The 144,179-nt window shown below is 36.7% G+C and overlaps 1 protein-coding gene across 2 annotated transcripts; it reads left to right on the top strand.

The window, feature by feature from the left end:
- Positions 1-33,621: 33,621 nt before the first annotated feature.
- On the top strand, positions 33,622-142,176 carry SERINC5 (serine incorporator 5). 2 transcript variants are annotated; one of them, XM_074202687.1, is made up of 12 exons: positions 33,622-33,758; positions 82,510-82,677; positions 98,190-98,368; positions 99,293-99,375; positions 99,951-100,044; positions 106,312-106,523; positions 111,667-111,762; positions 114,717-114,840; positions 130,276-130,342; positions 132,768-132,807; positions 134,384-134,528; positions 136,950-142,176. In XM_074202687.1, exons 1-12 carry the CDS (start codon positions 33,732-33,734, stop codon positions 137,095-137,097), a joined length of 1,383 nt encoding a protein of 460 aa, XP_074058788.1. In that variant the 5' UTR covers positions 33,622-33,731; the 3' UTR covers positions 137,098-142,176. The 2 variants fall into 2 exon arrangements, with proteins under 2 accessions (XP_074058788.1, XP_074058787.1); XM_074202686.1 differs by having other exon boundaries at positions 134,381-134,528.
- Positions 142,177-144,179: the final 2,003 nt, after the last annotated feature.

The following is a 144,179-nucleotide window of genomic DNA, read 5'->3' as shown; positions in this document are numbered from 1 at the left end:
AGGTACCACCTCACACCTCTCAGATTGGCCAATATGACCAGAAAGGATAATGATCATTGTTGGAAGGGTTGTGGGAAATCTGGGACACTATTACACTGTTGGTGGAGCTGTGAACTCATCCAGCCTTTCCGGAGAGCTATTTGGAACTATGCTCAAAGGGCAACAAAAATGTGCATACCCTTTGACCCAGCAATGCCACTACTGGGTCTATACCCTGAAGAGATGAGGAAAAAGGGTAAAAACATTACTTGTACAAAAATTTATAGCATCCCTGTTTGTGGTGGCAAAGAATTGGAAATCCAGTAAATGTCCTTCAATTGGGGAATGGCTTAGCAAACTGTGGTATATGTATGTCATGGAACACTATTGTTCTATTAGAAACCAGGAGGGACAGGATTTCAGGGAAGCCTGGAGGGATTTGCATGAATTGATGCTGAGTGATATGAGCAGAACCAGAAAAACACTGTATACCCTAACAGCAACATGGGGGTGATGTTCAACCTTGAATGACTCTCTCATTCCATCATTGCAACAGTTGGGAACAATTTTGGGCTGTCTGCAAAGGAGAGAGTGCCATCTGGATATATCCAGATATATCCAGATAAAGAGCCGTGGAGTTTGAACAAAGTTCAAGGACTATTCCCTTTAATTTAAAAAAAAAAAACAGATATCTTATTGTCTGATCTTGTTACCTCTTAGACTTCTTGTCTCGTCCTTAAGCATATGATTTCTCATCACACTCAATTTGGATCAATGTACAACATGGAAACAAAGTAAAGACTGACAGATTGCTTTCTGTGGGGGGGAGTAAGATTGGGGGGAAAATTGTAAAACTCAAATAATATCTTTAATAAAAAAATTTTAAATAAAGAAAAAAGAAAATGAAGAGATTCAAAGATTATTATCTGCACTTCAGATTTTTAGGAAGAATGAAAGAATGCTACCTGTTCCCTTTTTTTCCATTCCTATTTCTTTTGAATATTGTCTGACTATCCAGAATTAAAGTCTAGTCACGGATTTTTTTTCACCAAGTCTAGTGATACATTTGAGGTTCAATTTGCCTTCTTGTTTTAGAAATTCTAATTCTTCTTATTACCTAAATCTGTCATTTGTGAATGAATAAAATTTGAGACCATTGATTCTTAGGGTTTGTCTCCTGGGAACTTCTAGGTGTCTCACCTTGTCTTCTTTTTCCTTCTTTGCAACTAATCTCCAGGGTATCTAACTTGAGATTTTTTTTTTTAATTTAAAACTCTTTTAATAAGATTTTCAACATACCTGGAAAATTCCTTCTTGCTGACTTTTGTTACATATACTTCATCTCTGGCCAAGAATTTGACATTCCTATGTTTAATGTAGTCATGAAGTTCAAATTCCATTCTTAGATACCATCTCATTTTTTACAAAATGTATATGCAAATTTTAAAAGTATTTTTGTTTGGAAAGTTTTTTTGTTTTAAATTTTCTCTATTGCCCAAACTCCACTCTCCAGAATGCAAGCAATATGTTATTCAGTATACATGTGAAGCCATGGAAAACATTTTTCCATATTGACCATGTTTCTAAAGCAAGCATACAAACACAGAGAGAGAGAGAGAGAAAATGGTTAAAAAAAGTATGTTTCAATCAGTACTCAGAGTTCATCAGTTCTCTCTTTGGAAGAGGATAATAGTATTTTTTATCATGGGTCCTTTGGAATTGTTTAGAGGAGCTGTCATTCACAGTTGATCTTTAAAATATTACTATATACAGTGATCTCATGATTGTTTATTTTACTTTGCATCAGTTCATGTAAGTCTTTCTAGATTTTTCTGAAAGCATCCCCTTTGTCATTTTCTAAAGCACAACATTATGATCACATACCTCAACTTGTCCAGCCATTCCCCAAGTATTGGGCATCCCTTCAATGTCTAATTCTTTGCCACAACAAAAAGCTGTAATAAATACTTTTGTACATATAGGTCCTTTTCCTTTGATCTCTTTAGGATACAGACCTAGCAGTGTTGCTGCTCCATTCTCCAGAATGATTGGATCAGTTTACAATTTTCACCTTTAGTGTCCCAATTTTTCCATATCTCCTCCATCAATTGTTGGGCACTATCTTCTTAGCTCTTCACTTTCCAAATTAATTTCTTTTCTGTATCCCTTGCTTTCAATAGGAAGCAGTAGAAAAGTACCACCTATACCCCTAGATTCTTTCCCAAGATTTCATAATTTAGCAATACTTTATAGGGTCTTTGTGTCCATATGAATCACCAAAAGTGGGAAGTGTCGAGTCCAGAGGAGGGAACTCAGGCCAACATCAATATGATGCATAAGCTGGTTCATTTATTGATCACAGGATACATACTTTTATACTCTACATTTACGTAACCAATTACATAAGTGTTTTAGCAAGCATTTTTTTCACATGCATACCTTGTGTATGTCTTAGGTCATTATTTTGAGAACCAAACAGTGTTCTGATAAACAGAGTGAAGACTGTTTTGAGAACCAAACAGTGATTTGATAAACAGAGTGCAGAAGGTAATTATCTCAGAATGCGCTATCTATCTGAGCCTGGGAATACACCTCGTTAGCTCAGACATGCAGCTACTCCCTTATCTAAGCTCTGAAGTACATCTTGCTGGTTAAACACATAACTATTTCTGTGTTAACTCTTCATAGCTCTTAGCCTGGAACATATGTGACACAACAGGGAAGTTCTCTGTTATGTCTTGGATATAACCTCCAGTAAAACAGTATATATACCTCTCTATTGCTGTTATCCCCTTGAAAAATAACTCCCTCATTTTCCCAGAGCAGGAACTCATCAATGGTACTTTTCTTTCTCTGTCTCTTACTGGGTGATTTTTCATTTGATAGTTTTCATAGTTCTGGTATATCATCTATGTCATTCTGTTTTGGGGGGGGGGTGCGGAGATTAGCTTTTTTTTTTTTTTGGTTTTTAAGGTTTTTGCAAGGCAATAGGGTTAAATGACTTGCCCAAGGTCACACAACTAGGTAATTATTAAGTATATGAAACTTGATTTGAACTCAGGTCTTCTTGACTCCACAGTCAGTGCTCTATCTACTGTGCCACTTAGCCCCCTCAGATTAGGGTGATCTCACTCAGGATGGAAATACAGTAGCCAGTCAAGGACCCAACCATACTGTCCAATAGCATGGAAGCTTTGAGCCACTCCATTTTCTATCGGGATCAGTTCAACCCTCCCTAGGTAGCATGATGATTTCCTGCCTTTATCCCGGGGCTCACCATATTTATGCCAGACATTCCAAACACCTTGCATCAGTTTAGGGCTCCTGAACTCAAGGGATCCACCTGCCTCAGCTTCCCCCAACAGCAGAGATTACAGACATGTGCCACTATTTTATTATTTTTGAGAGGACAACTTTCTCCTCAGAGCATCCAGGCCTTTCATCTTCAGTAAAAGCCTCAAGTCAATTTTTAGATTTCTATTTATAAACCTGTTCATTTCCATCTCCTCTAGATAACACATTCCATTCACCTACATCTTGACAAGGTTCAAGTTTCTTTTACAACACCTCAGATTCCCTTTCTTAGCCCCGAAGTTTCATTTTCTTTAGGAACATTTCATTCTCTCTAAAAACCTGGACCATAAAGTCATTTTTGGAATCCTTCCATTTTCTTCTCCAGGAGGGAGATCAATTATGCTTGGGAAGAGAATGTAGAGGGAAGGAACAATAATTTATTAAGCACTTAAGTATGTGCTAAGAGCTTTTACAATATTACCTCATTTGATCTTCACAACAATCCTGTCAGGTGTGTGTATTATATCCATTTTGACAGCTCCATCGACCTTCCTTTCTTTAGTTTTTTTTAGGTTTTTTTTGCAAGGCAAATGGGGTTAAGTGGCTTGCCCAAGGCCACACAGCTAGGTAATTATTAAGTGTCTGAGACCAGATTTGAACCCAGGTACTCCTGACTCCAAGGCTGGTACTTTATCCACTACGCCACCTAGCCGCCCCCTTTCTTTAGTTTTAATGACTCAATAGCCACCCTTCTCTCTTCAGCCTTGCACCAGTCTTGGAACCACCTAATACAAGGGGGCAAAGCAAAGAAGAAAATGACTTTTAGGACCATCCCCTTACTGCATGATGTCACCTGCTGGGAGTAAAGAAGTTCTCCACTCTTAGATATGAATACAAGAAAGAAGCCCCAACTGTGCACACTGAGGTAATAGTATCAGTGAATTGGAGATTAGAAAAAAACTTTCTGGGCTTGGGGAGCAGCCAATGCAAAGACATGGAGACAAGAAATAGGACATAGGATTTAAAAATAGATAAATAGATCTTGAAAGGGTTGGAATAAGATGATCTTTAAGGTTCCTTCCAGCTCTAAAATATATAATCTTATGATACATTGAACAAACTAGAGAACCCAGAAATTAAATCAAATATATACAATACAGTGATATTTGATAAACCCTAGCAGACAATTCTGACCAATGGAAAAAGACAACTTCCCAATCATTTGGAAAAGCCAATAAAGCTTGTCCATGAATATGACAGTTCTCTTGTTTCCCAGGAGAAGGGCCACATCTTCCACATGGGTGATGCCACCTAAGGGGCAGTGAGGTGGTGCAATGGCTAGAGCACTGGTCTTGGAGTAAGGAGGATGGGAGTTTGAATCTAGACTCAGATACTTGACTCTTACTATGTGACCATGGGCAAGTCCCTTAACCCTGACTGCCTCATACCCAGGGCCATCTCCAGTTGTCCTGATTCATATCTGGACATTGGACTCAGATGGCTCTGGAGAAAAAAGTTGAGACAGCACAGCACCACCTCACTCAAATCCAATTCAAGTGCTTGTCATGGCCCTCTTCAAGAAGGCATCATTGGATGCCATTTTAAGTGATCTAGAAATCTACCCAACCCTTATTACACTTGGGTGACTCAAATTCTCTCATCTCCTATACCTTCTCCCACAACCTTCTGCCCCAAAAGCCCAAAGAAGAATCAGATTTCTAGATATTAACTTTCTATATGCCTTTCCAATATGCCTTTAATAGAAATTGACAGAAATGAAAAGGGAACTAAACACTTTAAAAGGATACTCTGCCTAGGATTAGTTCAAGTCAGTATAATGTCAATATTTCCCAAATTAATTTATAGATTTAATATAATGACAATCAAAAATTAATGTACTACTATGTTTAAGTGAATAAAATGTATTTGAAAAACAAAGGTGTGAATTATGGGAATATAATCTTTGAGTTGGAATTTGCCCTGCCAAATTTCAAAATATACTATAAAGTATTCATTATGAATTAATCAACCAGTAAACATTTATTATTTAGTACTATTGTTATTTATCCTTCATTTTCAAAGTCTTCACATGCTTGGGGTGGACATCACCTCAACTCCCCTATAGGGTTGAGACCCATTGGTTACCTTCAACTGTATTTAGTCCTTCAGTTCACCAAGTTCTCACACCAGAGGTGCTAGTCCTCCCTGAACACCCACACACCCCATTACTTAGTACTTACACACTATGCTAAGTGCTGGCAATACAAAAAAAAAAAAGCAAGAACAGCCCTTTCTACCATCCCTCAAGAAGTTTACATTCTAATAGAGAAGATTCTCTCTCTTTTTTGTCTCTATCTCACACATATATGTATACATATATATATATATGTATATGAGATGCCTGTATCTATCAGAACATAAAAGTAATATAGAATAGATAGGGGGCGGCTAGGTGGCATAGTGGATAAAGCACCAGTCCTGGAGTCAGGAGTACCTGGGTTCAAATCCGGTCTCAGACACTTAATAATTACCTAGCTGTGTGGCCTTGGGCAAGCCACTTTTAACCCCAGTTGCCTTGCAAAAACCTAAATATATATATTATATATATATATATATATTATATAATATATATATATATATATATATATATAGAATAGATAGGTGGTTGAAGCCTTAGAGGGTATCAGGTAAGGCCTCCTAGAGGAAATAGCACCTGAACTATTATTTTAAAGGAAGAAAGAGATTCTTAGAACTCGAAATTGAGAAGAACATTCTAGGAATGGGAAATAGTCAATGCAAAATAGAGGTAGAAGATATAATGTATTATATTGAAAAGCAGAAAAAGAGAACATAAAAGGACTATAGTAAGTAACATTTTTGCTTCCCTCCAGATTTAAATTACGCAATCATTAAGCTAAAGAACTCAGAAATGGTACCAGACAGGTATAAGTAGTACTTGATAAACCCAAAGTCAGAAAACCCTGGGAAAAGTTATTCAATAAAAAGGAACTGTATTCAATAAAAACTATTTGGAAATTCTAAAACAAGATGAGAAAATAAGTTTAGTCACCTTTAAAAAAGAATATACTACAATAAAATCCAATGGGATCAATGAGATAAATATTAAAATTATAAATGAGACATGATCCTCCTCCCTCATTTTAACACCTTTTTCAGTTATCCCCAGGTATATGTTAATATTTGGGAAATTCAAATCCACAGCAATGAGCCCCCATAAATACATATCTATTTCATATCATGTTAGATAACACATGAATCCAGGGCAAATGGCCCTTAATGAAACACAATAGCATGGAATGGAATTTAGAAGTAAAAGTTCTCTTTACCTATAACTGTCTTTCACCTCCAGCACTTCTAGAGAAGTGCTAGTCATTTCCTGTTTAATTTTGATGTCTCCCTAACACAACAGGGACACAGCTAGATTGCTCATAGCAAGTCGATGAAGATAAAAACGTCTGAAGCAATTCTGCTTAATTACTTCCTTTCTATTTCAACACAGCAATAAATTCAGCATCAATTTTTCACAATAATCATCAGCTGAGGAAGCATAAAATTCTCAGAACAATCTGAAAAGGGCTGACTACTTTGATTGGACCAACTCTTTTTACTACTACCATCTGTTTTTCCTCTCCACCAGTGCTTCTCTCATATGTTAATGTTAATGTGACTGTTTTTTTTTCTTCCATTCAATAGTCAATAAACATTTATTAAGCACCTACTATATGTCAGACACTTCTAAGGATACCAAAATAGGAAAACACAGTCTCTGCCCTCAAGTTGCTCATAGTCTAAAAAGACTCTGAAAGGGGATAAAAGAGTGAACACCCAGAAAAGGGACATGATGAAATCCCGCATTCAAATAGGAAATGATCTGCCCTGGGTGTCCTCTTTAAATAGGGGATCTGGGAGGGGTTCTCCAGTGTCCATATTTCACTCTTTCTAATCAGGTTGAGGAAGGGCACCATTGAGGCAAGGAAGCCGAAAGCGTCTAAGAGCACATACTGTGTCTTGGGTCTTCACAGGCTAAGTGGTAGAATCTGTCTAAAACCAGTCTGTCTGGAGAGGGTTATCACCAGTTTGTCCACCAGGTGGAGGTATTTCAGTAATAACATGAAAACCTCTTTATCAAATTGTGGAGAAGATGCAGCCTGTATACCAACAGACACAAAAAATAAAATTGAAATTTTATTTTAAGCATTGAAGTACTGAAATAAGTCAAAACATAATTTTCTTTTTACAATATTATTAGGGAGAAAGGATGTATTGGCATAAAAATGATCACAGTTAATTTATTTGAAAATAATCTATATACCTAATGTTTAGAGAATGGATAAATAAATGATGGTTTGTCAAGGTGGTGGGATATATGTAGAAGAAAGCAGAACCAGAACATCACACATGGACTTTAATTATTTAAAAAATAATCCAGGTTTATAAATATACAGAGAACACAAAATAAACTTCATATTTTGATCAAGTTAATATTTTTCTTAACATAATAGTTGATGTTATGTTTGTATTTAGGATTTTATTCCTTTTTGCCAGTTCATGAGATATGTTTAGGGTTTATAGCAATATAAAAAATTAATTTAAAAATCAAAGGTTTAGGGTCCTTTAATCCTTCCTGATGTTGGTAAACCATCACTAACTCCAACCCTTTGTTTTCTCCTGTTTTTGAAATTGAATTTTTGCTTTCTTTACAGCTTCCTGATGAAATAGGATCTCTTTTCTTTTGCCTCCAGTGACCCTGGCTTGGCCCCTGCTGTCTACAGTGCACCTGACCTTTGTTGATACACAAGATTTGAGAATCTGATCATCTCCCTACTCTTGTGTCTTCATTCTTCCATAAAACAAAGGAAATATTTTTCCTTTTCTGATTTATTATGCATTTATCTTCTTAATCACCCAATAGTGTTTATTCAGTGGCAGATGATAGAGTCTTTGTCAGCTCTGGGAGAACTCCTCTGCAATTCTTTGACTTCTTGTTCTGAAGTTTCAGTCTTGTCTAACTCTTTAAGATGCCATTTGAGGTTTTTTTTTGGCAAAGAAACTGGAGTGGTTTTTCAATTCCTTCTTTAGTTCATTTTATATGAGAAAACTGAGACAAACAGGATTAAATGACTTGTACAGGGTCACATGGCTACTAAATTTCTGAGATCAGATTTGAACTTAGGAACATGAGTCTTTCTGACTTCATACATGGCACTCCATCCATTTTGCCACCTAGCTGTCCTTCAAATTAAGACCACTGACTTGGAGGAAGAGAGAATCAGGAAAGTGATTCTAGCTCTGGGTCTATCTCTGGTTTCTCTGTGACCTTTGAATTTAAACTTTCTGTGGTTTAGGTGGAGGGATGGGAGTAAGTGGTCACTTAGTTTCTTTTTCATGTTTCTATATGAAAAGCTAATATGAATATTTCAAAATTTCTAACATTAGCTCCACAGAAAACTGAGTGAGAAATAAAATGTTAGTTGTTTGAGGGCAGAAACTGAATCATTTTGTATTTGAATTCCTTTTTAAAAATTGTATTTATTTTATATTTAATTTATGAAATAAAACAAGCATTATTAGTACATTGCCTTGCAAACTTTATAAATGAATGAATTAATGAATCAAGAATTATGAAGGCATTTTATTTGGAAGGACCTAAGAGGAAGCATTTGGCTAAAAAGGTCAAAGGCCTTTATGATCTTCTTATAGATAGCATCACATATATATATATATATATACCAAAAGGGGAGCAGATGGCTATATGAGCTAGTTTTCTCTATAAAATCAGGGGCATTTAATGGGAATCTTGATTGATTGATTGATTGCAGAAGAAAGATAGCTGCACAAAATTCACCAGCTGCTTCAGAGATATTCTGGAAATAAAGATGTTAAGATATGAAACCCTGGCAGAAACCCTTCATAAGGAGGAACTGATTCTTCTAATCTTTTTGGGATATTTCTTTGCTATTAATATACACTTTGCTAATGGTTTACTATCATTAGCAGGGGCTTTCCTTTTTAAATGTACTAATTATTCCTGTACTAACCCTGGGAACTACACCCTCAGGTCTATGTTTAGTGACTACTAAAGTGACGGGTTTGGACACTGGATAATCTCTTCCTTCTAAAACTCTACTGTCATTATCTTGCCCATTAGAATGTAATTTCCTTAAGAGTAGGAATTGTTTAATTTTTTGTATTTATTTATCAAGCTCCTAGAATGGTACATAGTAGGTGCTTAATAAATGATTGTTGAATGATTGATTGGTATCATTTGATCTTTTTTTTTTTTTGAGTCTTGGCCCTATACAGTGGTGATGAAGAGGGATCAGTTATTTAGGGCAACAAAGAGGATTTAAAATATCCTAAAGAAATAGGGCATGGTTTAAGTTATAATCAGACAGAATAAGCCAGTCTTATGGATGGAGACAGAGTTCATCAAGTTGGAAGTCAATATGGTCCCTTTGCTTCTCCCTGCACTACAAATTTTATAGAATGCTTTTGAGTAAAATCAAGTTGATTCTCCAGAGCACTGATACCATTTTGGAGATGCTGCATGGGAAGGCCTATGTCTCATTAAAACATTCACTTTTAAAAAATAATTAAATTTGTCACTTTCCAAAGATTTCTAATCCTATTAGAACCCTCCCTTGCAATAAAGACCTATAGTGAAAAAAAAATTAGCTCATTGAGCACATGGGTGATATATGCCTCATTCTGCCCCCGTGGTCGTTACTTAGTCATGTGTGAGTCTTTATGATCCCATGGATCATGACATACCAATGATGTCTGTGCAGTTTTCTCAGCAAAGATACAGAAGTGGTTTTCCACAGTTCACTAACTTTCTACTAAGGGGTAATTACTTATTTCTCCAAGGAGGGTAAATCTTCCAGCCTACACTCTTGGCTTCAGAAGCAAAGTCACAGATAGCATGTCTGAAACTTAATGTTAACTTCCTCAGCCTCTGTGTAAGATTGTCCTCCCTCTCTTTCTACTGATAAAAGGGGACTATGACTATTGACTGAAGCAGGGTCTTGGGAAATAGGTCTTGGAAGAAAAGCAGTTGCAACAGAATTCTTGGGATGTGGCTATCTCTGTATTGTTCCCCTAGAGCTATCAGGCAGAAACAAGAAGAAAGTTGATATGAAACCCTGGAAGAACTTTGCCAAACACAGGATGTGACAAAGATATGCAAAATTTACTTTTGGGAGCAGGCCTAATAATGTGATCTAAAAAAAAAAAAAATCCCACACAACTGAATACTGTATAGTTGATTATTAAATGTGACCTTGGAGAAAAGATGAGAAAATGTTACCAGCCTCGCTTCTTTGCCCAAGTAGAGCATACTGAGTATAGGCTGTTACATATACCATCAGAATCTGTTAATATCACAACTATCCCCACTTTGGTGCTAATCATACTAATGGAGCAGCACCATGAGTAGACCTATGTGACAACTCTCTCTAAAGTGCCTCTTCTGAATCTTGCTTGCTTGTGGGAATAGACCTTAGAGTGGTTCCTTACAAGGGGAGACATTGCAAATAAACTTAGAATAGCTTTATAAGGAAAATAGAAAACAAATACTTCAACCATGTAAGACTGGGTAACCAGTACTCTCATGGAGATCAAGACACTTTCTTTTCTAGCTAGAATCTATTCCAGGTCCTTGGTCTCCAGATGGGTATGAATACTGACAGGTGTAGCATTCCTGACCTAGGAGACTTCCAGAAGTCTAGAGAAAGGCTATTTTATAAGACTATAGCCCACACTGCATGAATCATGATACTGAGGTCTCCCCTGCCCAATCTCTCCCAATATTTATGCTCATTTTGCTCAGGAGGGCTAGGTCACAGGTAGTCCAATACATGGGCAGTAAAGTGTTGGAGGAGGTGTGTTCAGGTTCTCCTACCATGAGGATAAGTAGCAGATACCTAGATGGCTGTTTGCTTGCTGTATGAATATGTGCTTAAAGGTAAGACAGGTATAGACCAGAGACCAAAAAGAACCCTGTCCATTCTACAGCATCTGTGCTAAGTTTTGAGAAGTCAACAGTATGCTTTATTATTGCACAAAAATAAAACCATAGAGGGTCTATCCTAAGAGCTCATCAGTGTATGCCTGGTTCCCCCAGAAAGAAAATATTCTCTAAATAACCTTGGTCTCATATTCTTATATAGGGACATGGTATAATTACATTTTACAAACTATTACAGGTCAGTTAGGTGGTGTAGTGGCAAGAATACCAGACCAAGAGTCAGGAAGACCTGAATTCAAATCCAGCCTCAGGCACTTACTACTTGGACAAGTCACTTAATCATGTTTGCCTTATTTTCCTCATCTGTAAAATGAATTGGAGAAATGGCAAACTATTCCAGTATATTTGCCAATAAAACCTCAAAAGGGGTCATGAAGAGTTAGACATGACTGAAATAACAGAATAACATCAGCATTGCTACATTATTTTTGCCATCCTATTACATGGCCACTTGTCCCATTCTGACTATAATACAGGAGGGTCAGCCTTACTGATCTTCGAGGTTATGGGGGGGGTGCATAGCCAACAATTTGTCTAATTAAAGATGTTGTTTGTCTCTGGATGGGTATGAGGGATAAGGTCCTAATTATCAGGGTCAAATTAACAGGTGACCAAAGACCACTGATTGGTATTGAGGTCTCCTTTTAGCCTAACTGGGTGCAGGGGCTGATGAAGGGTTACTTCCACTGCTGAGCTAAGTCGATCATGGCGGGTTTCACATGGGAGTGATGTCTGCTTGGCCACTATGGTGACTGTGACTACTCAGCGGGATCTACCCTATGGCTCAATATCTCTCTGTAGCCCATAGATGTTAGTAATTCAATAAAATCAGTCCAAAGGTGCTCTCCCACTTTCTCCCCCTTTTGTCAGTTTTCTTCCAAAGGCAGTTAAACCATTGATAAGGTAGACAGCTAGAGACTGCATGATGAGCCTCTGTATACTGTGGACAAACCTTGACCTGCAAACTTGTAATATAAATTCAAGCAGAAATGATAAACAGCTTATAGAAGAGATAACAGATCCGTAACATATACACAGAACTAATAAAACAAACAAAATTACAATAGCGTGAATAACAAAATCCAATATGACTGTAACTGTAGCATTGTAAAATACTTTGGCAATGACCATGATCTTCAGGAATCTAAAGAGTTCTAAATATTTGCTTTTCACTTTTTTTAGTATTATTTTTCCTTTTGTTCTGTTTCTTCTTTTATAACATGACTAATATGAAAATAAATTTTACGTGATTGCACATATATAACTTACATAAAATTGTTTACCATTTTAGGAAAGGAGGAGAAAAGGAAGGGAGATATTTAGAAATTGAGGCAAAAACAAAAGACCTATTTAAAAATATGTTTTAGGATTGGTTGTTTCCCTTTCCCCAATAGATATGGTTTATGAGGCATTGAAACACTTAGGTGGGGTATATTTTGGAAATCACTGAAGGTCCATTAAAAAGAGGAAGTGTGGAAAACTTCCCTTGCCAGGGATCAATTAGATAGGAAACAAAAACATCTGGGCAGCACTGAATGAGGATGGAGATAAACTTACTTTTTCTGTGAGTTGACACAATTTAAGAGAAGAGGGCCCTTCTAGAAAGGAACTCATGAGGGGGAATTGCTTTGAATATTATCATATATTTTGCAAATAAATTCCTTTAAGAACTCATTTATCAGTTTCTAACAGTATCAGATTGGTTACTTTCTTGGGAAGGGTGGAAGCACAGAAAGGAGGGAAGAAGATTAGAGCTCAAAATTAAAAACTGGGAAATATTTAACAAAATAAAAATATATTAAGAACTCATATCAAATATAAATAATAAAAAGTCTAAAGTCAACTACTCTAGCTCCTTTGAGAGATGGCTACTCTATTTTATTTGATGAGTTGATATTGATTAGATGGTACCAGGGAGGAGTGTCTACTTCCAAGCTGACCCCTCAGGTGTGGGGGACTTTTTTCCTCTCCCTTCACTTCCCCTTTCCCAATAAGAAAAAATAGCAATTAAGGTAAGCACCTGGAAAGTAAACTGCCTATGCTAACTCAGGTGACCTATAAGAGTTCAAGAATTTTAAATTCCTGTCTGTGCCTTTCTTGAAGTAACTGATGGAGCCTAGATTGCATAAACCAACATCATCTAGGAACCAAAACCTTCAATATGAATTCAAGAGTTTAGATTCCTCTAGAGAGGCTATTCTGCATATGCCTCAAGGTATACCTAAATTAATTAGCAATTGTAGGCTCAGTTCTTGAGGCTGGTCCCAAAGGAAACTGTAGACTTTAGACCTTTCTAGGGAATAGAGGGCAGCTTTGGTGTCTCCTCTCACATGGTCAAATATCAAACAAGATGAGAAATGGACGCTTGCCTGCCATGGATCACTGGGTCAAAAGACTAGTCTTTTTTCCTTGATTCTCCTGGGTAAGTCAGGTAAAAAATAAAATGCTATGTGTGAGGAACAAAGAAAATTTTGAGGATATAAGTATACTACGAGGTTTGATATAGAAGATAGTATGTAGAGTATTCACTATGCCCAAGGGCACTAATTATTGAGGTTTAAAAAAAAAACCTTCCCACTTGATAGGAACTTCTAGAGAAACAATCCAGACTAGATCAACATCTACAACCATAAAGTACAATAAATTCTAAATGTATTTATCACCTATAAATTCTAAATGGATACATCATAAAGAAATTAGATTAGAGAAAGAGATATCTTATAAAATACCCTATGTCTGTTTTTGACTAAACAAGAGAGAAAGAGCCTCACTGGACAAGACAATTTTGATGACATAAAATTAAAAGGTTTTGCACAAACAAAATCAACGTAGTCAAAACAGAAGGGAAACAGTTAACTCAAAAAAATCTTTGTAGCCAGCTTCTCTGCTACATATCTATTAGTCCAGATATACATAGGAAATTGATTCAAATATAGAAGAACAAGATCCAGTCCACAAGAGATAGGATAAAAGCAAGCAGTTTCTCAAAAAAAGTATATACAAGCTATCAATAATCTCATGAAAAATGCAACAAATTACTAATATTAGAGAACAGCAAATTAAACAACTCTGAGGTTCTAGTTTACACTGATTATATTAGTAAAGATGACAAAAACAGAAAATGACAATTGTTGAAGGGACGATGGAAGAACATTGTAATGTTATTTGGAAGTATGGGCCAACAATACCCTCTCAAGATGCAGCAAGAAATCAGGAGAGAGGCCCATTTCATTTGTAAACTGAGACAAAATAAAACCACTAATCCTTCTCTCCCATGACCAACCATTAACCCTTCTTCCCTTCTACTCCAACATCACTCCCAGCATTACCAATCAACCATTTACTCTTGCTTATTTCTCTTTTCCTTTCAATTCTACCTTTAATGTTCATTTTAACCTCATTTCTCTTATATAAAAATGTAAAGGGAATAAAAAGGGGGAAAATTAAGGTATAGGTGTAAAAGAAAGAACACAGTGTGATTTATCCCAACCCTGAATCCTTCTTCTCATTCCTAGGGATGATTTTACTGCTGTCTATTTTGCTTTGGAAGTGAGAACTAGGGTGTGAAGAATGAAAGTTACATTGGAGTCCTCCATTTGTACCTTTGTGTCAGAATATCTCTTCAGACATAAAGAGGCTGGGTAAACTTTGAACTTCTCACTTGCCTCTACTCAAATAAGCTGGGAAATTCAATATCTGACACTTCTTCCCCATCCCAGCAAGTGATTCCCAAGTCCTATCAGAAGCATGTAGACTCACAAAGCTCAAAATGTGAATGATTTGTCTACCAGTTAGTAAAAATCAATAGAAATCCAAACTCCTGCGATGTCCAGAGAAGATAGCAATACCCATCAGTTAGTAATGCTCCCTCCAGAGGCCTAAATATTCTGCTCTGTCTGGGCCTTTACAAGCTTGAACATGTTGGTATTATTTCTCCATGACTCCCCTGGCTGTTCTCATGGAAGCTGAACTCCACTCTCCCCACCCTTTTCAGTCTCCTAGTTCCTGCAGCTCTCTATTCCCAGCCTCAAAGGTCTTCTGAAGGTAGTTCTCCTTTCTGCTATTTCTCTCACTGAACTTCTCAGCCTTTGCCAGTTGGCTATCAATCCTGTTTCCAGGGGATCAGCCTCTTAGGACAAGAGCTTCTCAGTCTCAGTATGTTTATAGCTCAAAGTTCACTGCCAGACTAGCTCTGGCCTAAGATTTCACATATTAAAAAAAAAAACCCAACTTCTAATCAATGGTTCATGAACCCCTTAGGGTTCAAGTTGAAGGTCCAGAGGGTTTATGCTGAAAATTCCATAAGGGTATCTTAAGCTTTGAATAAATGTAAAGAATGTTATATGTAATGTATTATTTTACCATGGGGTCACTCACTTTTTTTTTAGTTGAAATGGGTTCATAGAACAAAAATCATTGGGAACAACTGGTTTCAAGGAACAATTTCTCTTTTTTCCTTATAAATGGCTCTCTCTCCTTAATTCTTGTTGAATCACAGTTATATACAGAGTTTGTGTCCTCACTCTATCAGACTCCTGCTTGGTCAGAACTCCCTCATGGATTTTGAGGGACTATTTCATTCTCATTTTTCTCTCATTCACAATTCCTACTAGTAGCCAGATGGGGTTAATCAAATTTTTAGTGTTGCTTCTTCAAGCATCTAGGAGAAGAGACTTTCCTTCCCCTGAGAATTACCACACTAAGGATGGAAAGATTTGTAACTACAAATTTTCAGGGGCAGGGGAAGCAGAACTATAGAACTTTGGAGGAGGTCTTACACATATATTCTTAAAATAGTGGGGTTTTTTGCTTTGTTAAGTACCTCTTGTTCTCAGTGATGAAGAGAACTATCACTCTAGAGCAAGGCTTTTTTTTCTTTAATTTTCCTTTTTATCATTATAAACTTATAAACAGCAACAAAAAGATCATCTTCACTAAAGAAAGAAAAACAGAAAAATGAAATGCTATATAAAACTTTGAATTTCTATTATGTGCACTTCTTATTTTTTAAGCTTACAATACATTTAGCATATTTCCAAAACTGTCTCTCTTAGTTGTGTCTCTTTCTGAATTTCATCGCTCTAGAGCTCAATAGAACTTCAGAGACTATCTAGTCTAACTCTCCCATTTTATAATTGTGACAAAACTGAGACCTAGGAAGGTTAAGTTATTTACCCCAGGTAATAAGCATTAGACATGGGATTGGATAGCAGGTCTGCTGACTCTTTCTGCTAGACCATTCTCTCTTCTGAGTATTTAAAAAATTTTCATTAATGTTATTTTCCTTTATTTTTTAATCATCAATATGACTCTTTCTCTTCACCCCTTAAAAATGTCCCCCCTTGTAATAAATAAGTGCGGTCAAATAAAACAAATTTATGCATTAGTAGCTTCTGAAAATGTACATTTAGTTCTGTACCTCTAATCATAGGATCATGGATTTGGAACTGGAAATAGCCATGGAGGCCATCTTATCAGACCTCTGTAAAAGATGGGAAGCATGATACATCATGGTCTCTTGGGACTGAGATTGTCCATTGAATTGATTAATATTTTTAAATATTTCAAAATTATTATTTTTTTTTTAGTTTTTGCAAGGCAAATGGGGTTAAGTGGCTTGCCCAAGGCCACACAGCTAGGTAATTATTAAGTGTCTGAGACCAGATTTGAACCCAGGTAATCCTGACTCCAAGGCCGGTGCTTTATCCACTACGCCACCTAGCCGCCCCCCAAAATTATTTTTCTTAATAATGTTCTTGTCATTATATGAATAGTTCTTCCTGTTCTTCTTACTTCATTCTGCATCAGTTCACACCAGTTTTTCAGTTCTGATGCTATTGCTTTTATAATTTCTTATATCAAATTGAATGTTTGCTCAGCCATTCCCCAAGTGACAGTCATCCCCTTTATTTTCAGTTCATTGTTATGAGCATTTTTGTATCTCTAAATCCTTTCCTTCTTCTTTTCTCTCTTTGGTGTATAAGTCTTGAGGGGGGGTATTGTTGGTCCATATTTCCAAATGGCTTTCCAATTTCTATAGCCCCTCCAATAATTATCACTTTCTGTTTTTGTCATCTTTAATAAAATGATCAGTGTGAGCTGGAACTCCAGAGTTGTTTTAGTTGGCTGTTTTCTAATATTGCTTATCTGATGCATTTTCATATGACTATTGAAAGTTGGTATATCTTCTTTTGAACTGGCTTATATCCTATCTCTTTTGTGGATTGAATCTTGTTCTTACATATTTGAATCAATTCCCCATATAGCTTGGCTAACAGATGTGTAGCAGAGAAGTTTGCTACAAAGTTTTTTTCCAGTTAACTGTTTCCCTTCTATTTTAACTGCATTTATTTTGCTTGTGCAAAACCTTTTAATTTTATATAATAAAAATTACCAGTTTTATCTCCTGTGATATTCTCCTTTCTTTGTTTAATCAAAATCCTTTTCTCTTTTTAATTTGTTTATGATATGATCTTTTATAGCTATATCATGTGTCCATTTGGAATTTATTGTGCTGTATGGTAGGAGTTCTTGGTCTAGTCTTCATTTCTGTTGTAATGGTTTTCCAGACGTATGTATCAAATAGTAAGCCTTTACCCCAGTATTTAGGTTCATATATATATATATATATATATATATATATATAATGTGATACCATCTTTTCAGACTGATGTTATGCCTCCTCATACATTCATATTCTCAAAGTAATCTTTTCTTTTTTCCTCACACATAGTATTTCATATCACATCTCCATGCCTTACACTACCCATTCCCCCTTCTGAGAATACATTCTTTCTTTACTTCTGTCTCTTAGAATTCTTCTTTTCCTTTAAGATGAAACCCAAGTACAAAAACCAAGTAATTCCCAGGGGATCAATTATTAATAATACATAATAATATATGACATAATACAATATATTTTTTTAATATTTTCTCTTTCCTTTTGGATTGGGAAACAAAATCCCCTAAAGGTTTTATTTCTTTCCTCTAGGAAACCAGTCTTTGTATATTTTTCTTCTTTCCTGCTGTTTTCAACTTTCTCCCTCTTTAATCTATGAGTGATTGAAGTCATCTCTCCTTACTAAAATTATTGTTAGCCTTCTCACTCTAGGGGAGCTTTCTCGACATTCTTCCTGACTTTCAAAAAATAACATAAAATTCTTTTAAATGGAATACACTTATGGTGGTCTTTACTGATTTTTTTTTATCAAAACATTAGGCTCATAGGCATCCATCTGGTAGTCCACTTATAGCCTACATTCCTAATTGATATATTTTAAATGTTATCAAATCAAGGGAATTATGCAATAAATAGGGACACTTTAAATTTGAAGTTAAATATATCTATCTATACATGTATATATATTCATAAAACAATGTAACATTATATATGTGCACATATACATTAGGTTTATTATTTGAAATATTTTATTGATATTCATTGTTTTTATATCATTCTCATTTTGAAAATATTCCTTCTTCTCCTTTTTGTGTACAGATATATAAACAGTGCTCTTATTTAACCAAATAGCTATTCTTTCTTTTTTCTCTCTGCCAAGTAACTTTCAGAGAGAGGGCAGTCTGTTGGAGCTTATTGAACTAGATTGCTTCAGAGAATGAGCATGGCAAAAGTTCTATAGTTTCTTCTTGTCTCCCTCTCCCCACAAAGTCAAATATATCTTAATTTGTTTATTTGAACTCATGGAGATGGTTTTTCAAGCCAAGGCAACGGGGTAATTTTCAATGGTATGCCTTTGCAGAAGAGCCAGATTAGCTGTTTTTATACATGAGTGTTTCTTTTCCTGAGAAATTGAATATAGCAGTTATTTTAATTACTGCTTGCCTGATTTGCCCAAAGATTTCTTTCATTGAAAAGAGGGGTGGAGTCATTATTTTCCATTCGTACAAATCCTTCACAGACTTTCATTAAGTTCAGAGTAAAGAAATGATCAGAACTTTTTGTTCAGTATAACATGGCTGAGAGAACTATGATCTCTAATGATAAGACTGTAAATCATGGTGATTGAGGTAAGCTAGTCATTAGATTTTTCCCCTCTTCAATGTGCATGAGCAATAATTTTGTGCACTGCTTGTTTTTATTTTGCTATTAATCTATGTTTTGTTTGTTAAAATTATTCAGCAGTGTTGGAAAAGATTCATTAACAAGGATTATTTGTACCTCTATGCAAAGACCCCCCCCAAAGAGGTAAAAAGACAGAAGGAAAGATCCTGTGTATATCCAACTATTCATAAAAGCCCACAAAAACTTGGAAACAAAGTTATCTTCCAGTGACTGAGAAATGTCTAAACAAATTGTGGTATGTGAATGTAATGGAATATTATCTATGCTATAAAAAACTGTGATTATGAAGAAATCAGAGAAGCATGGGAAGACATGAATTAATAGAGTATAAAGTGATCAAGAAGAACCAGAAAAATAATATATACAATGGCTACAAAATGGAAATTGAAATGTAAGGTTAAGGATTGATTGATTAAATCAAAGAAACCACCCTATCCTTCTTAAAGGTTGCAAACAGTTGTTAGGTCCTGTTAACATTTGCCAGGTGTGTGAACAAGACCTAGATACTTATTTCCATTAGCTTTAGAGGTCTGTTCTGATTGGGTAAGGGACTTGATAACACCAGGTAAACCTATAACATCTAGAAAATCAGGGAACTAGTCCAAAATTCAAGAAATCGGAGCTAGAGAGAACTCTCCAGCTAAATTTCTGAGAAATTATTAACTGGGGATTGAAGAGGTAGGTATAGAAACCTAGACTTTGTTCTCAGTCTTGGTTTCCTACCTTCCTTTGATCAGAGGAGGATGCTGTAAACTTTGGAGGTACAGAGGTCCTTCCATCTTTCCCTTAGAGTCCCAGCAGCACTCCCAGCTCAACTGATGGCAGTTTTTGCATCAAAAGTCAAAAATCTATGAAATGAAATTTAGAAAACAGATTTAAGATTCTACAACAAAAATCTGAACCATATTGAAGGAGACCATCTTAAAGATTCTAGCAAAAGGATTTCTAGGAGCTTTGAGTTTTTCTTTTGACACATGTACTTTCTAAGCTTGAATCCCAGTTTGAGTTCTGGGAGAGTATGTTAAAACTTTTCAGGTAGGATATTTTGTACCAACCGTTCTTATTACACCACCTGAGTAAATTAATTGTTGTTCACTTGTTTCAGTTGTGTTCAACTCTTTGTGATACCATTTGGGGTTTTCTTGGCAAAGATACTGGAGTGGTTTGCCATTTTCTTCTTCAGCAAGATGATGAAGCTGAAGAACAAATCTAAGTAATTTGCTCAGGGTTACACAGTATCTGAATCCAGATTTGAGTCAGGAAAATGAGTCTTCCTGATTCCAGTGCTCTATCCACTGCAACATCTGCCTATCTGAGCAAATAGTCACTTAGAGCTAATTTAGCCTGTTGGATTAATATTAATTTAAGAAAGCATACCCATGGAATTAATGTTAGCTAATAATCGAAAGCACACCATGCCCAATCAAAAACCCTTCAAGAATCCTAAGGGGACATAGTAGACACACTTTGGGAACTTGTCTTGGAAATTATAATGACCAAGAAGTACAGTCCTGCAGAACAATAAGGAAAAAAAATCTTCATTCCTTCTATGTAGAATTAGGGGCCATAGTTACAGCATAGTACAGACACTGCCTGTAGTGTTTAATTTTTCCCCCCAAAAAACAAGTTTCAACATTCACTTCCAAAATCTAGGGTTCCAAATTCTCTCCCTTCCTCCTACCCCTCTCCCCCTCACAGAGAAAGCAAGTTACTTATATAGGTTAAAAATAGGTAGTCATAAAAAAACATTACCATAATAATCATTTTGTAAAAGTAAACATACCCCCCCCAAGAGAAACCTCAAGAAAAATAAAGTGAAAAAAAAAGTTATGCTTCAGTCTGTATTCAGACGCCATCAGCTCTGTCTCTGGTATGGATAGTATTCTTTATCATAAATCCTTCAGAGTTCTCTTGGGTCACAGCAATGCTGAGAAAAGGTAAGTCATTCATAGCTAATCATCCCACAATATTGCTATAACTTTGTATATGGTGCATTTCCTATTGTATCTGCTCATGTAAGTTTTTTACTGAGAGCAGCCTGTTTATCATTTCCCATAACACAATAGCATTTCATCTCAATCATATGCCACAATTTGTTCAGTTATTCTCCAATTAATGGGTATCCTCTCAATCTCTAGTTCCCTGCCAATAGAAAAGAGCTACTATAAATATCCTAATACATATAGGTTCTTTTCTTCCTGTATTTCATCTCTTCTGGAATATAGACTACAGAGGCACTGCTAGACCAAAAGATAAGGCATGGTTTTTACAGTCCTTGAGGCATAGTTCACATTGTTCTGCAGAATTGTCGAATCATTTCACAACTCTTCCAAAAATGCATCGATGTCTCAATTTCCCTACATCCTTTCCAATATTTGTCATTTTCTCATTCTGTCCTATTAGCTGATCCAATAGGTATAGAATAGTACTTCAGAATTGTTCCAACCCTCATTTCTCCTATCAATAATAGTTTTAAAAAATGAATTAAATAGATTGAATTGCTAACCTCATTGGAAAATTGTTCATATCTCTTGATCATTTATTCATCAGGCAATGTGTCTTGTTTTTTTATACACGACTCAGTTCTCTATATTTGAGAAATGAGGCTTTTATCAAAGAAACTTGTTTCAATATTTTTTCCCTACAGTTGCTATTTCTAACTATATTTCCCTCCCTTCTATTCCCCAACTCCCATTTATTCTATTCTTTTTCTTCTTTCACCCTACCCCTCCTCAAGTGTTTTGCATTTGACTACCTCCTTCCATAATCTTCCCTCCCTTTTATCATCTACCCCGACCCAACCCCTTTCTCCCATCCTTTTCCTTCCCTACTTTCTGATAGTGTAGAATAGATTTCTATGCCTGAGTATGTATGTTATTCCCTCTTTGAACCAATTCCAATGAGAGTAAGGCTCACTCACTCCCCTTACCTTCCCCCTTTCACTCCACTGCAAAAGCTTTTTTGCAGTGCTTAATATTTGAATTTTTTTTTTAAAAATTTGTTTTTAACCTCACCATCATTTTTTTTCTTCTCACCCAACTAATAAGACATGGTTACAAATAATTTTTTTTAAGAGAGAAAGAATATGGAGTTTAGTTGATGTATCTATTGGTTTTGCTGAACTGCTTTTTCTTCTTTTAAAAAATACTTCTTTATTACAAATAATATCTTGTTGAGTTGAGGAAGAAAATGAATAATTTCAAAATGTGGGTGAGGTAAAAACAAAGAATATCAATTAAAAATTTCAAAAAATAAACTAGGAAATTTCTTAAATAGAAGTTTAAAATAAAACACTTAAAAATTAAAAAAAATAAATTTATTTATTATTCCAACTACATGCAAAGATAGTTTTCAACATTCATTCTTTGCAAGATTTTGAATTCCACATTTTTCTGCCTCCCTTCTTTCCCTTTCCCTTCCCCTTGATAGTGAGATATAGGTTTTACTTGTATAACTGAGTTAAAACAAATTTCCATATTATTCATATTGTGAAAGAAGAATCAGAATAAAAGTAAACAAAAGACCATGAGAGGCCAAAAAATCATAAAGCATAAAACAGGTTAAAACAAAACACTTTGTTCAATGTTTTAGACTCTATTCAGTAATTTGGGATTTGGGATTCTTGAGGTGTGGGGAAATTATTAATTACTAGACTGTGGGGAAAAATTTTTGTGTTGTTTGAATCTGGTCTTGCATGGCATGAATATGGACTTGTATTGTTTAGAGATCAGACTAGTTTAATGGTTAACTCAGGACATGTAGCCTGCAGAAAACTTCAGGGGATCCAAAGATTAATATTAAGAAGTCCCAAGTTCATGAGAAATAAAGTTTAATTAATCTATGTTTTATGTTGAAACTTGCCTTATGTGGAAACGTATTATGTGTGGCAACAATCAGATATGACTGTTTCCTTGTCCTGTTGTTTGATTTCTATATAATGTGTAACTTAAAGAGGTTTGGGGAGCAAGTCACCTATTTCAGCTCTTCCCTCTGCTGGATAGAGGGATAGCCCATTCTGAGTTTGTTACAGTCAATAGGGACAAATTATTTATACACAAACATGTACACACATGTACATATATATGTGTGTACATGTATAAATATATTTACTCATCTATATTTATACATATACATGTATAAATATATGTATGTATGTATATATATATGTTTTCTCCTCTCTCTTTGTCTTTGTTTTATGAATTACTTAAATTAATAATGTAAAGACAATTGGACAGGGAATATTAAAAATGTTGTGGCCTTCCTTTAAGCTTTCTGGGTCTACTAACTGATATACCAGTGGAGTCATTGACATGGGAGCCCCTCCATCTCTGTAGGGAGAACACACCTTGGAAGTTAAATGTTTCCAGGAATGAGCACTGGGCCTGGAGTCAGGAACAATTCCTGCCTTAGACACTAATAATTGAGTGACCCTAGGGAAGTTTTTAAACCACTGTTAGCCTCAGCTTTCTCTTAGCACACTACTACTACATAGTGCAAAATGGGCACTTAGTAAATTTTTTTTGCACACAGGCCTAAAATGGATATAATAATAGTAAATATAAGGTAATTATAAAACTTAAAGCACTATAAATGAAAATGAAGCATAATAAAATAAAGCATTATAAAAAAAAATCTTGCAAGACTAGGTATCTACCCCAAAAGTTAGAGGTCTTCTTGAAGTTCCCTTAACATTTCCAGGATAACAGATACATTTGTTCATAGTAGTCACAAGACAATTGATAAAACTAATTACAAGTCATTCTTAACTATTTCACTAAAATATATTCCCTTAAAAGCATTGACTATGCTTGATTTTTTTATTCCTCTCAATTAGTAGGCAGTATTCTCCTGTTTTTCATTTTACTCTCTTGTCCATGGATGCCAACAAAGGAGGACAACAATTTGTTTTTATCCCTTATATTAGGTTTGCACCCTAGGAATTTAAATCTCATTTTATGAAGGGAAATGAAGGGAAAAATACTGGTTTATGGACTTCGTGAAGGCCACACAGGGAAGCAGTCTCAGAACAAGAATTAGAATATAGAGATAAAAATACTTAGTGTTCTACTGTACAATTTGAATTAGCTTAAAGTATTCCAGTCCTTTCCAGTGAATTTTGTCATTATTTGGAAAAACAAAACTTTTTTTGCATCAAAACACTGTATAGAAAGTAAATTTGAGGGTGGCTAGGTGGTGTAGTGGATAAAGCACCGGCCTTAGAGTCAGGAGTACTTGGGTTCAAATCCGGTCTCAGACACTTAATAACTACCTAGCCGTGTGGCCTTGGGCAAGCCACTTAACCCCATTGCCTTGCAAAAACTAAAAAAGAAAAAAAGAAAGTAAATTTGAAAAATAAATGTGTCTTCACTAACCTTCTAAATATTGTTGTATTGAATTGTATTGTTTTATTTTTTCTCTTAAAATCAGCTGAAGAGTGCCTATATTTCATTCAAAATCATTCTGACAAATGTGTTCTCAGATAAACTTCCATATAGTTAAATAAAATTTTTAAAATTTCCTTTAGTCAGTTAAAGAAATCTGAAAAAAAATTCCAATGTAATCAGCTCCAAGTAGAGAGCAAGAACACATCCAGAAAAAATACAATGGACAAAAAGCAATGAAAAAATTGGATACTAAGTTCCTGAGTGAAAGAAGTGAAGATTAGAGGGAAAAAAGTTATCTGGAATGAATGTTCCTGAGCCTACCACACATAGCTCTCTATTACATGTTATTGAGTTTTACAAAATAAAATGCATGCACATATATAACAACATAAAAGAGCTGCTTTCCAAAACATTCCTTACATTTGTTAGGCTATAAGAGCTCAAGATTCTTCAGAGGGTCCTCTTATTTGGTCAGAGTATAGTTCTAAGAGGCACTCTGATGCATGATGAATGGAAAGGTGGTCTTAAAGGCTGGAAGACTTCTACATTACCCTTTGTAATATATCCTCTCTGCAGTCTAGGCAAGATGGTCCTCTTGTTGTTTCTCAGACATAACATTACATCTCTCTTCTTTTTTGCCTTTGATCCAGACTATTCTCCATACTCATCAGCTTTTCCCTTCTTACCTTCACTATTTAACATTCCTAATTTTCTTCAAAGTTCATCAACTTGTGAGGGTAGGCTTTTGTTTCTTACTCTTTTGGGCTTACAGCAGAACTTGGAATTGATTTGATAGATTCCCTATTTAAGAGGTGACAAACTCAAATAGAAGAGAATTTCAGACAGTGAATTTAACATCTCTGTCCTAGTTCACCTAGTTGGAACAATTCTGGACCCTTGAAACAACAGTGGGCCCTTACCCCTGTTTTAAGCTGAATAGTCAGTGGAGATCAGATCTTTGGCTACTTACCGACTTGCTCATAGGGCACTGGGCACATGTTTCTTGAGGAAGATTCAAGACACAAACACAATTAGGTTCAGAGGTAGGGAAACAGGTTCTTCTAGGTGTTCTTTGTGCTTAAGAGCACAAAGGTGGCAGAAGCAATCTTTACTAGGTATCAGGACTCTGGATCTAGTTTTTTTTTTTTGTTTCTGCGTTTGTTTGTATGTTTGGTTTTTTGCACTTAACACAGGATTAGGTACTCTTTCTAAAATTTGTGATATGTTTGAAAAACTAAGGCCTCATCAATACAATGGCCAACAAGAACTCATGATGAAATATGTTACCTACCTTCATATAAAGAAGTGATAGATTCAGATGGCAGATTTGGGGGGAGGAGCAGAACATGGCCAATCCAGGAATTTATCTTGCTTAACTATTTTGTGTGTGTGTGTGTGTGTGTGTGTGTGTGTGTGTGTGTGTGTGTGTGTGTGTTCCTAATGGATTTGGTTAAAGAAGATTGGAATAGAAAAATATAGATCTGAAAAAAAATAAAATTGAATTTAAAAATTCCCAATCAATTTCTGTGGGGGTGGGGTGGGGGGAGGGAAGTAAGCTTGGGGAAAAATTGTAAAACTCAAATAAAATCTTTAATAAAAAAATTAAAATTCTCAATCAAACCACTGAATTACATATACTTTGATAATATTCACTGAACATCAACAACTAGGTACTTATTTATCTTCCAGAGTAATATAATTTTCTTTTTCAAAGTTATTTGTTAAAAAAGACTTATAAACTTAATGGAAGGAAAAGAACCTAATAAAAATAAAAAAATTTTTATCCCTCCAAATCCTTTACTTTTTTCAGTTGATGCTATTTCATGTATACCCACACATGATTTCCCATTTCCATAAATAACATTTTCAACAATTATAGAATATTCCACTTATAAACCAGGGCTCTTTTACCCATTATCCTATAGTTAGACATTTGGGTTGTTTCTAATTTTTCAAATAATATCAAAAGTTGAAAGTCATCCAATGGATACTGGACAGATGAATCATGAATGCCAAGCATTAGAAATTGCAACCATTATAAAAATTACCAAAGGGAAGTGTTTATAAAAGGAAAAGATTAGAGAAATATATGATCATAAATCAAGGTGAGCCAGGCACTGGAGGAAAGTAAGTCATTAATGATGATCATAACAAACTTTTATGGAATACCTTAGGGTTTGCAAAGTGCCTTATAATTATGACTTCATTTGATCTTCACAGCAACCCTGTGAGGTAAATATTATTTTCTCCATCTTATAGTTGGGAGAAATAGAAAGTTAGAGGTTAAGTGACTTGCCCAGGGCCACATGGGTAAACTAGGAAGTGTCTGAAGTTGGATTTGAACTCTGACATGGATGTGCTCTGACATGGGTGTGCTCCCAAAAGCCATTGGTTAAATTTTCAATGTGAGTATTTACATTTAGGAAATTAGAAAATTTTCCAAATTGGGGCATAAATTATTGTCCTGTTAATTTTCTAGATTTAGGTGAGTGATGGAGAAAATGTTAACAATATAGATTAAATTTAAAAGATTGCCAATTATACTTTCCTTTTTTTTCCTGGAAAGCTGGCTGTTAAATATTTACCAGCATACCACTGAATTTTCCAGACCCATTGCACATTACTCTATGCTCCACTGGTATCCATACTCAAGGAAACTAATAGTTCTCCAGTAAGTTGGGTGGATCCCTTGGGGAGGATTTGAAATGGGACATGGATGAGTTGTTCCGTGAGAGGACATAGGTCATGATCTGCCTCACTAGAGAAAGTAATCACCTTGTGGGATACAGAGGAAAAGGCACTGGATTTCATGAGGACATGGGTTCAAAGGCCTTTGGCAAATCCTTTAACTTCTCTGGGCCTCAGTATCCTCTTTGATAAAATGAGGGGGTTGGATTAGTTGGCCTCCGATTCATCATAGTTATATGTTACTTCCATGAACCTTTTTGTATTGGTTGCTTTTTTCATTCAGGATTATTTCATTGAGATATAAACCCCAAAGTAGAATTATTCAAGCAGGGGATAGAAAACAGTTGTATAGCTTGTTACATATTAGCAGACTGGTTTCCAGAAAGGAGAGTATATTTGTAATTCACAGCTTGGCTGACCTTGAGTTTCATAATTTTTATTATTTGCTTGTTTTGCTAATTTATGATACCTTAAAATTGATTTAACTTGTATTTCTTTAATTTTTTTTATTGTTGTTGGGTTGTTTCAGTCACATCTGACTCTTTGTAACCCTATTTGGATTTTTCTTGGCAAAGATAGTATAGTAGCTTGTCATTTTCTTCTTGAGCTCATTTCACATATAAGAAACTGAAGCAAGGAGGGAGAAGTGACTTGGCCCGGGTCACAGCTAGTATCTGAGGTCTCAGGAAGATGAGAATTCCTGACTTCAGGAATATCCATTGTGCCACTTAGTTGCCTCCATTTCTTTAACTGTGACTGATGCTGCATTTTTTCACTGTTAACCTTTTGAGAGTGAAAATTAGATTGATTTCTAGTTTTACATTATGTGACCCCTCAATGTAGAACGAAATCCTTATAAGTCAAAAGCTGTCTCAATTTTGATAAGAAATATAAAAATATTAGCTTTGATTTCTTCTAATCTACCAAGTTAACAAAATATGAAACTAATTGTTTTAATTAAAGAAGCTAAATTTCTCAAAGGGAGAGTGGATGGTGGGTGATTATTTTCTAATAATATACAAATCAATGTTTATTGACTTGAACAGTTTAATTTTTGTTTTTTTAAGTTCAAGATTGTTCCCCTCCCTTCAAAAATACTCCAAATCTAGGAGTGAAAGCTGGTTATTTATAATATTATGAATGTGTGCATGCATACACCAGAGTTATACTGTGTAAAGAAAGCCAACTCAGTTTATTTCAGGAAAATTCTGTGGGGATGAAAAACTTGGCCAACCTGCAAATAGACTGTTTCTTGAATCTGACAAAACCACATCAAATGATATCCACCCAAACCCCATGTATACCTTAGGAACTGGACGTACAATTTTCTCCCTCAAAAAACAGGTGGTGGGAACAAAGTCTATGAGGCTTTTTACATGAAAAAAAAAAACAGTGGCTGTTTTATGTTGTTTAACAGTACTTTATGTTCTAGAAGCTGCAGGTAGAGCCCCATGGTGAGATAAAATTGTAGAACAGCATTCCTACTCTATCTATAAGTAAGGAGGGTAACTGCTCTTAAAATATTCCCACACAAGGTTTCTTTTTCTTTTTAATGTCTTAGTGATGTTTAAAAAAAATTTCTGTCACTTTTTGATGATTCCCTAATCCAAACCTTGAATCCTCAATTGACATAAAAAAGTTAAGTAAAACATAATCAACATAAGTGGTCATATCTGACAGTTGTAAAAACACATTAAGGCCTCCCTTTTCCTTAAGGAAAATGTTAAGATGTTAAGAAAAAAATGTTATCTCAGTCTAAGACTTTTTGGACTCCCTGAATGGAAAAAAAATATTAATATCAATCTTATAATTATTATTTTTTAAATTAAATATTTTATTTATTTTGAGTTTTATAATTTTTCCCCTTAATCTTACTTTCCTCCCCCCACCCCCCCCCCCCACAGAAGGCAATTTGTCAGTCTTTACATTGTTACCATGGTATACATTGATCCAAATTGAGTGTAATGAGAGAGAAATCATATCCTTAAGGAACATAAAGTATAAGAGATAGCAAGATCAGACAATAAGTAAATCTTATAATTATTAATACTTGTTCCAAAGAAGCAGTGTCCTATTCTGAAATCCTTTTGTTTTATTGTTATTAAAAGTCTAATCAGTTTTATAATGTGAAAACTCTTCAGTTATTCAGTAGAACTTTAAATTTCCTGAAATTAAATCAGGGTGGTGACCAGGTTAAAGGAACTCTTTTGATTGATGGAATTAAGATCAAGACCAGTTGGGAAACAATTTTTTTGATGTAGGCCTCATTTCTAAAATATATAGAAAACTGAATAAAATTTATAAGGACACACATATTCTCTAATTAATTGATAAATGGCCAAAGGATATGAACAGGAAGTTTTCAGGTACAGAATTTAAAGCTATCTATAAATGCTAAAAATGCTCTAAGTCAGTATTTAAAATTTTTTTTTTGCAAAGTTATGGGGTTAAGTGACTTACCCAAGTTCACACAGTTAAGTAAGTATTAATTGTCTGAGGCAGGATGTGAACTCAGGTCCTCCTGACTCCAGGGCCAGTGCTCTATCCACTGTGCCTCAGAGTCACTATTAATTAGAGAAATGCAAATTAAAACAACTCTAAGGTACCACTTCACACCTATCAGATTGGCTAATATTACAGAAAAGGGAAATGGTAAATATTGGAGAGCATGTGGGAAAACTCAGACACTAATGCACTATTGGTGGAGTTGTGAACCAGTCCACTTAATCTTGAGAATAATTTGGAACTATGCCTAAAGGGCAATAAAACTGTGCAAACCCCTTGATCCAGCAATACCACTATTAGGTCTGTATCCCAAAGAGATCACAAAAAAGAGGGAAAGGATCCATATGTACAAGAATATTCATAGTAGTTCTGAAAAATTGAGGGGAATCAATTGGGGAATGGTTGAACAAGTTGGGACATATGAATATAATTTATTGCTCTATTGGAAACAATGAGCAGCCAGATTTCAGAAAAATCTGGAAAGACTTACATGAACTGATGCTGAGTGAAGTGAACAGAACCAGGAGAGCATTGTGTATCTTAGCAGCAACACTGTGCAATGGTAAACTATGTTAGACTTAGCTCTTCTCAGCATGCAATAATCAAAAACATTTCTAAAAGATATACATCCATATGAAATGGCTATCCACATCCAGGGAAAGAACCTTGGAAACTAAGATAAGAATAATCCCAACAACCTTTGAAGGGAAATTAATGGAACAAAACCCAATGGGGTTCAAAACTAAATCAAAAGAATTCTATCAGTGATGCAAATGTTAAATTTCTAGCATAATAAGCAAAACAGTGAAACTCATTGGCAAGCACTTATGGAGATCATGTTCCCAACAGATAAATGATATATATTAACTGGTAGTATTGAAAGAAATTCAACCAAATGAAAAATGCTCCAAATGCTTAGGGAAAGCATATTAAAAGAACTCTGAGGTCCTACCTCACATCTACCAGATTGGCAAAGAAGTTAAAGAATGAAAATAAGATTTGGAGAGGGGGAGTGAGCTGGCAAAGTAGATAGAGCATTAGCACTACCACTGGAGTCAGGAAACCTGAATTCCAATTTGGCCTGAGGCATTTACTAGCTGGGGCACACTGGGCAAATCACTTCACCCTGCTGGTCTCATTTTTTTCATCTGTAAAATGAGTTAAAGAAGGAAATGGCAGACTGCTCTAGTGTCTTTGCCAAGAAAACCTCAAATAGGGTCACTGCGAGTCTGATGATTTAAATAACAAGATTTGGTGAAGGGTTTTGGCAAATCACTCACAAATTAGTGAATTTATAAACTGAATTTGTCCAGATGGAAAACAATTTGGAACTATGACCCTAAAGTAATAAAACTATATATTCTTTAATCCAGCTAAGCCACTTATAAGGCCTATATTTCCCAAAGATGAAATAAAGGTACAGAGTATTTGAAGCAGCTTTTTAAATAGCAAAGAACTGGAAATGAGAGGATGCTCATTCATTAGGGAAAGGGTAAACAAGTTATAGTATTTGAATATAATGGGATATTATTGCACTGAAAGAAATGACAAAATGGATAGTTTCAGGAAAGCTTGGGAAGATCTTTATGAATATTGGTTCATCTCAGGATGTTGTCATTGGTTCTCTTAAAATGAAGGACAAATAAGAAGTATATTACAAGGAACAAAGTTGTTCCTCTTGTAAGGAATAGGCAAAAATGGGTGAAAGAGGTTAGGAATGTCTAGGTGGGGATGGGGGGGGCAGTGTCAATAGGGTAACACAAATAAAAAAAAGAAAAAGGAAAGGTTCTGGAGGCATATTTCAAAAATGCACAGAAAGAATACCAGAACACACAGGAAAACTGTTTGAAAGTTCTGGATTGAATTTACTTACTTAAAAAAAAGCAATCTGAATTTATTCCACAGATCTATAATCTTGATGCAAAAATCTTTCCCCCTCCCTGTTTTATGTAGCTAAAAAATCCTGTTTTATTTCATTTCTAATTCTGATTTAAAATAAATGTTTTTTTAAATAGTATTTGTGGGCTATTCAGGCTTTAAGTTATAGAAAAGAGAACAAGTAGTTATCTTTAGACAGGGTTTATTTATGTGGATTATCTGCAGAGTCAACTATCTTAATTAGTAGGAAGGACCCTAGCAGTGACTTGTAATTGATGGCAACATCTGGATCTTTTTCCAGATCTCCTAAAAAATGAAGGGGGCATCAAAAGGCTAGCAAACCCTGTCTTAAGAAGGAATGGCTCCTATAGAACTCTGCCTATATATCTTTTCTGGTTTTGTTTTATTGTTTCTTGATGTCTCAGTGTCATTAGTTTCCACTTGCTCAATTTTAATTTTTAGGAAATTATTTTCTTCAGGAAGCTTTTGTACCTCCTTTTTCATTTTTTTAAAAAGGTTTTTGCAAGGCAAATGGGGTTAAATGGCTTGCCCACAGCTAGGCAATTAATTATTAAGTATCTAAGGTCAGATTTGAACTCAGAAGTCCTTCTGACTCCAGGGCCCGTGCTCTATCCACTATGCCACCTAGCTGCCCCACTCCTTTTTCATTTGGCTTTGCCCAGTTCTGCTGTATTTAAATATAATTAACTTCACCTTTCTGATGTCGTTGGTTCTTTGAGAATGAACGGTATATAATAGTAATCAAACGGTCAATTCTATTTTCTTCAAAAAATTTTTCCCAATTCTATTTTTTAAGGAGTTCTCTTTTCAGTGAATTTTGTAGACGAGTTTTTAAAGTAGTTCTCTTCAGTGGACTTTTATGCCTCTTTTATATCATCTGGCCTGTTTTATTTTGTAAGGTGTTATTTTCTGCAGTGTTTTTTGTACCTCTTTTATCAGGCTGTTGACTTTTTCCATGATTTTTTCATCACTGATTCATTTTCCTTATACCACTTTATTTGAGTTAAAAATTCTTTATGAGCCCTAACCATGGTCTGAGACCAATTCACAGTTTTCTTTGAGGCTTTGGACGTAGCTATTTTGACTTATTTTCTTCTGAGTTTTATCTCCCTTTTTTTGGTGTGCGCTTATTTTCCCAACCTATTTCTTTTTGTTTGTTTGTTTTACAAGGCAGTGGGGTTTAAGTGACTTACCCAATAATTCTCACAGTTAGGGAATTATTATTAGTTTCTTTTCCTGCAAGGCAGTGGGGTTAAGTGGCTCGGCCAAGGCCACACAGCTAGGTCATTATTAAGTGTCTGGGGCCGGACTTGAACTCCCGTCCTCCGGACTCCAGGGCCGGAGCTCTATCCGCTGCGCCACCCAGCCGCGCCTACTTGATTTGCAGGCTCCTTGCAGCAGGATTGGGGGGTCTCCGGAGTCTCTTCGCCCCGCCAAGGGCCACGCCGCGTCACGAGGCCTCTGGGCCGGGCGGCCGCCGCACTCCTCCTGGCGGCCGCGGCCTCGCCTTCGCCCGGCCCCGCCCCCGCCCGCGCCCGGCCCCCGCCCCCGCCGCGGCTCTGCGCAGGCGCGCTCAGCCCCAGGGCGCAGCTGGGGCGGTTTGGCCCAGGCGGAGCGGAGGCTTGCGGGCGGGGCCGTTCCCAGACCAGCGCGCTTTCCCGCAGATCTGGCTGTAGAGGCGGGGCCGGGCGGGCCGGGGGCGGGGCCGGGCGGGCCGGGGGCGGGCCGGGGGCGGGGCCGGGGCCGCGGTGTTTTTGCTGGGCCGCCCCGGGCCCGGGCCGCCGTGATCTTCGGGAGCTGGAGGCGCCGGGCCGCGGCCTCCGGGGCGGAGAGCGGCCCCCGCAGCGCCGCGATGTCGGCCCGCTGCTGCGCCAGCCAGGTGAGCGGGGCCGGGGCCGGGGGGCTGCGCGCGGGGACCCCCGGGGGCGCGGCCGGAGCCGGGTCAGCGCTGCGGGGCGGGCAGGAAGGGCCGGGCCGGGCTCCGGAGGCTTCGTCCCCTCGGAGCCCGCGGGGAGGGGGCTGCGGCCCGGCCCCTCCCCCCACCTGCAGGGGCATCCCCGCCGCCCGCCCGGGCAGGTGGCCCCGGGCCGGGCCGAGCCGCCGCTTCCTGCCCCGGGGGGCTCCGGGCCCCGGCCGCGCCGTGGGGGGCCTCACGCCTGAGCAGGGGTTTCCCGGACAAACGGGGTGAAGCGCGTCCAGACCCCGAGCGCCCCGTCAGACGGGCGGGTGCCCGGGCGCTCCGGGCTTTGCCGGCGCGGGACGGCGCCCTCCCGATGCCTTAGAATAAGCCCGGGCCGCCCCGCTGCACGCTCCCCTCCTGCAGCCAAGTGTCTGATTCGGGAAGCGGCCCCGCCGACCCCCACTTTCTGGTAGGCAGCCTTGTTAAGGGAATCCCGACTGAGCTAGAGGCTTCCCGGCGCCCTGCGGGGGGGGACGGGGTCCGCAAGACCTGGGTTCAAGTCCACGGTCAGACTCGAAATTGCACGCGTGCACCGTCCTCATCTGGAGCCGTGCTCCCAGTCCTAACCATGGTGCCTTGGCTTGGGGCGAAAAGTGCTTTTGTTCATTAGCTCTGAGAGAGTGCAGACTTAGCCTTCTCTCCTCCTTCCAGGCTTTTGCTAAATGCTTATTGTATGGGCTAAAAGCAACCCTTTGGGGGAATATAGTTGTATTTGCGCCTCCTAATAAGGGTGGCTATACAGCAAATTTGGGGTTGGGACGAATTGGCAGTGATTTCTTCAGACCGGGCATATTTTAGATCTGCCAACTTCAAAACGGCTCAGAAGTCGATCACCTGGTATCTTAGTTTTAATACTGTTCTTAATAAGCATTCAGTCAGGCCATTTTTACACCTGAGGAATTTAAATCGAGGTTAAATGATTTCCCTGAGTCAGAACTAGACTGACTAATGTATCTTGAGACCTAAGGACCCTTGGAAAGCTTTACTTCTGGATAGTTAAAAGTTTCCAGGCTTATAAAAGCAAATAAAAATCTTTTTTGTTTGGTGGAGGCATTGTGGGAGTTACTGGTATCAAAGAGGAATAAGTCAGGATCAGTATTTTGGTTGATTTGGGTTTTTTTCCCAGATTTTTAACATTCCCCATTCGACAGCTGTACCTTGGAAAGAACCAGTTACTAAGATAATATTCTTCACTGTCTGTGAACTTGTTTGTGCTTCCAGTATATTGATGGATGATTAATGGATGATGTAGTTTTTGTGTAGCCTTTGAGAGAATCACCACTGTGTCTTTTATGAATCTCAGCAGCTATTGGGGTCATGTGGGGGTGCATGTGTATAAAGATGTTTGTAAAGAGCAATGGAACTCATAGCAGTTACAGTGAACAGTAGCATACTGAGAACAGTGTGATACTGTAAACAGTACAAAGGAAACCTCATTTCAGTGTTCCCTAACACTAGCTTTACTGTAACCAACCTAGTCTTTTTTCTGTGGAGGCAAAAGAAGCCTGTGTCCAGGATGATACTAAAAGGCCACTTTAGATAGTGATTTTTTACTTTTTCCAACAGCAACCCTTTGAGTATTTTCCCCATTCTATGGATCTGGAAATTGAGGTTCAGAGAAATGAAATAATTTGTCCAATAGGCACGTGGCAAAGTGGTTAGAGTGTCAACTTGGAATCTTCATGAATTCAAATGTGACCTCAGACACTTACTAGCTGTATGACCCTGGGCAAGTCACTTACTTAACTTGTTTACTTCAGTTTCTTTCTCTCTGTAAAATGAGCTGGAGAAGGAAATGGCAGATTAATCCAGGATCTCTACCAAGAAAATCCCAAATGGGGGGGTATGAATAGCTAACATTACAGCACAGCCAGAGAGGGTTTGAAAAGTTAAGCAGCTTCCCCAGAGCTTATCAGAGTACTAAAAATAATCAGGCAATCAATAAGTGCCTACTATATGCCTTAATAAATGGCCTGTTAATTAAATGGCAGAGTCAGCACTCCAGTCTATGATTTCTGAAGTACCAGTCCAAGGCAACAAATAATTCTTCTAAATTCTCTGGAATCTCTCAGACATACTTGAGGTCCCATTTTATTGCTTTGATCATATAAGTGGTTTGATTCCTGTGTCCACACATTCAGAATTGGAATATTCTTCTTATTTTGGCTTAGTTTTTCTGCTACTTTAAAAATATTCAGCTATTTCTCTCTGTTAGACTAAAGTTTTGTGTCAATTGTATAAATGCATACCAATTCTTGTTTGGTTTAAAAGCACATTCTAGATCTAAACTTCAGGACACATTTTTCCCAGTATGAACTAGTCAATACATCATTTATTGTGAGGAATAATGTATTGTAAAGAATTTCAGTGCTCTTTGTCTTTTAATAATCTGATGCAAGTTTGAAATTTTAAGAGCAGAAAAACCTTGTTCAAAAGGCATTACTTGAACAGCTGCTGAATACATGGGTGCACAGTACTTTGAGGGATATAAAATATATTTCCTTATTTCTCTAATCTGTTTCCTTCTTGAGATTTGTGTCTCTTTCTTTTCATTTCCCAACTGCCCCAAGGGATTTATTTAAGTAACTGAAAATAGACAATTCTTCTAGATGGCATAGTGATTGGAGTACTAACCCTGGAGTCAGAATACTAATCTTTCCTGAGTTCAAATCAACCTCTTACTAACTGTATGATCCTTTCTGGTCAATACTGTATGATGCTTTTTGCCTCAGTTTTCTCATCTGTAAGATGAGCTGGGGAAGTAAATGTCAAACTACTCTAGTTTTTTGTGAAGAAAACCCTAAATGGGGTCACAGTCAGACCTTGATTGAAATGACTCAACAACAACAAAAAATAGAAAACCAGAGGGACCATAAGATATTTCATTGAAGGGGCAACTGGGTGGCCACTGACCCTGGAGTCAGGAGGATCTCAGTTCAAATCCAGCCTCAGACTCTTAATACTTACTTAGTTGTGTGATCTTGGGCATTTTACTTAAGCCCTTTGCCTTGCAAAAAACAAACAAAAAAGATATTTCATTGACACCCATTCCCAATCTCAACTGGATGTATTATTTTCTTTCATGTCCTCCTTCTCCCTAGATTGCTTGCTGCTTTATTCCTGAGAGGGATACAGCATGTGTGGGTTCCCTTTTGGCTTTTTATACCTTACAGCTGATGTTATTTTACTCATTTTATTCCTCATTAACAATTTCATTTGGTGTGACATTATATACAGACATCTTGCCTATTAACTTTGCCCCTTTCTGGTCCCTCCAGGAAGTAACTAAGAAACATTTCCAGATAATTTTTAAATAAATACAATCCACTTTGTTATGCCTGAAATTTTTTTTTTGAAAGGCAATGGGGTTAAGTGACTTGCCCAAGGCCACACAGCTAGGTAATTATTAAGTGTCTGAGGCTGGATTTGAACTCAGGTACTCCTGACTCCAGGGCCGGAGCTCTATCCACTATACCACCTAGCCACCCCTATGGCTGAAATTCTTGAGGGGAGCAACTGTTTTCATTCTTTCTTTGTATCCCCAAGTGCTTAGGAACAGTGCCTTTACAGGTTCTCTAAATTTAGCTCTCTAAAAGAACTTTGGCAGTCATCAATAGCTGCAGATGAGGAAACTGAGTCCCACAGATGACTTGCCCAAGGTTACAGGATCAGTATGTTTCATAAAGAATACTTCTTCAGTCTTCCCAACTAAGACCAATTTGGTTCACTACTGCAGTTGCTTTTTGGCCTTCCCTAGGATTAGGCACTTGAAATATATTTGTTATTTGGAAGGAAAAGGCCATTTTTGTAATGGAATCCTTGGGGAAGGAAGGTTTCAGAGATTGCTGCTGAAGTAAAATGGAGAGTAATTTTTCACCTGAAAAAAGTTCATTTTAGTACAATCTCTGATTTTTTCAGATAGGGGAAAGTGAGGCTCAGAGAGGATAATTAATTGACCAGCTCAAGATCAGACAGGTGATGACAGAGCTGGGATTAGAATCTAAATCCATTGAATTTTTTATCAGTACTGAATTGCTTGTTGACTTGGCTCCAAGGAAATGGCTGTAGCATTGATTTGATCAAGAGGTGGGGTGGGGGTGAATTAACATTATTATTTAAGAGTGCACCAATTTATAAGAATGTAAGCCATCCTACAGTTGATAAATAGTCAAAGGATATGAACAGGCAGTTTTCAGATGAAGAAATCCAAACCATTTATATAGACTTATGAAGAAGTGCTCCCAAATCACTTCTGATAGAGAAATGCAAATTCAAACAACTCTTGAGATACCACATCACACTTAACCCATTGGCTATTAAGACAACAAAGGAAAAAAAAAATTTTGGAGCCATTGTGGGAAAATTGGGACACTATTGTATTGTTGATGTGATTGTGAACTGATCTAATCATTCTGGGGAGCAATTGGAACTATTCCCAAAGAGCAACCAGACTGTGCATACCCTTTGATCTAGCAGGGCCACTACTACTAGGTCTGTATCCTAAAGAAAAAGGGGGGAAACGACCTACATATACCAAAACATTTATAGCAACTCTTTTCTTGGTGGCAAAGTATTGGAAATTAAGGGGATGGCCAAAAAAGCTGTGATATGAATGTAACGGACCATTGTGCTGTAAGAAATGAAGAACAGATTTCAGAAAAACCTAAAAAGACTTGTATGAACTGGATCAAAGTGAAATGAGCAGAACCAGAAAAAACAATGCACATATTATCAATGACATTGTGTGATGATCAATTGTGAATGATTCCAGCTCATCCCAGTAACACAGTGATCCAAGATAAGTACAAAGGACTCATAAAAGGAAAGGTTGTCCATATCCAAAAAGAGAACTGATGGACTCTGAATGGAGATTGAAACATATTTTTTTCAATTACTTTTTTCATTCTTGAAGTTATTTCTTCCTTTTGATCTGTTTCTTCTCCCACAATTGATACTAATATGGAAATGTTTTATATGATAGCACTTCTTTTTTTATTGTTTTTTTGAATTTTACAATTCCCCCCCCCCCACCTCGATTCCCAGCCCCCAGGGCAGTCTGATATTCTTTACATTGTTTCGGTGCTATCACATTGATCAAAATCGAATCTGTTCAGAGAGAAATCATATCCTTAAGGAAAAAATAAAATATGAGATAACAAAGTTACATAATAAAATACTTCTTTTTAAAATTAAAGGTAATAGTCTTTGGTCTTTGTTTAAACTCCACAATTCTTTCTCTGGGTACAGATGGCATTCTCCACCCTGAAATTGTCCCTGATTGGTGCACTGATGAAATGAGCAAATCTATAAGGTTGATCATCACTCCCATGTTGCTATTAGGGTGTACAATGTTCTTCTGGTTCTGCTTACATGATAGCACTTATATAAACTATCTACCATTTTCAGAAGGGAAGGAGGGAGAAAAATTTGAAATTCAAAATCTTGTAAAAAGGAATTTTAAAATTTTCATGATATTAATAGGGGAAAATATTAAATAAAAAAATAAGTTACATCAAGTTACAAAACCCTTTTGCTTAGTTTAATTTAGACCTTGATTACTTCTTACCTGGGGAATAGCCTCCTAATTCTTTTGTTTGTGTTCAGACCCTTCTACCCCACCCCTTTATGGCATCTTTCATTAAACTGCCAAAGTAATCTTCCTTGGAGCTAGGACTGACTATGTCATTCCCTGGTTCAGAACCTGTTTCCTATTCACTGTCAACTATAGAAAGAAATATAAAATTTTAGACTGGCATTTAAGTTTCCCAAACTTCCACTCTACCTTTCTAACTTTATTTCATACTTCCTTTTTATTCCAGCTTAGTTGGACTATTTAACTGTTCCCAGATTTTGTCCTACCATATCCCACTTCTTTGACTCTATTAATCAGATATTTTCAAAGTTCCTATTTGTCTCAGTTCTGTGCTAAGCACATACAAAAAGAGATATAAGACTGCCTTTTCCCTTATGGAGCTTACAATTAGGGCAGCTAGGTAGCACAGTGGGTAGAGCACTGGTCTTAGAGTCAGGAGGATAGTAGTTACAATCCAGTCTCAGACACTTACAAGCTGTGTGAACTTGGGCAAGTCTCTTGCTTCTCATTCAGGGTTATCTCCAATCCTCCTGATTCACATCTGGCCACCAAACTCAAGATGACTGTGACTTAGCATAGCACTCTCTCACTCAAATCCAATTCATGTGCTTGTCCGTGGCATCACCTTCCCTGATGTCATAGTCTTCTTCAAGAATGAAGGACAATCATCATCATATTCAAAGAAGCCACAGACAGGATAAATAAGAAATAATTAATAGAATGAAAGTAGTAGAATTAAGAGGAGTTGAGAAAAACTCAACTGTAGAAGATGGGATGTTAGTTGGGACTTAAAGGAGGCTTGACCAGAACTGAACAATGGAACAGCTAGGACTCAACAAGATCTAAGAGTGCTTGTAAAGTGTAAGAAGACTTTGAAAGGTAGGAGGAGGCAACTTTAGGAAGGACTTTGCCTAACAGAGAAGCCTTGAGTTATTTCCACTAATGTTTCTTCCTGACTCTAGGTTGGACAGCTTCATCAGGATGATGAAGTTTAGGATTTGAGTAGTAAATGAATTCATGAACCTCAAGACTTGTTAAAAGGGACATATACGTTTTATTTGTGCAGTTGCAAGGTTATTGCATGCAGAATAATCCTTAGGTGATAAACTACTGGGGAGATATGCTGTTGCCTATACATGGAAACCGGGAATGGTATATTTGTTAAAAGAGATGGGGGGGGGGTCAATGCAGGCCTAGTTTATTGGATTATCTCAGAATACTCAAGGATAATTAGCTCATTTTGGAGTAACAAAGTCTCATTTTTGGTAATATTCTTTAGGGCCAGATTTCCTGTCTAGTTGGCAAGAGATGGGTATCCAAGAAATTTTTATCAATTCAAAGTCTAGTAGGAAAAGAGGGGTGGAGACAAACTTTTCCCAGGGATATTACAAGGTAGTTTTTCTATAACAATACTTTTCAGGATATACAAGGTTAGCATAGAAAGGCAAAAAATTTAACTATTTATTCTCTGCCTATTATTTTCATGACAAGGAGACTTTAGGATTTTTCTTTATTTAGCCCAACCTTCTTCCTTTTGAAGATGAAGAAACTTAGCCCCAGTAAGATTTAAGAGACTTAACCCAAGGCCAAACAAATAATAAGAGCATTTGAACTCTTTTCCTTTCAGACCTAGTGTTCTTTTTGTTGTGCTACAGATGCTTCCCTTCCTTTATGTCTGTACTTTTGAAACACAATCTGTTCTTGCGGTTTCTTTTTCCTTGAAGCTTGTTGACTGAAGACCTGATCTCTCCTTTTTTTTCCTTATCATTTTCTTCTGAACATTTCCTCCTCTTTGGCCCCCCCTCCCATTTTTATACTCCATTATTAGGGTTTGGAGTCAGGAAGTCTCATCTCCCTGAATTCAAATCTGGACTCAGACATTAACTGTGTGACCCTGGGAAAGTCATTTCATCCTGTTTGTCTCAGTTTCCTCATCTATCGAATGAACTAGAGAAGGAAATGGCAAACCACTCTACTCTCTTTGTCAAGGAAACTCTAAAATGGGTCATAAAAGATCAGGCACAACTGCACAGGTAACAACCCTAGCCTTTTTTAAAAGAATGCCCTCTGCAAAAAAAAAAGAATGCCCTCTGCAAGTTAACTCCTAAAACATATTTGTTGAACTTAAAATGCCAGAGCAATAGCAGTATTTTATTAGATATTCACTTAATGTACAAAGATTCATTCTTTTTGTGTCAGATTATGTACACTAGTGGGAAGTCTTTTATTGCCTGCATATTCTTTATAGGCTTACACTGAGATGCTTAAAATTTCTTTTCCTTGACTTAGAGTCTAAGGGCAAAGTGTGTGGTATTGGTTGACTGTCATTTTTGTATAAAATTTGTTTACTCAGGCTGTTTTTCTGAACTGACCTTAGTTGCCCTTGATGAAACTGGCAAATAACCTGAGACTAGGACGATGTCTATTTCCTTCTGAAGTTGGCATTTTAGAAGTAGCAGACCTGTAGGAATGGCAATTTTTTTTTTGCAAATTAAGTGGCTTGCCCAAGGCCACACAGCTAGGTAATTATTGTTTGAGACCGGATTTGAGCTCAGGTACTCCTGACTCCAGGGCCGGTGTTTTATGCACTGCACCACCTAGCTGCCCCAGGAATGGCAATTTTTGAATCATTTAAAATTTTTATTTCATTTTTTCATTCTTTATAAAAAATGTACAAAGTAAAACTACATCTTCACATAAAGAGAACAGAAACCTGGATTTTTACCCAAATCCACTGTATTAAAAAAATTCTATGTATTAGTTTTAAACTTGTTCTGATTCTGTTTTCTTCTGTATCTACTATTCTCTTAAGTATAATTTTTGGTTTTTTTCTTTCCCTCTTCCTTCCTTCCCTTCTATTTTGAGGCAAATCGAGTTAAGTGACTTTCTCAGGGTCACACAGCTAGTAAGTGTGTGAGGCCACATTTGAACTCGGGTCCTCCTGATTATAGGCCTTTTCTTTGAATTTTTTACACAAATGCTGAAATAATTCTCTTTGCTTTTTGATAGCATTAATTCTAATGCCTCTTCCAAACTCCTCTTCCCCCGCCATTAAAAGCAGACAAACAATATTATTACAAGTAAGCATAAACAAATACAAACATAGACAAGTAAGCAAAACACATTCACGTTTGTCATGTCTAAGAAAGAGGTGTTATGGTTGATCATTGTATTGGCCAGAAATCTGGTATATCAGAGTTGTTTTTCCTTACCATGTTGGGAATTGTTTTGGTTCTGCTTATTTCACAAGGCATCAGTTCACATAAGGCTTCTAAGTTTCTCTGAATTCATCTAAATTCATTATCCATAAATGCTTTAATTTAGTCAGCCATTCCCCAATGGATAACCTTCCCCTTTATTTTGTATATATGCACAGAAGGGGCCTTCCTGCACTGGTGATGATGATGATGATGATGATGATGATGTTTGTCTTTTGTTTTCCAAGGAGACCTCATCAGGGAAGTGATGCCATGACAAGCAAGTGAATTAGATTTGCAGGAGGCAATGCTGTCACTTTCTCCTGGAGCTATCTGGATCCAGTGGTCATATATTGTATGCAAGGCAGTCAGGGTTAAGTGACTTGTCCAAGGTCACAGAGCCAGTAAATGACAAGTGCCTAAGAACAGATTTGAATTCAGGGCTGGTGCTCTATCCACTGAATCACCTAGCTGCTTTGGAAAAGAGGCAGTTTCCTTATCTAGTAGTATGCTGAAGCTGAACCTTGAGATCACAGATCTAATCTCTACTTTATCCCCATGAATTCTGACTCATTTTGGTAATAGTCTTTATTGCTCTAGAGTGAAAATGGGAACTTCTTGTTTATTGTTATTATTACTAATGATAATATGTTCTTAAATAAAATGTTCATAAAAACTTCATAAATTTCTTTTAGTCTTTCCAGTTTGAGATACAGTGTCCTTGGATATGAATTCAGAAAAAGTAAAGGGAGCTATCCTTAGAAGTTTAGTTGTTTTTCAGCTTACTGACTTAACAGTGTTATAGGCTTAGAGGAAGCCTTGGGGTCTTCTAATTTTGAAGGCCCTGATTTTACAAATAAGGAAGCTAGGTCTATATGTTGTGTGTATCTGTGATGCATCTTGTCCAATGAGACCACAAGTATTAAGTGGCAGGACCAGAGTTTAAATCCAGATGCACCAAACCAGTGGTGCTCTTTCTACTGCATCAAGTTGCTTCCCAATTAAGAAGCTTCAAAAAATGGACAGAAGGTAGGTACAGCATTTACTTGTGCGTCACACCAATTACTAGACCCATGCATCTAAAATAATTTGACCACAAGAAGAAAATCCTCAAATAAGATAGGATATCTCAAGAGCCTAACGTGATGCTTATCTCAGCTTAGTAATACCCTGTTGAATTACCCTAGGTTGTTCAATATTTATTTCTGCATTATTGACTTAAGTCAACATTTCTCTTGAATTTACTACTGCATGTGTGCCTTGGCCAATAGAACACAAAACTGAGATTTGTTGCTGAGTGGTATTTTTTAAATTATAGACCCTGTGTCTTAGCTGATGCCTCTAAATATTTAATTTGGTACCTTGTTGCCATCCTCATTATGATATTTCTTTTTTTTTCTTTTTTTTAGGTTTTTTTTTTTTTTTGCAAGGCAAATGGGGTTAAGTGGCTTGCCTAAGGCCACACAGCTAGGTAATTATTAAGTGTCTGAGACTGGATTTGAACCCAGGTACTCCTGACTCCAAGGCCAGTGCTTTATCCACTACACCACCTAGCCGCCCCATTATGATATTTCAAAGACCATTTTTATTGCAGGGATATCTCCATGACCTTTTGTTAGCATATGCCTAATCCTCACTCCAGTTCTACCCCCATCTTGTACAATAATAGGGGATACAGTAGATGGGGTGGAGCTTTACAATAGTGGTTGGTTTGAGTACATAAAACATCTGTTTGAATTTTACAGGAAACAGGATTCATTTGGCTTTTTTCCTCAGAAGTGTGCCTCATGAGATGAAAATTGAGCTCATATTGAAGGAAAACAGCTGTTGTGGAAAAAGTTAGTTACATTGAACTTCTTAGTAGAATAAAATTTACATAAAAAAAACTTTACAGTACAATGTGATTAGACAGCAGTCCCCCCAAAAAAATCAGGACTGTCTAGTCAAAACAAAAAAAACTTTTCTAAATGGTCTTGCATATATATAGAGGTAATTAGGAGAGACTGGCATATCAGACTCCTGTTTATGTCTTTAAAAATATTTTTTTAACATCATTGTTATTTTCCCCCATGATCCCTCTCCCTCACAGAGTCATCCCATGTAGCATAGTATTTTTTTAAGACAAGAAAAAGAAGAAATTAGCACAATCAATATACTGAAAAATTCTGAAAACTTTGCCATGTGCATAATGTAGACCTTTCATTTCTGAAATGAAGTGGCCTGGGAGTGTCCTCTCAAATCTCTTCTTTTGAGTCCTGCTTGATCTTTATAATTTTGCAACCCTCACTTTTGATTTGATCTTTCCATTTACATGAATGTAGCCATTGTGTATACTGTTTTCTTGGTTCTGCTTATGTCATTCTGTATCAGTTCCTGTGTATCTTTTCATATTTTTCTATATCCATCACATTCATAATTTCATTTTTTTGTTTTTTTTGTAGAAAGATTTTATTTGTTTTTGAGTTTTGCAATTTCCCCCCATTCTTGCTTTCCCTCCCCCACCCCCCACAGAAGGCATTCTGTTAGTCTTTACATTGGTTCCATGTTATACATCAATCTCAGTTGACATTCATAATTTCTTACAGCACAATGATATTCTATGAGGGCAGTTAGGTGATTTGATGAATGGCGTGCCAGACCTGGAGTCAGGAAGACTTATCTCTCTCTGAGTTCAAATCTGGCTTCAGGCACTTAATAGCTATGTGTGACCTGGGGCATGTTCCAGAATAAGATCCTATTTGTCTCAGTTTCCTCATCTATAAAATGAGCTGAAGAAGAAAATGCCATACCACTCCAGTAACTTTGCCAAGAATATCCCAAATGGTGTCATGATGAGTCGGACATGACTGAAGTGACTAACAACAATATTCCAGTACATTCATTTACTGCAGTTAGGATTCCCCAAATTGATGGGTATCCACATGTTTCTCTCTTATATAGCTTTCAAAATCAAACCAGCTCTATTTTGAATTATAATCTACAGGGTCTTTGTTGAATTTACGTAGTCTGTTCTTATAAAATGTCTCAGTTTGTGTCTTGTTTAGGAGTATCATGTGACACATTGGCAGCCAACTGGGAAGGTGGAATTTTTTCTGTTTTCTCTTAGCATTCAGTGAATCATTCTAATTATCTTAAAGCTTGGGCAAATGGGACAGATGTGATAATGATGTTTGTTCTTTATTCTCAAGACCATGACATCATGGGAGGTGATGCCATGGTAAGCATATGAACAGGGTTCCAGTGATAAGTCACTAGTCTCACTTTCTCCTCCATCTGGATCCAATAGCCACAGATATGAATCAGGACTACTGGAGATGACCCTGGATATGAGGCAGTCAGGGTTAAGCGACTTGGCCCAAGGTCACACAGCTAGTACATGTCAAGTGTCTGAGTCTAGATTCGATTGCCCATCGTCCTGACTAGCAATAAGACTAGTGCTCTATCCAATGTACCACCTAGCTGCCCAGCAGATATGATGTTATAGTACATTAGCTTGTTTTAGCTGCTATCAGGCAATAGATGTTGATTAATAATACAGGTTTCTGTAGGATTTTGTTTTTCAGTCATTTTAGACTTCATGACCCATTTTGATGACTTGCCATTTCTTTCTCTGCTCATTTTATAGATGAGAAAATTGAGGCTTAAGTGTCCCACAGTTATCATTTCCCCCTGGTACATGCATGGCTGTTCCTTCTATTCTTTCTCCCTAATTCCTTCTTGTCTACCCAAATGATTACATGCCCATCAAAGTTCCTTTCTACATTAGTCTTCTCAATGAAATCTTTGATCTTTTACACCACAGTGATCTCTCCATCCTCATAATCCCATGGAGCATTTTGTGGCTCTTCTTCTTTAGTTCTCAGTACAATCAGCCTTGTTTCATTATTGATTTAGTGGTAGCATTGGAAATAGATCTGTAGTCTTGAAATGTATATAAAGTATTCTCTTTCTCTAAAGTGTAAACTTCTAGAGGGTAGGGAAGTATCTTATGCTTAAATTTTTCCTTAATTTCTAATATCGTGCTTCCACAACATCTGTGATTGATAAATGTCTGATGGCTGAATAAATATGTGGAAAAAAGAAAGTGGAAAAGATGGAGGGAGAGAAAGAAACCTGTGAAATAACTGGGCTGAAATTGAAACCAGAATGATTCTAAAAACCATGTTTGGAGAACTATAAAGATTTTGGGGGCCAGGAAAAAATAGTCATGTACCTAGTACTAAAATCAGTCAACAAACATTTTATTAAGTAGCTACTATGTACTCTGCTCTGGAACATAAGGAAACAATTTTTTCTTTTGAGCTTATATTCAATTAGGGGAGTTAAGTACATAATATATTCCTATAAAGGTAATGGAGGCAGTAGAGGATGACAGTATGGGCAAAAGTCTCATGGAGGAGATGCTATGTGAACTGTGCTCTATCTCCCTTCACCACTAAATGTTGAGTGTTTCTCATTGCAATTTCAGATAGATTTCAATGACCTTTTCTTTCCATTTAAAAAAAATCCACTTAAAAACACTAAAATGACAGAATATATTATTCCCTGCTAAGTTATTCTTTATTATGAAAAGGAAAGAGTTGGGGAAGAGAGGATGGAAGTAGTTTTAGCAAAACTAACCAACTGAGTTCATTAGCCATAAGTCGTATTTTGTAAAATTAGGTCATTATAAGTATAAAGTGTTCCTTTTTTTGTTGTAATAGTTCTTTCCATTTGCATTGTTGTCCTCACTTTGTCTAAATAATGTGCTTTGTTGGGTTCAAGTCCCCTCTTTCCAGGAATGACTTTCAAGGACTTCATCTAGTTATTCTAGATGAAGAATGATGGCCTTCAGAAATTAGACCAAGGAGTGGGGGGAGGGGATTTGGGGACCTATATCCAATTTATCAGTCTAGATTAGAGTTGTGAGTGATGGCTTTTTCCTTTTGCAGAAGTGTTACAAACTTACAGAAATCATACAAATATATCAGTGTAGTGGAAAAGCCTTTTCATTGTGTATAGAAACAAAAATAAAGTTTATTTTTTTCTGGATAGGCAGTTGAGTCAGTGATAATAATGGAAATAATTCAGCAGGGCTTTTGACTCATGGTCTTGAATATGGGAACCATAAGACTGTCTGTCATCCCTTTATGTGAATTTAATTGAAAGAAAGAGGTTCTTTCTTGCCCAAGGACAAATGAAAAAGAATTAAATGACTATTTTTTTAAACACCAGAACCAAAGTGAAACCCTTCAGAGGTGGAAGGGGAGACAAGGAAGATGGAACTAAATTTCCTATCTTATAAAAAAGGTCATTTTGACTTACAGACAAAATCCTTACTGAAAAGTATTGATGGCATATGAAAATACTTAAGTGGTCTTATTGGGCTAAAAGAAGGGATCACTTCCCTTAGAACTCAATAGTTATGATTGGAAATCTTGAAAAATACTTAGAATCATCAATGGAATTTTTTTTTTTTTGCAAGGCAGTGGAGTTAAGTGTTTTGCCCAAGGCCACATAACTAGGTAATTATTAAATGTCTGAGACTGGATTTGAACTCAGGTACTCCTGACTCCAGGGCTGGTACTCTATCCACTGTGCCACTTAGCCACCCCTATCAATGGAATTTTTGACAAATCAGGTATGATACAATTAGATGGACTTAATTTTACCTGACAAACTATAGGTAACCCTTGATATACCCACAATAATAGAAGGAAATAGTGGCTTATATTATACAGAGGACTAGTCTTTGGAACATACAATAGATGTGGTATAACTGAAGTGAACAAGACCTATGGTCCTACTTATTGGGTGTAAGTCTCTTCAATGGGGGATTAGGGTTAAGTGACTTGCTCAGGGTTACACAACTAATTAGTGTTTGAAGCTAGATTGAATTTGGGTCCTCCTCATTTCAGGGATAGTAATCTATCCACTGCATAGCCTAGCTACTCCAAGAGTCATTGCTATTAAACCTTATGATGCAGTACAGGAAAAAAGGTAGGTACACAGATAATTACATTCACAGAATCTCAGAAACCCAGAACCTAAAGATCAAAAATAGTCCATTTTTTTTCTGGATCCCGAAGATGACATGACTGGTACCCAAAGTGGGATTTGTACCTGATCTGGTTCTTAGCAGCCCAACTCTTTGCTATTTGGGATTTGACTTTTCCTGTCACCCATGAAAAACTTTACTTCTGGAGGAAAGGTTTGATTTTGATGTTCCCAATCATTCGTCAGGTATGTTTGTTGTTTGGGTAGCACACAGATGGGTGGTACAGTCAGTTTATTAAGGCCATGAAGGCATCATGAGGACTCTGAGAAGTCATAGGATCTCCAGATTTTAGAGCTGGAAGAATATGTAAGAGATCATTTGCATTCAAAATTGGAATGAAGAATGAAAAAAAGAATTTAAGTGCTTATGATATGCTAAACTCTAGGGGTAAAAATAGAAAAGTAGACAATCTCTGTCCTCTTGGAGCTCCCATTCTTATAGAGAAAACAATAGATATGGAAAGTTTCAGCCACAAGTCAGATAGAAAACTTTCCTTGGTCTTTAGGGGTCTAGTGGCAAAAGAACCTGCTATTACTTCTTAAAATCATTTCTGCTAATTAAAACCATATCAGTTTCTGTTGTTGAACCAGGAAGACTACAATTTGAGTGATTTCATTAAACTAATTTAAATTTCTAGGATGACTAACTCAAATTAAATACATTTTTTTTTAGGTTTTTGCAAGGCAATAGGATTAAGTGGCTTGCCCAAGGCCACACAGCTAGGTAATTATTAAGTGTCTGAGACCAGATTTGAACTCAGGTACTCCTGACTCCAGGGCCAGTGCTCTATCCACTGAGCTACCTAGCCACCCCATATTTACATTTTGTTGTGCAAAAGGGAGGATCCTTTCTGGTATGCCTTTCCCTGAAGTGTTTTATGAAAATTTCTGGTGGTTGCTAGTTTTTATTAGAGCACTCTTTGGGGGAAGTGTGGCTACTGAATTGAGACTTGCTTGCAAATTAGTTTAAACAAGTTCTATTTAACCAAAAGTTCCATCAGAAATAGTTCATGGGGTGGGGATTGAGGAAGGGGTGCCCAGGAGAAGGTAGAAACTTAGAAGAATAAAAACTTAGATTGTATATTCTTTGTAGTAAGCAATCCTGTCCAACTTGTTTTTTCTTTTGTAGATGTGGAGATAAGGCTTTAAGCTAAGCAATAGAAGAGCAAACAGGCAGTTCCTTTCTGCCTTTGTCCACTTGAGCAAAGTGAACAGAGAGCCTAGATCTTGGAGGCATTTTTATGTGAAGTGATTCTGAAACTCAGCTCACAAAGGCAGTTAGGAATGTTCTAATTTACCCTCCTCCAACTAGAAGATTGAGATCTCTTGGTAGATTTTTAAAAAACTTAAATTAAATTTTATTTTCAAACTTATATCAGCCATTTTCCCCCTTGAGAAAGCAAGAAAAACAAAACCAGTTACAGAAATTCTGTAGCCAAGCAAAACAAAATTTCTTCATTGACTATCTCTTAAATATATATAAAATACACACAGGTATATATACACATCTATCAGTCTGTCTATTTGTATTCTCAGCCCATTGGGTGTTTCATCAGGAATTGTGGTCACTCATTGTGTTGAAGTTTCAAAATTTTTTTAGGTTTTCTTTTTTTTTTTTTTTTAGGTTTTTGCAAGGCAAATGGGGTTAAGTGGCTTGCCCAAGGCCACACAGCTAGGTAATTATTAAGTGTCTGAGACCAGATTTGAACCCAGGTACTCCTGACTTCAGGGCCGGTGCTTTATCCACTGTGCCACCTAGCCGCCCCTAAAAATATTTTGTTTTAATCAGCCAAGAAATAGATCTTGGCTACAGATATATTATTATGTTTCATATATATATATATATATATATATATGTATGTATGTATATATGAAAATAGATCTATTTCTCATCCTCCCATCCTAACATTCCCATCCCCATTGAAAAACAAAGCCCATTACAAAGATTTCTAGTCAATTAAAACAAATTTCCACATGGTCCATGGCCCAAAAAATATTTATCTCATTCTGCATTCTGAGTCTTTCATCTTTCCAACATGTGGTGATCAAGTAACACATTTCCTCAATCAGTACTCTGGAATTCTGATTGGTCCTTATTCTGAGTTAAATAAAGTTCAGTATACAAACATAATTCACTTAGCTCTTCTCAGCATTACAATGATCTGAGACAATTCCAAAAGACTCATGATGGAAAATGCTATCCACATCTAGAGAAAGAACTATGGAGTCTGAAAGCAGATCAAAGCATGCTATTTTCACTGTTTTTTGGTTTTCTGTTTTTTTTGTGACTTTTCCCTTTTGATCTGTTCTTTCACGTGACTAATGTGGAAATGTTTCCCTGATTACACTTGGAAAAAAAAGTTCAGTAAAATAATATTCTATCACTTTTTTGGTACCACAGTTTGTTCATGCATCACCCAGTTTATGTGTATTCTCTCAGATTCCTGTCCAGAAAGAGCTAAAATTTTTTTGTATGCCCTAAGAATTTTTTCTTAGGATATTCTATTTCACTACTGAATGAAATGTATTTCTGTGCCCAAACTCTTTGTGTGTGTGTGTGTGTGTGTGGTCTGTGTGAGATATTTCAAGGACTACTCTCCTGCCACCAACCTGTTCCCATTCCCTAGTTTGGATTTCCAGGGGAGGAAAACAAAGTTCTGTTCCTATCTTCTTCCACAACAATGAGGAGTGATTACTAATCAGCCATCGGGTTATTAAACTTCTGTATGCTGAAGAGCACAGTGCTCCTGGCTTGGGACACAAGTGCAAAGAATAAAGCCATTTTACTCAATACAGATGAGCAGTTATTAAATACCTACTGTGAACCAGACATAGTTCCAGAGTGCGGTACAAATATTATCTCATTCCATCCTCCCAACACTCATGGAAGGTAGGCGCTATTTTTAATCTCCATTTTCTTTTTCAAACATATAAGGAACAGCTGGTAAGTATATGAAAGTGGATTTGAACTCAGGTCTACCTGATTCCAGGTCCTGCAATTAACCCACTTACCTAGCCACCTCTAAATGGAGAGTGGGAGGGAGGGGAGAGCAAGTACATAAATAAAGGTATAGAGCACAAATATAAAGAGAATAACAAGTTGTATAAAGTAAAATATAAGGTAGTTTGGGAAAGAGCTAGAAGTTGGCATGAGAAGCTTCATTCCTAAGATGGTGGGCTTGGAGTAGTTAGGTGATAAAGAAAGAAAAGAAGACTCAAAGAGGTGAAGGTTAGGAGAGATGTGTGTTCTAAGCATAAGGAATGACTGAGATTGGAGTGTGAGGAACAAGAAAGCCTCTAAATGAAAAAATTGAAAGTCCTAGTTCTTTCAGTATCTGGGTAAAGTTAGGATTAAAATACATGGATCAGGGTAAGGTTAACCATGAGTTGGATGAACATACTTCTATTTTGGATTTATGAAATTGTATTTTAATCGTTGCACTGGAGTGCCATCTTTAGAACTTGCTTTGGTTTACATTTAGCTATTATTTTTTTTTTATTTTAAAAGGAAGGAAAATATCTCTTCCCTCTGTCAAATACACCCATAATAAGAACTTAAGCTGGTGCTTCCCCTACAGTTTGTGACCTATGCAAATAACATTGAAAACAATGCTAGTTTCCCTTTTTTAGTATTTATGAAATCAAGCATTTTAAAGCACACACACACACACACACACACACACACGCACGCACACACGCAGCAATTTCTCTGCTTAACGGTAGGCTTACTTTCATCTTACCTTGCTCTTAAATTTTCTCCATCTTCCTGTTTAAGTGGTCTAAAAACTCAAAATCTTGGGGGATTTTCAGACCCCTTATACCACCATTTATGGTTTTGTTTTGTTTAATGTATTCAAGATCAAAGGTGTTGGATGGCCAAGTGAGCTGGTAATTTAGCTTGTTTATAGCTAATGCTTTCCATCAAATTCACAGGTTTTTTTTTTTTTTTGAGAAATGAATATGGACTTGGAAAATCTGGAGTTCTGAAGTAGTATCAACATCCTAAGAGTGTCTCTCAGCATTTTTTCCCTTGACTTTCCACCCTTGGAGAAGGAGGGATGTGTTTATGAAAATAGCAAAAGATATCCTATCTAAGAGGTTGCCTGTTGTGGACAACTGAGGCAATTCACTTGTCTTTTTTTCCCACAGTTCTTAGATAAAAATCCCCTGCATTGTCTCCTTAATTTTACATATCAACTGATTTATAGGGGAGACTTTCTTGCCAAGTTTTACTAGGAAGGAGGAACTGAGGAAAAATTGTTCTTGCTCATAAAAATAGGTTGGAAGATTAAATTTAGGAAGCAAATCACAGTCAGGTTCAGTGACTAGATTAGCTGCAGATGTTTTGGGAAGTTCTTTTTAAAAGGATCTCCTTGGACCAAAATCAAGAAAATTCATTGTGGTGCAAAGTGGAACCTTGAACTAAAACTTATTTATGAGAAATGGATAAGCTCCTAGGAAAATAAAATGTTCTAGTCATAAAATACTTTATGGAAACTTTATGAAGCATTTTATAGCAGAGCAGTAACTTCAGAAACAATTGAAAAATTATCTTAACTTCTAAAATATGAGGAATTTGCCCCCAGAGGGCATTTTATTCTTTTATAAATAAGCAGGTGTAGAAAAAAATCAACAAAAAACTTCCATCCACTTTCATTTTATTCTTAAACTTTGGTTGTAGAAAATGTAGATAGAAGGGACATCAGATATCCTTAGAACATTCTATATAGACCCCCTACCCCAAAATAATAACAATACCCCAAGAAGTGATTTTCTAGTCTCTGCCTAAAAAATTCAAATTAGCAGTGGTTCACTTTCCTCAGAGACAGTTCCTTTCCTTACTTTATAGGCCTGTTGTGGTTTTTCCCAGTCACCACATCTAAATCAGCTTCTCTGAAATTTTTATCCATTGCTTCCAATTGGGGTCTCTGGGCCTAAGTAAACTAGATATAATCCCTCACATTCCTTGGTTGATGCTCATCTGTGGTGGCCTTCATACCATCTTGATATCTCTTCTCAATACTCTCTAGGCTATCAAGATCCTTTCTAAATGGTGCCACAAAAAAAATAAATAAGATAGTATGTATAGGAGTAAACAGGGCAGAGCAGCATTATTTTATTACCTCCTTATACGCAATATTCTTTTCAATGCAGTCAGGTATTTTATCTAAGTTTTTAGACCACTAAAATTTCAGTTCTTTTTCAGATTGACTGGTATCTTACCCATACCTTCTTTATCTTTTAAAAATTGCATTTTTAAAAACTTAAGTGTGAGGGTCAGCTAGGTGTGCAGTGAATAGAGCATCAGTCCTGGAGTCAGGAGGCCCTGAGTTCAAAATCTGGCTTCAGACACTTAATAATTACCCAGCTGTGTGGCCTTGGGCAAGCCACTTAACCCCACTGCCTTGTTAAAAAAAAAACTTAACTGTGAAATGTTACATTTCTTTCCTATTACATTTCATCTATTTTTATTGATATTATTGGTCACTTAGATTTTGCTTTGTATGCCTCCTGATGGTATCTCCAAAGGACCATCCCTTATGACAAGAGTTTTGAAAAGAAAAAGGAGAGAGAGAAAAAAGGCAGTGAAACTGACTGAACCTTGCAGAACCAAACCCTAATATATATGTAATATTTCACAGCTTTAGATCCCTGACTTTTGCAAAGGAATGGGGAGAAGTATCTTCTCATATCTCTTCTTTAAGACTAACTTTTTTTTTTTAGGTTTTTGCAAGGCAAATGGGGTTAAGTGGCTTGCCCAAGGCCACACAGCTGGGTAATTATTAAGTGTCTGAGGCCAGATTTGAACCCAGGTACCCTTGACTCCAGGGCCGGTGCTTTATCCACTGTGCCACCTAGCTACCCCCACCACCATTTACTTTTGATTTTTTTTTTGTGTCTTCTTTCTTCCCTCTGAATCATCAATTCATATAGATCTTTTCATGTTTCTCTATATTCATCATCTCATTATCTACAGCACACTAATAGTCCATTGCATGTAATATGCCACTAGTTGTTGATCATTCCTTAGTTGATGGGCATCTACTTTATTCCCAGTTCTTTGCTACCACAAAAAAGTATTGCTTTGTTCACATGGATGCTTTTCTTTTTGTCAGTGATTTCCTTGGGGGACAAAGATATTTCTTACATAATTCTAAATTGCTTTTAAGAATTATACCACTTAGACCAATAATGCATGAGTGTGCCTGTCTTTCTGTAATTACTCCAACATTGATTTTCATCTGTTTTCTTAAATCATTTTACTGACTGTGTGAAATGAAGGCTCAGATTTGATTTATTTTGCCTCTGTTTCTCTTATGAAAATAAGAGGTTTGGAGCATTCTTTTTTGATGATTGTTTAATAATCTACAATTATTTTATTCATGTCTCATGAGTACTAATCAATTGGTAAATGACTTTTGGTTTTACAGATTAAATTTTATCTTAAGAGATTTAGTCTGATATTTCTGCCTGTCAGGATCTATTATTTTTGTCCTTAACTTGTTATCCCTTGTGTCAGTTTTCTCTCCAATTTTTATGTCATCTGCCAATTTGATGATCATATTTTTATCCCCATGATTTATTCAAATCATTGATTAAAATGATAAGCAGCATAGTGCAAAGGAAAGTTTCTTGGAATGCTCCACTGAGGACCTTTTAAGTGAACATACGATGATTAATCACTACCTTTTGGGTCTGACCATTCAGCTGGTCAACTTATCCAATGGAACTATTCTTTATATCTCTCCTTCTTTCAGTTAGAATAATGTGAAAGGTTTTATCCAAGTGCTTCGTTAAACTCTAGCTCTATTACATGTATGGCATTCCTATGACCTGCCAGTCTAGTAACACTGTCAAAAAAAGAAATGAGTTTAATCTGGCATGACCTGTTCTTGAGGAAGCAGTATCGTAATCTTTGGCATCACCATTTCCTTTTTTATGTGTTTTCTAGATTTTCTAGATTGATTTCTAGAAAAATTCTACAAGTCAAATTTATTGGTCTATAATTGTAGATTCCAAAAATCAGGCAGGCCTTCTCCAGAGATATGTACTTTTCTTAGTCTTCACAATCTTAAGATTCTGGATTCAGGTCTTGGAAGGACCCCATTAGAGGCTTTTTTTGTTGTTGTTCCAAGCCCTTCAATTTACAGATGAGAAAAACGAAGCCCAGAGTGACTTACCTAAATCCACGAAGTTAGATATTTTGAATCCAATCTGTATCTCAGGAGCTTGGCTAAAAGACTTGAATTCTTGAGGAGTTGGGTGACTTGTCCTTTTACTTAATCTTATATCCTAGTTATAGTGATCATTTTTTTTTTGTTTTCTTTCCAGTCAAAGATCATTCTTTTCACAATTAGAAGTGCTATCCCATATGCGTAATGAAACCCTTAGGAAAATGCCTATTCAGGCGGCAGCTAGGGTAGCACAGTGGATAGAGCACAGACCCTGGAGTCAGGAAGACCTGAGTTCAAATATGGTCTCAGACACTTAATAATTACCTAGTTGTGTCATCTTAGTAAGTCACTTAATCCTATTGCCTTGCAGAAACCAGAGAGTGAGAGTGAGAGAGACAGAGAGACAGAGAAACTCAGAAATGTTCTAAGCTTGATATATTCAGCATGATGTCATTCATATATCATAGCCTCTGAAGGGGACCTCTCCATCTGCAGGGAATCCCATTTTCATTTGGACTCTGAAATGGATCTGTACCAGGGAGGGACATTAGATGCTGTAGTGGATAGAGCAGGGACCTTGAAGTCAGGAGGGCAGAAGTTCAAATCCAGGCTTACTAACTAGTTATGTGATCTTGGGCAAGCCACTTAGCTATCATATCCAGGGTCATCTCTAGTCGTCCCAATTATTTTTGGCCACTGGACCCAGAAAGCTTTGGAGGAGAAAGTGAATCTAGTGACTTATCACAGCTCCCCTTTACTTCAATCCAATTCATGTACTTGCCATGACATCACTTCTCTGATGTCATGGTCTTCTTTCAGAAAGAAGGTCAAACATCATCACCATCTTGGCAATTAGCAGCTTCCTGTCAAAGCCACAACATGGATAGATTCCTGCTGCTAATGATTTTGGAGGATGTCTCTATCCAATTCATAGTCAATTTTGACTTCTTTCTATCTCTTCTACCTTTTTTTTTATTTTTACATTTATTTTTATTTATGGCAAAGGGGTTGTGTGACTTGCCCAAGGTCCCATGGCTAGGCAATTATTAAGTGTCTGAGGTCGGATTTGAACTCAGGTACTCCTGACTCCAGGGCCTGTGCTCTATCCACTATGCCATCTAGCTGCACCCTCTTCTACCCTTCAGCAATTTTAGGAACCCTTTCCAGGTTTGAGTCTTTATACCTCGACACCATTGTTTATTTTTGTTCTTCTATAAAAGACATTCTGAGACTTTTTGAAGTTGATGTTATCTCTTGAGTTCTTTGGGTTTTTGAAACAAAAATTAAAGTTAATTAAATAACTTTGAAGCTTAAGATAGTTAGATACACTATGGAATGCTGCTAGATGGGAATTGTCAGTCATATCAGTGAATATATGATGATTTCTTTCATTACACTGTGCTTTCTCTGAGCTTGAGTTTAAATTTATGTCCATTAACCATTTTCAGTACTAGATGATCAATAGAAGTGCAAAAGATGATTGTTTTGGGAGGATGATGTTGTTACAGTTCATACAATAGAAATAAATGGCAGTAACAGTTTTTCTTTTTAACCCAAAACTGTGATTTCAAATAAGTACTAGTTAGGAAATTCCCATTGGTACCTGGTACTTGCTCTACCTCTTAAAGTCTTGGAGAGTGGTTTGTGGCACAGATGATGTCCATGATTGCCCAGGGTCACATAGCTAACACATGAGAGATGGGATTTGAAACTTCATCTCCTTGATTTGAAACCAACTTTCTGACCACTGGGCCTGGCTGCCTTTCAGTAACCTAAGGTAAAATTCACATTCTGTAGTTGTTGTGTCACCAAATAACAGAGTTATTTTGAATAGATATCTTAGCCAAATAATATACAGTTACTTAGTTAACATTTCCATTGAGCTAAACAGTAATTTGAAAGGAAAGTAGAACTTTCCAAATTGCTTATTTTTATAATCATTTTTGTCTCTTCTTTTTGCTTTCTACAAAAGACATTCTGAGACTCTTTTTCTAAGCTATGACTTTTTAATTTGGTCTGACAGATTTTTCTTAAGCTCTCCTTCCCCCTCCTCTTTAGCATCATTCCTGTTTTGTAAATGAAAAATTCACATATACGGTATAAGCAAAAGTAGCTTCTTGGTTATCACTTAAAACCAGCAAGAGAAAAAAACCTGGCTACTGCTTAGTTAAACAAAAAACAAGAAGAATTTTTAATATGGGCAGTACTTTTTTTGGTTGTTGTTGTTGTTATTATTATTATTATTATTATTTTTAGGTTTTTTGCAAGGCAAATGGGGTTAAGTGGCTTGCCCAAGGCCACACTGCTAGGTAATTATTAAGTGTTTGAGGTCAGATTTGAACTCAGGTACTCCTGACTCCAGGGCCTGTGCTTTATCCACTGCGCCACCTAGCTGCCCCTTGGTTGTTATTTTGAAAGGAAATTCTCCTACTTCAGAAACCCTGAAATTTTCTTATTAATGTACTAAAAAAAAAGTCATAGAAATGCTAGTTGTCATTGTACCTTCTCTTTGAAGCCACAAATAAACATAATATTCTGTCCTCTGACAGTAAGGTCTCCTTTATTCTTTGCTAATTGTAAAATAACATCAGGTAAAAATATTCCTTCTTGAACGAGTAATGTTACAGCACCCTATGTAGATTCCTTTGGACACTGCATTTATAGTGGAAGCTTTTTTTTTTTTAAGTATACTAGATGGAAAAGTTAGGTAGAGTGGAGTCAGGAGGGCTCATTCATCTTCCTGAGTGAAAATCTGACCCTAGACCTTACTAGTTGGGCAAGTCATTTCACTCTCTTTGCCTCAGTTTCCTCATCTGTAAAAAATGAGTTGGAGAAGGAAATGGCAAAAATCTTTGCCTAAAATACCTCAAATGGGATCACGAAGAGTCGGACATGACCAAAATGACTGAACAACACTGTAATGCTGTTTTAGATGTATCCAGAATATACATAGGAGAGGATCATGCATTTTTTTATGTGTGTGAGACTCTTCTGGGTGCCTTACTTGAAAAGACATATGGGTAGGGGGTTAGACTCATTTTTATGACCTGGAATCCTTTACAAGTTTGATAAAGTCTGCTCTTAGTGGTTTAAGTGCTCAAAATATGTAGATTTCAAAGCAATGAATAATACTAAAATATAGGTCTCAAATTTTTTTTAAAAAAACCAGAAAATAAGTTCATGTATCTCAGGTAAAGAATTTCTGATCTGGGAGAAGGGTGTGGAGGTCTGAGGGCCTGGGTATGGTTATAGGTGTGACTGTGGGTAGACCTGGAGAGCCAGCACTTAACTGTCCCTCCCTTCTTTCAAAATACTCTTTGAAAACCCAACAAGCCTTTATGGAGCACCTCCTGTTTGAAAGAACACTGTTTCTTTGATCCAGCTTCGCTGAAATATAGACCACATAAAGGGGAGTAAGTAATGTGAAAGATGGCTGGAATGGTAGGTTTTGAATCAGATTATGGAGGGCCTTTAATATCAAGAGCTGTGATTTCAGTGAGAAGCAAATACAGGTTTTGGAGTAGATGAGTGATATGATAATGGAAGGGTTTAATTAGATGACCTTGTAGGCCCCTTTCAACTCTGGGTTTCTGATGCATTTGATTACAGATTGAATATTCAGAGATATTCTGGGCCTGGGAACAACTGGGAGGCTTTTATAAGAGTCTAGCTTAGACACTTCTAAACAGTTACCAACAACAACATTTTTCCAGGTGAACTACTTTTATGTTCTTTGTTGTCCCTTTCCCCCAATCATAGGATCTTAGGAAGTTAGAGCTGGTAAGAGCTATATAGTTTTGGTTTTGTTGGGTTCTTGAGGTTCCTCAAGAGTTTTTCAGTGGGGTCTGTGAAGTAATAATAATATATATTTTATATGTAATGATATAATATGTTGATAGATACTGGGTAATTTCACTGCATTTATAGTGGAAGCTTTTTAAGTAGGCTAGGTGGAAAAGTTAGGTAAACATAAACAAAAGTTCTTTGAGGGCCTCAAATTTTTAAGAGTATAAAGAAGGGGCCTCAAGACCAAAAATTTTGATAGCTACCAACACTAGCCAACCCTTTGATTTTCAGGATGAAGAAGCTAAAGCTCAGAGAAGCTATAATTTCCTCTAAATTTTATCATTGTTGAGGAGAATGATGAATGCTGAGAGATTAAATAAATTTAGGGGTAAAAGATCCCTACTGCTGCTAAAAATCCCTTTCACCTCTAGAAATTTCTGTGAACACTGAGGTGAGGATGTGCCAGTGATAATCAGCTCATATTCTTAGGACAGCTTGGGACAGATGAATAATATCTTTATATTTTCACATGACTTGACAAAATACAATTTTTTCTACAGTTAAGAATCATATTTCTGGTGTTTGTCAAGTGCTCTCTCTCTCTCTTTTAAAGATTTTTGCAAGGCAGTGGGGTTAAGTGGCTTGCCCAAGGTCACACAAATAGGTAATTATTAGGTGTCTGAGGCTGGATTTGAAGTCAGGTACTCCTGACTCAAGGCTGGTGCTCTATCCACTGTGCCACCTAGCCGCTTCCTATGACTTTTTTTCTGACATTCTAAATAGAATGTCTTTTTGAGATAGAAAATAATTTTCCAAATTGCTATAAATTTTTTTTCAGGTCTAACATATGACTTTTCCCTTTAGGAAGGGGCTGAGGCATGCTTACTTTTATTCCTCTCCTAGCCCATTTCTGATTCTGTGGGTTTTTCCCTCACGATCCAGCCACCATCTCACCCTGGAACTTCCCTCTGGTTTGTTGGCTCCCCTCTGATGAGTTTCTTCTGGTACCCTGGCTCATGTCTAGAATCTCTTTAAAAAGTGATTAGAAAAGGTACTTGTTGTTCTGTGTGGGTCAAGTATAGGATGACTAAGACTCATAAGCTTGCATGGATAAAGATTTAAAACATAGAGCAGGAACTTGTAACTTCTGTTAAACTCATCTGGGACATTGATATTCATACCCTTAGTGGGTCTTTTGAAGTGTCATTTCATTATCATTTCACCACTTCAACTTCCTAAGGGTCCCTATTTTCTGGCAAGCCAGAGCATGGGATGGGTTCATCCTTTGGTGGCTGTTGGGCATTGTCTCCTTTGAGAAAGAGAAGATAGTGCTGTGGAAGCTTTATCTGCTGTCATTCAGCATCAACCAAGAAATCCAAGAACTCAAAAATTCTAGAGGTGACCACTGGGATTGCTAATCTAAGGTCCAGGCTCATGCTTAGATTATCAGTAGCTACCAGCAATTCCTATTGTTGAAGAAAAGGATAGGGGAGAAATAGATACTTGACCATCCGAGGCTGAAAGAGTCATTAGTACTAGAAAGTATGGGGAAAGACTTCTGTAGATGGTGGGATTTTATCTGGGACTTGAAGGAAACCAGGAGTAGAGATGAAGAATGGTAGCATTCCATGCCTGAGGAACAACCCGTGCAAAAACCTAGCATCTGGAGAATGGAGTGTCTTGTTGGAGGAACTGTAAAGAAGACAGTGTCATTGGACCAGAGTATTTAGTGGGTGGGTGAGTTAGAAGAAGACTGAAAAGGTGGGGATGGGAGGCAAGGATGTGGAGTTTTCGTTTGAATAACCAACTCTGAGGAACCTGAATTGTTTGGGACTCATATGCTTTATTTTAACTTTTTGTTGAGTTTTTAAAAATTGGAATCTTTTCTATTTCACTCTTTTGCTCACTTGTGAGGAAAGTGTTATAGGTTGTTTGGGACTCTCTGAGCTTGCTGTCCCTGTACTTGTCAGTTCCTCATGGCAGGTTGGTCATGTTCCTTTTCAGTTCATGGCAAAGTAGGGTATGAATTCTCTTAAACATCAGTAGTAAAATCTGGGGAAGTATTAGTTGAAAAACATAGAATAAAGACTTACTTTGTTGAAAATTCTAAAAAATCATTTTATATCTAAGCAATATTTCTCTAAATTTCCTTCAAATGAAAGATTTGCCTCTGCTTAGGTTCGTCTTGTTCTTTGGAATGCACTAAAAAGAGAGTATATTTTAAAGTAAAATTAAGCTGTAAACTGTGCTATCCCTGATAGGGTTGGAGGAGGCAAACACATTTTATTCTTCATATTGTTTTTTTCAAGAAATAACAGTGCTTCCTCACCTACTTAATTCTTCACTTCCTATAATTCAGGAATTGCCTATTTTCTTTATTACAAATTGTCCCCAATTTACAAATGGGTTGTTGTTATTGTTGTTTTTAAAGTTCCTATTAGGTCTTGGGTTTTTTGGGATCCTCAGATGCTAAGTATGGATGCACACTGAAATAGTGTTCTGTCTGGTTCCTGGGCCAACACACACACACACACACACACACACACACACACACACACACACACACACACACACACACACACAAACACACACTCTTTTTTAAACCTTAATATCCCAGAAATATAAGATACTTTGTGCTAATAATGACATAGCTACTTGCTAACCACCACACCACTATGGGACAATGTTTGCAAAAAAAAAATCTAAACCACCATTTTGTTCCCTCAACCCCCAACTTAACTGGTCATGGTTCCCATAGACACTTAATTTGGCAGAATTCCCGGTCACTCAGTTTTTTTTTTAAACTCCAGACTTTTGTCCCCTTGCTTCCCTTTCCACCCTTCTCTTCCACCACCTGTTGTTTTGGACTTCTCCACCCTCCCACCCCCACCCTCTGGCAAACTGGAAAAGAACAGACCACTACTTTTTCCACTCTTAGCCCCTGTTGTGAAGTAAGCACATGGCAATAAAAAACCTTTAGAAATGCTCAAAAGGGCTAACAGTAATGGGAAACAGATGTAGTGAAAATGATCAAGCATGGAAAATGATTCCTCTTTTTCCTCCATCTTAGACCCTGTAGGAAAAAAATGAAGGGGGTCACTTAAACATTTAGTAAGTATCAATTGTATCCTTTCCCTCCATTTAGGCTACTGTATAGTATAAAGAAGAGGGACATATTACACATTGATAACTAGAATACAGAATAATACATAAGAATATTAGAGGAACTTTAGCACTGTCATCTAGTCCCATTTCTTCATTTTACAGATGAGAAAACTGAGGTCCAGAGATTTGCCCAATATCTGAACAACCTATGATGAACTTGCATAATGAATGTCTGGTTACTATTCAGAATAGTAACCATTAGACATTACAAAATGTCAGAGATTTCATTGTAACATATTTGATTATAATTATACTAAGCTATTTATATATGTCCAGTCTTCATTTTGTAGTTTTGTTGCTCTAAAGTTTTAAAAATTAGAGGGTTAGTTCTTAATAAATAGGAAATGGCCCAGGATAGTTGGATGACTTTAAGCAAGTTATTCAACATCTATGGGCATCAGAATTATTATCTGGAAAATGATAGCATTGGACTGGAGGACTGCAGGTCCCTTTTAGTTATAGAACTGTGATATTATATGCTTGAGGACTAAGGCTTGAACGAATAAGTATGATGAATGAGTGAAGGAATGAACTTGAAGGTTAAGGCAGAAGGAGAGAATAGAAGTATCTCTTGAATTTTCATAGCTATTGGCATTTTGGCACACACTGATTAATTTAGCTTCAATATGGCTCATCCTCTTTTGGACTATATTGATTTTATTTATTACTGGCTATTATCTCCCATTGCTCCCACCTCCCAAATTAACTATAATTCCACCCTCTGATAAAACTGTTATAACAAATAATGAAAAGTTCATTAGCCATTGGAAAAATTTGTTTTCCTGGAATTTGTGCTTATTTTATTTTTTAAAGTTTTTTTTTTTTTGCAAGGCAAATGGGGTTAAGTGGCTTCCCCTAAGGCCACACAACTAAGTGATTATTACATGTCTGAGGTCGGATTTGTACTCAGGTACTCCTGACTCCAGGGCCGGTGTCTGTACTGTGCCACCTAGTTGCCCCCTAATTTGTACTTATTTTAAGAAATTGTTCAATGAGGGGAAAGGGAAATTGAATGCTTTTGGGAAGGGAAATTGAATGCTTTTAAAAATTAAAAAAAAACCTTACTATGGTTATGAATTTTTAAAAAGAGTATTAGATTTGGTCTCAGGAGAGTCCTTGGTCCAAATCTTGATTCTGATATTTACAAGTTGTCAAACTATAGACAAGTTACCTATCCTGTAAGATGATTAACACCCTTCTCCCCCTGAAAAATATGCATGATCCCATAAAACAAGTTTCCTTCTTTTCCATATCCCAAAAATGTTTCTCATTCTGTATTTTCTAACTGTTTTCTTTCTGATGAAAGATGTACCCATGCTTCACTTTTAGTCCTGCACTTCTGATTTATATGGATCAGACTTTTGAAGTCTTTCAAAGATTTTTTCCCCCCTAAAATCGTCATTATGTAAATTATTCTTCTGCTTGGCTTTGTATCACTTCATAGAGATCCTTCTGATTTTTCCAGAAACTGATTTCTTATGACATGATAATATCTATTACATTCATGTATCATAATTTGTTTAGCCATTTTCCAATAGGTAGGACACCTCTTTATTTTCAACTTCTTGACTACAGCAGAAAAGAATTGCTATAATATTTTGTGTAAAGAAGGACCTTTCCCATTCTTTGATCTCTTTGAGGTTTAGGCTTAATAGAGATGTAGATTGATTTTTTTTAGCAGCATTAATAAAAAGGAATTTTATTCATATACTTGTTAGGTCTGGATGAGTAGTTGCCATCTTGAGCTGCCCTGATGAGAAGGATAATAACACACCTTCAAAGAGGCTCTAGTTAATGTTCTTCAGCTGGTAACTTCTATGAGGTGTTAAACCAGAAGGGGCCCCACACTTTTAGGGACTGCTGATAAAAATCTATTTTATTGGACTAAGCTTGCACATTCCAGGTGGATGGGAATTGCCACTGCCCACATTGAAAAGATCAGTAGCTATGGTAGCAGACCGCCAGCAGGAAAGTTAAGCCCAGTTAAAACATGGCTATACAGGTCTCTCTCTGCAGGTGCCAGTGACAGGAGTTTTTAGAGAGCAGATGAGCTGAGGCGAAGGGAATTGTCCAAGGGAGCATATGTAATATTTTAAAGTATCCAGGTTGTAGAATGGGCTAAACATCCAGTAGAGAGTCACAGGGTGCTGTAAGATAATAATAATAATAATAATAATAATAATATCTCATAGGGATGGTAGTCTTACTTCTCTCCTTTTTTCCTGTTTCCAGAGTTTGTCTCTTTGTGATTAGTAGAAATCATAGGATATATAGCCTTATGAAGGTCTAAATTAGGTGACCAGTTTTTTTTTATGTGTTAAGTAGAAGATGAAGACAAAACTTGTAATTCAACAAAGATTTATTTTTGTATTTTAGTAATGATTAAGTGTAAGGCAACAGTGCCAGACTGTTGGGACTACCAAGACAAAAAAAAATCATAAAATTTTAAAAACTATTAGTTAAGATTAGATTAGATTAAAAAAGCTGGATCAGTAGCCAGATAACAATGCTGGTCAACTGTGTGACCTTGGTCAAATCACTTTGAACTTTTTCTTTAAACAGATTAGCACTGAGATCTTTTCCAGCTGCTGTTCTTTCTGATTCTATGAAATGGAGCTTAGTCTAATCAAACATTTTTGCCTCATTTATATTAGGATACCCATGACCACAATCTGTTTACTGTGTTTCTCATCTCAGGTCTCCTTTACCCCTTGCTTGACTGCACAGAGTTCAACTTTATGGAATATAAAGTCTTTTGTGGCCTGCCAGGGTTCAGAAAGTTGGGTTGAAAATGGATACCTGATGGAAGGACCTGCCTGATGTCACTGTGATAGTGTGGGCTTCTTGCTGACCACTAGTATTTATTAAATCTTAGTGCTTTTCATCCCCACTCCCTTACAAACCAAGAACAGTAAAAATAGCTATTTTGTTTGGTTCCTTACTCTTTCCAGTTGTTGTTTTATATCCATTTAGCTATTGTTATACTTTGATCAACTGAGGAAAAAAAGGCTTGTCCCTCTTTGTCTATCTTTGCCTTGCCAAAGGCCTCTTATCAGGAGAGTCTTACAGATTCATAGGATTGGATGGCAAGGAGGGTGGGGGATACACACCCACCATAAAACCATAGAAGGAAAGCCACTATGTGCTGTTCAGGATATATAGATGAGTGACTAGTGAATCTAGTCTTTTGATCTGATTTCTGCCTCAGTTTTAAAATCCATACCACTTCTTTCTTGTTTTCTATACTTAAAATTCATTATTTTGGGGGAGCTTTTAAAGTTTTTCTTCCATTTTCTCAAAGAATTGAATGCTTAGTTTTTATAACTTTTTGCTTGTTTTCTTTTTGAGAGTTACTTATATTCCATTCTGCTTTAGATTTTCAGACTTTTGGTAAAAAAAATTTCATTTTAGAAAGAAGAGTTGAGTTATAAAGGAAATAAATAAAAACTTTTAATTAATGCCATTTTTAAAATATTTGCTCCCCCCCCAAACAGAAGGGGGGGAGTGTTTTAATTTCAATAGACTTTAATCTCCCAAAGTGCCACCCTTAGGCCCAATGGGGAAGAGAAGCTCTGAATTACAGAAGGCTTCTGTTACTAAGGCTAAAATGAGAATTAGATTGCTTTTCAATCCTTGAAGGGCTAGATAAATTATAACTATTAGGAAATTTTTTCTTACAATTTTTCTTGGTAGAAAAAATATAAAAAGAAAACATGATTAGGTGAGTTTTCATCAGTAATCAATATTAAGAGCTGACTAGGTGCCAGTCTGTGCTAAATGTTGAGGATACAAATAAGAAAAAGACAGGACTTGTTGGCAAGAAATTTATAAACCTAGGCGTAAGACAATATACATGGAGGAAGCTAAAAAAAGTTTGGGGGTGGGAAAGTGAACATGGTGCTTGTGGGTCAAGCAAAAACAATTGATGAAAAATGAGGACTTATAAATCCCAATTGCCTCTCCCACCCCCAAAAAGAAAAAAAAATGAGGATTGACTGAAAAGTTCTGAGCCCTCAGTAGAGGGAAGTTTTTTGGACTTTTCACTTAGTGGCAAGAAGTCATTGAGCATTTTTGGTGATAAATTTGGGGTTGGGGGGTACCAGAACTTTCCAGATTGATTTTGTGTGTGTAAACACACATGTATATATGATCAACTGAAGTTTTCTGTGTTCTCTTGAAATACCAGAAATAGAATGGAGAATTTTTTATTTGGTTTTTTTGACTAGACCTGTGATTTCATTTCATTTCAGTAACTGATGTGCAGATATAATAAAAAGGATGGAAGTTTGGGTATTAATTCTGATACTTAATTGTGTAACCATTGGAATGTCACAATCTCTTTTGACTTAAAACTAGAAAGACTGGTTTATCGGCTAACTTTCTAAATTATAAAGTTAAGTTTCTAACTGACTTTCCAAGTCACTTCAAACCTTACAATTTCTAGGCACCTTCTAGCTCTATATAATTCTATAAATTGGAAGTTAATCTTATCTGATACTTTGTTTAACAGGCTAGCTGCAACTCGGGCCTACTGTGTTGATGAAGTATCTTATCTATTCAGATTGGTATCTTTTCTGCTCCTTGCTTGAGGCACTGAAAAGTTACTTTGCTCATGGATATATAACCCTAGTGAAACTTGGCTCTTTGTTTTTGCTTCTAAAGTCTACTTTATTATGATACCTCTCAGGATGAAGAGTAACCTAGTGTTGAACTATAAATGATCTCTTCCTTATTTTCCCCAAACCCTGTAAAACTGTCAAAGTTAAATTTTTGGCTTTTTCCCTTTTTAGTTTTTAAAGAGAGTTTTAGGGATGCAATAGAGTTTTTGGAAGAATCCACCTGCCAATTAAGGATATATAATAATAAAAAATAATCCTCAGATTCCAAAGAGAACAACTTGGTCCCAGGACAAATCCTATCTTGAAATTCTTTAATCCTACTTTAGACTTAATCTGAGATAGGCTTTATCACTAAGTGCAATTTCAGGCAAGGACATTGACAAATTGTATTTTTCTCAAGATGGAAATTCTTTTGAAAATGAAAAGCAGTATAGCTAGGTGGTTCAGTGAATAGAGGATTGGTCCTGGAGTCAGGAAGACCTGAGTTCAAATACTGTCTCAGTCACTTAATAATTACTAGCTGTGTGACCTTGGAGAAGTCACAACACAAATGCCTTGCAAAAACCTAAAAAAAAAAAAAAGAAAATGAAAATCAATGTACTTGAATATATAATTGAAACTTTTGTGGGAGATGACCTGTCACATGTCCCATTATCTGAAGAATTAAGTGATTGGTGATTCATTAAGGTAGATTTTATTACATATTATAGATTCATATAGAATTTGAATTGGCAGAGTAGGTCTGCTTAAGGGTATGGTCTATTTGTTAATAATGAATAAATATGTAGTAATATAATTTCCTACATTAACCATTGCTGTGTTGAATATGGAACTTCACAAAATGGTGTTTGTGTCTCTCCTTTGTTTGATTTTTCTTTTTATGTCTGACCTAGTTTCACACCTTTCCCACAGTGTGGGGCATGGCCTGGAGAGAATCACTTTGGGAGTATTGGACCAAGGGGAGTGATTCTTTTGAAATGATAGAAATTTGAGTAGGAGTTACCTTGCCTAAACTGAGTTGCTTTTAGTTATCTATTTCATTAGAAACAAATAATCCAGTAGAACAAAAACAACCCTGCTTAGATTTTTCATGTGAGACATTTTATCATTTAATAGCATTTCATTGTACTCCTTGTAATCACTTTGAATTCCTGTACCACAATTGAGAGTTCCAAATCTCTGTTGACTTACTTTTGCCTGGCTTGTTACCTTAGAAATAAAGTAACTAATCCATAGAAGAATAGAAGAAAATGAGGATTTAAAAAAAATTTTTTTTTACCATTTTAACTTCTAATTGTCTTCTCCCACACCTGTCTTATCCCTTGTTGATTATTTCTATCTTTCTCTGGGTCAACCATTTTAATCTTTTGAGGTTCTTCTTTAAAACTTTTGGGGAACCTTCTTATAGTGCCTTTTTATAAGAGTTACTTCCTCATTTATCCTTCCATGTAACCAAGAACACCCAAACAATTGAGCAAACAGCTGATTTCAGGACCAAATAATAAGACAGACACCATCCCATACTACTCTTGGTCCCCCAAGCTATCTACAAAGGGGAGGGAAATATCTTTTTTAATTTGTCCTAAGAAACTTGGTACTTGAAATTCACATGACTTTGGCTGCCTTCAAATGCTTAAAAAAACAGCAACATCATCATAGTCCTTTTGTATACCATTCTTCTGTTGAGTAATTACTGTAATTACTATTTACCATGGACTGAGAGCTTTTCTGGGGGTACAAAGATGCAAAAATGAAAATCTTTGTTCTCAGGCGTTTTATAGTTTATCCTAAGAACTTTGTCTCAATTCTTATTTTTCTCTTCATCAGTTTGAAAAAGTCTTTCCTATAAAATATCCTGGAGATTCTTCATACCAGAGCTATCAAACCCACTATTGACAATACTTCCTAGTGTTATAACCAGATTAAAATTATGAAATATTTAACAAAGTAAAGATACAATAAAACAATGTATTTTTTAAGGCATCATATGGTTCATACATATTAATGGATGCTTTTCTATGTTTGACACAACTTTTTTAAAAAGATATTATTTATTTTGAGTTTTACAATTTTCCCCCTAATCTTACCCCCCCCCCCCCAGAAGGCAACCTGCCAGTCTTTACATTATTTCTATGGTATACATTGATTCAAAGTGAATGTGATGAGAGAGAAATCATATCCTTAAGGAAGAAATATAAGATATAAGAGATAGCAAGATCAGACAATAAGATATCAGTTCCCCCCCCCCCCAAATTAAAGGTAATAGTCCTTGGTCTTTGTTCAAACTCCACAATTCTTTCTCTGGATACAGATGGTATTCTCCATTGCAGACAGCCCCAAATTGTCCCTGATTGTTGCACTGATGGAATGAGCAAGTTCATCATGGTTGATCATCGCCCCCATGTTGCTGTTAGGCTGTACAGTATTTTTCTGGTTCTGCTTATCTCACTCAGCATCAGTTCATGCAAATCCCTCCAGGCTTCCTTGAATTCCCATCCCTCCTAGTTTCTAATAGAACAATAGTGTTCCATGACATACATATACTTCAGTTTGCTAAGCCATTCTCCATTTGAAGGATATTTACTTGATTTCCATTTATTTGCCACCACAAACAGGGCTGCTATAAATATTTTTGTACAAGTGATGTTTTTACCCTTTTTCATCATCTCTTCAAGGTATAGACCCAGCAGTGGTATTACTGGATCAAAGGGTATGCACATTTTTGTTGCCTTTTGGGCATACCAACTTTGAAATCTTTAATTTAAGAACTGCCCAAATCCACACTGTAAGGATAGGAATCCTATCTTTTTCACAACTGGTGGTGGGGTTTCACTTCACTAGCAGTCTTCTGGCACAATGGTGGGGATGATAATTGTCTTCTCCAGAGCAGAACTCCTGATAGATTTTCTGCCAGATTTTGCATGTGACTCTAGGTTCTTTTGTGCTCATTTTGAGTGTGATTGTCTGAGTGTCTTCCAGCTGCTGACACATCTGGCTTTCATCTTGACTCTTTCTGTGTGCTATATAACTACAATGGAGTTTGACACAAGATGGTAAGAAAGCAGTTCTCTGTATTGTTGGCAGCTTGCCCATTTTGAGAGTTGTTCAGGTGTTAATGGTAACAATAACAAAGGAAATGATATATTGATTTCCTCATGTTAGTTATGTTTAGATTTAGGTGCAGTTCCCCTAAATTGGGTAGACTGGTAGGGTTTATTTATAAATTTCCTGCAGGCTAGCAAGAAAGATAATGAGTTTCAAAAATTTAAAGAACTGCACCAATTTTAAAAATTGTATTTGCTACACTTTTGCTGAACTTTGTGGAAAACTCCACAAAGATAACCAAAGAATAACAAAAAACAAAAAAGCCCCTATATTCTTCTTCTAAGGTTTTGGTAGCAAAGTTTGAATCTGATTAAATTAGCCTAGCTTTCCTTTCAAATTTCCCACAATCACATTTTGTTTGCCATGATTTGTCCAACTGCCAATAGCCAATTAGGTACACATTCTATGCATTCATTTGTGTATCTGTTAATAATTGGGTCCAGATGCATGGAGAATTGATTTAAATGTTGAAGCTACTGTGGGGCTAGTAGGAGCATGCTTTAGCTTCCTTGAAAAATGTTTTTCCTGAGGTGGAGCCAAGATGATGAAGTAAAGGCAGGGACTTGCCTGGGCTCCCCCCCCCCCCACTCTCCAAGTAATCTTAAATAGTGACTAAACAAATTTTAGAGAGGCAGAACCCACAAAAATATGAAGTGAAACAATTTTCCAGTTTATGATAACTTAGAAGATTGGCAGAAAAGATCTATTGCATCTGGGTGAGAGGAGTGTAGTTCAGTTTGCCCAGTGCCAAGGCACACCAGATCCCACCCAGCATATCAGGAGCAGACCTTGGTATAATTGCAGTAGTAGAAGCAGTGACAGTTTCCAGACTTCTCAGCCCAAAGACACCAAAGACAACTTAGAAGTTCAGCAGGAAAGGTCTGTCTTACCTAGGGGAGAGTGGAGCACAGACCAACACAGGTTGCACCAGTGCATACTGGGTCCCTGCAAACCAGAAGCAGGCTTTGGGAGCCTTTGAAACAGCTGCTGCAGCAATTGCTTTCAGAGTACTCATCCCACAGATGATAAGGGGGTCGAACAATTGGTCAGAAGATTACAGTGGTCTCTTTGCTAGCTCTGAGACAAGACTGTTGCTTTACCCATCCTTGGATCCAAGTCATAGTCCAGGGTGGCAGGTCCAGGGGAGGAGGAGCACTTGTACCCCAGAACTTGGAGCCACAGTGGAGTAGGAACCCTCCTCATAGTTTCAGAGTAGAATAAAGTATTTATGGTCACTCAAAGATAGCACAGGCCAGGAGAGTAGTAAATACCTCACCTTAGTTCATGCCATCTTGGAAGAACTGAAAACTTACAGATCCCCAGAAGTATATCTGGGACAAAAGCCCCTGAAGCTTGGGAGAAAGCATAGCCTCCACCTGGAAGCAGAGCCCTACTTTTAATAGTTAAAAGTCAAGTGATAGATTGGGAAAATGAGCAAACAACAAGAAAAGCATTGTGACAAGGAAGATCAAAATACACACTCAGAAGAAGATAACATTCAAAGTTCCTATATCCATAGCCCCTGAGAAAAATTTGAATTGTTCTCAGGATATGGAAGAGCTCAAAAGGAATTTTGAAAATCAGACAGGTAGAGAAAAAAATTGGGAAAAGATATGAGAGTGATACACAAAGAAAATCATGACAAATGAGCCAATATAGCTTGATAAAGGAGACAAAAAAAATAAAAAAAATTACATTTTAAAAAGGCGAACTGGGGTAATGTTAAAAAAAAAGGTCCAAAAAAGCAATGAGGAGAATGCCTTAAAAGTAGAATTGGCTAAATGGAAAAGTAGATATGAAAACTCACTGAATTTTTGTGCCTTAAAACTCCTTAAAAAAAAGTATCATGGGGCCATAGTCAAGATAACAAAATTTGTCATTTTCTATATTAAAGGATTAGGGATTGAAACATGGTATTCTTGTAAGCAAGAGTCAACTACCCAGTCAAATGGAGTCTAATCCTTCAGGCAGAAAAAGAATATTCAGTGAAGTAGAGGACTTTCAAGCATTCTTGATTTAAAAAATAGAGTTAAATAGAAAATTTGACTTTCAAATATAAGATTCAAGGGAAGCATAAAAGGGAAATATGAAAAGGAAATCATAAGGAATTTAATAAGTTACAACTATTTACATTCCTCCATGGGAAAATTATATTGATCTTAAGAACTTTTTCATTATGAGGGCATTTAGAAGGGGTGTGTTAAACAGAAGGCACAAGTGTGAATTAAATTATTCTCATCAGAATTGACCCAATGAGGCTATACTCAATTGGGTAATAGAAATTTGTCTTATCCTAAAAGAGGGAAGGGAATAAGAGGGAGGGCAGATGGGGGGGGTATTCAGAAGCAAAACTTCAAAGGGGACAAGATGAAAGGAGAGAGTAGAATAAAGGGGGAATAGAAATAGAGCTAGAATGAGAAAACATTTTTCAAATAAATTTCTCTGATAAAGGCCTCCTTTGTCAAATTATAAAGAACTGAATCAAATTTATAAAAATAAGAGCCATTTTGCAATTGATAAATGATCAAAAGATGAACAGTTTTTATCAGATAAAATAATCAAAGCTCTCTATAGCCATATTAAAAAAATGCTATAACTCATTCATTGGAAAAATGCATATTTAAACAATTCTGAGACTACCTCATACCTATTAGATTGACTAGTGGGATAGAAATGATTAATATTGGAGGGGATGTGGAAAAGATGGGACATCAGTGCACTGATGAATTGTGAACTGTCAATCATTCTGTAGATCAATTTGAAACTATACCCAGAAGGCTAATAAACCACATGTACTCTTTGATCTAGCAATACCTCTACTAGATCTGTATCCCAAAGGAGATAAAAGAAAAACATAAAGAAAAATAATTTAATGTAGAAAATTACTTAAAGCAACTCTTTTCTGGTGGCAAAGAATTGTAGAGTGGGGCCCATCAACTGGAGAATGACTGAACAAATTGAGGTGTGTGTTTATGATAAAATACTACTATGATAAAATACTATTCTGCTATTAGAAATAATGAGCAGTATGCTCTCAGAAAAACCTGCAATAACTTACATGAGCTTGATGCAAAGTGAAATGTACTGTGTACAAAGAAAACAGCAATATTTTAAGATGATCAGCTGTGAATAACTTAACTTTTCTCAGAAATGAAATTACTCAGTCTGATGATCTGAAGGCTTATGATGAAGAATATTATCCTTCCCCAGAGAAAGAACTGATGATGTCTGAATATTAATTGACGTACTTTTTTTTTACTTTATTTTTCTGGAGTTTTTTTGTTTTGGAGGCAGGGAGTCTATATTTTCTTTTACATTCATGTAATGACTACACATATTTAACCTATATTGAATTGCTTGCCTTCTCAGTGAGGGAAGGTGGGAAAGGAAGAAAGGAGAGAATTTGCAAATTTAAAAATAAAAGTAAAAAATTATTTTTAAATACAAATGGGAGAAAAATAAAAAATAGAAAAGAAAAATAATGGGGCATAATGGAGTGGAGTGGTGCAAAGACTTTACCAGTTATTATACATGACTTCACTTCCTCTTTCTGGGTCTCAAGTTTTCTCATTTGTAAAATGAGGAGATTGGATGAGGTGATCTTAGGGTAAATAACAAAAATTCTTTTAAGTGAACAAGACTCATATCTTGGTTCTGTTTACTTCGTTTTAATGGAGGCTGTTTAACTATGATGTGATAAGATAGCATGTGCTTTGTGGTACATTTCATATCGTGTACTTTGTGGTTCATTTCACATCGATACAGATAAAAAAGATTAAATTTTAATTAAAGAAATAAAAGAAAAAGTGGAGGAAGATGGAGGGGATTAACTGAGACTTGAAGGTACTACTGGGTTGGGGTGTGTGTAATGAGAATCTTGGGTGAGGGGAAGATCTAACAACTGCAAAGAGAGCTCTAGTGCTTAATATAGGAAAAATACATTTTATTTTTTAATAGCTATTAATGTATTTGTAAGATACTTTCCCTTGTTACTAGGTTTAGATACTTAGTACTAAGAGCTTCCATGTTATGAAATTAAGGTTCTTGCTGTTGTTTCTGAAATAGAATATTGTGAGTGTGTCTCCTGATCCTTGTAATGAAGAGGGGAGGAGGAATGAAAGGAAGCCAGTAAAAAGGCTGTCCTCATGCAATATATATTGTGATGATTGATGGATTCCTTTATCATCCACTGATTTACCACAGTGTACCAAACCAGGTGGATTGTCTTGTTGTTGAGGCACATGTGGTTTTAGTGACTTGCCTAAGGTCCCCCAGCTAGCTTCAGGGCTGATGTTCTATCCATTGGGCCACCTAACTGCTCTCGAATTGGCTTTAAAACGCTTCTTTAATGTCTCTCCCTTTATTTTCAGAGTATTAAAACAGCCTCCTATGGGACTTTCCCCTTCTAACTCATCCTGCATTTTGTTTCTTTGAGCAGTGATTGGTTAAGGTGATCAAAAGTTATCAGTTGTTTCACGGTTCCTACCGAAATTAAGTCTGTACTCCTCAGCCTGCCATTCAAGGCCCTAGTTCAGGTGTGGCCAACCTGTGGCTAGGGAAATAGCCCCTCATTCCCATTTAAGTGGGTCTGTTTGCATTTATTGTTATGCTGTTGGTGGTGTGGGTTGCATTGTATTCATGAATGGATATTGATTCCATATATGACCCTTGATGGGTTTTCGTTGGATGCTGTGGTCCAGAAGAGCTAAAAGGTTGGAACCCCTGCATTAGTGAATTTTTTTTAATCTTATTCTTCTTCATGTGTGTACCATTCACTCTGGCCAGTGTGGAGCACTCATCATGTTCCTGGCTTTTCTGCCTGTTTCTTTTCTTTTTTGACTTCAGAAAGATTTTATTTATTTTGAATTACAATTTTTCCCCCGTTCTTGCTTCCCTCCCCCACCCCCCACAGAGGGCATTCTATTAGTTTTTGCATTGTTTCCATGGTATACATTGATCTCAGTTGAATGTGATCAGAGAGAAATCATATCCTTAAGGAAGAAAAATAAAGTATGAGATAGCAAAATTACACAATAAGATAATGTTTTTTTTCCTAATTTGAAGGCAATAGTCTTTGGTCTTTGTTCAAACTGTACAATTCTTTCTCTGGATACAGATGGTATTCTCCATTGCAGATGCCCAAAATTGTTCCTGGTTGTTGCACTGATGGAATGGGCAAGTCCATTAAGGCTGGTCATCACCACCATGTTGCTGTTAGGGTGCACAATGTTTCTCTGACTCAGCATCAGTTCATTCTGCCTGTTTTTTTGCTTACACCTTGTTCTCCCTCAATTTTCTCTTATCAAAGCCCTAATCTTTGACCTTCATTTTTTTTCAAGGCAAATGGGTTAAGTAGCTTTTGCCCAAGGCCACACAGCTAGGTAATTAAGTGTATGAGGCTGGATTTGAACTCAGGTACTCCTGACTCCAGGGCTGGTGCTCTATCCACTGTGCCATCTAGCCACCCCTTGACCTTCATTTTTGAAGAAGACCACGGTATCAGGGAGATGATGCCATGACAAGGATATGAATTGGATTTGAGTGAGTGGGAGTGCTGTGCTAAGTCACCAACCTCACTTTCTCCTTCAAAGCCATCTGAATCCAGTGCCCAGATATGAATCAGGATCCTCTTAACTCCAAGGCCAGTTCTCTATCCACTGTGCCACCTACCTGCCCTTATCAAAACCCTACCCAGTTTTTAATTCTTTAATTCAACCTCCTTCTTTCCTGAACCTAACCCTCCTGAACTTCCCTACACTTTAGGTAGCTAGGTAAATGAACCAGGTAACTGTGATAAGTGCTAGAAATACAAATATAAGCAAACAAGACAGTCCCTTCCCTTGAGCAGACAAATAGTATACTTGTTAAAAGTTATATCATTTGCTCTAGGAAATAGATAAGTGAGTCAGCTTCTTCACCAAATCAAAGAGAACCTGGCTGTCAGGTCAGACAAGAGAGGACATTCTTCCTTCAGTTGTGGAGTCCAATAAGACAAGACACTAAAGATACCAGCTGCTGTTTGTTTGGTCTGGCTGTTCATGAGGAGTGCTATGCAGAAAAATGATTAATACAGAAGATAGTTCTATTCTTCTACAAATTCACTTTTAACACTTATCTTGGTATGAACCAGGTGTCCAGTTATTTCTTTTTTTTTTAATATTTTTTTAAAAATTTATTTAAGACAATGAAGTTAAGCAACTTGCCCAGGGTCACACAGCTAGACAATTATTCAGTGTCTGAGCTTGAATTTGAAGTCAGGTCCTCCTGACTCCAGGACCCATACTCTATCCACTGTGCCACCTAGCTGCCCTGTATAATAATTCCCTTTTTTTAGGGGTTTTTTTTTTTTTGCAAGGCAAATGGGGTTAAGTGGCTTGCCCAAGGCCACACAGCTAGGTAATTATTAAGTGTCTGAGACTGAATTTGAACCCAGGTACTCCTGACTCCAGGGTTGGTGCTTTATCTACTAGGCTCTTAGCCACCCCTGTGTCTAATCATTTCTTGCCATTGATAGTCCTTATCTTTGTATAGGCTCCCCAACCTCCCCCCCACACCTTTTCCAGCTTCCCTTTGTTGTCTTAGAACTTTGGGACCATGCTGGTTCTTCTAGGAAGATGGTTTACTTCAGCCCTGATCAGATGTTGTAAAGGGTTGAAGTAGTGGGAGCCTTCTAGGCAAATCTGATTTGTTAGTTTCCTGAGATCATAGGTGGAGAAGCACCCATCAATTAGGAAGCTGGGATTTTGTGGCTAAAAAAGATCTTACTATATATAGGGATTTTAGAAAAAAGAGATGGGGTGAGAATAAGGTCCTATCTGGAGGGAGGAGAGGAGGGCTACATGGACAATCTTGGAAAGAGAAAGATCACTCTGGAAAAACTCTAGTAGCCTTTCTGAAATGGTAGTGAAACAGTTTGGGGCACTGGTGAGGAAATAGTGACATAGCTGAAATAGTGAAAGAATTTCACAGTGACTGATGGCTCAGGGTGACAGATAGGTTTTATTGCAAGATTATTGCAATACATATGTATGTATATCTATATCTATTGCTATATAGTGGATAAGCAGCTTGCAGGGGAGAAAACTTGGATTTATGGAGGAGTTCTACATCCTGGGAAAAGTTTTGGGATCATTGAAGACATAGTGAAAAGGATCGTGTCAGCGTATTCAGGAGTAACAAAGGTTCATTTTGGACAACAGAGAGCTAACAATTTATTATCATGTTGGGCTTCTGCCTCTGTTTTCCTGTCCTTGTAGGATCCTCCCAGAGGTGTGGGTGGGTCCTTGGCAGAATACAGAGTACACAGATGGCTGTTATCAATTCTGGGTCTGGTATAAGGGAGGATAGTTCTTGTGACCACCAAGCTTTTGCCATGAGGTTAACATCACTTTTCTATAATCTACTTTTCACAAAGTCATTATAGCCACAGAATGCTTTCTGCCTTGCATTTCCATGAGGATGAATTTTTAATTTACTTTTTTGGTGTGGGGAGAAGCAGAAAGGGGGATGAGGGATGAGGGAGACAACTATGACTTTTTGATTAAAAGGTTTTTCAGACATCAGAAACTCCCTTGCTAATTTTCAAATAATCTAGTAAGAAAAAAAGGGGGTTTGCATTGACTGCTGAATGAAATTCAATAAAACATTTTGCCATTTTGAGGCACAAAAAAGAAAGGCAATTTTTCTGGAACTTTACTTTTCTTCCTACTCTTTCTTTCTCCTTCCACAGTCCTTACTTGTTCACAGTCCACCTTGTCCACTGTAATTCATCAAACATAATGCAGGGTTTAATTTCTTTGGTGTAGGGAACTTCTCTTGCAAATTGATTTGAACCCAGGTACTCCTGACTCCAAGGCCAGTGCTTTATCCACTACGCCACCTAGCCGCCCCCTAGCTGCCCCCTAAACAACCATTCTAAACCATTGTGCAGCTCACTTGATTGCTGTCTGCCTTGGTTCATAGAGTCAGTATTTTCAGTGAAGGGATTTGAATCTAGGTCTTCCTAGTTCTGAGGCATCTGATTGTCTACCTCCTATTCCTCCCTCCTTTCTTCCTTTCCTCCCTCTTTTTATATGATGAGGGAATTTGGAGATAGGAGCTATCTATACATAGTTGAAGTTTTTGCAACTATAGTTTCACACTTTAAATTCCTGGGGAATCTCCCATGCTATTTTACTACTAAGGTCTTGATCTTTGGGGACTTGGATGACTCTGATTCGGCTACTTTAATTTCTGTCCAGAGCTGGTAGAACTTTGGAAGAATATTGAAGTTTGAGTCATCAGACCTGGCATTGAACTTTCTGCCTTTGTGACTCTCAGCAAGTCATCTTACATCTTATGAATCTCAGTTTCATTATCTTTGGTGGCTTGGAGTCAGAAAGACTTGACTTTAATTTGATCTCAGACACTTAACTGTCTGATCTGGGCAGGTCACTTAACCTTTGTATGCTTCAGTTTCCCTCATTTATAACATAGGGAAAACAGGTTACCTACTTCCCAGGATTGCTGTGAAGATCAAATGAAATAATATTCATAAGGTACTTATGCAAATCTTAAAAATATCATGTAAATGTTAGATGATATTATTGTTGTTACTGTTGTTACCAAAGGGTTGTTTTCAGAAACTTGGGAAGATTTGTATAAACTGGTGCAAAATGAAGTAAGCCTCAGGAGAATAATTTATACAATGGTTGGTTGTTGTTTCTTGTCCTTCATTATTGAAGAAGACCTAAACGACATCATTATATTTGAGACAAACTACAATTTTGAAATAGTATCAACATTGTAAAAAACAAGCAATGTGGAAAACTTTTAAGATTCTAAGAGCTATATAAATACTTATTATTATTATTATTATTATTATTATACTATCATAGTATTCATCACAGAATTTTTATGGAAAAAATTCTTTTTAAACCTTAAAACTAAGTATAAAACTATGTTACTACTCATGGGTTAAGTTTTTACCTTTGGTCTGGTTAGTCTTGGGAAGTTTAAGGTCTTTTCCTTCTGAAATTAATTTCTGTGTTTGACAAGTGCTTTACCTTTAGCTGGTCTTTAACCCAAACACTGATTAAGACCTACTTGTGTAGAGAGCACTCTGCTTAGACACTTGGGGGAGTTGTAAAACTTAATCAGACCTCATGGAATTCAGAGTATCTCTTTTATCTAAGGTTTTTGTCCTTGAGAATCTATCTGTATTTTGCTTTGGAAACTTGAAAGTCCTTGAATGCCCTGTAGGAATTTTTTAAAAATTTCTCATACTGAAGTACTTGTCACTTAGCAATTGGAGCAACTTCCCTATCATTCTTCCAAATAAATTTGGCTGTTTTTCTAATTCAGTAAAAAATTTTTTTGGTAATTTAATTTGGATGATATTGAACATATAAATTAATTTAGGCAAAATTTTCATTTTTATAATTTTGGCCCTACTTAACTATGAACAATTAATATTTCTCCAATTAAATCTGATTTTATTTGCATAAAAGGGATTTTATAATTTTTTATAGTTTATATAGTTTTATAATTTTTTTCATATAGTTTTGGCAACAGGCAAGTGGCCATGATCCATATCTTGGTTCTGTTTACTTGTTTTGACGTGACCTATATAACTATGATGTGATAGATAATTGCATGCACTTATGGTATATTTCATATCTGTACAAATAAGATGGTTCACTTTTTAAAAAAAATCTATTTCTTAAAGAGATCCTGTTCCTTTTTATGTATTTGTTGTCTGGTCTGATATTTATAGTAACTTTTGAGGTGGTTTGTACAAGTCATATTTCCATTTTATAGGTGAATAAATGGGAACTCAGAGTTTATGACTTGTTCTGTCACCAGCTAGTTGGGGAAAATATACTAAAAGTAATTTCAATTTTTGCTTCAGAAATATTTCCTCTTAGGAATTCATTGGACTTAAGAGCCCAACTCATATTTTAACACTGCAACATCCTCCTCTTTCCCATTTACCTTGGGGAAAGGGAATGGATTTTTTCATACTGTGAATTAAGGTTTAGCAAGTGAACATTTTAAGGATTATCAAAAAGGAATACAGCCTGACTACTTAGAAGAAGTCTGTGGAAGTGATGTAGGGGCAGGGCATCAAGAAAAGAGATTTGGGAAGGGGGAATTGGGAGGTTGACAGATGAAGGTGACTTGCTTCACAATTTTTCCTGGCATAGTCTCAATTTCTAACCCTAGGTCTTTCCATAAACCTGACTTTGGTGCTTTTAATATATTAAATCAACCAAAATACAATGGAGATTTTATTTTGTACTTGTCCTCTCAGGAGTTAATAAAGCAACTAAAATCTACCAGAAACTTTCAATAGGAAGAGAAACCAAGCTCATTGTGAAGAGTGAAGTGTCTGAGCTTTGTGAAATGTTACTTGACTTTTAGCCATTAATGCAATCTGGGGAGTCCCTTGGGCCCTGTGAAGGAAAGATGATACCATTCTTACCTTTTAAAGAAATCTGCTTCCAGGTTAATGGCCTTTAAAGCTAGATTCCATATCATGAAATGCCTTCTCTTTCTAGATATAATTCTTCTTTGTGGTTCAACTCCATTCATTTTTGCACCATCCTCAGCCCTCTATATTCATTCTTACCTCTCTTTAGCTCTCTCTCTAGTTTCCTTCTCCTCTCCCTAGACCTCTTTTCTACTGTTTTCCTTAGTATCCTTAGCCTCCTAGTTTGTATTTAACCCTGTGAGCTAAGAACAGCCCCAATTGACCTCTACTTCACCTTTCTTCCTGGAATCTTAACTCCTTGTCATAGTAAACTAATTGTTGTTGCTCTAAGTTTCCCTCCTGATAGTTTTACCTAATTACCTTATCACCCGGTAATGGTAATGCCGGTCACTAATGTCATTGTTATTATAAACATTCATTTCCTTCTGGCACCCAACTCTAGGCAGTTTTTCCAGTTTGATTACATGACATGTGTCCAGGATCACAGAATATGAGAGTTAGCCAGAATTTTGGTATCCATCTGGTCAAAAAAAGTCATCCCTACTATAACATACCTGAGGTCTTCTGTCCTCTGTTTGAAGAACTCTAAGGAGGAGCAGCTCATTCAACTTTTCTACAGTTCTAATTGTGCCCCCCCCCCCCCCCCAAGCTCCTGCTTCTGGTCCTTTGGGATTTAACAGGACAAGTGAATCCCTATTCCATGTGACATCTCTTCAGATACTTGAAGCTTTCACCTCCTCTTTGAGATTTCTCTCAGTTCCTTGAAATGATCTTCTGACATAAACTCAAGATCCTTTACCCTCCAAATTTACCTTCTCTGGACACTTGACAGCTTAATCTTTCCATCCCTAGCAACCACTTCATCTTGGAAGATGATTTCATCCCTGTAATTTACCTTTGAAGACTCCTGAGACCCCTCCTTCAGATTGAATGACTCTTCCAAGAACTTCCATTAGCCTTCACCAACCCCCCCCATTTCTCTTTAGCCTCCTTTTATGTCTTTCCTATTAGACTTAAGCTCCTTGTGAGAGCAGGAACACTGTCTTTCTTTTTGCTTATATATGTATTCCTAGTACAGACTTGTTGACTTGCTTGTTGATTTGATTAAAGGCAGTGACTTAGCACAATGAATAGAGCTATGGTCCTGGAGTCCAGAAGACCTGAATTAAAAATGTGGCTTCAGACTTATGTAGTGACCCTGGATAAGTCATTTAATCTGCCTGCCTCAGTTTTTTCAACTTTAAAATAGGGATAGTAGCAACCCCTATCTCCTAGGGTTGTTCTGAGGATCAATTGAAGTAATTTCATAATAGATATTTAACACATGCTTGTGCCCTTGATTATCAATGGCCTTCCTAAACAGTGGCACCCAGATGTGAACATGACATGTCTTCTTATTACATTGTGACTACCATAATGTAAATGAATGATTTATGTTACACTGAACTCACTTAGATTCTCTACCAGACACTGTGGGCTTCTGTGCATAATGATGTTAACATTTTTATATGTTTCTTTTTCAGTTGGCATGCTGCTGTGGATATTCGGGGTGTTCCTTGTGCTGCAAATGCTGCCCCCGGATTCGCCAGTCCAGGAGCACTCGCTCTATGTATGCGCTCTTCTTCATTCTTATCACTCTCGTCTGCTGCATCATGATGTCCAGAACGGTTGCCATAGAGATGAAGAAACATGTAAGTTGGCATTGTATTAATTTTGTTCTGTACACAAAAATCCATTGAGGTGATTATGGTGGAAGCATATCTGTTCCAGGGCCCTGGAATATCTGGTTCTTCCTCCTTCCTTGAGCTGTTTAGCCTAGGGCAAGTTTCCTCACCTGTAGAATGTAGAATAGATAGAAACAAATTTAAGGTTAGAAATTAATTTAAGGTTAGCATGAGCATCAGTCAGCATTATTAAAGCAATGATGTCATTAGGGCCACTAAACAATTCATCAGGATCCCTATAGTTCAAAAATAGACTTAGAAAAAACTCGTTAACATTATCTATTTCTATTATTTTATTTATTTTATTAAATATTTCCCAATTATATTTTAATCTGATTCTGGTTCATTGGAGTTTTATAAACAGATGATATTTCTGTAGTAGATAGAGAAAGTTGGTCCTTGGCGTCAGGAAGACAAGTGTTCAAGCCCTGACTTTATGACAGTGGGAAAACCATTTAATCTCTTCATTTTGTTTGATTATTTTTTTGAGTCAATCAGAGTTAAGTGATTTATCCAGTTAAACTGGATTTATCCAGTTTATCCAGTTAAAATCATGTCCTTCTGACTCTGAGACTGGTACTCTAGCCACTGTGTCACCTAGCTGCTCCCATTTAGATTTTTAATATCCCAGACTAAGATATAGATAATTTGTCAGTTTTCCTCAATGATGAATGTTTCTATGATGGAACTTTCCTATGTAAGTGAGATCACAGTTCTAGACTAAAAAAAAACAAAGAAAAATGCTTTTTTTTATCCACTTCAATGGGTTTTCAGGAAAGTTCTGTACATATGTATCCATACATACAAATGTCTATTTATATGCTGCATTCAGTATTCATGAGAGGTATGAGAACACCAGATGATTGACTAGCAGAATTGGTTGAAGTCAGATTATTTCTTCAAACAGAAATGCAGAGCCAAGCATGCTGCCACAGACTCTTATGGTACCTATTCCTGGCTCTCTTTTTTCTTGCCTCAAATAACAGGTTCTCTCCACATTGCTCTGTTTAAATAGTCAACATGAGAAAGCCATATTAATTTGGAATTCAGGAATAGGGCAGGGGCCTGGACTCAAGTTTATAACTGCATTTACCTAGAAAGAAAGGGCACAGTTAACATAGTGTAGATAAGATTTCAGGAAGAATACTTAAAACTCTAAAAACAATTGACCCATTTCAAGCATTTAGAAAACTTTATTTGAGGGTCTTTATTACTGTGGTTTTATATAATATAAGTACTATAAAGTATCAAAAGTGGGATTTAAAATACTCTTCCTTCTCCCTTGGTTTGATTTTAGTTGTATACTGTTACTATATGTGTGCCCTTGCCATGTCTTAATCTTGAATACTTGGACTAGGAAATTATAGAGCAGACAAGATTCTAATGTCAGTTTTTGAATCCTTTTGTTCTATCTTTACTATTTGGGGGTTCAAAGCTTTCACTTTCTAATAAACATTTATTAAGTGCCTCCTATTTCTGTGTTTAGCACTTGGGTTATAAAAAGAGGCAAAAGCCAATCCCAGCCCTTAAGCAACTTACACTTTATTAGGAGGAACAACATTTAAAGAAATATATACAAAGCAAGCTATATGTAGCATAAATGGGAAATAAGGGACACAGAAGGAGAGTCACAAAATTAAAAGGTTGGGGAAGACTTCCTATAGAAGATGGAATTTTCATTTGGTACTTAAAGGAAGCCAGGGTTGTTTGCTGGGAAAGTCACAAAACTGTCCCAAACTCTTCTCATGGAATGTTAAAATTAGCTGAAGGCATTTCTTATGAATTCTAGAACTAGAGAGGGGGGAAAAGGAATTCATGACACCTATCTTATGGGGCAGTTAGGTATGGACAGAGTGCTGGATCCTGAGTCAGGAAAACTCATCCTCTTTAATTCAATCTGGCCTGAGACACTTATGGTTCTGTGACTATTTGAACTCTTTTTACCTCTGTTTTCTCATTTTTAGAATGAATTAGAGAAGAAAACCACTCCAGTATTTTTGCCAAGAAAACCACAATAGGAATTAAGAAGAGTCATATAGCTCTTTGATCAATTAACCCTTTGTAAACTCTCCAAAGTGTAAGTGAAGTGTAAATCTCATAAGCCTAGCTCTGAAAGGTTATTCTCTTTTCTTTAACCTGATAGGCCAAACTATTTACCCTTGTTTTTCCTTTGAGTTATGGGTGAAAAATCTATTTCCCCTTTTAACATAGGTATAAGAAAATTTCTTTGACTTTAGGTTTTTGCAAGACAAATGGAGTTAAGTGACTTGCCCAAGGCCACACAGCTAGGTAATTATTAAGTGTCTGTGACTGGATTTGAACCCAGGTACTCCTGACTCCAGGGCTGGTGCTTTATCCACTTCACTACCTAACCGCCCCTCCTTTGTCTTAATCTGTAGACTCCTTTTCCCATAACAAAAATCCTTTATATGAAGCCTTTAGAGCATTGCCTTAGTTCAGTGAGTGTTGTATTCCTTGTATTCTGTGTATTCCAACAGGGTCCTGGGACCATAGAGATCTATGGTCCTTTGGAGAACTTTTGGTCTTAGGGGGAATAATAAAGAAATTAGAAAAAATAAAAATATGTTACAACTGTAAATTTTAGATATAGTAATATATTTAATCATGGCAGAAGCATTTCAACAACACTTCAGTGACAGATTATGTTATCAGAGGTAAAAATATTAAAATAATCGATGTTAACCTTGATTTTTCAAGGAGGGAAGAGGAAGAATGAGAATTTGGAACTCAAAATGTTAACAAAATAAAAAATATATGTGTATGTCCTATGTTTCCAGTATTATTTTATGTGTGTGTATAAACAGCCCTTGATATAAACACACACACATAAAATAATACTGGAAACATAAGATGGACTCTTTTATCCCTCCTTTGGAGTGCTGAATTCCACCAGATTGGGGTCTGAAAAGGCTTTGAAGGATTAGATTGGTAAGATTTAGACTGGTGAAAAAAAGGGAGGGAAATCTTCCAGGTAGGTTGGTTAGATGAAAATAACATGCATGGCATCCAACTCTAAGGATCTCTATCTTATGGACAATATTTTATGTCTCAGCTCTTAAGTAAGAAACAGGGACAGGTGAGTATCTAGGGGTGCTTATGGGGAAGGAGACATGCCTTAAATAATGTGGGGGAAATCATTGTTAGCTGTTGTTCAGTTGTTTCAATCTTGTCTGACTCTTCATGACCCCTTTTTGGGTTTTTCTTGACCAAGACTCCGGAGTGGTTTGGCATTTCTTTTTCCAGTTCATTTGAAGGAGGCGGAAATTGAACCAAGCAGGGTTTAATGACTTGCCCCCAGGGTCATGTAACTAAGTATCTGAGACCCTATTTAAGCAATGAGAGATGAGTCTTCCTGACTTCAAGTCCAGCACTCTATTCATATGCCACCTAACTGTCTAGAATGTTTCTATACTTAAATATTATTGAAGAATTCTCTCCCTAGCTCTTCATTTGATTGGTCAGTGCTTTTTAAGTGACTGACCAATTTTAACAAAATATGTATATTCCACTTGCCACCTAGAAGGAAATAGGACTGACTATGGATAATAGACTAGACTTCTTTTTGGTATATAGTGAGAGTCACTTAACATTTTTAAGAGAGAAAGGGAGGAGGTAAATTTTGGAAGCCATTTGCAGAATAGATTGGAAACTGGGCTCCCATGATTAAGGGAATTAAAAGTAAGAAGACGGGGCGGCTAGGTGGCATAGTGGATAAAGCACCGGCCTTGGAGTCAGGAGTACCTGGGTTCAAATCTGGTCTCAGACACTTAATTACCTAGCTGTGTGGCCTTGGGCAAGCCACTTAACCCCGTTTACCTTTACCTTGCAAAAACCTAAAAAAAAAGTAAGAAGACTCCTTAAAAGAAAAGTAGATAATAAGGAAGAATTCTGAATTTTCTTTTTTTTTTTTTTTTTACCAATTATCAATGTGATTCTTAAAATTCTTAAAGGTACTCATGCCCTTCTTGAACTTTTACCTGGAGGAAAAACTAGAGTATCATGGAGATTTTTCAACATGCCAGCCTTGTACAAAACAGGAGCTGACATCATCAGCATCAGCATCCTCCTCCTCATCAGCTAGCTCTCACTGTTTCTTCTGAATGAGAAGACTTTCACTGGTTCAGTGAAAGAATTCCCTGTGGAGACTTGGGCTGTGAGCCTCTGCTCAGTCCAACCCTCTTTGGAGCCTTTGGAAATTTAGGAGTATGACTGAGAAAAGAAGAATGAGAATTGTAAATTTGTAATTGCTGGGAAGAAAAACTTCTTTCATACCCACACCAACATTCTTTCCTTTCCGCTAACTGTATGTATTCTGTGTGTGTATACACATGAACCTCTGGTGTGTGGAAGTGAACCACTTTAGAACCCTCCCCCTATTTAGGGGGTTTATTTAGAGCATATTCTGTTAAAGAAATCATAGAAGTGAAAGGGACCTGAGAGATTCCAGTCCAGGGATTTTTCTTCTTTTGAGGGTCACTGACTCCTGGGGCAGTTTAGTGAAAGCTATGGACTCCTCAGATTAATATTTTTAAATGCATAAAAGCCTAAGTGGCTTGCCCAAGCCTCAATCCAGTCTAATTTTATAGGCAGGGAAATTAAGTCCTGGGGAGCTGTGGTAAACCCAAAATCACAGAATTCTAAAATGACACTTCTTATATTTTTTGTAAAATTTGGCATACCTGTATCTCTTGACTCCAAGTACAATCACCGTTTAGAAAGAGCTATATATTTGGATTCAGAAGTTCTGGGTTTAAATCCTAATATTTCTAATTACCAGCTATTTGATTCTGGTCGAACTGTGTGATTCCTAGTGCTTTCATTTACAAAATGGGAAAGAAAAATAGGTACACTACTCTTAGACAAGTTGTTCTATCAAATAAGATGATATAGATAAATTGCCATATTTATGTATTTATATATGTTAGAGGTAATCGGTCTTATTTTTTGCAATAGTTAGTATCTTTTTTTATGTTTTTGTACATGCTCTCCAATTAGTTATTTGTGCATAAGTCTCTGTCCATTTTCCTCTCCCTCTATATTAGATTGTATAGTCTAATGCAGTACCTCATAAATGTTTGTTTGAATTAAATTTAGTCTTATGTTGCAGAGAACTGCTCTATCTACTCATACCTTCCCCTTTCATTTAAATAATGATAAACATTTTTATGTGTTTACTGTGCTAAATGTTTATGATGCTCTGTGCTTGCATATAATTCATTTGATTCTCATAACCACCCTGAGTGACAGCTACTGTTATTATCCTCATTTTACATATGAAGAAACTGAGGCAAACAGAGGTTAAGCAACTTGCCAAAGGTTACACAGCTAGTTAGTGTTTGAGTCCTGATTTGAACTCAGTTCTCCTGACTCCAAATACCTGGTTCTCTATTCACCCCATCAGCAGCTGCCACTAAAGAATAATATGTGTGTTTATTATTTTTAATTTTATTTTTTATTTTAGGTTTTTTTTTTTTTTGTAAGGTAAATGAGGTTAAGTGGCTTGCCCAAGGCCACACAGCTAGGTAATTATTAAGTATCTGAGGCTGGATTTGAACTTAGGTACTGCTGACTCCAGGGCCGGTGTTCTATCCACTGCACCACCTAGTTGCCCTTGTGTTTATTATTTTTAAAAATTCAGAAATGGGAAATTTGCTTCTTAGTCACTTTGGTTGTTTAGTTATCGTTTCTTTTATGATTTTCTTCCATCTCCTAATCTTCCTTTACTTCTTTATTCCTTCCCATCCTGACATTGACTGAAATTGTTGCTAGCATATGATACCTTTCCTCTTGAATTGTGGTTATTTGTGTGCCTTTTCTCTCTTCTCCCTTTTGTTCCCTGGCTGTCTTTGTGTCCTTTGTCTTTTGAGTTCTTTGTCCCATAGCATGGAAAAATGAAGTTATAGTAACCGACTGAAGGTGAAAGGGTATATTGCTACATATTATTCATAGTACATACAGTTATCTGGCTGTGGGAGATTAAGAGAATCACAAAACATGCTCCTTGCCCTTAAGAAGATTAGTGGATATCATGTACGTCCGGTGGTAGTAGTAGTGGTAGTGTTGGTGGTGGTGGTGGTGGTGGTAGTAGTAGTAGTAGTAGTAGTAGTAGTAGTAGTAGTAGTAGTAGTAGTAGTAGTAGTAATAGTGGTAGTAATTGTTAATTGTCCTTCAGTACTGAAGTAGATCACCATAGCAGGAAAGTGATGTCATGACATGGATTATAGTGAGGGGTCATTGTACAAAAGCTCCATTCCTACTATTTCATATGAGTCTACTGAGCTGACATAGATCAGAACAAATGGTGATCAATGGGGAGATATGACCTTTTAGAGTCATATCCCTCCTTTAGCATCAAGACTCTTTATTAGTTTGGTAAGTATGTCACCATGGTGAAGTGGGCCTTTCCTTACCAAGACTACCCTGTTCAAGTGATCCCCTTCCTTCTCTTCTCCTTAAACATATTGCCCACTCTGTCATGCCCATCCTTTAATTTATTATCAATCACTCCCTCTCATTTCCTACTTCCTATAAGCAAGCTCGTGTCTCATTTCCTACTTCCTATAAACAAGCCCAAGTCTCTACTATTCTGAAAAATGAAAAACAAAAGCTCTCACTTGATCCTTCCATCCCTGATCACTATAGTCCTATTTTTTCTTTTGTCCATTGTAGTGCAATTCCTTGAAAAAGCAATATACAATAGGTGATCCACTTTCTCCTTTCTCACTTTCCTTCCTTAACTCCTTATAATCTGGTTTCTGAGCTTTAAAGAATCATGTAATGAATGTCATTTTATACACTTTTAAAACAAAATTATAGCATGTGATTGAGTAATATGATGGTTAAGACAAATGATTATAATAATAATAACTAAATTTATGGAGCAATTTAATAATTTGAAAATTACTTTCTTCACTGATGCAGTTAAACCCGAATCTAAGAAATAGTAACCTGGAAACCCCATATCCCAGATCTGTAGCCATTTCTTGCTGCTTCCTTTTTACTATTGTGGTCCAAGTTCCCAAAAATAGTTTCAGAAATTTTGGAGACCATCGTTCTTTCTGAAACATCTCTTGGTCCTAAAGCAGACCTCCTCCGTAGCCAGCTAAGATCCCTTTTCCATCCCTCTGTGTTAAATTGAGCTAACAGATTTCCCTTATGCTTTAAAGCAAGGTTGGTAGGAAGTTGCACCTTTAGTATGTATTTAGTATTCACTTTCCAAGTGAAATGGGGGGAAAAAGTTGTTCTGGAAACAAATACACTCTTCATTGACATATGTATATATATTGGCATATATATTTGGGTATATGTTTATATATTTATATACACATAAAAATACACACACACACACACACACACACACACATACACACACACATACCCCTTTGATCCAGTATGTTGTATAGGTCCTCTAACTTAAAGCAAACCAGATTTGACTGGTGAATATGGAAAATCTGACTAATTTTGAATGGAAGATACTTGCTGAACTAAGTGAATTTTGTACTCAAGATACAGTGACTGCAGATGTTAATGGGAACAGTGAATCCCCCAGATGGAAACTGGCATTCTTAGGCCAGCTTCCATGTGAAGTGTGAGAGCCAAACCAACCTTCATCAAACAGAGTTGCTAACCCAGTGTGTTCTTTTGTCTTACAATTTTTGAAGATTCTTTTTGTTCTCCTATATTTCATGCTTTTCAAAAGTTTTCTTAATGAACTCAGAGACTGAGTACCTTTGGAGATGACGAACATGTTGAAGTTCAAGTTGCCAGAGGCAGAATGGGGTTTGTGCTTTGCTGGGGAAACATCAAAGCTAGGGCACAACATTAAGGGGGAACTCTCATTAACTCTCTGTGTGTGTGTGTGTGTGTGGGGTGTTGTATGTTGTGTGTTTGCAGGCATCACCCTCTTCCCTCCCTTCTCAGTCTGGTTGATTGTGAGAAAGCTGATTTTTAATCAACTTTCTTTCTCTTCTGATATCATTCAAACATAACACTATGTGTGAGAAAGCAGTAGTTTCCCATAAAGAAACTTGACTACTTGAAAGGCTTTTCTTTTAACCCTCCCCCCCCCCCCACACACTCCCTTGCCCTCAAGGGATACCCTTCCTTTCCCCTCTTCCCTACTCTCCACCCTGGACCTGGGAGAATAGCAGTGGGGAATGAGTTTTGTACTAGACGCCCCAATGTGAACTAATGCTATCCTGCTGAGAATCTTTTTGAATCTGAACCAAGGACAAAGAGGTTTGATTCCCATCCAGTAAGTAATAAGCTTGCCAGGAAGTAGAAGAAAAGAAAAGAAACAATAGTTATTGTCCTGAGCTGGTGAAGATAATTTGCCTTTTTTTTTTTTGATGTGAGATATTAACTAGGTCTTTTCTTCAGGGTTGGCTTGAACTTCCTTTGTTTTAGGGAGAGGGAAGGGAAAGGATGGTCAGAAATCGTCTTTCTAAAATACCCCCCCCCCAATTAAAAGCTTCTTTTTTGTCTAGGCTGTAAACAAGTAAAATCAGTACAGGTCTTTGGCCTTTGGGATTCCTTGAATCTATGACCAGCAGGATCACTCCTTATAGATGTGTATTGTGGCAAGAAGAGAGAGAAAGCGATATTAAAGAGTGAAAATGAAGACCTGTGAATTTTAATATATAAATATTTCAATTTGTCATACATTTGATCACTTGTGTACTGGTGAGAATTCAGGGCTTTGGAATCCTCACTATTTGGACTCAAATTCTGCTTCTTTACCTTTCTCATCTTAAATTTGCCCTCTTTGCTCCCCAAGCTGATACTATTAATTTTTGTCTTTATATTTGAAAGATCTGTGATAGGACCAAGTGAAGTTAACAGCTTCTTCCACCTCTAAAATTCTCTGATACATGCTGATTTCATTTATAGTTACTAATATAGTCAGTAAGTCACTTAAACCTATTTGCCTTAGTTTCTTCATCTGTCAAAAGAGCTTGTCTCTGCCAAGAGTCAAGAAGAATTTCACATGATTGAAAAACAACTGAACAGTAATAATGAAGTTAGGGGTAGGGTCAGTTCTGTGTTGCTTCCAGCCCCTCCCCAACATGGTGCCACGTGGTAGGATGCACCATTTAATTCATGTTGGAGACTTAAGTCAGAAGGGGCTACAAGAATTGATCTACCTTAGACTGTCAAGCTATATTAAAAGTGGATTTAGAGAGGTTGTAGTTTCTAGGATTCAATTTGCAGGTATTAATCAGTTTTCCCTGAGAAGGGAGGTAGTGACTTGTACTGCAACTTTGTTTGAGGAAGAGTGAGGAGAAAGGATGATCATAACTTATCTTCAGAATTGTTAGAAATTGTCAGAGATCTAGTTAACGTTTGACCACTCCCCTTCAAAGATAGACAAATTATCATCATCAGCTTAGGACAATAATTATTGTTTCTTTTCTCTTGCTTCCTAGCAAGCTTATTACTTACTGAACAGGAATCAAAATCTCTTTGTCCTTGGTTCAGATTCAAAAAAGATTCTCATCAGTATAGCCATTAGTTCACATTGGTGCCTCTGGTTGGAGGCAGGAAGAATAGTACAGATTTTGCGGGCAGTGATCTCTAACTTGGTGCTGTAGGATTTAGTCCTCAAGGCTAGAATATCAGGAAGTATGCCTCAGCTTATTATTCTTGTCTTTAATCTTGTTTTTGGTGGAACCTCTAACTTCTTTGTAATCTCTTTACTTCCCCTGTTGAAGATGCTAAATCTCATTCTTTTAAAAATATTGCTATACATATGTATTTATATATATACATATATTTGCATGTACACACATATCACCTTCATTTCTAATTAATATTTTGATCCCTTATAACTAAAAATTTTAAAAAGAAAATGATAAAATAAAAAGCTGTTTAGCGAATATGACCAATAAATCAGCCAAATCTGATAGTTTACACAATGTTCTACTCCTTTTACCTTCTATTTCTATCTCAAAATAAAGGGAGAAGGAAGTGTATTTCTTCTTTTTTCTTCAGGACCAGTCTTGATCATTATAATCACACAGTGTTGGTTTCATTTTTTGATTCTTGTTTACATTGTAGTCATTGTTTGCTGGGTTCTGCTTATTTTGACTTTGCAGCATTTTATAGAAGTCTATTGATTCATTTTCATCTTTAATGTCCTTGTGATACAATAACATTCCATTACCTTCGTGTTCCACTATTTGTTTCTCTGTTCACCAGTCCGTTATCATCTATTTTGTTTTCAGTTTTTTGCCATTGCAAAAAGTACTTCTATGAATGTGAAATTTTTTTTTCCTTTGGTATAGTTTCACAGGAGTGGGATATTTAGGTTGAAAGGTATAAAATATTATCATATATAATTTAAAAAAGCACAGTTTCAAATTCCTTTCTAAAATGATTGGACCAGTTCACAGCCCCAGTTGTTTTAGTGCAGCTGACTTTAAAAGGTTCATTTGTACTCTTGTTAATAGCATTAACTTTAAGATTTCAGAGATTATTATTTTGCTACTGTTGCTGTTTTGGGAAATACTTCCTGATTTAAGACATTGCAGGTCAAACCACACCAAAGATTTTTGCAGAATTTCAGTTACTCTTTTGGCTGTCAACCAAGATTAGCAATGTAAAAAATTCTATCACATAATGAAATCTGTCATATTCCCACTTGCCTATTAGTGTTGGGAAGAATGTTATTCAGAAATCATTGATACCAGAAATAGGTCTAGGTTCTAAACCCCCGGAGGACAGAGGTTATTTCATTTTTGTAAGCCTAAAACCTTAAGCTCAGTGGATTTAAGACCAAATTTATGTTGGGACTATTCCGAAGTGCTAGGAGTTCAGTGACATCTATTCATCCTCTCAGCAAACATTTATGCAACTGGGAGAAATGCAAATATAAATTCTTAGAATCTCAGCATTGAAAAGGATCTCAGGGATGAATTATTCTAACCCATATCTGATTAGGAATCCCTTCTACACGTAGGCATCTTATTTTTATTTCAAATCTCCAGTCTTTTCTTCAGGATTTCCACTTCCTTTGGCCAATTCCTGTATGACTTGCTTTCCAATCTGCTTCCTGTTCTGGTTGTCCATTAATATGACACCAGATCTGAACGTAATATCCTAGATATATTCCAAGAATTTAGAATCATTTAATCCCTTTGAAAATTCTGCATTTAGGAGGGGAAGGGTGAGACTTTCTTTGTATCTTTAGCACTTAACACAATGCTCATAGAACATAGTAGGTTCTTAATAAATGTTTGTTTACTTGACTTCTTTTAACACAGCCTAATGTGATTTCTACTGATCTGGTAGCTTCTTGAAACTCTCAAGTCCTCTTCCTCCAAATTAAGGCATATCAGTCCTATCCTCAAAGAGTTTACAGTAGAGGGAATTGTAATTAAAATTTACAAACTAATAGATTAAACTAATATAGATGAAAAAGATTTTGCTTATATAACATTTTAAAATTTCACATGATCCTGACATTAGTGGCCTGTGACATTTCTATAATTCTAATTCCCATCTTTCATTCCTTTCTGCTTCTTTCAATATCCATGTAGCCTTTGTGTTCTTAAAGTCTCCCTTTTAAAGATGGCTTAAGTGGCTGAGTGTCTCTCTCTTTTTTTTTTTTTTTAATTATGGTTGCCATGTCTGGGAAATAGAATTGGCCAATCTACATTTTCTCCATCTCTTGGCCTAGCTTTCTACCTTTTTTCTCACTAGAATGCTAGAGATCCTCTAAGTTAAGAGTAGAGAGGGTTGTTAGGGATTTAGTCCAACCTCTTTTACTTAAAAATGAAAAAATTAGGACTCAGAGATATTAAGTGATTGGTTCAAGGTCACAGATAGTAAAGTTAAGGTTTCAAATCTTAGGTCTTTTGACTTCAGGTCTGATGATCTCTGGATTATTTTAGGCAAGTGGTCTGCTTTTTTCCTGCTATCATTTTTCTCCCTCTCACAGTCTGTAGTGTTTTGGTTCACAAAATACTATCTTTCCTATTAAATGAAATATCTATCTATAGGCATACTTCATATCAAAACTTTTCATGGATTCTTCTGCATATAGATCTGATTTTTTTTGAAATCAAATGAATAGTTACAGAGTTACAGTATACTATTTAAGACACTTAGGCTAGATTAATATATAAAATGAATAATAACCTCCTAATTTGTTGTATAAGTCTGTTTTTTGTTTTTTTTTTTTACATTTGCCTAAAGTGAATTTTGTTTATGGAGAGCCCACAGCTAAGGACTGGTTACTTGTTACTAGGTGGGAAAAGACCAACTATGTTATTTGTGAACTGAGTATTTTTATAATTTTTGGCCTTGAATTTGTTTCATCTAACCTTCCATGTGATCATTTTGCTTGCAGAGAAGTTGATATAAGACCATCCCAGACAAATCAATGAACTTAATGTTCAGGAGAGGTTTCTTCTGATGTTTGGCCAGTCCAAAGAGTTGACACCCTTTGGCCTGAGATATATTTATCTTTTTAGTATGGGATATGTGTGTAGTGTGTGTTTTCTTTATTAAAAACTAGGAAAGGGCTTGGAACAACAAATATTTAACCAGAGCAAATTATTCTTGTTAAAATTTAGCCTCCCCCCCAGCATTTTATTAAATGCTGACACTGTATTAAGTCATGTCTAGAATATATAGAAGGTTTTGGTAAGGATTTGGGGGGTGGGGTTGCCTCTATTTTGGCTGAAGTATGTGAATGAACCATTTATTTGGTGTTGTGAGGGCAAAAATCTCCCTCCTGCTAACTCATTCATATCTATCCTGGACCAATATCTTCAGTCCCTGACCTCTTCTCTTTCCCTTCTACTATTGTGGCTCTTGTTCTCATTTCCCCTGCAGATTACATTTACTATTGTCATACTATTTCCATTTTTTTTTTTGTGCATTTAAGAAACTTATCCTAGTATGGAGTGTCTTAGTTTCTTGTCACTCTCTTGTAATTGCCCAATGCTATCCTTTCCTTATATTCTTCACATACACAGGATCAGGAATTAGAGCTACCTTACTCCTTGCTCCCTACTTCCTCTGCAACTGTCACTCAGCACCCTTGCCTTCCTGAAGATTTACTCTATCTATCTACCTGAAGGTTTACTCTATCACCAAATAGATGTTAGCATTACCCTGAGCAAATTCTTGTTGCTAACACCTATTGGCATCCAGGTCACTGTCCTTTTGCTTCCTTTGATAACAGTTCCACCTCAGAAGACAGCCTTCTGGTTTTCTCTTATTCACATTCATTTCATTCCCTATATTACAGTTTATTTAGCCCTTCTTGTATAAGGGCACCCCCATTCCAATATTAAGATTTACAGGTGCTGCTTATGTGTTGTTGTAGTTGGCTATTATAGCCATGCTGTGAAAAGGGACATTTTTATTTGTTATTTTTCAGTCATGATCAACTTTTTGTGACTCTTTTTGGAGTTTTCTTGGCAAAGATACTGAAGTGATCTGCCCTTCTTCAGCTCATTTGACAGATGAGGAAACTGAGGGAAATAGGATTGAATAATTTGCTCAGGGTCACAGTAGAAATGTTTTGATTTGAACTCAGGAAGATATATTTTTCTGACTCTTACCTCAGAACTCCATCTATTATGCCATCTACCACCTGTCCAAGAGATAGGCATAGTATGGTGAAAAAGGATGCTGACTGCTCAGAAAACCTGTATCTTGGCCCCACTTCTACCTGTTAATAGTTGATCTCAGAAACATACTCATTTATAAAGTGGAAGTAATACTTACTCCTCTAATCTCACAGATTTGTTGTGAGAAAGCTGTGACTTATTTTAGGAATGTGATTTATGATTATTCTCCAGAAGTCCTTGCAGATTTGAAGGGCTCAATTTTATTCCAGGTTCTCCTGTAATAGTGACTGCTCTTTCCTATACATAAATTATCAGGTGCATTACCTTTCCTTTTTCCCCAGCTTCTCTTTAAGGGAATTTGGTGGGTGGGATTTAGGTTTTTTGTTCCTGGCTCCATCTCCCATGGAGGGTAGATGGGGATCCCTCCATGCCCCATTTTATTTAACTAATTAAAAAACTAGCTTTTACAAAGGAATATTTATTTCAAAGATGCAGGAAGAATGAATTTAAAAACATTTCTTTCTCCCTAACCCCCAACACCAAGGGCATTACCTACTCTGCTCCCTCTGCCTCTTCTCTAGAGATTTAGTGATTTCATAGTTTGGAACAGTTCCTATCTAGCACAGTCCCAAGTTCTAAGTCCAAAGTATCCTTTGGGCTTGAGTCCTAGGACATCTTGGTTTCTCTCCTGCAAATATGACCCCCCAGATTCCACTTCTAAGGTCACTGTGGCTCAGTTTTGTGCTCAGTGGGGAGTCTAACACTTGTAACTAGAACTGAAAAAGGACCAAAAAAAAATTCCCTTAGAAATAAAACTCAAAAGGTAAGGGGGAGGAAGAGGGAGGGTTAAAGTATACCCCCCTTTTCCCTCAGTTTTGGTCATGGCACCCATACTGTGCATGCTGTGGGAAAGAATTCACTTTCTGTCTTTTTATTTCAAAGACTTGGACAGGGTCTGGCTCAATTAATGAACATTCATTGTTTTGAACAATAGAGCAAGGGATTCAATGGTCCAGAACATTATAAAATTGAACTTATGGGCTAGAGGGTCAAGATGAAGGCTAGAAAACTAGGATAATGGACATCCTGGGGAAGCAAGGAATGGAATGCCTGGAGATTTTTTCTTCACATTGAGGAAAACTTTAGGAGGAATAAGCAACTGGAAGGACAGGGGACTATTATCAGTGGCAGAAATTTCAGTCTTGTCAAGGAGGAAACTAACAAGTTGTATGGCATTGCTAGCTTCACTATATGAAATTTGCAATAGTCTGATACCATTTACATGGACATTTTCTATTGAACTTTAATGAATTGTTGGAGTATAGTGAAGACTGTGTGGAAACATAGATATATTAATTTTTCTACCCATCTCTATCCCATTATTCTAACCAGCCTACTTAAGTTGTGCAATGGCTTAGGGTTAGGCTCCTCTTCCAGAATTCAAATATAGCCTTAAATACATAATAGCTATGAGACCTTGGACAAGTCACTCAACCTCTGTCTGCTTCAGTTTCCTTCCCTGTAAAATAGGAATAGTTATATTCCCTCCTTCAGGGTTGTTGTGAGGATAAAGAGAAACAATATTAGTCTCACTCTGGACATTGCCTGTTGCATAGTAGCTCTTAATTAATTCCTGTTCTCTTCTCCTACTCCATCCTCCTCAGTGATTTAAAAATCTTTCAGGTGGGGAAATGACTTCTTGAAAAAATAATGTTCTCCTCTTTAAATCAAGACCATAAGGCCATGATGATATGGAAATATATGTTTTTTATTTAAAATTTTTATTTTTTTCAATTATATTTAAAACTAGTTTTCAACATGTGAAATGTATTAGGTAGTTTTGAAATTTATTTCTTCTCCACTTTTTTCTACATTCAGATTCCTTATTTTGAAGATATTTGTAAAGGTATTCAAGCAGGGAACACTTGTGAGAAGCTCGTGGGCTATTCTGCAGTTTATAGAGTGTGTTTTGGAATGGCCTGTTTCTTCTTCATGTTCTGTTTATTAACAATCAAGATTGACAACAGCAAGAATTTCAGAGCCTACATTCATAATGGGTAAGTGGCTGTTGTGTGGGTTCCTGTTTCCTTTTGTTGTTCAAGTTCATTCATTTCAGTCATGTTCATTTTACAGATGGGCAAACTGAGGCAAACAGGGGTCACATGGCAGCTATATGTCTGAGGCCAGATTTGAACTCAGATTCTCCTGATTTGAGCCGAGCACTCTATCCACTGTGTCACCTAGCTGCCCTTATGTCCCTGCCCTTCCAATTTCCTTACAAATCTCTGATTTCCCTTTGAAGAGAATTCCTCACACTTTCTCCCTGTCCTTCAGCTGAAATATAGCTAGAAGGAGATGTGTCTTGGGGGTCACAAGAGTAGCCTGAGGTCTGAAGATATTTAAATCTGAAGATGATTAAATTCTCTTTGTGAAATGTGACAGTAAAAAATGAAAAACATCAAGTTCATTCCTTGTATCAGAACCTTGACTGAGCTTATCTTTCTCTCTTCAGTTGTGGAGTTTTTTATTTTTAATTAAGAAAAGATGCAAGCATTTCTATAATAAATATAATAATAAAAAAAGAATGCACATGGAACTGTAGTTCTATTATGTATTAACTTGGCTATATTCCCTTTAAATATATAATAAAGTTATGTAAATTTCTTTCTCTCCCCCCCCACTTCTTGCCCTAGAAATGGCTATCATTAGAGACAAATATGTGTGTGTGTGTGTGTATACATATGTGAAATCATTCTATACATGATTCTATTAGTTCTTTTTCTGGATGCAGATAGTGTCTTCTTTCATATGTCTTTTCAGAGGACAGTTCAAAACAGACTTAGACTGAGTTGATTGCTCTTTTTTTTAGGATGTCTCTTTTGTAAGAAAGTTAGCCTCTTTTTTATATGTATTGAAATTGTATTTTTATTTTGTACCTTATTTTTAAATTCATTTCCCCCCTTGTTTTTTTCCCCTATCAGATTCTGGTTTTTTAAATTTGTACTGTTAGTGGCCATGTGTGCAGGAGCTTTCTTTATCCCAGACCAGGACACGTTTCTAAAAGGTAACAGTGGGCAGTTTGGGGGACTCTTTTTGTCTTTTTATTTGCCTTGTTAAATTAGCCATTGGTGTAAGCCAAAGGGTGTTTATTGATCAAAACAATAATTTTCTTGAACCTTCTTCAGAAAATTACTTATTTTTCCCCTTTTGTTTCTCAGCTTCCATCCTATTTATAGGTTTTGTTCTTGTTTTCTTTTTATATTATTTACATTCTTGCTCCTTGACATGCCCTTTTAGTTTTTGGCTAATTAATGATTATACTGAAACTATACCTTAGAAACCCCTGAAAGTAGTTTAACAAGCATTTATTTTCTTTCCCTTCTCTCCCTGACCTCTCAGCTTCCTAGAGAAAAAAAAGACAAAATCCTTGTTAAATATGACAGTGAAGAAAAAGTTTGAGAATTGTTCATATTTGAAAATGTATATTTCATTCAGAAATATAACTTTATAAACTACAAAAATATAATAATATATAAATTTATAAGCCCCTAAATGCAATTATAGTATAGATGAGTTAGTATTCAATTGAATTTATTGATTTTGTGTGTGTGTCTGACTCCGTTGGTTTCTGTTTTACAGCATGGCGCCACCTGGGGGCCATTGGAGCATTTCTCTTTATAGGAATACAGCTCATCCTAATTGTAGAGTTTGCGCACAAATGGAATAAAAATTGGTATGTACCCTTATAATAAAACATTATATTAGTACTTGTCAATGTCAATGTATACCCAGTGCATGAATGTTCTTTTTTTTCTTTCAAGAAGGTTTTTTTTTTCCAGTTTTTATAAGGCAATGGGGTTAAGTGGCTTGCCCAAGGCCACACGGCTAGGTAATTATTAAGTGTCTGAGCCTGATTTGAACTCAGGTACTCCTGACTCCAGGGCCAGTGCTCCATCCACTGCACTACCTAGCCACCCCCTTTCAAGAAGTTTATTAATCTAATTATTTAAACTTAAAAATATTTTTCTTGTGTTCTCTAAAAAAGAGTTCAAGATCAGTTTATGATTTATTAAATATTAGAATATACCTGTATCCTACTGAGAGATTAAGGAGATTCTCATGGCAAAAAACTGAGTATAATGTATGTGCTGAGTTAATAAATACGTGTGTGTGTGTGTGTGTGTGTGTGTGTATATCTCTATGTATCTCTATATCTGTGTGTGTATGTATATATTTGTAATGTTGGGTCTTTGAACCATACTGCTGACCACTTTCATCATCTTTGATTATCTCTATTGCTGAATTTGAATCTTTGATCAAGACTGTTTCATGTGATTACATTTTGAGCTTCAGTCTTTCCACTTGTCTTGGATATCCAATATCATATTTAGTGATTTCTACAGACAAGAGACATAGTAAGTGGAAAGAGATTTGGTTTTAGAGTGAAAGAACCCAAGATCAAATCCAGGTTGTGCCTCTTGATTTAAATGTATGACCTTGGTCAAAATACTTAACATTTCTGGACCTTTATGTCTTCAACTATATAAAATGAGAGAGTAGGACTTTAGTTGGAACCCTTTCCAGCTCTGTGATCCTAGGTTACTTATGTAAATTTTTGCTTTTCTTGCTAGTTTCATGTCATTTGCATCTTTGACTGTATTCCTTCTATGCCTTTAAATCATTAAAAATTAATTAAAAATTAAATTTTTCCCCCCGTAAGCAGTGCTCTTTATTCAAATCACTTTATCCCCTTATTGTAGCAGAAGTAAAAGTAAAATTGGAAGAAAGGGTAATGATAAGATCATTAGTAATTAGAGCAGCTTGAGTCCATCCTGTGTAATGTTTTCAACCCTGTATAATGAATAGAGACAAAAAACTTTTGACTCTATCACCATGTCTTTCATGACCACAAGGAATCCAAAAGTACCCAGAAGCCTCAGTCTCCTTACTGAGTGCGATGTTGATGTAGTTTACAACCACAAGTGCTAAAACATCTTAGAGGATGATGGAAGATTGAGTTAGGTTGCCTCATAAAACAGCATGAGATAACTTGGCATGGGATTCAGTTGAATCATATTATTACAAATGAAACTGAGAAGGGTCTCAGATATATTAGAATTTTCATTACAATTTTATAGTGATTTATTTTCATTACAGTGATAGTGAAAGAGTAATATTTATACTTTCTTATCTCTCCACTTAAAGTGCTATGTGTGGAAATGGAATTGATTTTTTAAAAAATTGAAATGGGGAGAACATCTAGACCTAACCAAATACCTTCAAAGGAAACTTGAAGTACAGGCACCATGAGTCTAAGAGCATGAGGGATCCTTTTTTTCGCCCTTGTCTTTGAGATATCTTAGAGAATATTCTAAAAGAATGGAAAACAATCATAACCTGTGCTCCCCCTCTGCCCCAAGTTCTTCCTACCCCTTACAGGTAACCAGTGAGGGAACACAGTTACTGACCCATATGCCTACTTTATTATTCCTCAAATTTTGACTCAGTGACTATTTGAGATTAACTGTTTTGTACTACCAAAGGTCACATAGCTAATTGAGAGGTTTAGGAATTAATAAAAATCTCATTGTGTCATTATTTTTTCTTTCTTTTTTTTGTTTTTACAAGGCAGTGGGGTTAAGTGATTTGTCCAAGATCACACAGCTAAGTAATTATTAAATGTCTGAGGTCAGTTTTGAACTCAGGTCCTCCTGACTCCAGGGCCGGTGCTCTATCTATCTACTGTTGATTTCTTAAAAAAAAAATCTGATAGCTTAGTGCTATGGAATGAAGATTATCTATAGTATATTGAATATTGGAGGCTTCCAATTTTGTCTCTACTTCTTATTATCTGTAACCTTAGGAAAGTCACTGGATCTCTCTGGGCCTCCATGACCTGTGTAAAAGGAAGTCAGACTAGATTACCTCTAGGAGGTCTTCCTCAGCTGTAAATATATGAGTGATCTGGAGATCTCCTCCAATAAGATGATACATACATATGAATCTCCAGGACATATGTAACCTTATTTTCAACAATCTGTTACAATCTGCTAAATCAAATGAAGTGCAAAATGTAGGAATAAATGCTTTTCCAATTTGGTTTTCGTTGTCACAGAAGATAATCTGTATAGAGATTAATCAAAGGATGAGTTCCCTATTGCTAGCAAAGTTATCTAAATTCTCCTTTTGCATATAATAAACATAAGCCCCAGAACAGCTTCTCAAGTTGTAGTGAAATCCACATTAATGTGAACAAGATTGATTAAACCATCCATGTTGGAAAAACAAAGTGAATACATTAGGTGACATTAGCCCGAACTGCTTGCTGATGGAATTAGCTCATGTGTCTTAAAGAGATTCTGCTGTTGTATAGATTGAATAGGAAGAAAAGATTGGTCTGCATTCCTTTTGATAAATTGTCCTGTTCTTTCAATGATGCCTGCACATTTCTTTAATTCCAGTGTTCTTTTAGGGAAGAGATATTACCTTGGATAATAGAAGACCACTGTTGGAGAATATTCAAAATTATAAAAAAAATCTTGTTGAGCATATGTAACCTGTAACATATTCCTGCATCAAAAATGTCTTTTGACTTCCTTTGTGTTCCCAACACTTAGCAGAATAGGTGCTTAATACGTGACCATTACTGTCATATAAATTGTAGTATAAAAGACATCATCAAATTAATTTTTTCCTATGCAGTGATTATGAACTGGTCATGAAGCAAGTATTGTAACCAAAAGATGGGTGTTTCAGGATGATGTTCCTTAGTATCCCTTAAATATGGAAGGAGATAGAATAAAAACATTGACTATCCTCTCTAGAGGATGTATAGAAAGAAATGTATAAGAATTATAGATAAGAAGGTAACAGAAGGGTGGTAAGGGGTATCTATAATGGTAATGCCTTATGCCAATACCCCAGTCATTCATTTTTGAGCTCTCAAAATGAGATTGTCATCATCATCATCAAATATTTAACACAAGATGTTTTTACTAGTTATAACCAAGAAAGAATATTGGTGTTTTAATTTCGGAAGATGTGGCTTCTCTTGATTCCTTATGGAAACCTGACTGGTCAGCTAGACAGTGTATGGTTACTCTGTCGGTCTCAGGTCATGTACCAAGATTGAGAGTATTTAACTGGCCTTGTTTGTTAAGTGGGGAAAGAGAAGGCATGGGAAACCCTGGTAAATGATAATTCTATCATAGAGAGAGATTGTCTACTTTCTAAATCACAGGTCCACAGGTCCAAAAGAGAAGTAGGTATAAAAGACTAGAAAACCACATGGAGGACTAGTAGAGAAAGGAAAGGTACAATTTGACAGTATTATCTTTACACAAGTCATTTTCTCACGTATTTTTTGGGGGGAGGGGGGAGATCTTTAAATGTTCTTTCCTCTAGAGACATCTGGTGGTACAATAGAAAGAGCTCTGGACCTGAAGTTCAAATATGACTTAAGGTTCTTAATTGACTGTCACCTTGGAGAAGTCACTTGACCATCTCTTTCAACCTCAGTTTCCTCAACTGTAAAATGGGGATAATAACACTGACTTCTCAGGTTTGTTATGAGAATCAAATGAGATGATACCTATAAAGTGCTTTCCCTAATGCCCGGAATATCATAAGCACTTAAATGCTTCCATCCTTCTCACATTTTTTTCCTACTTTCTTTTCTTATCTTTTAATTGGGCATAATTTTGTGGTCAGTGGTTGAGTCATTACTGTCCTGTCTCCACCACAGAATGTTTGTCATCCTAATCTTTCCCGTTTACATTCATATTTACAGTAACTTTTTATCATGGCTTTCCTTGAATGCTTTCCAATTTTGTGAAAACTGTAAGAAAATTCTTGTTCCTTTTTTTTTTTTCCTTGCTGTATTTCTTGAGAATGAGGTTGTGAAAACCAACCTAATTCTGAAAGTCAGGTGATAATGATTCATGAAAAATTTCTCTCTCCTTTTTTTCCCCTTAATCTCTTTCCCCTTCCCCCTTCATCTCCTCTCTCTTTTTTTGTGAACAGTTTCTGAAGGTTTGGAATCATGTCTTTTTCCCTTCTCTCTCCTGCCAGTATTAAGTTGTTTTTTTACTATTCAAGTTTTCTTTTTCCTATCAACATTTTTATTAGGGAACTGTGCTTAAAAGTGTATCATTTCTTTTTCTTGGTATTGTCCTCTCCTCAGTTTTTCTTATGTAAAAATCTTCCTTCCTTCTTCTTCCTGTTAATTTTTCCAGACCTACTTTTGTTTTCATTATAATTATAGCTCTTTTACTGCCTCCTTCCTCTCTAGGCTATAGTGAGTAGTGAAGTACAAAAAACATCTTTGAGTGATGATAATTCTGTCCCAACCTGAAGAGGGAGAGAGGGATTCTGTCCAATAGAACTGCCAAGACAATTCTGGAGTTTGTTTGATTATTTATTGAATATATTTAACTGCAAGGTGTTAGAAATACAAAAAAACAAAAAGTGAAATAATTCTTGCTCTAAAGGAACACATGGTTCATTGGGGGAAGTGACATCTGTACAGATAAATAAATAGAAAAATATACAAAATAATTGGAGAGGGCATATACTAATAACTGGGAAATACAGGGAAAGGTATCACAAAGGAAATCAAAACTTGAATTGATGAAATCTATGAGTTTCTAGAGGTGAAATGAGGAAGACACTCAAGTTATAGGGATGATGTGTCTAAAGCTTAGAGAAGTGGGGCGGGCGGCTAGGTGGCACAGTGGATAGAGCACCAGCCCTGGAGTCAGGAGTACTTGAGTTCAAATCTGGCCTCAGACACTTAATATTTACCTAGCTGTGTGGCCTTGGGCAAGCCACTTTAACCCCATTGCTTAGCAAAAACTAAAAAAAAAAAAAAAAAAAAAAGCTTGGAGAAAGGAGATGTGATAAGAATAGATAGATGATGCCTCTGGTCCAAATGTGGGAATGTGGAGTGTGTAAAGGGGAGGAATGTGTAATCTGCCTGGAAGCTAGATGGTGAAGAACTTTAAAAGCCAAGGGGACTTTGTTGGTGATGCAGTAGACAGAGAGTTAGACTCGAAGTCAGGAAAATCCTAGTTCAAATCTAGCCTCAGGTACTTATTAGCTGTCTGACCCTGGGCAAGCCACTTAACCTCTATTTGCCTCAGTGACATCTGTAAAATGAGCATAATGATAGCACCCACTTCACAGGGCTGTTGTGAGGATCAAATGAGATGACAATTGTAAAGCTCTTTGTATAGTGGTTCTGATACAATGGAGTCACTACATAAATATTAGCTATTTTTTTTTATCTTAGAAGCAGTAAGGAGCTAGCCATTGAAGCTCCTTGAGCAGGAGAATGACCTGATAAGACTTAATATAACTACTAGAATACTTGAATAATAAGGAAAACTTCTTAAAACAGAGCCTTGAAGGATGGCCTTAATCATCTTGTGCCAAAACTTTTAATGATGACATTGTAATTAATGGTTTCCCTTCCAGGACTCCATGAAGATATCCCAGAGTGAAAACATCCTTATTTACATAACCCCAAAATTCTGAATAGGAACATTTATTGAAGGCAATGGTGGGGGTGGGGGGTGGGGGCAGACTTTGCCTGGTCAGAAGTAGAAGACCAGGGGCAGCTAGCTGGTAAAGTAGATAGAGCACCAGCTCTGGAGTCAGAAGGACCTGAGTTCAAATCTGGCCTCAGACAGTAATTGCCTACCTGTGTGATCTTGGGCAAATCATTTAAGCCTATTGCCTTGCAAAAAGAAAAAAGAAAAAAAAAGTAGAAGGCCAAAGCTGTTTCCAGTGGGCATTTATAAGTTTTCTTAGGCCAAACATTTCCCAGCCCCTCTAGCATGGTCATGAGGCACATTTATTTTAGAAAGCCAGTGTGGGCCTTTTGTATTACTCCTTACATCATCCTGGGGTTGAATACAAACTATTCATTACCCCAAGAGTGTATTATAAGACAAATGATCCTCTGACTAATCCAATCTTCCTCTCCCTTTCTTGGAAATAGGACTGCAGGCACAGCTCAGAACAAAATCTGGTATGCCTTTTTGGCCCTGGTGACTCTCCTCATGTACACAATCACTGTGGGTGCCTTGCTCTTGATGGTTTGGTTTTACACAGGGCGCAAAGGCTGTGTGGAGAACAAAATTCTCATTGGGATTAATGGAGGTCTCTGCCTACTTATTTCACTAGTGGCCATCTCGCCCTGTGTACAAAATCGTAAGTATGATGCTAAAGACTACCCCCCACCCACCGCCTCAAGTAAGCCCTAAAACAATGGTATCAATACTCAAATATTGATTTAGACAACTATAAATTAACATGATCTATAATGAATTTTTAATTGTTTTGTCAAGTGTTTCCCAGTCGCATTTTAATCTGGTTCTAGTATTGGGAAATAGTTGAGTTTACTCTAGAACTCCATTGATTTCTATTTGCAGGTATTGCCATTTTTTCACTAATGTGGTTAGGTTATTGGTTATAGGAGAACCAGAAAGATTCTGCTCCCAGATTACATGCTACACATGTAGTCTAAATATGGTGTGCACATACAGAGATGTACCAGTTCAGAAAGGATTTGATGAATGCAAGATTATTAACTGAACTTGTAAAAAATCAGAAATATTCAAAATAACCATAAATAGTTCTTTGCTTCATAAGTCACTTCCCCACAGGTTTCCTTTTAAGTAAATAGGTCATCTGCTGCCTTTAAACACATCCAAAGTTCAATTAGTGCAGTGTAGCTTGTAGGTCTGCAGCTATGGCTCACAGGGACAATCATGTATGCACTATATAAATATTAGCTATTATTATTTTTATTATTTCTCTTTTGAAGAATGGGAAGTAATTATTATCAGGCAATTGCATCTCCCTCCTGTGATTGTTGTGAGGTTCGATTAGGACAATATTTGTAAAACCTTAGTATTCCTTGTCTCCCAACATCACTGAACCAGGTACCTTTAAGGGGGCTTCAGACCCAAATTCCTGATAAATGTAGGGAAACTTGGGTGGATTGGGTAAATACCTTATTTCCTGGCTATAATATAGCTTGTCTTTGGATATCAGGTCCTAGAATGTAGTGACTGGGGCAGGAGGAAAACTTAATCCTGGGCTGGAGAGTAATGGGGCAGAGCTGGTCTCAGAAGATCCTGTTTCTCCTAGCTTCAGCAGGGCCAGTTGCAAATTTATCTCTTTGAAACCCTCACCTTCTAGGTTCTAAGATTCCTGAGTGAATAATTCAAGAGTAAAAAATACTTATAGTTTCTTCTTCCACGTGTTGGGGAGTAATCTGGAAAGCCCATGTAAGATTTCTTGGCTCTCCCTTTATACCAGAGAAGAGTTCTGAATTTTTTTCTTTTTCATCTATGGATGATTTTCAGTACCTTATTGCAAGATTTGGGCTAAATATTTGGTCATACATAGGCTCTGTGCTGTCTATGACTTCTGCAAAACTCCCCCATTTAATTCTTTATACCAACCCATGATATGTTGAAAGTCAAGATATGGAAGGGATAACTATTTTCTTTGAAACCTCCCACTAGTTTGGCTTTCTCTCCAAAACAGAGCTTTTCAAAAATACCTGCACAATGAGAAATGAGCCACATGTAAATATGTTATTATCTATATAGCAACTTAACTATTCTTAGAGCCTATTGGCCATAAATTAGGGGAAATTTATAATATTTACAATATACAATATATATTCTCTATATACAATACATATATAATATGTTTATATATATACATACATGAAACATGCATGTATGTGTATATGGTACATAATACATGTGTGTATATATGTATGTATTTTATATATATATCTATAGATAGATAGTATTTACAGTTTCAGAAGATAAAGAATAGCATTAGTCTATCAGGATTATGATTGCTTAATCAGTAAGTATTTGTGTAATACATGCTAGCTTCCAGAGATACAAACACAGTGAAGTAAGACTTTGGTATTTAAACTTGATTTTGTCAGTTAACAAAATGTGTACCCTTAGACAAATCACTTAACTTATTCTGGTGTTATTTTTTTTCCCCACTTGTAAAAAGGACTATGACCACCTATTTTTTTTTCACTGTTTAAATTCAATTTTTTTTGAATTATAAAGATTTTATTTATTTTGAGTTTTACAGTTTTTCCCCTGATCTTACTTCCCTTCCCCCCCCACACACAGAAGGCAATTTGTCAGTCTTTAACATTGTTTCTATGTTATACATTGATCCAAATTGAATGTGATGAGAGAGAAATCATATCCTTTTTGGGGTTTTTTGCAAGGCAATGGGGTTAAGTGGCTTGCCCAAGGCCACACAGCTAGGTAATTATTAGGTGTCTGAGGCTGGATCTGAACTCAGGTTCTCCTGACTCCAGGGCTGGTGTTCTATCTACTGCACCACCTAGCTGCCCCTATAACCTTAAGGAAGAAACATAACGTGTAAGAGATAGCAAGATCAGACAATAAGATATCAGGGCTTTTCCCCTAAATTAAAGGTAATAGTTCTTGGTCTTCAAACTCCACAGTTCTTTCTCTGGATACAGATGGCACTCTCCTTTGCAGACAGCCCCAAATTGTCCCTGATTATTGCACTGATGGAATGAGCGAGTCCATCAGGGTTGATCATCACTTCCATGCTGCTGTTAGGATGTACAGTGTTTTTCTGGTTCTGCTCATCTCACTCAGCATCAGTTCATGCAAATCCCTGCAAGCTTCCCTGAATTCCCATCCCTCTTGGTTTCTAATAGAACAATAGTGTTCCATGACATACATATACCACAGTTTGCTAAGCCATTCCCCAATTGAAGGATATTTACTTGATTTCCAATTCTTTGCCACCACCAACAGGGCTGCTATGAATATTTTTATACAAGTGATGTTTTTACCCTTTTTCATCATCTCTTCAGGGTATAGACCCAGTAGCAGTATTGCTGCATCAAAGGGTAGGCACATTTTTGTTGCCCTTTGGGCATAGTTCCAAATTGCTCTCCAGAAAGGTTGGATGAGTTCACAGCACCACCAGATTTCCCACAACCCTTCATTGTCCTTTCTGGTCATGTTGACCAGTTTGAGAGGTGTGAGGATGACCACCTATTCTTACCCATTTTTGAGTTATAAGATGGTAGATAACAAAATACTTTGAAAGTATTGAAAGTCCAGATAGCTAGGTGGAATAGTGGTTGGAGCATTAGCCTGGGAGTCAGGAGGATCTGAGTTCAAATTCAGACACTTAATAATTACTTAGTTGTCTGACCTTGGGCAAGTCACTTACCTCCATTGTCTTGCAAAAACCTGAAAAGAAAAGAAAAGAAAAGTTGGAAGACCAGATTTTATTAAGAACCTTCCCACTGTCAGGCATTCTATTATGTGCTGGATATTCAAAGATACAAATAGTTCTTGTCTTTAAGGAATTTGGAGGGCTTAGAGATCTGGAAAGACCTGTGTGACTTATTACTGATAATTGTTCACTCAAACTCCTATTCTCCTAGTTACCTGTAGTCATGTAGTAGTCCTGATAGTTTCTACAATTGGAAACTGACAGCATTTTTTTTTCATTTCAGAAATAATGTATTAGGAGATAGTTAAATTTACTTTAATCCTAGAACTCTCCTCATATTTTTGATGATCTAAGTCGGCACTTTTATCTTTAGGGTAAAGAAAAATATGACATGATTTTGTGGTCAGACTCCTCCATAACAGCTGGAGATGAAGTTTAAGAGGATGGAAGAAAATGTAGTCAAGAGAATAAACTTTTGTCCTTGAGTGTCTTAGAGGCTAATAAATTATTAGGTTTGATTTATTAACTAATCTACAAGTTTCTAGGAACCCAGGGAAGTTTGGATTTAAAGTTCACTATTTTAAGTGAGAGTGTTTTTCCTACGCACTTGACTGTCATGGATAATTCTCACATGTGTCCTTCTCGGATAAAAGTCATTGTGACTTAGAGCAACCTTTTTTTTTAAATGTCATGGACTGCAGTTGCAGCCTGGTGAAGCTTAAGGACCTCTTCTCAGGAATAATGATGTACTTTTTTAAAAATTCATGATAGAAGAAAATGCTAAATATAATTAGAGGTTAGTGAAAATAAAAATGCGTGTTTCATTTTTAAAAATTCAGAAGCAAGATGGGTAATTTGCCAGTCCTTTGTCATAATTGTAGTATCATCATATATCCAAAAAATCACAACAAACATGATTAGTCATGAAACAAGTTTAATGTTCCTCTGTAGGAGCTAATGACTCTGAATTGTAAATGAATCAACCTATTAGTTTGAAATCCAGAATCTTTGGATCCAGGCACATTTTTCTTTTTGGATTCTGGATCCCAGTAGATTTCTTTCTTAGTTGGCACCAGTTTTGTTCTTTATTTTATCAAGTACTGGTGCCTTTGTCCCTTTACAGATGAAGAAACAGATGACTTAACCTCTCTTCCCAGGGGTCTGATGTGCATATAGCTATGGAATAGAATTTGTAGTGATTTCCTCCCAAGATGTCTCTTACTTACTCAATTGAGCCATCAGGGATCTCTAATAATAATTGAAGTGACATTTTTCTTATAATGTACTTGGGAACCAGATTAGGTTTCAGGATGCCCTTGGGGCAGGTTATATTTAAGCATCATTATCAGAGGTATTGGCAAAAAACTGTAGCAGTGTAGGCCATGGTATAGTTCAACTTTGCATTTGCACAAGTTTCCCTTAAATATATTTTAATAAAGAGTACTTGAAATAAAATAAACAATATAGCAAATAATTTAAATTTAAATAGATAAATATGAATTTAAAAATTTATTGAAGTTAATTATCTTTAAAAATTCTAGTTAATAGTAGAAAACAACTTTTGTGTAAGAATATCTGTAATTGGGGGCGGCTAGGTGGCATAGTGGATAAAGCACCAGCCTTGGAGTCAGGAGTACCTGGGTTCAAATCTGGCCTCAGACACTTAATAATTACCTAGCTGTGTGGCCTTGGGCAAGCCACTTAACCCCATTTGCCTTGCAAAAATCTAAAAAACAAACAAACAAAAACAAACAAAAAGAAAAGAATATCTGTAATTTCCTTCTCCCCAATTCCTCTCCAACTATGGCAGGTCTTTAATCTCAGAATCAGGAAGTTTTGTTAGGAGTCTGGAAACTTGAATTCAAAGGATGTCCAATAGAAAAAAAAAATGATGATTCCCCTTTCTAGATGTTAGTACCATTTCTATAACAGCATGGTACAGCATAAAACATTTGAATTTGGAGTCTGAGATCCACCCTGTTCTTGATGAATTTTGGGACCTTAGGTCTTAGTTTCTATAAAATCAAGGAGTTGGGCCAGTTGGCTTCTGGGGATTCTTGATCATGGATCTGCTCTCTGTTTTCAGGGCAGCCTAACTCTGGCTTACTGCAGTCAGGCATCATTAGCTGTTATGTCTCATATCTCACCTTCTCAGCTCTCTCCAGCAAACCTGTGGAGACAGGTAAGTGATGCTTGGCTAATTACCTATGTTGAGTATGTGTTATTTGTGGGGGAAGGACTTTTCTTTCATATTTATAAGTTGTTGGAAAACATAAAAATTCAAATGAGTTGTTAGGTCTTTTTAAGCTAATGAAATCCTTAATTGTGAATACATAAATGACAACTACTTGTTTTTCCCTTGGATGTTCTGAAACTGGAAAACTGGCAGCTCTTTTTATTTGTTGACTGGTTTTATATCTGTTTGGAAGTCTCCTTTAAATAGGAGCCTTATTCTAAGTGGTTGACTTTACCAAAAGTTGCTTTAGTAAGAACATTAGAAAATATAGCTAGTTTCTAATCTGGCCTTGGGACCATGGACAAATCCTTCAATTCTGTTTACCTCAGTTTCTTCCTCGGTCACATGAACTGAAGACTGAAGTGGCAAACTTTACCAAGACAACCTCAAATGGGGTCACAAAGAATCAAGATCTAAACAACAACAGAAATTTTGCTTTGAACAAAGATTAAACCTTGCAAATAAAGTTCTGAGTTTTTTCCCCCGCTCTGAACTTCAAGTCCTTCATTTTCATTTTAGGAAAAGTAGTGATTTCATCTTTATCAAAGTATAAAAGCTTAAGTTTGGCTTGTGCATAAAATAGAGAAATATCCTGCTATCTGGAACTTAAAATTCAATAACCTTCACAGTAGTCTGCATCCTTCCCTCTTGGATTGAGAGAATTTTGGAAGGCTCGGTGTCTTATCATGCCTTTTTTTCCCTTTTGTATCTGTTCAAAAGAGGAAGGGCTGCAGGTAGAAGATTCAGATCATGTTATTAAAACACTAGCATTCATTAAAAAGAGGACATCCTATTTTGCTTCAATCTAATTTCTTTTTTGGCATTTTAGACCTAAGGTTTTGACTGTTGCACTCCTTGGTTATGGTATAATGTTTGGAGTGCTGCACTAGCTGCACATTTACTTTTAATTTCAAATGACTCTACTTAGACAGAAAAAAAGCCTATCTGTGGCTGAAATCCATGCTATTAAAAAAAAATTTTTTTTTCCATTGGTCTGAAAACCAACACTCTAAACCACTGTGTACACAACTATTTTTAAATTGCTAATAATAATTTCAGTTCATCTTAAGATACCTAGAATTTGAATGTTTGTGAAGTGGTTTCTAGGGTATTTCAGATCTATGTTAAATTTTTGTGGTTAGAGCTAGTAACGTCTGTATTCAGAATTGTGTGGGCCAGGACATTGAGTATTATTAAGGAAGTTACATGTTATGATATAGTGGTTGATGTAACTTTTCAGATAAGGTTTTTTTAAGGGCCTGTCTTTAAATATTTTCTTTAACTATCCTGCCTCCTTCTTAGGAGGTACAGAAGTATTAACGAAATAAAGGCAATTGCTTTACATGGTATTTACAGAGAAGTAGCTTATAAAATGATGCTAACCTAATAAAACTGTGCATACCTTTTGATCCAGCAATACCACTACTTGGTTTGTATCCCAAAGAAATCATAAAAAAAGGGGAAAAGCTCACTTGTACAAAAATATTTCTAGCAGCTCTCTTTTTAGTGGAAAAGAATTGGAAATTGAAGGGATGCCCATCAATTTGAGGAATAGTTGGAACAATTATTATATATGAATGTGATGGAACACTCTTATTGTGTAAGAAATCTTGATTAAGGTGAAGCCTGGAAAGACTTACATGAATTGATGTTAAGGGAAGTGAGCAGAACCAGGAGAACATTGTACCCGCTATTGTTTGATGATCAACTATGACTTACTTAGTTCTCCTCAAGGAGTACAATGATTAAAGACAATTCTAAAGTGTTTGTGGTAGAAATATCATCTATATCCAGAAAAGGAACTGTGGAGTCTTAATGCAAACCAAAACACACATTTTCAGTTTAAAAATTTTGTTTTATGCTTTTTTGTTCCCCTTTTGTGATTTTTGTTCCCTTTTGTTCTGATTCTTCTGTCACAACATGACTATTATGAAAATATATTTACCATAGTTAATACATGTAAAATCTATATCAGATAACTTGCTGTCAAGGGGAAGAGGGAGAGAATGGAGAGAGAGAGAAATGTGGAACTCAAAACCTCACCAAAAAATAGATGTTGAAAACTATCTTTGCATGTAGTTGGAATAATAAATAGATTTTTAAGAAAAAGTGATGCCCACCCCCAAATGATGCCAACTGTCTAGTAAAATTGTCTAATACAGAGTTCACTGAAAGCATGTGGATTTCTTCATCTTCTTTAGCCAAGATGGGACAGGAGCTTGTTTTTTGGAACTGTAAGACTCATGGTCCCTTCAGCTTGTCTTTAGGGCAGCCCCCAGACAGAACAGAGTCCAAAGACTTATTCCAAATGGGGATGCAGATCTCTTGCATGCCAGCTCCTCTTGGTGTTCCCCAAGTTGGGGGTGGGGGTAGGGTTGATTATTTTTCCAGAGAAATATTCCATAGTCTATCCTTTGACTTTGTATAATCTTCTCCCTTTGCTCATCCTTTGGAATTCTGAGGGAAAGCAAAAACTGGGTTTTTGTTGCTATTCAGTTTTGTCCAACTTTGTGATTCCATGGACCATAGCACACCAAATCCATTTATCCTTCACTATTTTCCAAAGACTATTCAAATTGTTGCTTCCATGATACTGTTCATCTCATCCTTTGCTGTTCCCTTTTCCTTTTATCTTCAAGTTTTCCCCAAATCAGGGTCTTTTCCAGTAAATCTTATCTTCTTATTATGTGCACAAAGCCTTTAAGCTTCAACCTCATTATTTGTTCATCCAGTTAATAGTCAAAATAAATTCCTTTAAGAAGTGACTGATTTGATCTCCTTGCTTTCCAAGGGACTTTCAAAAGCTGGGTTAACTTTTCCCTGAACTTTGTCATCTTCTTTTGTGAGCTGATGGAAGAATTGCTCCTCACTGACTATATTTACTCTGTTTTTCCTTCAAGTCCTCATAAACCAAAAGAACATAACATTGTGTTCACCTAACTTTGTTGATGGCTCCTCTGATGATGAACTTCTGGTCACAAGCCTGGGTACCACACTGCTCTTTGCTTGCATCTTATACTCTTGGTAAGTACTTGCACTTGGCAGCCTTGAGGACTTAAGAGAGAGGCTCTTGGGGGGGGGTGTCTTTGAATCAGGTGAACCAGGGTCATGAAGTTGCAAGTGCCAATTTAGTTGGTGGTGCTAGAAATGAAAGGAGAATGATAGGGATAGACATTTTTTCTTCTGGTTTCTTATTCTCCTAGGGGATGAATCAAAGAAAGGAAAGTTGGTGTTTATACTTCCATTGACTAACATCTTTGTTCCAAGGACTCCCAGTTGACTCCATTTGAAGTACCACATATATTGAGTTGGGGAGTAGGAAAAGGAAAGTTTTAGCAGTTTTAGCATCCAAAAATGTTTCTTTTGATATTGATAGAGATGGTATATGAGACTGCACATGCTATTATTAGGTATGCTCTCTAGAAAAGATGAGAAATTGTCTTTTCTTTAATGCAAAAATCTATGATGCAACATTCCAATAGACTTGGACCTCCTCAGGCAAGGCATGTGAGCATGGTGCTTCTCTGCTATGTACTGGTAAAGTCATGTCTTTTTTCCCTGATGTGATTTGCTCCAAATTCACACTGGGCAAGTGCTCAGAAGAATGGAAGTCAGAAGAAGTGATACCATGACACCCTGAAGGCCTCATTGAAAAACAAATAGAATTTATGTACAGCATGGGAGACACTGGTACAGAACCATCCAGTATGGCGTGCCTTCAGTCAGTGAGGGTGCTGTACTCTGAGGAGGGCAGAATTGAAGCAGCTCAAAGAAAATGTGATATGTGTAGGTTTTAAGTACCCAGCCCAGGTGTTCACGTGGAATATTTGTTCCCAACCTGAGTAGAGCATTTCGAGTTCTTATTAGTCTGATTAGCCATAGTCAGACACACTGTAATTTGTCTCAAACGTAGTGTTGCTATTTTGTTCTTTTTCAAAAAGAAGGACAAGAACCAACCAACCAACCAGCAAACTGATTTCTTCTGCCATTGAAAAAATAATAATAACTTGAATGAAGAGATCAGGAAAAGGGAGTGAAAAGTTAAATTACTTATTCTAGAGGTCAACATTCACACCCTGTTGTCACATCTGGTTCCCTCTCTACTCTGCTCTTTGTGATCTTTTCCCCTGCTGTAGTAATGGGAGGGAAGGGGGCCTCAAAGAATTTAGAGGTAGATTAGACCTTAAAAGTCATGTAATAAATACCCCTCTCATTTTTAAGGGGTGGGGTGGATAAAGGCTTAGAGAGATAAATAGATATGTTCATACAGCTGGTAAATGTCAGAGCTGGTGAATTAGGACCACTGACTTGAGTGGTTTGAATGAGAACTCCTGTATGAATGCTAAGGTTTTGTTTATTTTTTTAAATAAGGAGACTTGTTTATTTCTGCTACTCATTTTAACTTATATTTGGTAACAAAGACCCTTTAGATGAAAGATTAAATGATAGATCATCATCCCTGCTAAGGGAGGGAAAAGGAGAAAACCTGTGTACAAAACATATATTCCAGGGGGTCTTATTAGAGGAAATTCTCTACAACCAATTGAGGCCTCAGGAGGACTGGAGTGGAGAGGAAGGCCTATGGTATTCCAAGTCTGCAAAGTAATTGAGGTCATGATGGGACAATTCCAGAGGTGGTTCCTCAGCTTCTCCCCTTTTGCTTAGGAAAAGTCCCATCTCTAATGCATGTTAAATTTCTTATTTTTCTAGGGTTCTGGGCTGGTGATTGGTGGTGAACTTTAAAATGCAATCTGTTAGTATACTTTCAGAGCTAGATGTTGAGATGTGGGAATATCATAACTGGTTGAAAGGGATAAGAGGGATAGTATTGAAATGTCTACCTTTGACCATCTGCTTGAGGTGTTTAAGGCAGGTAGGTAAAGAATGGAAAAGATCTAATCAAGACTCTCTCAGGTGCTATGAGACTGGAACCAGGTTATCTTTAAAGTTATACTTGAGGAGACAGGAAGAAAGATTTTAGGGGTGAAAGCAAAGGAGAGTGAAAAGCAATTAAAATTCCATAGAGCTAGGAAGCTCCTGGAGCTTTCCTATAATCAACTTTAAATGAAGCCTCTAAACAAAGAAGCCTAAAGCTACAGAACTCACAAAAACAAGAGTGAAATAAGTTCTCAATTCAAGATGGAGTTCATGAAATTCATGTAGGAACATCAATAAAGGTCTATCTTATGTGAGTAAAAGGGATGTTTGTAGCACAGGATAGGTGAGAGAGCTGGGAAGTCCACGGGAGGCTCAGCTTCAGTACAGCTCAGGTCCAGACTCAGTAAACCAGTGGTGTGCAGCAGGTTGGCAGTGAGTCATAACCCCAGCTTGGAAAACAAAGTTCAAGCCCCAGAACTGCTGGAGTAACAGGTGGGACAGGGTTGGGCTACTCTAATGCATGGAACAAACCTCTAGCAACTGAAATATAGGCAATGCCCTAGGCAAACCCCAGGCCCCAGCACTAAAAGCTTGGGACTCTACCCTCTGTGCCCTAGGAACAGAGCTCAACTATCAAAATGAGCAAAAAAAAACCCCAAAATGCTACTTAAAAAGAGCTAATATTCGATAAAAACACATCTCAGAAGAGGAAAGCAGTGACAAATTGCCTACATATGAAACCTCAGAAGAGTTTTTGAATTGGTCTAAAATCCAAAAAGCTTATGGAAGAGCTCAAAAAGGATTTTAAAAACCAAAAAAAAAAAAATAGAGAGAGAGAGAGAAAGAAGAAAAGTGAGAATCATGGGCACCTAGGTGGCACAGTGGATAGAGCACCCATCCTGGAGTCAGGAAGACCTGAATTCAAATTTGATCTCAGGCACATAATAATTACCTAGCTGTGTGACCTTGGACAAATCACTTAACCCCATTTTTTTTTGCAAAAAACAAAAACAAAAAAAAGAAGAAAAATGAGAGTCATGCAAGAGAATTATGAAAAATTGACTGATGGAAACAGTACCTTTGAAAATAAAATTGGCCAAATAGAAAAAGAAAAGAAGAAGCTCTTTAAAAGTAAAATTAACTAATTGGAAAGAAATGTAACTCATCAAAAAGTAAAATTAATCAACTGGAATGGGAAAGCAATTTATTTTAAAAGTAAAATTAACCAATTTAAAATTGTATCCTACTCTACAGAAAAGGGGGGGCAGGGACAGAAAGGGGAAGATGAAACTGATAGAAGGAAAGGGAAAAGTAAAGGTAAAGTTAAAGTTAAAATAAAAATAAAGTGAAAAGAGGGAGAAGAAAAGGGAAGAAGACTAGGCAGTTTGAGAGAGGTAGCAGTTAGAAACAAAATATTGGTGAGGAGGGATAAGAATAAAGGAGAGAGAAAAGATAGGGGAAAGCTAGGATGGAGGGAAAGACAGAATTAGTAATCCTAGTGAATGTGAATGGAATGAACTCTCCCATAACATGGAAGCAGAGTGCAGAGAGGATTAAAAACCAGAATCCCACAATGTTGTTTACAAGAAACACATGTGAAGCAGAGATACACAAAAGGTAAAGTTAAAAGACTAGAGCAAAATTTATCACAAACCAGTGGAAGTTAAAAGAAAGAGAGAGAGAGCAAGCAAGCAGGGGTAGCAATCCTGATCCCAGATAAAGCAAAAGCAAAAATAGATCTAAGGCTAATTAATTGTGAAATTTTGTGAAAATACTCCTTATGATACCTATCAATTGGAATAGCTGAAGAAGCTATGATATATAAATGTTATCGAGTACTCTTATTCTATAAGAAATCATGAGCAACCTGATATCAGAAAAGCATGGAAAGATTTGAATGAACTGATATGGATGAAGTGAACAAAATCAGGAGAACATTGAACACATCGACAGCAACATTGTGTGATGATCCGTTATGAAGGAAGCAACTTCTCCAGTGATCAAGGGCAAAACTGAGAGAACTGTTAAGGAAAATGCCATCCAGATTCAGAGAAAAACCCATGGAGTTTGTACTTTTTAGAACTTCTTTGATGTTTTTTCTTTCTTTCTCATGGTTTTTCCCTCCTTAGTTCTAAATCTTCTTTCACAACATGACTAATATGGAACTATGTTAAAACCAATTATACATATACAGCCTATTTCAAATTGTTTCCTGCTGTAAGGAGGGGGAGGGAAAGGGGGAGTAGAAAAAATGTGGAACTGAAAAATTTGCTAAAGGAGTAATGTTGAAAACTATCTTTGCATGTAATTGGAAAATTAATTAAAAAACTACATAGGGAGTTTTCAGGCTAGTAACCACTTAATATGGATAGAGTAGGGGAAGGCAGTTCAATGATACAGTGGATAAAGACCTGAACCTAGAGTCAGGAAGACTCATCTATCTGTGTTAAAAATCTGGCCCCAGGGGCAGTGAGGTGGCACAATGAATAGAGCACCAGCCCAGGAGTCAGGAGTACCTCAGGAGTACCTGAGTTCAAATGTGACCTCAGTTATTTAATAATTACCTAGCTGTGTGACTTTGGGCAATTCACTTAACCCCATTGTCTTGCAAAAACCAAAAAATAAATCTGGCCTCAGATACACTAACCCAGGGCAAGTTACTTAACCTTATTTGCCTCAGTTTCCTCATTGGTAAAGTGAGCTAGAGGAGAAAATAACAATCTTTTTGCAAAGAAAACTCAAAATAAGATCATGAAGAATAAAATACAATTTAAATGACTGAACAACAACAAATATGGATATGAACCTTACTAGGGAATTTAGGATGATGACCATGAGTTTGAAATCTGAGAGACTCTTCCCTACTCAGATTGTCTTGAAGTCATTTGATGATTTTTGATTAAATTTTCACAAACCATTCCTCAAGTTCTAAAAACCTACTATAAGGGTAGTAAATAAGTCTAACATTCATTGACTAATTAATTCATATTTTGAGTTATGTTGTATCTCTGAGATGGTCCAGAAGGCAATTATGTAGGACTACAATGGATTTTGAATATTATTTCATTTTATTTTTTCAATTTCATGCAAAGATAGTTTTCAGTATTCACCTTTATGAAAGGTTTGGAGTTCTACAATTTTCTACCTCTCTCACTACCCTCCCCATGACTGAGTAGTCTGATATAGGTTATATATGTATAATCATAGCTATGATAGATTTTAATATAGGATTTCCAGTTCTAATTTCAACCTACTTTTTACTGTAGTATGCACACATGTAATTAATATTTAAGATGTCATTAGGGCAGTCATGTAAGTTGCCATTAAGGGAGTCTTTGTTTGCAATTCTAACTTTTGAGTCTGTATATGACATGGAAACTACAGCTAAAATGTTGATGACTGGTTATCTAGATTGACTACAATCATCATAATAATAGCTAGCATTTATTTACACTTCAAGGTTTACAAAGTACTTTTTACGTGTTATCTCATTGATCCTCCCAACAACCCTGAGAAATATTATTATCTTCATTTTGCAGATGAAGAAACCAGTATCTTTTCCTCTTTTCCTATCTAGTCCTCCTTCTACCAATACCAAAAAAGGAAGGAGGTAGGGGAGAGGACAATGTTCAAAAACTTATGACTGTTACCAAAGATAAAGGACTGAAGGACCTAAATGTGAACCCACGGGTTTGTGTGAAGCTAACTTTTACCCAAAGATGGGACAGAACTTATGTTGACATTGTGTAAGAGAACATAATCAGCAATCATGGGACGTTTCTGAATGGGAAGGATCACTGGTGATTCACTAGAGACAATTCCCAAGAAGGGAGCCAGTCTTAAAAAAAACTCTTGGTTTCAAATGCCTTTACTGAGACGCCCAAAGTTTAGCCAACAAGCAAGAACTGGAAGTCTCATTCACCCGAAGAGACCAATCCTTACAGGAATTAATGAGTGATAGGTCCCAGGAATTATAGACTGCTAGGTGATGCAGGGGATGGTACCCCAGCCTTGGGTTTGGAAGACCCAAGTTCAAATCCTGCCTCAGACCACTGACATGCTGTGTAACTTGAGGCAAGTCTCTTATCCTCTGTGTGGTCATAGTTTCTGATATGTAAAATGGGAATGATAGCACCTAACTCACAGGTTTGTGGTGAGGATCATATAAATTGCTTTGCAAACCTCAAAGCATTGTAAAAAGGTGAGTTACTTTGGTGTGATGGTGGTGAAAGCTAAAATGTGTTTCTGAATGAATGAAAGACCTTCTGTGATGTAGGATAGCAGAAAGATGAGTATTAGGGGAAGGAAGGTCTGATTAGGATTGTTCAGTCATTCGAGGAAGTCCAGGACCCTGGGTAGGGAGCAGAGAAAATGTTTGGATGAAGAGCAGTGGCAACAGGAGCTTTTTTCTCAGTCTACTGCACAGATTTTCTTACTGAATGCCCCTCTCCAGACTTGCATTAAACAATAAAGAGTCAACAGTGATTTGGAGTTAGAACTTGGATTTCAATCTCTTACCCTAATCTTCTATTCACTACCTTATGTGACCTTAGGCCAGCCCCTCACCTGTTATGAATCTTTCCTCATCTTTAAAATGGGGTTGTTACAAAATAACCCTTGAGATACCTTTTGGCTTTAGATCTCTGGTCCTATGAACCTCTAATTTCATTCTACAAAAGGTGGAGGAAGTAGCAGGGAAAATGTATACTAAATCTGATAACCACTAACAGGAACTGGTTGCTGAGATGGAAATATTGGGAATGCTGGGGAGAAGTGACCATTCCCTCCCTAACTTAACAATTTAGATTTTAGGAGACCATATTTCAAAGGATTTGGAGGAAAGAAAGGTGAAAGGTAGGATTCCTCTAGATTGAAGTTCTTCAAGGGAAAGCCAACTATGCAGAATTAAGCATGCTTATTAGTCATATACAATGTCAAATGTTCTTTTTGGCTTTCATAGTCCTTCATAACCTAGCACCCTTCTACATTTCTAGTCTTACACTTTATTCCCCAAAATGTACTCTTTTCATCCAGTGACACTGACCTTCTGCTTATTCCATGAACAAGACTCTCCACCTCTCTGCTCCAGGCATTCTCTCTGGCTGTCCTCTATGCTTGCAATGTTCTCCATCCTTTATTCTTGACTACCAACCTCCCTGGCTTTCTTTAAGTCCCACTTAAAATCCCATTTTCTACAGAAAGCTTGCCTCCAACCTCTCTTTTCCATTGCCTTCTTCTTGTTAATTATTCTTATTTCTGTATTAAACATAGTTTATGTTTATATCAGATTACTTGCTGTCAAAACTGAGGCAGGGAAGGGAAGGAGGAAGACAAAGATGGAATTCAAAATCTTATGAAAAATGAATGTTGAAAACTATCTTTGCATGTTGTTGAAATAATAAATTTAAATTTAAAAAATTATTCATCTTTCATATAACTTGCTTTGTAAATATTTGTTTGCTAATTGTCTCGCCCATTAGACTAACTTCTTGAGGGCAGTAACTCTTTTTTCTCTCCTTAGCATTTAGCACTGGCACATAGTAGGCACTTTATAAAGTAGGCCCTTTTTAAAATTTTCTGAATTGAATTTATCCTATGCTACTCGGATATGAAGAACTTGGATTTTTCTCTCTTTAAAAAATCTACCCATTTTCCTTCTAGAGTAGATTTTAAAAAAGTTGTTCGGTGGCTGACTTGACATTTACTTAATGACAATTTTTGTACTTTCAAAACTTAGAACCACCACAGTGAGGCATAGAATGAACTGAAGATGTCAGTTTTTCCTGGTGCCACCTGTACCTGGAGGTATCTCTTGATACCACCAGCAGATGCTGAAGAGCTAACAGTACATCTGCAAAAGTCATTCTAACAGAGGGAGAGAGGAGGGAGAAGCAGCCACATATATAGAGCAATTGCTAATGTAATGTGAAAATTACAATAATCCGGGGTTTAGGGCTGGAAGAAACCTTATAGACCCTCAAGCCCATCTTCCCCGTTGTACAGATAAACTGAGGCATTTTTTTTTGTTTTTGTTTTTTTGCAAGGCAATGGGGTTAATTGACCTGCCCAAGGTCACACAGCTAGGTAATTATTATGTGTCTGAGACTGAATTTGAACTCAGGTCCTCCTGACTCCAGGGCTGGTGTTCTATCCACTGTACCACCTAGATGCCCCTATTTGCTAGATGAGCTGAAGATGAGTGACTGGCTCAGGATTACCCAATTAAGTATCTGATAGTAACATTCTGATACAGCTCTTTCAGACTCCAAATTCAGTATTCTATCCACCATGATAAACTACCTCTCTGAAAAGGAAGATTTTTTCCCCTCTTTGAATGCTAACATTTCCCATGAATGTATCCTAGCAAGAGAGAGAAGTAGCTTGTCTGGGTTGTGAGTGATTAATATTTTGAGTAATAGCAACCTAAGCAGATCTACGTAGACTTCCAGAAACCTTACTTAGCAAATAATTATTTTAAGTTTGTAAAAGAAAAGGATGGGATGGAATTAAGTTTGGAGTGGGACTTGGAACATGGGGTTCAGTGAGGCAGACCCAGAGGGGAGAACATGAAAATTGAGGAGGCTTCCAATTCTAAATGTCTTAGAGTTCATTTATACTTTTCCCCTCCCCCCCAGAAATTTTTAATAATAGATGAAGGGTGGGGAATCTCTATTAAACTAAAGTTTGAAAATTATTTTTGCAAGATTTAGAAAAACTTAGTAGGAAATCCAGGAAATAGGGGGCAGCTAGGTGGTGCAGTGGATAGAATACCGGCCCTAGAGTCAGGAGGACCTGAATTCAAATCTAGCCCCATACGCTTAATTATCTAGCTTGTGACCTTGGGCAAGTCATTTAAACCTACTACCTTGCAAAAACAAATTATATGAAACCTTGTAATTTTGGGGGGCAGCTTGGGGGGCTCAGTAGATAGAACACTGGCCCTAGAGTCAGAAGAACCTGAATTCAAATAATTGAAAATAAGAAGTCCTTAATGACCTGTTTTGTATAGACAGCATCCTCATAAGAAGAAGGATGGTGATGATGATGATAATAACATATTTTCTCTCTTTAGATTGTAAAGTCCTTGAGGGCAGAGACTATATTTGTAATTATATCCTTTTTTTTGGCACAGTGTCTGCTCATAGTAGACACTTAATAAATGATTATTGACTGACTGATTAATAATAAGCAGCTTGGAGGCAGCTGTCACTTTATCCAAGATAGTCTTGGGCTCTGTTCCCTGCCATCATTTGATCCAAATATGATGTAGAAAATATATTGGTGAGAGGTGCTCAACTTCCTCTTTAACCTTTTCTAGAGAATTATTCTAGCCTGGGAGTTCTAAAAGTCTTTTATTATTATTATTATTATTATTATTATTATTATTATTATTATTATTATTTATTATTTTGATAATTGTATTTTAATGCAATTTACACTTTTTGTAATCCTATGCATTATTTTATGTATTATTGTGTGATGTTTTATAGACTGCTAAAGGGATCTGCAACAAAAAAAAACCCCAACAAAAAAAAGAACATTTGTTCTAGACCTTCCTTATCCTTAATTTAAAGATAATCTCATCTGAGGTTAATGAGAGACACTGCGTTGTGGTAACTTTCTATGGATATTTTGACATAATTGCTGACGTATGACTTCAGCCAGCCTGCCTCTGACCCTCTGCCTCCAACTTCATGCAGTGTTTACCTCCAAGTTCCTTTTTAGAAATCTCATAGAGAACCACTGACAGCTATTTTTCTGTGATGGATTGAAGTACAGGCCTTTTTAGAGGAAAAATTGACCCAGATGACTTCTGTGATTAAGCACACACAATTCTATAATTAGAAAACAATGTTCCAAATGAAATGCTTCAGTAACATTTTGAGCTTTAACTAGATTTAAGGAAAATGCTCATCCTGTTACCTGAGGGGTGGGGTGGGGTGGGCAATCTCACTATAAATGTCAAATCAGTATTTATGCATGAGTTGGTATTTGATCTTATATCAGAATTCCAAGTGGGATTTTCTGGTGCTTGAGTTGGCTAATCAGTTGTAGTAAAAGTGATGGGTTTGAAGTGGAGCATCATTAGAAGGAAGAAAATAGGCAGCAGCAAAGAACAGAGGAAGTGATGTGATATAATGGAAAGTGGACTGAATTTGGAATTAGAAAGACCTGCTTCAGATCCTGGATCACTTGCTAACTGTATGCCTTCAGCAAGCCAGTTCAGGCCTTAGTTTCTCATTTGTAGAGTGAAGAGATTGGATTAGATGATTCCCTAAGGTCCTTTATAGCTCCAGATCTATACTTATGAGGTGTGACCTTGAAGTTAGAAGACCTGGATTCTAATCATGCCCTAGATACTTACTAGTATGACCATGGATAAATTATTTGACCCCTTTTAGGAGCCTTATTTTCTAAAAGACTCATTTTTTTGAGTTCAAATCTGACCTCAGACACTTACTATTTGTATGACCCTGGGCAAGTCACTTTACCCTGTTTGCTTCAGATTCCTCATCTGTAAAATGACCTGGAGAAGGAAATGGTATTACTACCTCAGTGTCCTTGCCAAGAAAACTTCAGGAAGAATCAGACATGGCTAATGAACAAAACAACAACAAACCACTCCTTTATCTTTGTAAAGAAAACTTTAAATGGGTCAAGAAGAGCCAGACACCACTGAAATGACTCAACAGCAATAAATTATTGTTATACATGTTAGTTAATATTTCTATTTTTGGTGAATCTTGCCTACTGGTTCACCTGATATTAAGGTCATAAATCTCCAAGCTTAAATAAGTTCACTAATAGCAATCTCTTCTTTCTCCTTTTCTTTTAATTGAAGTCTCTTTCTCCTGTTCTTTACTCTCTTTCCTCCCTTTTTCTCTCCTTTCTTCCTTCTTTTCCTTTCTCACTTCTCTTACCCCCTCCCCCTTTTTTCCTCTGTCTCTTCTCCCTTCTTCCACCTCTCTCTCTGAGACACACATATCCCTTTTCTCTTTTTGGTAGTGTGATTCTGGCCACTTTTCATCACAAATGAGCTCTCCTTAAGGAACAAAAGCAGATTATAGCCACAATAGTACTCTAGAGCCTTAAAGGACTCTCAGTCTATACATCCACGTTCCTTCCGGATGAACCTCTCTTTTGATTTATTCATCAAGAGGTTTAAACTTCAGAGAGCTGGAAGAACTCTTGGAAGTTTTAAGTCCATCCTAGACTTGAACAGGACTGCTCTTCAACATCACTCCCTAGTGGTCACTGGGCCTCTCGGAACGAAACCCAGGACTTCCCAATGCAGTCAGTTACCTTTGTGGATACATCTAGAAGATTTTACTCACATCAAACTGCAATTTGTTTCTTTGAAATTTCCACCCCAATCTCCAAAGTCCCATCCAAGTCTGATGCTTTATGGTCCTCTAACTTTATAAAAAACAAGTTCAAGTGATAAATTACATTTCAGGATCACCATTGAATTCTTGAGGAGATCCCATTTAGAAGATTGCCGAGTGTACTAGAGTCACTATTAGGGGAGGGAGGGTTCAGTTTTCCATCATTTCTCTATAGTGAACATGTTTAGAAAGATTAAAGCAATCAGATTATTTTTGGATGGAGTGAGCAGTAAGCAGACCTTGAGTACCAAACCTGCCCGTTAAGGTGTATGTACACGCATGTCCAAGTCATTGTGCCTCCAGCTATGAGGTCTTGGTATTGCTTAAGAGTCTACCTGTTATGGAGCACAAGAAAGAGGGCATGAAGAGGGAGCCAAAAGTATCAGGTTACCACTCACATTGCTATACTGAAGCAGACAAGTCTTGGCTAGAATGCTGAATTTCCCGGGCTAGAATAATTGCAAATAATAACTGCACCTACTCTTAAAGAAAAACTCTGTGTTAGTCAAAGTCAGAATGTTAAAACTAACAAAAACTTTTAAGTCCAACTAATTACCCCAAGCCATATTTTACTCATTTATATAAAAGTTTTCTGAGAATAAAGAAAAGATGCTTTAATGTTATCTTGTACTTCTGAGAGTGTAGACTCAGAAAAACAAATGGAAAATTTGGAGGGGGATGGGCAGGGAGGAATTTCTTTTTAATTTTCCTCAAAGATACTTTGATTTTTGCTTTCTGGGGATTCAAGGGAGGCAGGGGAGAAAAGATGGGTGGGAGAAAAATTTTGTTTTTTATGAAATTTAAACTGATGAAAGAAATAGATTACCTGTTATTGTCCTCGATTCTAGTCCTGGTTTGTCTCTCATTTGACTTTTCATTAGTTACATATCTTTGAATCTTAATTTTCTTATTTATAAAACTAGGAGGTCTGCCACTTTTGCTTAGTAAGGCCCCTCTCAGCTCCAATGTACTGGACTAATTCTATGTTCTTATATTGCTAGGCAGTCTTGAATCATGCCCCCCCCCCCCAAGAAATGATTTCTAATAGTTGTCCCTGTTGGATCCTTTTCTTTTTTGGTTCACTGGATAAATATAAGAATGAGGAGGTTCATTTCTTTCTGCCCTCAAAAAAATTTAAACATGAAAAGGAAAAGAGTTCCTTCTTTGCTCCTGGACTTCCTTTTCATGACTTGTTTTAAAGCTTTTTTGTCTTGGACCTTTTGGTCATCTCATGAATCCATAGACCTTTCTCAGGATAATGTTTTTAAATGCATAAAGACACAAGATTACAAAGGAAACTAATTTTAATAAACTGCACCCACAGACTTAAAAACATATTAAGAACCCATGATCTGCATCAGGGTGGACAGAGGGACTGTAGCAATCATATCCTTCACCTCACCTCATCCCAACTCTCTTAAGGTGAAAGGCAAGGAATGATAACATGTGATGACACTCACAAGAGAGTAGCACTTTGATGTTGGGAAATTACTTCACAGTTATAATATTTAGAATATCTTCAGTGCTAGGTTCCAGAGGTAGGTTAGGATTCTTCCTAACCCCCTCATCTGGCATTGAATGAAAAAAATCCTTTGTGTGGCATAACGAATCCCTTCTTGGTTTCTTTGGCCTGGTTTACATTCTGTCATTTTACATGCTAGGAAAGAAATCAGTCTAAGCTGGAAATATTGCACCAGATTAAAAATAAAGTAGCATATGAAAGGGTAGAAAACTTTAGGCTGGTCCAGGAAAAGCTTGATTTTTTTTCAGATAGCTTTGATGATAACTATGACACATCTATATTAAGGTCCATTGGCAAGATACTAATATGATTTAAAAATATGATTTTCTTAGTTCTTTTCCTAAAGTGATAGATTCTACATTTCTACTTTTAAATATTTAAATTCTTTACCTAATGCCACATTTTTGGGGAATAGATTTTAAGTTATTTTTCTTCCAAGGATTTCAAATTTTCTAGCAATATGTTTATATTCCTAGAACATATGTGTTTGTGTGTGTGTGTGTGTGTGTGTGTATAGATATATACATATATTCATTCTAGAGACTATGGAGAGTATAAAAAGTTCAGGAAATTTCTAATTGCTGATATTTTCTTGTCTGCCCAAGTTTTTCTAGTTCTTAAAACTCAAGACTGACACCTCTCAGATTTTTGTCTAGAAGATTTTGGTAACAGAAATAGAAACATTTAAACTAAATTCATTTAGTAAATTTGTAATTTAATGATTAGACACTACTCTTAAATATCTTAAGTTTGCCAAGTTAGGCATAGAGATAGTGTTTGCAGGGTTTGGAGTCAGGAAGACATGAGTTTGAATCCTGTTGGCACTTTCATTTATATCTCTGAAGTAGTAACCTCTTGGCTCCTTTCTACACTCTGAAACTGCTGAATAAATTCTTGTCTATCACACGTCTTAGTCACATTTGACTGTGGGTGGCACTCAGTTTTTTCATTTCAAAAGACAATTCTATTTCGGACAATCTGCTGATCTTCATTGATGGAGAAAGTTTCTAAAGCAGGAATCCCCTTCAACAATGAAATCAGAAGTCTGGACCTCTCAAAATGAGAGGCTTGGACTATGTGATTTTGAGGATCCTTCCAATTGTAGGCAACATATCTATGTGTTCTTAAACCAACAATTTTTTTTTTAGAGCTAGAAAGTTTGTTGTTTGATCTGCATAGATTTTTTTCTTCATATTTTTTTATTTGTCTTTAACATTAATTTAAAAAAAATCTAAAGTCCAAATTCTGCCCTTTCTTCTTGTTCTTTCCTTACCCATTGAGAAGGTAAGCAATATGATATCAATTATACAACACATTTCTTATTTTAAAAAATTAGCTTACATTTTACAAGTTTTGAACTGATTTCATCACAACAATCTTTTGAGATGATGTTATTAGCTCCATTTTATAGTTGAGGGACCTGAGGCTTAAGGAAGATAAAATGATTTGTCCAGGTCACACCCTACATTTAATAATTGATGGAGCCAAGATGTTAATGCAGGGTTCTTAGTTTATCATTCTTGATACCACCTCTTAAACATGTACTTTATATGTTTGATTTTGATAATAACAGAGAAGCCCTTCTATTCTTTTGCCAACCAATCCCTGTTATTTGCATTCTCTCATTATTACTTTCTTAGAGCTCAAATCTCTTATGATTAGATCTGAAGCTCTGACAAACATTTTATTTCTTGGATACTAGATTTTATTTAAAAGGATTTTCCATTTCCTTAAGGCTATAACTTCTTTCTCTTCCCTCTCACCCCAAGAACAAATAAACTGTACTTGTCCAAATTTAAATTCTTCTCCAGATGTTTCCCCCCTCTTTCTGGTGTGGATTTAAAGTTTGTTTTTTCCACTAATGGTATGAAATTTTCTAGGAATGTTTTTTTATATCTGGGTTTGAATAAAATGGCAGCTTTTTTTCACCTTGCTTGCTATTATTTACTGGATTCTGAAAGGAAAACATATCTAGATGTCAGTTATCCACCTACCTGGTGGGTATTGGTGGTATTCATTTCTGTGGGCCTCTGCAAATTTGACTATCCCTCCTAGAGAGTACTTATCTCTGGGGAAAAGAATATGATTAAGCAACAGCCAAAAACAGAACTTAGATGATTCTACTGTTAGTTCTAGTATCAGGTTCTGTGAAAAAAACAGACAAAAAAAACAAAGTGTTGATGGTGGGAGGTATGGAGGTTAGCCAAGAGTGGCTATTCTTTTAAAATACCTATATTTTTAAGCAGTTGATGCACATGAACAAAGGAAATCTTACTTAAAAACTAACCAACCAACCTCCCTCTCCCCCCAAAATCTCCAAAAAAAATCCTTTATGTGCCTCAGTTTCTTCATCTGTAAAGTTAATAGCACCTGCTCAAATTGTTGTGACACTCAAATGAGTGAACATAGACAAAGAACTTTGCAGGCCTTACTTAATACTCTACTAAATGCATAAAAACACAATACACTATTAATATTATTGTTATCCTCTTTTTGAATAGAATAGAAATTTAGAGTGATCCATGCTTTGACCTAGGTTTTAGCACTCTAGATAACAAACTGACCTTTAGGACATCAAACAGTTCCCACTGGATATGTTATATATGTTTCTAATGACTTTTGATGTAACAGAACGATGTCTGTTGATGGCTCTCGCTTCTTCCATCTCTCTAGTTTAACATCAACAACCCGGTCAAGTTCGGAGGCTCTAAGGGGAAGATACACCACTTCTGAGCCAGAAGTAAGTTTATTTCCTTCCCCATTTTTGTCAATTCTCAGAAAGCTTTTTTTCTGTGAATGCATTTAGTCATTTTAAATCTTATTTATCTACTATATTTGTTTATTTAGCTGTGCATTTTGTGTGTTGTATCTCTGTTGGTCTGTATTCGTCATCCCCTTCTCTCCCTGGGAAAGAAAGAGATTAAAAAGAAAACTGATTGGCACTTTCCCATATGTTCTGTGGGGATAAAGTTGTTTATACAGTTTCTGAGGTTCCTACCACCAAAGTTGGCTCTTTGAGCACAGCTCCCACTGCTTGGGCCTCCTAGCAGATGTTTGATTAACTATTCCATGCTGGGCTCTTAAAGCTCCGCTACTTCCCTTGGTGAACATCCTGCTTCTGGAGACTTGAAGCTCCTTGAGCAATGGTGGAATGTTGGAACAATGAAACATTTTGAAGCTTCAAGAAAAATGCCTAGGTAGGCAGAGGTGAAATAAAGTGGTACCGCTGGGTAGCCTTCATGTTAGATCTGGTCTCTGGAACCCTCTGGTCCTAGGATTCTCAACTCTGGTATTTTGCATGATAAGTCCATCATTTCCTCTTTCCTTCAAAAATAATTTTCCATTTCATCCAGAAATAACTAAAAAAACCTGAGCTAGGGTCAAAAGACCACACTTGGAAGGAATTCTGATACTATAAAAAAAGGAAGAAACAATGATACCACCATTTCTTGAAAAGCCCAGCTACCAGCCCTGTAAAATGCAAATTTTCATAGAGTGGGGTTAATTTAGGTTCTGGTCTTGTCATGGTGTCACCTCCCTGATGTCATGATTCTCTTCAAGAATGAAGGACAAATATCATCATGAGAATACTAGCAAAATTAATTTGAGGGGTAGCTAGGTGGTGGAGTGTATAGAGCACCAGCCCTGGAGTCAGGAGGACCTGAGTGCAAAAAAAGTTTTTTTGAAAAATTTAGGTTCTGGCCCCACCCAAGTCAGAAGTACATGGCCCATTTTGACATCTGGCCATTGGCTCCATCTCAGTGACTGCCCCTGGATAGAAAAGCTTTGATGTCTTAACAGAAATGGTCTCTCTGTAGCTATTTCCTACATCCAAACTGAGACAGTTGGGATTGTCTCCTGGCCAGCACATACACCAAATTGGATCTCTCTGTTATGGAAGAGCACAGATGACCAAGCAGAGTTTGAATTGGTTATGACACATCCTTCATGAGAAGAAAAGCCTACCTCCTTGGTTGTTTTTGGCCTCTGAGTGAGACCATCCCGTCTCATTTTCAGTATCTTGATTGTGATTAGACTTTTAAACAAAAAGCAATAGCCAAACTCCTGTCATAGTAAACAAAATAATTTTTTTTCCCCTGAACTCAGCATGGGGAAAAATGTCCATTATTTTCTTCTTTCCAAACTAGTGAATATATAATTCGCAGTTTTCTTAACAGTGGCACTTGTTTTATGAATGCTGGCTTTTTGGAGACAATCATAGTCTTTTGTTACAGCTCTGGAAGAGCCTTTAGACCACGTGGAGTAATCCCAGGTTTACTTTTTTGCTCTCCATGGACTAGTCACACTCTCTGTACATCAGTTTCCTCATCTGTAAAATGATGGTAGTAATACCCTCAGCCTCACAAAGTGATGTGAGATTCAAATGAGATGTATCACACTCTGGAAACAGTTAATGCACTTTCAAAATGTGGTCCTTTGCTGTTATAATTAAGAGTAGGATTTATAATGCACTGACAACATTGCACCTCTAAGAGAAATAAATGTTATTTTGTGTCAGAGTACTGTATCTTGTTTTCAGTAGGGTTGATAATTAAAATCTTCAGGAGAGGTCTTCATTGGGTAGCCCACAATGAAAATCTAGGCCATTTTGGCTCAAATAATAGCCTTGGTTGGATTCATCTTGAAAGCAGTTGGAATGAAAATACCTTGGTACTCTTTGAGCTTCTTTCATTAAAAAAAAATTTCAGTTTCTCACCTTTAAAATAAAGGGATTCACTGGATAGAGTCCTGGATTTAGAATTAGGAAGATCTAGCTGCAAATCTGCATCAGACAATTTATTAACCCTGAGGTCCCTGACCTCCAACCCTTATCTTCTCTGAGCCTATTTCTTCATCTTTAAAATGGGGATAATAATGGTACCTTCTTCATAGGATTGTTTATTGTGAGAATCACGGTGACACCATGACAAGACCAGAACCTAAATTAACCCCACTCTATGAAAATTTGCATTTTACAGGGCTGGTAGCTGGGCTTTTCAAGAAATGGTGGTATCATTGTTTCTTCCTTCTTAACATAGCACTTTGCAAATCTTAAAGCACTAAATAATTGCTAGCTAATGTTCTGCAAGCTTGAAATTAAAATATGATTCTATGATGCTCTTATTAACAACTCTTTGTGATATTTGTTTATTTTTGTCTTATAGGTAGCTAGGTGCTGTTTTTGTTTTACTTCTGATGAACAAGGTATGTGGGAAATTAGTCTATTTCAACCATAGGAGTTTTATAGATGGACTCTTTAATTTCAGATAGAATAATTTTGTCAAAAGTAGAAGTATGAGATGTTTTTATATACACATGTACACATGGGATTACATGTAAAGACTGCTTTCCCATTTCTCCTCATGAGGGGTTTTATTCATTTCTCTCACTTTTTGAAAGGGCTTTTGTTTACATTAAAATAGCTGGTGGGATTTGGAACAATTGCTAGAAGCTTTTTAAAGAAGTGATTTGGAAATAAAAATATCAGCAACTCTTGACATCTGTTTTTTTCCTCACTTTGTTTCTGTTTTCCTTTTCTTGTGGAGTCATGTAATGAAAAGGCAGAATAGGGACTGGATCTGTGATTGCTTTGGTATTAGGAATTTGTCTCCTAATTGAGGAAATTCTCTTTGTGAATGTAGGCCAGCACCTTCTCTGGAATTTAAAGTCTTAGACTTCAACCTGGGACTCTTGAGAGGTTAGGTAACTTGCCCAAAGTGGTATAGATACAGGGCTAGTCTCAGACTTGTGATTTCCTGATTTTTAGACCAGCTCTCTATCCACTATATTACACTGCCTCTTAATAGGCAGCTAGTGTGTGAGACCTGGAGACAAGAAGACCTGAGTTCAAATCCAGCCTCAGGCACTTACTAGATGTGTGACTCTGTTAGGTTTTTGTTTTTGTTTTTGTTTTTTACAAGGCAATGGGGTTAAGTGGCTTGCCCAAGGCCACACAGCTAGGTAATTATTAAGTGTCTGAGGTTGGATTTGAACTCAGGTACTCCTGACTCCAAGGCCAGTGCTCTATCCACTGCACCACCTAGCCACCCCTAGATGTGTGACTCTGGGTAAGTCACTTAAACTCTGCCTTAATTCCTTGTCTTCCCACTTTATAGATTATTGGGAGGATCATCAGAGATTCTTTCTTCCTCTCCCTCCCCCCTCCCCCTACCTTTCTTTTTCTCTCCCTATTCTCTTTCTCCCTCCCTCCTTTTCTCTCTCTTTCTCCCCCCCACACTCCACTTTCTCTCTCTCCACTTGTGTGTATTTGTATATGTTTATTTGTGTAAGTATATTAGTATGCTTTGTTAAATCTCAAGCCCAGTATAAATGTCAGTCATTATTCATAATTGTTTAATTACTAGATTTTTAAAAATCAAATTGAATTAGGAAATGTCAGATAATCACTTTAGCTTTATCCTCTGGGAGGGTCCAGGTACTTGTGGGAATCATTCCCCCTGGGCATTTCTTTTCTTCTAAGTTTGGGACCATTTTGCCTTTTAGAAATTGTGCCAAAATGAATAGGACTCTTGAATGAATCTCCTTTCAGCCAGAAAATGCTAAGGGACTTTTTATTTTTCCAGACATTCACCCTTTTGTAAGGGTCTTTGAGGACAGGATGCAATCTACACTAAGGACCCAAGAGATCTTCTTTCTTCATTTATTCTACAGTTAGAATTAGGACAAAATAGTTGGGGGTGGAGTGGGGGGGTAAGAGAAGGAGAGGGAGGTAGAGTAAGAGTAGCCCTTCAAAGCACTTCTTCCCTCTTATTTTCAGTAGATGCTGAAGAGCCTCATGATCAAAGGGGAGGACAGCAAGTCATCTATGATGAAAAGAAAGGCACTATCTATAGCTATACATACTTTCATTTTGTCTTTTTCTTGGGTTCCCTTTATGTGATGATGACAGTCACCAACTGGTTCAAGTAAGTAACCTTTATCCTTACAGGGTTCAAGGTTGGTAGTGGGAATGTTGCAGAAACAATTTTGAATGATGTAATAATAGTTATAATAATACTAATAATAATAATTAATAATAGTAACTAATAACAATATAATAATATAACATAATATATTGCATAGTAATTAATAATGGGGAAGGGACAGATTCTGAAGACAGGAAAGTTTTCTTGAAAGTTGCTGTAGAGCATAAACTTCTTTGAAGGCAGCACCATCCCTAGTGCATATATGTAACAGGTGCATAATAAATCATTTACTGTATAAATGAATCAATTTAACTTTGTGGCTCAAGAGACATAGTTTCTGGGTGATTTAATTATTTTATTAATAAGGTCACATATTTATTAATAAAAAGGTCATATGACCATCTTTTTTAGACCCAAGATAGTCAGGGCTTTCAGTTCATATACCTTTCAAAAACTAGGTGTTCTCCAGGGTGGCAATGAACCCTGATTGGTTAACAGTTAGTGAGAGAATATTACAATGCAGTGGGAGTGACATTCATTCATCTTTGGACAAAGAAATTATCTTTATACCCAGACCACATCTAACCTTGGGCAGTCTATTCCAAGAATGTATGTCCCATCCAAGATTGAACAGAACACAATAGTGACCTTCCCTGGATGGAGTTTGAGCAAGAAAATTAAGACAATGTCCTCATCAGCAATCAGCAATCTTCAAGAGATTCAAGGTTTTCAAATCAGGACTTTAGAAAAAAGGGGGAAGCTTTGGATCTCCTCGAATCATTGGTTTTCAGTAATCTTTTCTCTCAGCTTCTAAACTGTCCACACTTTTAAGAAGGCCAGACAGAGCTGTTTTGGTGGAATAGGAAGAAGCATAGCAAACTCTTCTCCAAAAACTCCTCCATATAGATCTAGAAGGGAAATGCAAGAGAAAGACACAGTGACACACTTTCTTGTCCAGGTTGTTATAAAGATACAGAGAGGTCTTTCAGATCACAATCAGGGGCATGCTGTTGGGAGCATTCCAGTGTTAGGAGGAAAACCTAGGAGATAAAATGTTGACATGAAAGAAAATTAAAAAAAAATTAAGCATTTTTTTTTTGAATAAAATGAAAATACTAGTGAAAACAATTGGAAGAATTGCAAAGGGAATTAAGAACTCTGGGATCTTGAAAAGGTGTTGACTGGCAGTTTTGTGGCTTACTCCCCATTTCCTTGTGACAGAGCTGAGTCCAGGGTTGTGGTGTTTAGGGATAGTGAGCAATTGGAGACTCTGGGCTATGTTCTGAGCTGGCAACAGTCAGAAGGTAGCAGCAGCTGATTAGTTCATATCCTTGGAGTAATTTCTGTTCCAACTTCCAGCCTAGTGTGATAACCAGGGAAGGAATCCCACTTCAAGAAGATGTGATGTTCCTTACTCTGAACCAATAGAACTCTCTAGGTGACTGATAGCCACTGAGTCTATTATCACTCAGATTCAAAGACAGTTCAGGATGAAGCAGTTAGATGATATTGCCCTGGATCAGACCACTTGGAGACTCCTGAAAGCTTGCAGGGACCCAATCTGACCTGGTCCTGAGATCCTTGAATGAAACAACACTCAATAAATACTCCTAGAAAGCAGCATCAAGACTAGTCTAGATCTTTCCTCCAGAAGTTTGAAGTCAGAAAGTAAATTGGAAGTATCAACAAACAAAAAAAAGAATCCCATCATAAAGAGCTAATTGGGGGAGGTTCGAGATACAAAACCCAAAAGAAGAGTGACTCCAAAACACGTTCATATGAATATGTAGGCATTATCCACTTCTCTTTGGGGTTAGAATTTTACTACCTAAAGTCTTTAAAATGAGGAATTAGAGAGGAAAGCCAGTGTAAAGAATCACCAGAGAAATATTTGATTTAAAAAAATGGGCTTTGGAAGACCCAGTTTCAGGTTGTATTTCCTTTACTTCTCAACCAGCTAAGAAAGTGCCGATCTGCCCTCACCAAGACTTTTCTACAATGAAATTAAGATCCAGTTTTTTAAAAGATGAGTCAGTCAAAAATTGGGAATGAGGGATTAACTGCTGGTGGCTCCACATGACTGTTGTTATCCACGCTATGTAAAGAGAATGAAAGGGAGACTCTTACCATGTTGCTTGAGCCCATGAACTGATTTAGGGAAGGATATTAGGAATTGCATAGGATGAGTGGGCACGTATAGGCTCTGAGCAGCAAAAGTGTGCCAATATCTCTCATTTTAACACCAAGCATTAATCTCCTTCAATGTGCCTAGCTACTATTCTGAAAACTGGAATATCAAGTCACCTTTGTAACTGTAGTATCATAGATACCTTACGAGCATGACTTTTAAAAGGAAGGGACTTAAGGGGAAAAGAACCAACTTGTAAGGAGATTAAATCTGTTTATCTTTCTTTTCAATAGTTATGAAGGTGCTCACATTGAAAAATTCTTCAGCGGAAGCACATCTTTCTTCTGGGTCAAGATGACATCTTGCTGGATGTGTATCCTGATTTATCTGTGGACTCTCTTAGCTCCTCTCTGTCTTCCTACCAGAGAATTTGCCGTGTGAAAGATCTGAGAGCTTCTTTTATCAGTAACTCACTCAGTTTGACCAATCTGCCAACTAAAAGACTATTTTTTAAAGTAATGATTAATATGAGTAATGTTTGGAGTCCTAAAAACCACCTGCAAACTTGCCAGCACCAGGCTGGCCCAAAAGGAGTCCCGAAAAACAAACATTCAATAAGAATGTTTAGATTAAATTGAGTTTTTTCCATTCACAGTGGGAAGTATGGTGGTTGTTTTTTTTTTAATCTTCATAGAAAGAATTGTTTGGGTTCACACTGATCAAAGATAATATTTACTATAGGTATGCTTTTGACTTTCACGACCTTTTATAATAAGATGGTGCCATTAAGTTCAAATTCAACAAATAATTACCAAGTGCCTACAATGTGCAAAGCACTATACTGGGTGTTGGGGTGTATGGGTGTTTTAAAGATAATTAAGACTTGGTCCCAGTCTTCATGAAGCAGATAGTCCACCAAGTCTCACTTGATATATTACAAAAGTAACTAGCTATAATTTTTTCAGAAAGCAGAATTCCAAAGGTCTCAGTGGTTTTTTTTCTTTTACATTTGTTTTCAGTTTTTTTTCCTTTAGAAATCTGGCTGGTAAAATCTTAGGGTTATTATTTTTTCAGAAGATTATTTTCCTCCCAAAGAGATCAAACTATTGATTGAATCAAGAGATTCAACATTTTTGTAGAGGGGAAAAAAAACAAGTTTCTATAGTCTGAAATCTCTATTAGGTGTATTAAAAACACCTATCAAACAGCCTGAGGACTTTGGCCCTATCTGGAAAGGGCAGTTCTGGGGCTATCTGACTCTGCACTTAAAACATTCAGGTGGTTGATGTGGTTATGAAATACTAAGCATTGAGTTCTGGCCATATTCTAATATTTAAGGTTTGAAGGAGGAAGCACCTATTTTCAAGGCAGATGAAATCTATCTTTCAAAGCAAGGTGAAATCTAGTGATTTTATCCTTTAAACAAATCCCAGAGTTTTTTTTTTTAAGTTCCATTTCCCTGTGGGCTTTAAGTGTCTTTCCCTGAACATGTGATGCTGGAAATCACAGGTGTCATTTTCTATCCTTCTTGTCTCCCTGGGCCCACTGACCCATTTTCTGCCACTTCTTTGTTATAATGTGAATAAGCACAATTTATTGACAATATGATCTTACCTTATTGTTATTACTTGATTAAGGTAATGCAATAATTGCAAATATTACTTGTATTATTTGCTTATATGATTTCAGGATAACTCCAAAGTTTCTTTTTCCATACTAATCTATGGATAGATACCTAGGTAGCATTTGTTTGCTTTAATTGTTAGTACTTTGAATAATAATTTTCTTACAAGGGCTTAGATCCCAAAATTGCTTTTTTTGGCTGAAACCTATTGGGCATATGACTCTTCTTTTCTCTGTCTTTCTCAAAAAAATTGTTGTTTCTGTGCATGAGGGCTTTTTGATTTTGTAGCTTTGATTATGTTCCCTACACTGTTAGCACCCTTGTTATTTCTCATATCATGTCCCAGGAGAAACTTGGAACCAGAGTCAAATAGATCTGTTGTGAATGTGACCTGTAGACTTAAGAGAAGGGAATCCATGTATTATATGGGAAAGGATAATATTTGTTCAGTTTACATAAGGCATCCTTGGATATTTTACCAGATTAGTGCTGTGAGAAATTGAATTTTTGGCCATTGCATCATGAGGATTCTTATGAAGATCATCCCAAACAGATGTGTTCCACTCTGGGTGCTAAGACGCAGATGTGATGGGGGAAATCTACACTTGGTATTTCTAGAGTTTCCCAAACTATTCTTGGCCTAGAAATGAGAGCTAGGTGGAAGCAAGAGAAGAGCACTATTCAAAACAGTTTTGTGGCTCAGCCTTAGAGCTCTCTTTCCTTACTTGTAGGTTGGGAGAACATTTTAAACCAAGAGATTTGTTAATGATGCTCTCATCCTTCCAAATGAAAGCAGTTTTTTGTGTAAAACACTTAAATAAATTGAAGGAGCCTACAGCTTGCCAAATGTGGAGTTAGAAATAAGCAACCAGATCATGAATCTAATGGGAGCATATACATTCCATTTCTTCTGCTTGGCACTCCCCCATTTGTTTTATTCTCTTCTTCCTTTTCTCCCTTAACCCCATTTACCTATCTATGATAATAGATCAATATTTCTAAAAGTGTTTGTGTATCACATATATACAAATATATATATAATATATTATATATATGTATGGATATATATACAATACATATATAACATATATGTGATATGCAGAATTATGCATATACTTATTGGCCTCAGTATTCAGTTTTTAGATGGTCTCATATTGAGTTTTCCCCCTGTAAAGTAATGAAAGAAACAATTACCAGTCACCATGGAAAACACGTTATCTTAGAAAAATAATTGTTTGAATCCACACTAGTTATGGATGATAACATATTATGTGTATGCTTGTTCATTCCATCTCATTTTATAATGAGGAAGAATTTACAGGAGCAGAGGAAAAAAGGAACACTGAATGATCACTATGCTTCTTGGATCTGATTGGAGTCAAAACTTGAAGTGAATAGATGCAAGCTAACTCTGCTAGCCTCTGTTTGAACACAGCTTTTTTTTGTAGTTTTGCAAAGCATCCATAATCGTGGTCATTATTCACAGTTTAGAGGCACAGTATTTTCTGAAAGTCAGGGAGTTAGGAAACAGTCATCAATAGAAGTTAGAAGAAAAAACTTGAACCTTTTTTGGAGAAGACGTGAATAAGTTTTTATTATTGGTGGTGGTAATGGCTTGACTCTCTGAGGAGAAGGGTATATTTCTTAGTTTGCCTTTGTAAAATTTTATGTTGATGCTATAAAATGGGGTTGATGTGTCCAAAGTGCTGGTGGCCTAGGGGACATCTGTAGAAAGTTACCTTATTTATTATAGTTATAAGTAGTACTTGGGTGGATGGGTCAGGATATATGTGTACCTGTCTTTTTGTGTTATGGTATGTTACGATTTTGGTGATAGAGTAACTGGAAAAAACAATCTGTGCTAACTTCAGTTAACTTGGTCTACTTTCAGTGCTTTGAACTCCATCATCTCACTGACCTTTATCAAAAAGATGAAGCATCTTGTGAATAATTAAAGAAATGACTCTTGGATTTCTTCTGTCCAAGACTCCCTCATGCATAGAAGCTAGAGAAGGTTGCCACAGCCTTCATTCTTTCTCTCTACCATTCAGTCACTTGATGCTAGAAATAGTGAAAGAAAAAACCCTTATTTTCTTTTCTGGCTGTTTTTGTTAAGGATGAGAACACTAAAATAGATAGCATTACATAAGAATATCACATCTGATAAACATATGTCCTTTTAGAAATCAATCTATTTACCATATAAGCTATTTAGGAGTCTTGCTCAATTGATCCTTAAATTCCATCATATCCAACACTTTGTGACACAAGATCTTGATGCCTTTTGGGAATATAGTTTTTTTTCTTCTGTGAGAAGAGCTTAATGAAACTACTTGGCAGAAGTATTTGGAGCCATTTTTTTGGAGAGGTTAAGGAAAGGAATTTGAAATTGTATATATTGATAAAGGGGGAATTTTGAGAGTCTTAGTTTCTGTACTTGTGAATGGGAGGTTTACTAATTAGGAGGCTTCCATGTTTCATTCTTCCTAGTCCTTTAGCAGGATTTGATCAGTGAGCAGTAATGAACACTGGGGTGTAGAATATTCCAAAAAAAGACTGTCCTTTACCCTAAGGCAGTATATATTCACATTTTCCCCACCATGACTTTACTACACTGGTGCTTCATGTTGCCCTGGAAAAGGGGAATCCCAGAGATTGTATTTGAAGTGCTGTGGCTCCTCATCCCCACACCCCTGCCCCCTTTCCTTCTCTTTAAATAGTGTCATTTTGATGCACACTTGAATACATATCTTTTTTTTTTTAAGTGAAAGAATGTTTTCTTATGAAAGGAAAGTGATGCCAGCGTCAGAAAAATCAAACCCAGGAAAAATTCTAAGTGGCGGGACACTAGCCTGGAAAGACCAATGACAACTTGGGATTTGACTAATAACTTGTGGGCTACATTCTGAATTTTGCCTTGTAGCATTGTTTGAGCTTTCTACCCATTCTCATGTAATCATTAAACTCTTAACAACTTTATACTTAGTGCTATATTCTAGATACAACCGGGAACTCCTTTGGGGCTTCCAAAACAATAGGAGTGCAGTTCACATAAACTAAGGAAAATATAATTATCCAGTCTGAAGTCTTTCCCTTCAGCTCTCCTGAACTCCTCCCCAAATGGATGTTTAATCAGAATCATACAGAGAGTCGTTTTAGAAGAGAGGAATAATGTTTTATTTTGAACCAAAGAGTCTCCCCCCCTTTTAAGAATTTTTTAAAAATCAGTCATTTTGATAGATAACAGAGAGAAACAAAGTGGGGTAAAAATTCAAATGTAGATGAAGTTGGACCTTATTTATATGAGCAAGGTTTAATGAAAGTAAGTCAATAGGGTGATCCTTTCTGGTGAAGGAGCCTTGGAAATTCTTTCAGGTGAAGATTGTGGCAGATTTATAATATATGTCTCTAGAGGGTATTTATAAGAAATTTAAGAGAATGCTTTTTTTTTCCTTCAATAAAGATTGAAATTTAACTTTATTTACAAAAATGCCTGCAAAAAGTTTTTGCAATTTTTAAACTTTGGTGATAAGTTTTACAAGAAATATTTTTTAAATGTTTTTACTTTGATGAAACGAGACTTTTTTTTAAATGTAGTTTTTGGAATGTTTTTACTTAGCTGTAGTCAAATAATGTGGTCATGCTTGCTAGATTAGAGTTCGAGGAATAGTTTGTATGCTAAATGTACCATCATTTTGAAATTTGTATTGGTCCCCCTTTGGGTGAGGATTTTTGCTTCTTACTGACAATTGGATTTGTATGTGTTGGTTTCTTTTTTCTTTTTTTAAAGCCAAAAAAACTTCCTGTTTTCTATAAAATGTCTAAAGCAGTGTCTTATGTGTAATGCTTAGAATTGCTATATACAAAATTGAATAAAGTTTAAAATATAAAAACAAGCTTTTTTCATCCCCATCAGGTTATAAAGTCACTGCCTTAGCAGTGAAAAAGGTTTTCTGGTGTAGAAAAGCAAAACTTTATGAGGGGGGTTGGGGAGTGCAAAGGTCACCAATCCTTTTGGTGTGCTTTGTAGCTGTCCCTGTAGTTTTTAATGAAGTAACATAGGAGGGAGAGAAGAGGGTGGGAGGCCATGCACTGCTTCATCCATTTCTTTTTTTCCTGTTTTGAGAGTGAGGTCAGACTTGGGGGGAGAGAGAGAGAGAGAGAGAGAGAGAGAGAGAGAGAGAGAGAGAGAGAGAGAGAGAGAGAGAGAGAGTGTGTGTGTGTGTGTGTGTGTGTGTGTGTGTATGTACACACACCAGATTTTAATATCCTCACTATGGATGACCATGTCTGAATTGTAAAAGATCTTAGGAGCTGGAACCCTTCTTACCCCTCCCTGTTCCAGAAGAAGCTACAAGATCTTTGAAGACCAGCTGATGGAACCTACCATTTAATAAGCACCTTACTATTTGCAAAGGATTGTGCTAAATGTTGAGAATACGAGAATGACAAATATTATTTCTAACCTTCAAAGAACTCCAGTATGCAAATTGGAAGACAGCACGAAAAATTGAGGATTGGGAAAGGCCTCAAAGAAAGTCGGATTCCAACTGAGGTCTAGTTAGGGAAGCTAGGAAGTAAAAACCGAAAGGGAAAGCATTGCAGGCATGGGGGTGGGAGGTTGTTTGAGGCAGCTAGTGTTGGGGAACTATGTCATTGGATCACCTACTATAGAACTCATTAGAAATTTGGGTTAGAGGTAAAAAGTGGGCAGATTAGACTGAAAATGAATGAATCTACTTTTTTCAGAAATTAGAAGATTTCTGAACTCATACAGATCATAAAAACAAATATAAAGATGTTTCCCTCCATTAATAGCATCCTTTTGGTTATATAGACACAGACCAGATTTCTTGAGAACTTTAACTCTGGGGGCAGCTAGGTGGTGCAGTGGATAGAGCACCAGTTCTGGCATCAGGAGGACCTGAGTTCAAATCCAGACTCAGACACTTAATAATTACTTAACTGTATAACCTTGGGCAAGCCACTTTAACCTCATTGCCTTGCAAAAAGCCAAAAAAAAAAAAGAACTTTAACTCTGCTCTTTCCCCTAATGGTGGATGCAGTGGATAGAGTGCTGGGACTAGAGTCAGGAATGCTCATTTTCCTGAATTCAAATTGAGCCTTAAACACTAGGCTTATGGGCCTGGGCAAGTCATTTATTCCTGCTTACCTCAGTTTTCTCATATGTCAAATTAACTGGAGAAGAAAATGGCAACCATTCCAGTATTTCTGCCCAGAAAACCCAAAATGGGATCATGAATAGTTTAACACAATTAAAATAACAACAACAAACAATGGGTGTGTTGGTATGTTATTTTAAAATAATGTTAAAGTGCAAATAGCACAACACACTTTAATTCACATTGCAATAAAGATTTTACAGAAATATCCATTTACAAAGATTAGAAGCAATTTACAATTTGGGTTTTTTTTGTTTTTTGTTTTTTAGGTTTTTTGCAAGGCAAATGATGTTAAGTGTCTTGCCCAAGGCCACACAGCTAGGTAATTATTAAGTGACTGGATTGAGCCAAGCCCAGGTACTCCTGACTCCAAGGCCTGTGCTTTATCCACTAAGCCATCTAGCCGCCCAAGCAATTTACAATTTAGATGACAACAATTTGCAAAGATTAGAAAATAATTTTGAGAAGCATAAATAATTTGGAGTTTATTGCTCATAAATGAACAAAAACTAGCTTTGTTATTGTTGCTTGTCCTTGTTCTGTTCTTCAGAAGAGAGGAAGAGAGGTCTTTGGTATAGTAAGAAGAGTTCTTTGTGCCAGAGTCAGAGGACTTATTCTCTCATTCTGACTCTGATGGCTTTCTAGTTTATTTGACTTGGACAAGTCTTTTCCTTTGTTTACTTCTTTGTGAGATAAGGCATTTGGATTAAGTGATC

Source organism: Macrotis lagotis, chromosome X, assembly GCF_037893015.1.
Source record: "Macrotis lagotis isolate mMagLag1 chromosome X, bilby.v1.9.chrom.fasta, whole genome shotgun sequence".
Classification (NCBI taxonomy): Eukaryota; Metazoa; Chordata; class Mammalia; order Peramelemorphia; family Peramelidae; genus Macrotis; species Macrotis lagotis.
This window is presented reverse-complemented; position numbering and strand designations above follow the sequence as displayed.

Bases quoted from the DNA above. Each gene is read 5' to 3' on its own strand.
- SERINC5 (XM_074202686.1), top strand. From the start codon at position 33,732: ATGTCGGCCCGCTGCTGCGCCAGCCAG. The intron at 33,759-82,509 runs GTGAGCGGGGCC...TTTCTTTTTCAG, and splicing joins CCCGCTGCTGCGCCAGCCAG to TTGGCATGCTGCTGTGGATA. The intron at 114,841-130,275 runs GTAAGTACTTGC...CCATCTCTCTAG, and splicing joins GCTTGCATCTTATACTCTTG to TTTAACATCAACAACCCGGT.